This window comes from Saccopteryx leptura, chromosome 10 (assembly GCF_036850995.1).
Source record: "Saccopteryx leptura isolate mSacLep1 chromosome 10, mSacLep1_pri_phased_curated, whole genome shotgun sequence".
Taxonomy (NCBI): Eukaryota; Metazoa; Chordata; class Mammalia; order Chiroptera; family Emballonuridae; genus Saccopteryx; species Saccopteryx leptura.
Genome location: NC_089512.1, coordinates 10,122,937 through 10,241,944, shown reverse-complemented (window position 1 = coordinate 10,241,944; position 119,008 = coordinate 10,122,937). Strand labels below are relative to the sequence as shown.

General features: G+C 52.8%; 4 protein-coding genes and 1 long non-coding RNA gene across 9 annotated transcripts; 3 read left to right on the top strand and 2 right to left on the bottom strand.

Annotated features, from left to right (window-relative positions):
- Positions 1–239: 239 nt before the first annotated feature.
- On the top strand, positions 240–3,805 carry TMEM42 (transmembrane protein 42). Of its 2 annotated transcripts, XR_010747210.1 has the most exons (4): positions 240–440; positions 2,142–2,318; positions 2,926–3,519; positions 3,708–3,805. XR_010747210.1 is itself a non-coding variant. In XM_066351146.1 (3 exons), the coding sequence occupies exons 1-3, from the start codon at positions 273–275 to the stop codon at positions 3,064–3,066; spliced, it is 456 nt and encodes a 151-aa protein (XP_066207243.1). In that variant the 5' UTR covers positions 240–272; the 3' UTR covers positions 3,067–3,565. The 2 variants fall into 2 exon arrangements, 1 of the variants encoding a protein (XP_066207243.1); XM_066351146.1 differs by lacking the exon at positions 3,708–3,805 and having other exon boundaries at positions 2,172–2,318; positions 2,926–3,565.
- On the bottom strand, positions 3,708–50,104 carry ZDHHC3 (zinc finger DHHC-type palmitoyltransferase 3). Of its 4 annotated transcripts, XM_066351145.1 has the most exons (8): positions 49,870–50,104; positions 35,940–36,269; positions 27,204–27,328; positions 22,525–22,621; positions 21,605–21,686; positions 21,410–21,505; positions 18,574–18,704; positions 3,708–7,693 (listed from the first exon to the last, which is right to left on the bottom strand). In XM_066351145.1, exons 2-8 carry the CDS (start codon positions 36,243–36,245, stop codon positions 7,406–7,408), a joined length of 1,125 nt encoding a protein of 374 aa, XP_066207242.1. In that variant the 5' UTR covers positions 36,246–36,269; positions 49,870–50,104; the 3' UTR covers positions 3,708–7,405. The 4 variants fall into 4 exon arrangements, with proteins under 4 accessions (XP_066207242.1, XP_066207239.1, XP_066207240.1 ...); XM_066351142.1 differs by lacking the exon at positions 21,410–21,505; XM_066351143.1 differs by lacking the exons at positions 21,410–21,505; positions 49,870–50,104 and adding an exon at positions 36,756–36,885 and having other exon boundaries at positions 35,940–36,322.
- LOC136382167 (uncharacterized) lies at positions 8,714–14,026 on the bottom strand. Its single transcript, XR_010747212.1, has 2 exons — positions 10,129–14,026; positions 8,714–10,095 (listed from the first exon to the last, which is right to left on the bottom strand). It is a non-coding gene; the product is annotated as an uncharacterized lncRNA (long non-coding RNA).
- A 61-nt stretch (positions 50,105–50,165) lies between the features above and the next one.
- EXOSC7 (exosome component 7) lies at positions 50,166–71,074 on the top strand. The gene is made up of 8 exons (XM_066351481.1): positions 50,166–50,237; positions 55,312–55,413; positions 55,904–55,998; positions 63,412–63,577; positions 64,762–64,832; positions 68,059–68,182; positions 69,235–69,390; positions 70,813–71,074. Exons 1-8 carry the CDS (start codon positions 50,181–50,183, stop codon positions 70,915–70,917), a joined length of 876 nt encoding a protein of 291 aa, XP_066207578.1. The 5' UTR covers positions 50,166–50,180; the 3' UTR covers positions 70,918–71,074.
- A 7,290-nt stretch (positions 71,075–78,364) lies between these two features.
- On the top strand, positions 78,365–86,150 carry CLEC3B (C-type lectin domain family 3 member B). The gene is made up of 3 exons (XM_066350818.1): positions 78,365–78,621; positions 82,470–82,568; positions 85,703–86,150. The coding sequence occupies exons 1-3, from the start codon at positions 78,513–78,515 to the stop codon at positions 86,101–86,103; spliced, it is 609 nt and encodes a 202-aa protein (XP_066206915.1). The 5' UTR covers positions 78,365–78,512; the 3' UTR covers positions 86,104–86,150.
- Positions 86,151–119,008: the final 32,858 nt, after the last annotated feature.

Genomic DNA, 119,008 nt, shown 5'->3' with positions numbered 1-119,008 from the left:
AAACCGATGCCGGCCGAACACCCCAAGTGGCAAAGGGCTAAAACTGCTAGGCATTGAATTCTACAACAGCAACCACAGTACCTCGGTGGGGGCGCCCCCGGCGTAAACCTCAACCTAACGCTAGGGGGCCCCCACCGCCTGTGGAGGCCGCAGGCAGCTCGTCCCTCGCTGGATCCGAATTGGCCTATCCGCTCACGCGAGCGCTGCGTCACGTGAGGCCGCCGTCCAGTCGGGGCGCGCGCTGCCTCTGCCGTGGAGGAAGCGCGTGCACTATGGCCGCGCGCTCTGTGGCCGCGCAGCCGGACGGCCCCGCGGCGTTACCCTCGCACCTGCAGGCCGGTGCCATGCGGCGCCGCTTCTGGGGCGTGTTCAACTGCCTGTGTGCCGGCGCGTGCGGGGCCCTGGCCGCCGCCTCCGCCAAGCTGGCCTTCGGCAGCCAGGTCGAGCCCGGGGCGCCGCCGAGGTGGGCGGGTGGCCGGGTGGCCGGGAGGCGGAGGGCGTGGTCCCGGGCGGGGCCCGGCGCGGGCGTCCTTTCACCCGCGTTGTGCGGCCGGGCCCTGGCCTCACCTGTGTCGGCCGAGCGACTCGGTTCCATCATGTGTAGTCGGTGAGAGCCGTGGCGGACCTACAGTCAGTCCTCGGCTGGGCTAGTTGGCCCTCGGGGCCGACGCGCACCGCCTACATCTGCTCTCCGCCTCTCGCTTTAAGCCGCTTGTGCGTATTTCTCTCCACGTGACTCAAGGCGAGAGCCTGGAGCCCATCTCTTTACTCCGCGATTGACGGGTGTTTTGTCCGGTCTACCCTGCTGCCAGGAAACTTGGGAGTTTGGGGATCGTTCTGGACATTCCCCTGATGTTGAGAACTCTTAAACTGCCTCCCCACGGCAGCCAGTGTGTGTACCTCTGCCTCCCCTATCCCGAGTCTGCAGCCCGGGGTTAGACCGTGGACGGGCTGATTCTGCAGCTGTAAGCGTATTTAGTACTAATCCAGTGAAGCTGCCATGCTTCAGGGTGGTATCTGTTGCGTGTGACTCTTGGACTCAGTGGTCCGGAATAAGATGAGTGACTATGAGACAAGAGGTTTTCTGGTCTTTTTAATTGTGCACTAGGCCTTCCTAACTTTTTATATAAGCAACAGTGCTTTTGTGTCAAGTATACAAAGATGCTTCTTCCTCAAGACACTATTCAGCTGCTGGAAAAGTGTTAAGAAAAATAAGAGTATGGAGTTTAGATGGGTGTACCACCACCACCACCCCCGCCCCCCAAAGAAACTGTTCTGTCTGCGGGCAGGTTGCTACCTACCGCAAACCAGGCAGGGGCCTACATATCCTTTGTGTAGGGGGCTTCTAAAGCTTCTCTCAAAGCTGGCTGTCTCTTTAAAAAGGGGGGTAGGGGAGAAATAGGAAACTGCAAGCTCTCCAAGTGATGCGTGGGATCACCAGCCAGCCTCAGGTGGATTCCCTAGGCAGGGCTGTGTCCTGTTCAGAGGGCGGAGCCTCAGCCTAGCTTTCAATCCTGGAGGCTGCCATCAGCTGTGGCCCTTTCAGCAAGTTACTTAATGCCCCAGGTTCTTTGTCTGTAAAGTGAAATTAAGGAATCAGAATGCACTTGAAATGCTTAGCCCAGGGCCTGGCACAGAGGAGACGCTCAGGAATGCCCCATAGGACCAGCCCAGGTGGGACGTAGCTGCACAGAATGGGAGAGAAATGACTGATTCCTGCTTTACCTGATCCTGGGGGGGGGGGGGGGGGGGGGGGAGGATCTGCCCCTGGGTGACGTGTACTACAGACCAAGTAATTCCTCAGGCCTCAGGGACTGAATTTCCAGCATTGGTCACTGTGGGACCAATAAAGGACTGATGTTCAGTAGAAAATACTGGTCATGGGTCAGCATTTTACTTCTCCAAGACCACATAGCTAGTAAGGTGGCCAAACGAGTGTCACCCCGGAGTTTGTTTCAGCTGTGAAATGATGTGCTGCCCACAGAGGGGTGAGGGAAGCCCTGCAGGGAAGCTTTGGGGATCCCCCAGGGTGTGGCGGGGTCTCAGTAGGGCCCAGCCTGCCAGTAACCACGGCCCTGGCGCACTGTGAGGGTTGTGGCTGTGGCTGTAACCACGGCCCTGGCGCACTGTGAGGGGCGCAGGTGTGGCTGCAGTGGCGTCTTCTCCCGCAGGCGAGCGTGGGCTTCTGCGTCTTAGGCATTATTGTGATGGCGACCACCAATTCTTTGATGTGGACGTTCTTTAGCCGGGGCCTGAGTTTCTCCATGTCTTCAGCCGTTGCATCGGTCACGGTGACTTTTTCAAACATCCTCAGCTCGGTGAGTAGCCAGAGGGTACAATCCCTGTCCCATACTTGGGTTCTGGGGGGTGGTAATCCTTGGGCAACCACTGCGTCCCCAGAATGGAGGAAAGTCAGGAACTGAAGACATTGGGTTGTGGCTTGAACCCCGGTGGCGGCTCCTCTGCTCTCTCAAGCAGGAATTCTCAGGTTAGAGGAGAAGGCGGTTTAACTGGAAAGCCAGCCTGCTTGTGGCTCGGCCTGGCCGGAGCCCTCGGGGTCTGTAAGCTCCAGCATGAGTTCCGGTGTGCCCAGGTGCCTCCCTGAGGTCCGCCAGGTGGGCTGAGCTGTCAGTCCTGCAGTCGAGGGAGGGAGGCCGTGGTGGGCCGGCTCGGGTCAGCGGGTATCCACTGCCTGCTGGCCTGTGCCGGCCTCGGCTGGTCTCGTGCACGTGCTGGGGGCCAGTGCTGTGAGGCAGGTGCTCTCCACTTCTGCAGGTGAGACAAATGCCGACGGGGACAGCAGGGTTTCAAGCCCAGGACTTGCTGCTCAGACCTTTCCTCCTGCTCTAGGAGGGCAGCCGGTCGCAGGGGAGGGGAGTGAGGCTGTGGTCAGGTCCCGGGCCTCACCGCCCTCTCTGTCTGCAGGCCTTCCTGGGTTTTGTGCTGTACGGAGAGAGCCAGGAGGTCCTGTGGTGGGGAGGAGCGTTCCTCATCCTCTGTGGACTCGTCCTCATCCACAGGAACCTCTCGCCCGCCAGGGAGGCCGTCCCACACAAGCAGCAGTAGCATCAGGGGGCCGGGCGGACCAGCCACAAGGACAGTAACGTGTGGGGACTCCTCCCAGGGTGACCTGTGGTGCGGCTTTCTGACCTCATCCAGGGGGAGATGGGGCCGCACAGCAGGCCTCAGACCGAGCCACCCTGGGCGTGGACAGCCCTGGGAGCCACCGTGCAGCAGGGTTCTGCCCGAAGCCATCTGGCCCGTCTGCACAGCGCACTCGGTTCTCACCCTGCCGGCCTGCCCGGAGCCTGGGCTGGAGCCGCAGACCCTCGGTGGGGCTGCCTCGTGGAGGGACCTGACCCACGTTGTAAATGCAGTCCTGTGACCTGACAAAGGCCGCATACCGCCCGAGTCGGTGACCGGAGCGGCTTTCTGACAATTTCACGCTGATGCATCAGGCCGTCTGCGTCATGCTTCTGTTTTATAGCAAGAGGAGGAAGACTGGATTACTCCTCTTTTGTAAGTTAAACCTACCAGGCGTGGAATTCTAAAGCTTTCCTCTCTCTATGTATATATATTTGTATTTTTAAAAAAGATTTTATTTACTGATTTTAGAGAGAGGAGAGAGAGAAAGAGAAAGAAATAAGGTGGAGGGGAGTGGGGAGCATCAACTCATAGTAGTTGCTTCCTGTGTGTGCTTTGACCAGGCAAGCCCGGGGCTTCGAGCCGGTGACTCCAGCGTTCCAGGTCGACGCTTTACCCACTGCGCCCACACGGGCCAGGCATTAACCCCTTCATTTCACCTGTGGTCCCTTCTGTCCTTTGATTACCCTCCCGAGATCCATAGGCGTGTGCTTCCTAGTCCGGTGTCGGTGCTGCCTGCACACGGTCCCCGTGCAGAGCTGCAGGTGTGACCCCACCGCCCAGGGCCCCAGGGGCTCCCCCGGATGTCCGAGAGCCCTCTCGGCTGGCCCGAAGCTGACCGCCGGCCCCAGGTCTTTTGAAACAGTCCCTGCTGTAGAAAGGGGCTTGGGGCCAGTGGGCGGGGAGGAGTGGGCTCACATCTAGCTGGTCCCCGTTCCCAGCACGCGGAGCCCCTTCGGTGCTGCCCTCTGGTCCTCGCTCTGCACAGCTGGCCGGGGGGCTTTCTAGAACCTTTGTGGCACCTGCTGGCCGGGATCTGGCCCTCTCCCCAACTTCCCCCTTGCGGCCTCCTCGCTACCCTGGGATTGAGCCAGGCTCTCCAGTGCTTAGAAGTTGGAGAGGTGGAGGAGGCAGACAGCGGTGAGGCGGGGTGACTAGGCCGGGGGGCGTCCGGGAGCACCTCCAGAGAATGGCGTGACCATCCTGGCTAGTGCCGACGAGGGCCCAGTAAGGGGAGACTGAGCAGTGGCCATTGAGTTAGGAGAGAACTTTTGACGAGAGCGGCTTTGTGGAGTGGCACGGGCGAGAGCCCGAGTGGGTCAGACTCGTGAGGGAGCAGCGGGGTTTCCACCGAGGCAAAAAATGCAGCACGCTCTCACGATAAATACATTCAACAAACTAGGAATAAAGGAAACTAATATGACAGAGGCCATCCATGGAAAACCCACAGCGATCGTCACACGTCCCCTGAGAGCAGGCACAGGACGGAACTCTCTGTCACCCGTCAGCACGGCCCTGAAGTCTGCAGAGCCCCCAGGCAGAGGGGGAGGAGATGTGCCGTCGGGAAGGGACAGGTGAAGCAGCTGTTGCAAGATGACTTCCGGGTAGACGATTCTAGGTTTCAGGAGGAGGCTGCCCCCTTGCTCAGAAGCCGTGGCAGGCCCGGAGAGGGAGACCCCAGGTCCAGCAGCGCCCCTGCCCTTGAGCGGGGGTCTCTCGTCATCCTGGGAGGTGCCTCCGTGTGCCAGCTGCAAGTCCTCTGTTGACTGAAAGCCCTGCCTGCCGGCCAGAGACTTGCTCCAATGATTAATGTTGCTTTTAATTAAACTGGCGGCTTCACGATGACTGGTCCCCTGAGCCACTTGTCTTTCAGGGAACAAGCTTCCTAGCATCTTGTGCTGGGGCCAGGTGGGCCCTTGGGGAGCCATCTAATCCTCTAAACTTCCCAAGTTCAGGGAGAGGGGTCAGCTTCTTTATTTGGGGCTCTGTTCTGTTCACCTGGCAGAGGCGTGCGTATAGGTTGGATTGAAGGTGTGTCATTTATGTGACATTCAGGAGTTGTGGGGGCACTTGGGCCCAATGTAGCCTCCCTCACACAAATAAATGCACAAAAGGTGACTCTTCCTTCTGGCAGTACCACCAGGAGATGACCCAGAAACTCCTCATGTGTAGCAGGGGCCTGTGTGTGACACTCACTGTCTCCACAGGAATGGGAGAAAATGGGCTTCGAGGTGACCGTGAGGGAGGACACACCCGGGGGCGGGCTGGGATCTCCTGTTGAAGATGGGAGACTCCAGCCACAGAGGTCAAGCGGGTAACTTTATTGGGAGAAGGGCAGAGGTTTGTGCGGGCCTCCGTCCCAGGAGGCCCTCGTCGTTGTCACCTCAGCTGCAGTGCTTTCTGTTAGAGGCCAAGCGGCATGTTATGTTGACAGTCACCTCAGAGAGGTCGCTTGTCACTGGTGTGAGGACGTACGTAAGGCTCAGGGTTTATTATCCGCACAGCCCTGGCTGGGCCCCTGTCCAGTCCTCCCAGAATGGGGTCTGAGTGGGTGAGGCCGGGCATGGAGGTGGGCTTGGCGGGGGGGTGGGCTGACTGCAGGCGAGAGCCTCCCCAGCACCCCTCCCGAGAACAGGGTGGCTCGGGCCAGGCTGCCCAGGGGAGAGCGTCGTCTCAAGCCCCTTGTGCACGGACATGTGTCAGGGCCCTGGGGTTTAGGTCACACCTCTGACCTCAGCAGAGACCAGCAAACTGTTTCTCTTATTTAAAACTCTAGCCCTGCCTCATAGCGGATGCCCGTGGGTGGCACTGTGTTCTTCCCTAGTGTGGAGTCGCCTTGGTACGCAGTGCGCCGTGCTGACGCTGGGGCTGCCACCGGGGTTCGGACAACACGGTCAGAGGACAGTTCTCTCCAGCAGAGAGCAGCTGTGCCCGTCCCCAACGGCATGAGAACTGGCCTCGGAGCCGACCAGACTCCTTGTCACTAATAAACACGAAAGCCGACGTGGACCAGGGACACGGGCCTGAAGCCTGGGTGCTCTGCCCACGCTGGCGTCTTCCTGGGCGTCCGAGAGCCCCGGGCAGGGGTCCGGACCAGGCGGCTCTGGGAACGCTGGCTCCTCCTAGTAACTCCCCCGAGGCTGGGGGGCAGCAGGTGTAGGCAGGGGATCTGACAGAACCTACCCTTCATGGAACCGAGGGTTCTGAGAACCAGGCCTCTGCCTGACCCTCCCCTTTCCCACAGTGCCTCTTTCCTAAGTGGCTCGTGCTGCCCCTATAAGTGCTGGCCTCCTGTTTGGCTGGACTACAGGCCCGTCTGGTCGAGGACTCCTGCCTTCCTGCCCGGAGGCCGGGCGGGGGCCTGAGCCCTCCGCTGAGCTGGGCGCCGGCAGTGGGCAGTGGGGCAGAGAGGACAGAGGCCTGCGCTGGGGGGCGGGGGCCCTGAACCCCTCTGTGTGGGAGACACCTCTCCAGCAGCCACTGGGACGGGGTTCCCCTGCTCAGGCCTTCAGGCTTCAAATGGGGTGACCGAGTGCAGGCCTCCTGGTCAAGTGGACGCTGTGCGTCCTTCCTGGTAGAACAGCGTGCAGGCCCTGGTCACCACCCGCCCTTTCAGAGGGGCACCATCTTGGGAGAAACGGCCCAAAACACACAGGTCAAATTTCTGGCCAGTTCTGCCCATGTGGGTTCGACTCTCTCCAGGAGGGAGGGTAAAGTTAAGTTCACCTGGGGGAGGTCGGAGCGCCCCCACCCCACCTGTGATTGGACAGGTTTGCGGCCACGAGGCAGCTCTAGTGAGGCTGCACTGACCAGTGAGGGCGCCGTGGTCTGCGGAGCAGGAGCGGAGTTTGTGCTGCTGCCAGAGCTCGGCCCTCCGTCCCGGGCACTCCGCACATGAGTACAGCCCAGCTTGCCGACCCTGGAAGGACGCTCTGACTGCCCGCCCTTCTCCTAAGCCGGAGGGGAGGGGAGGAGCCCCCCGTTCCCAGGAGCAGACAGACATCCCGGCCAAAGCCAAAGGCAATTTCTTTGCTGGTCCTGGGCTGCCCCGTTCAGAGCTTCCCTCACTGGGCCTCCTTCTCTGGACACTCTTCTTAGACAAACTCGGAGAAAGTCCAGTCCTCTGTCATCCCTGGTGCCCTCCCCCCAAAGCTGGCCCCGCAGGGGGAGAGAGCAGGGGCAGGGGACAGTGGCAGGGCATTCCCAGGAGTCCTGGCCCCCAGGCGACTCCTCAGTGTCGGCCCCTCCCCCCACCGCAGCATCAGTCATCAGTCCCGGTCACCTCCACAGAGGTCACCTCCACGGAGTCCTCGTCCTTCCTCTCCTCCGACGGCTCCTCTGAGGGCTCCTCCTCCGTCGTTTCTGTGCTGTCTGACATGGATGCCACCCGCTGCACCCAGTCCCCGTCCTTAAGCAGCTCTGGGTGACACGGTCCGGAGAAGGGGTTGAACCAGTTGAGGGAGAAGTTCCCACCAAAGGTCTCTTTGACCTTCTTCCAGCTGCCCCGCCGCTCCCTGGGCTGGTGCTTCCGCTTGAGGCGCTCGATGCCCTGGTGAGACAAGGGGAGAGGAGGGTCAGCCCCTCAGTGCACCCGGGCCCCCCGAGGGCAGGCGGGCGCAGGGGGAACAGGCTGGAGGGTCATAGCAAGCAGGGGACTGGGCTGCACTTCCCGCCCCGTCCAGCCGCCCCGGCGCCTCCCGCAGGTGCAAGGGGTTCCCAGACTCGCCCAGCTCTGTAGGGCCAGCTGTGCAGAGGGGCTGGGCCAGGTGGGGCACTGCAGGCCTCTCTGGGTGGGAGCCGGGCCACCTGTCCTGAGACTACTGAAAAGGTGGCCCTGGGCGACTGCCCCAACGGTGGCTGTAGGTGCACAAAGAAAGATGGGGAGAAGGAGGGAGCACCAGATACAAATAACACGTGAGGTGGAGAAGCAGGTGTGTGTACAGCGAGTGACAACATGCAGCGGGCAGCAGAGGGCTCATGGGGTCACTGAGGGAAGGCGGACACTGGTGTTGGGCCTGCTCATGCAGTGGACACACCCTGCGGCCTCTCCCAAGCTGCCCACTCACCTGCCTCTGGGTGTCGGCTGCGACTCAGCCAGCAGGCCACAGAAAGAGGGGGTCGGGTAAAGAGAGAAGCCCCAGAGTTAGAGGCGCAGCCAGGCCAGCTCCGCAGCCCCCCACACCCTCCACAGAGGCTTCTGCCCCCCGTGGGGCCTCTGCCGTCTCCATCTCTTCTGGAAGCCAAGGGGGTTTGCTGTGCACTTGTCAGGCATGGGGGCTGCTCATTCACATGACTTCCCACCTCGGACAGTCTCTGAGGACCTAGTTCTGGGCTTTTTCTCCTTGTCCACACACAATCCTCCATAGCCGTATGATCCTTTCTCTTATGCAGAAAGAGAAACTGAGGCACACACCCAGGCTAACACCTGACCGTACCCTGGACCAGTTCCTAGCACTCTTTCTTCCCACACCATCTTGGAGATTTAAAAGTTTCTTGGCTTTTGAAAAACTCGTAAGTTCAAGAATCTGATTTCAGAGTATCTCCTGGTAAACTACTATTAATTCCAAAGGGCAAGACAGGAACTTGACAGCAAGGAAGCTCTGCAGACATCAGCCTCACCAAGTCCAAGTTCACCGAGAAAGATACAACATCCTCAGGGCTGTTCCTGCCCAAACGCACAGACTCGAGCTAATCACGGGAAAACAGACACGTGGAGAAGGATATTTATTCTACAGAATAGGAGGCTCATCTTTAAAAGGTTCCAAGTCTAATGAAAATGTTTTAGAACCAGATAGAAGCGGTGGTTGTACAACGTTATGGAAGTACTCAGTGGCAGAGTCACACGTTAAAATAGCTCAATTTATGTTGTATGAATTTCACCTAAAAAGACAAACATCAAGTTCAGGAAAGACAGACTGGGGAACTCTCGTGGACTGGTGGAGACTAGAGACCTGGCGTCCTGGAACTGAAAGAACTTTACGGGGACAACTGCAGAAACCTGAATCAAGTATGTAGATTAGTTCATAATGTTGTAGCAATACTTTTCCAGGGTTTTATATTTCTATCATGGTTATATAAAATGTTTACATTGGAAAGATTGAAGGGTATATAGGAGTTCTTTGTATTAACCACTTGTTTTGTAAGTTTGAAATTATTTCACAATAAAAGTTAAAATCTAAGAAAGATTTGTGCAATGCAAACTTGGACACAATTATAATGAAAAGTTGGAAACAAAGTGTCTAATAATGGCTATGTAATTTCTATAAAACAGAACAGTATGCATTTATTAAAAATGGTGTTAATACATTTTAAAATGACATTAGAAAACCCCATCCACATAGTGACAAGGGAAGAAAACAAAAGTGGCAGAAGACATCATCATGGGACCTGAGGTTACCTTTGGGGAAGGGGTTTTAGATGCTTTGTATTGATATCTGTAGACTTCCCACACATTCCAGGTTTTCCCCAATGCACAAGTGTTACTTTTATAATCAGAGCAAAAAGAGCTGTTTGAGAAAAGGGACCTTGTTGACAGGCTTGAGGGAGCCTCACGTGGGTCATGAGAACAGCCCCGTGGCTTGTGGACAGTCCCCTGCCAGTCTTCCTTGCTGAGCAGACACACCAGGGCCTACTCAGGTGACTTGCTTTGCGGATCCTACATTCCTTTCCTGAGTGATCATCTGTAGCCCATTAAGAGAAGGGTTGAAACCACATTGCAGAGAAGTTGGGACGTGACCACGTGGCTGACCAGGCTGCAGCAGGGACACCTGGAAATGAGATTGGCTGTATCCACAGACTGGACTCGAAGCAGCGACTGTGGGTCCTCACCCATAGAGGAGATGGGCTTAGTATTGCCACTTGGCAGGTGGGCAAACAAAGGTTGAGAGACCGTAACAGTGACCAAAGCTTGTCCTGCTGGTCACACACCAGACCGGGACTTGAACAGGTTCTCTCTGCCCAAGTCGTTTTCACCCTCCTGCAAACCCGCGCTCTGCCGGTGCTGTTCTCAAAGGCAGAGCGAAGCCGGGGAGGGAACACGTCAGGGCGCCCGCAGGCCGACTGGCTCCCGTTCCCGCGGCCTGCTCTGCAGTGGGGACTCGCGGATGACTCAGCGTCCTCCACGAGCCTAGACAGTTTGCAGACGGAGCTGGCCCCTCCGCAGATGGCGCTCCTCAGCGGTCAAACTTCCAAGGAGTGTCCACTCTGAGTCTGGAGAGAAGAAACTCCAACAAATCTGACACATAAAAGACCCCGGGGCCCCAACCCTCAGGTCTGGGAGGAGCCCAGGGGTTACTTTTTGCTGAAAGGACTCAATTTTGAGTTTTGTGTGGATTTGATGGTGTTCCGAAGGCCAAGTTCTTAAGCTGGACACTTGCAGAAGCAGCGGTCACAGCCACTTCAAGCTCAAGCGAACCAGCAGGGTCGAATCCTGGTACGGCAGCGGCAGCCCAAACCAGCGCCCCGAGCAGGCAGGGTGCGACCTGGGCCTTTGGGGCTTCGATGGGCTGAGTGACACAAGAGCTGTGCTCTGTAAACAAACCCATCACCAGGACCGATGCGCCCAAAGGCAACAGTCTCAAGCTCCTGCGCCAGCTGAGGCCCATAGAGCAAGCGCAGCTCCTCCCCCGGCTCCCTCCGCAGCAGGTGTGGCCAGTCCGAGGGGCTGCAGCTGCGCAAACGCGCTCCTCACCAAGGGCCAAAAACGTGTTCATCGTGGGTTTCACTCCTTGTACTGCGACCCACAGTAGGAAATGCGTGTCCGCCCCGCTGCAACCCAGCAGATTCCCCCGCCCAAAGTTCCAAGAAGCAATACTTGTCCTATAATGTGTAATGCATTATTTAATTTCTTTACAAAAAATGCTGTTGCAAAGCAATAAACTGACCGCACAAATCATGAACAGCTGTGACCATGGTTTGGAAGGCACAACTCTTAACAGCTGACATTCAGTCAAGCCGGCACTACGATGCACCAGACACTAAAATTCACATTCTTTCCTCTGGCTTACTGTTCACACCAGCAGCCTTGAGGTTTGGGTTACCCCCCTCCCCCCAATTTGACACGAGAGAAGTGAGGCGGGAATTAAGTTACTGCTCAAGGTCACACAGGATGTAAGTAGCCAGCAGGGATTTGAACCACAGCCTGAGGCCAGGGCCTTAGTGCCCCCTCAGCAGACTCCGTGACCTCAGCTGCGGGAAGGCAGGGCACCCTCTGTGCCCATGCCAGAGCCCGTGCAGGCCCAGGTTTCTGCAAACGCACCTCTGCAATGCTTCTCATAACTCCCAGGGGCTTCCCCGGCCCCTGAGCGGGCGGATGAAGGAGCGGGGGCCGCTCCACCTTGCTCGGGGCATCACGCAGCTTGGGTGACGATGACTTCTTGTGGGAGAGGGCCGGGAAATGGGAGTCTCCATTTTGGGAGAGTGGTCTGGCCAGTGGCTGTGTTTGTGTCACTGCAAACAGTCTGTTTGCTGTTTCCTCATCGTCTACGAGGCCGTACTGAGGTCAGACATGCATTTTAAGATACAAGAAAGAGCCCATTGGGTGTGGAGGTCCCCAGACGGAAGCCCAAGGCCAGGACGTGTGCACATGTCTTCCCAGGCTCTAATTGTGCACCGTCTGGAGCCATCCCTATTTGGAGGACCCGGCTCTCGTCTTTGCCCTTGCCCTTCTAAATGGTTCTTCACCCCAAGGACCCCTCGGTCTGGAAACCAGTGGGCAGATGAGCCGTGCGGGAGGACTGCGGGCCACGCTAACAGTGTGGCTCCCCTCCAAACACTCGCCATTTCCCAGCTGTCACTGGCTGGGGAGGCGCAGGTTATGAGGAAGGAGGGGCTCGCGGTGGGCACATGGGCTCAGTACCATGTCCCAGCAGGCGGCAGGGCCACCTGCAGGGCAACCCGGAGAGCTCCCAGTGCATCCTCAGACCTGAGCGTGGGGCCCGAGGACACGCGTTCCCCACGGGTTCCCGGGTGGTGCTGACGCTGCCATCTGTGTGCCACACGTTGAGAGGCAGCCGTCCCAGTAGAGGTTCCCGAGAGGCATTCTAACAGATTCTTCCTCTCTTCGCATCTCTTTGCTATTCAAAGAAGGCCCCCTTCTTGGTTGGGGCCCCTGACCTCTACTGGCTGGCTCGCCCGTTAGGCTGATGCACTGCAAGTCTTGAAATGAGAGCAACTTAAAACCCACGAGCCCGGCCAGCCTCCCAAGGCCTGCAGTTTCCATGCGATGCCAACCTCACACAGGTGGCTAATGTGGTTAAGAACTGTTTCCTCACTGACTCGTCTGGAAGATGCCTGCATCAGGACAGCAACGCTTCTAGGAGGAGGCAGCACCTGCACCGCCACCCGAATTCCCTCTGCGTACGTGATGTTGCCAAGCCCACGCAAATGGCCAGCTCTGTTCGAACCTGGGTCTTTTGCATCCAGTCTGGTTGCTATGGACACAGAGTCACCTAACTTAACTTGCCGTGTCCCCTTCCTCTTTATTTTTTACTTCCACTCTCCGGAGGCCATGTTTTGAAAGACTGTGGCTACTACTGGCCCATTTCCCACGTGTGCTCTGCTCAGCGCCGCCCCGACTTCTGCGTGGGGGCTGAGAGCTGGGCCGCGTTGTGTGGAGAGATGTCCTCTTTCACTAACATATGGGGACACTGAGGAAAGCTCGGGGAGGCCCATTTCCTTCTGTGTGGGTGCCAGGCTGGGGACACTTACTATACTGCAGATGACAGCCACATTCCTTAGTCACTGTGCTCTCAGCAGTGTTTCTGTCCCAATGAAAATGAAATTGGAAACACACAGGGACTCTTAGGATGTTCCTATCTTCCGAGTGCAGCATTTTGTGGTACCAGTCAGACGTGAGCAGAGCAAGGACCACAGGCCAGCATGGAAGGCCACCAGGGCAGAAAGCCCCAGGTGCCAGCACCTGGCAACACGGGAAACAAGGACCTCGCCCCCAGGGGGACCCTTCCCCGCGTAGCCGGTTATGTGGTTCAGACCCTGGTTTCGTATCGCTGGTCATGGGATTCGGGTCTTCCCGGGACCTGTCCTTTCCCGGCATATCACTAGGCATGGGGCTTTAGAGCCCCTTAGAGGAGGAACAAACAAGAAAGCTGGAGAATGGCGCTTAAGCATGAACCCCTAGAGATAACATCTGGGCCTCAGTTGTGTTTCAGCTCCAGGCCCAGAAAAGCAGCATTACCAGGCCCAGAAAAGCCACAGCTGACCTCACGGCCAGGTGCACTAATGACCCTGCTCTGGTATTGACCAATCAGTGAAGACTACGAACCTCACAGACACCTGGATGAATATTCTATTGAGATCCTCTCCCGGGACCGCCCCTAAAATCCCCACCCATAAACCCCCCTAAGACCCAGATCCCAGCGCTCTCCCTTCTGGGGGACGCTTGCACCTATCCTCTACCCTCTCTCTTCTCCTAAGCTCTAAGGGACCCCACGAGACTTGCCACCAGGGGAGCAGTGGGCAGCAGCAGCTCATCCCGGGCTAGCCCCCTGAACCTGTCTGCGAGGTCCCTGTTTCTCTGATTTTCTTCCGGTATGGCCAGTTCTGCCTTTAAATTCTTTATTTGCTGCATTATTGTCCCAATTAAATTCTTTCTCTCAAGAAGACAAGAAGCAATCAATGAACAACTAAAGTGAAGCAACTATAAGTTGATGATTCTTACCTCTCTCCTCCCTTCCTCTCTCTCTCTCAAAAAAAGAAAGCCCTGGCTGGTTAGCTCAGTTGGTTAAAAGCATGGTCCTGAAGCACAGAGGTTGCTGGTTCAATTCCCAGTCAGTACACAGACAGAACAGCTTGATGGTCCTCTCTCCCTGCCTCCCTCTTTAAAAAGACAAGAATTGAAGTCTTACTCCCCCTGAGACAATTTCACCTTCATTCTCCCCCCCCCCCCCACGGCTCACAAACACCCCCTTTGGTAGGATCGTGCAGGAGCCTCTCGGGAGGTGGGCTAACTAGGCTCAGGTTTAAAGGATGAGTTTCTACTTTTAGGACTTAAAAAAAATTCAGTACGTCTTCAGTACTATCTATCACATTTCTTAGAAATCCCATGGGCAAAAGAGCCGACTTGGGGTATGCCCTTGAAGACGGGGTATTTAGAGGGCACCCAGATACTTAGGAATACTGTGTCCCAGTCTCCCTCCTGGGGCAGGAGGGCCAGTGCTGCCTCGCAGGGCCGGGCCCCAAGGGGAGTGGGCAGGCCAGAGCCCGCTAGACCACTCTTGGGTCATTGAACAGCCGCACTTCTTCCAACCGCTAAGTGAGCCGTTAAAGAGAAAAGCATGTGGGAAACAAATGCTATCAACTAGATGGAGACAGAGCCCGGCCTTCCCCGCAGTGCGGCCGGCACAGCTGAGGCCCAGCCAGACGGAATGACCTGGGCTCATGGTTATCCAGTTCAGCGTTCACGGGGTGGCCGGGCGCTCCTCAAAGCAACGCGCCGGAACTGGATGCAGAGGTTTCCCAGCAATTCCCTCTGGCTTTTGGCTGGATGGCCACGGAGCCGGGGTCTCCCCCAGGCCTAACCCTAGAAGCGAAGTCTGCAGACCTGAAGCCTGTTTCTGCAGTGACTGAGAAGCCATGGGCGCAGGGCAGGGATCGGCCGCCGTGAGCCAGAGGCTGTGGGCAGGCTTGTTCAAGAGGGGACCTCGCGTCCTGTAGAGACACGAGAAGAGCCGCTCTCCAGAGAGGGAACACCGGTGTCCTTTAGAAACGAGAAAACAAGCGCCCACGTGGAGCAGCCTCGCGCCAGTGGGACGCCCCCCTGGCTCTGGCCACGTGGCAACACCCAACACCGGGAGAGAGCAGGCTCCACCAGACAGGTTTGGAAAACTTTTATTGCGTGTTGTTTCCTGGTGGAAGCACTGACAGAACCGAAGAGGCAGCATGTTCCTCTTTCCCGGAGAACCCCATGGCTGGGCCCACGGTCTCCCGTCCCAGACTGGTTTTAATAACCTCCTCCCCACCCCCACCCCAAGCAAGAGCTAAAAACGGAGGTTTGTGGCGATTGCTTATAAAACCAAATCCATGTGTAAGAATTCACTCTGCATTGGACGGGCACTGTCTCACGAACCCCACAAACTCCAGGCCTTCCTCTTGCAAACCAGACTCGCAACAGGAAGTGCCTCCCAAGGGCAAGGCCACCCACTTACTCAGCCCCAGCTCCGCAGGCTCAGGCGCCTGCTGGTTCTGGGGACGGGGCCGCATCTACTGGCTGAAAAGTCACCCCTCCATCACGGTCAGTCCCAGGCTAGGGCGACAGACTCCCAGCTTTGAATATAGACAAGATGTGGGCACGTGCACATTTATGGGACTAAAATATCGGAAAGTGAGCCCGCTTTGGCGACTTACACAAGAGGAAGGAAGGGTAGATGGGAGGGGCGGCCGTCTCCCTGCGTGAACGCGCCTCACTGAGTCCTGGCTAGGAGGCGGGGAGGGGTGTGACAGACGTGACAGGAGGATGGAGCTAGCCTGAAACGGCGTCATTTTTCTTCTTTTGATTGTGTAAGGCATTTTGAATGGAAAGACCTCTTTCCTTCATACTCTTCCACATTATCAGGACTACAGCTGGTGACTCAGAACAGAGACCCCTTTCGTCCTCCGCCCACCCCCCCACCCCCCGTCGCTGCACACCCCGAGTTCACCAAGTACAAGCACACAACTGATTTCGTGGGTCGAGAGGCAAGCCGTGTCCACGCGGGGGATGAGGCCGCTGTGTCAAGGGCCCTCCGTGGGCTCGGGCCCGGATCCTGCCCCTCTAGGCCGCAGGGGTAAGCGTCCGTCTTCTGTGAGTGTGTGAGTCCCATCGGGCTGTCTGCCACCACCTCCCGGGCAGGGGGAGTTCGCCGCCCTCCTCCGCCTCCCCGGCCGGGCATGGGGGCCGTCCGTCCACGCGCCAGCGTCACATCTCACTCAGTTAGTAGGAGTGGGCACAGTCCGGAGAGGGCCCCCTCCACGTTAGTCATGCCAGACAGACAGCAAAGAGGAGACCAGAGGCCAGAGGAGTGATTTTTAAAAGGAAAAAAGAAGAGCAGCTTCGGATGACAAAAGGAAGAAGAAAAAAAAAAAAAAAATAGAAAGGATGCTCTTTTAAAAATAAAGCACGGGGGTATTTTTTTCTCTGCAATGCTCAGCCATGTCACTTGAGACATAAAGGAAGTCTTAGAGGAGGTGCTTTGCTGTCTCGGTTTAAAGGCTCGCGAGAAGGGCCCGGCGGGAGCGCTGTGCTGTGCTGTGTCTGGGTGGCACTGCTGCCTGCGGTCCTTCAGACCACGTACTGGGACGGGTCGGCCTTCCCTTGGTCTGGCGTGGCAAAGGGGCTGGCCCAGCCTAGAGAGAAGGGGTGGCCAAAAACGGCTTTCATGTTCATCCATTTGGTTTTTTTAGCCCATCTTCTCTCTTCCTTTTTCAATTGCTCTATCCCCTGAAAACAAGAACAATCACACTTTCAGTCGGGTGCGCTACTGCTGGGGGCTGGGGCAGAGATGTCCAGTAGCTCGAGGTGAATGAAGTAGACGCTTCCTTTGTAAAGCCATAAACCTACAGCCTACATTTTTCTTCTGTCATAAAAAGTGTTTTTAAAAATCACCCTTTTTTAGGGGGTGGGCAGATACTTCTACGTGCCTGCAGGAAGGAGCCCCTTCCTGATCGAGCCGTCAGCAGGCCCCTGAGCGATGCGTTGTTTCTAGTCTATGATCGGTGCGCCCTTAGGTGCCAATCGGCTCTCAGCGTCCTGCCTGGCGCTGGGCTGGGTGTAGTGCCGGCCGCCCGGGCATGGAAGCCTCAGAGCCGGCCATCGTGACAGCCAACGGTGGCTGTTCATTTGGGACTGGTTCACAGGAGGTCTGAAGTTACTATGACCACTTTGCAGACAAAAAAAAAGGGGGGGGCAGTGAATCAAAGGGCTGCTCTGGAGCGGCCACTCGCCAGCCCGGGGGCAGGAAGCACCGCTGGTCGGCTGGTGGGCGCAGCTCAGAGCGGAACAGGAGGGACAGACTGGGTCAGGGGAAAAGGCACCAGAGGAGGAAGGAGCCCGATTAGTACAGGTTAGAAGGGCTGCACGGACAGACCAGTCAGCCTGAGTCCCGGCGAAGGTCTTCCCGGGCCCCCACGGGGAGGAGCGAGGCCCAGGACCGCCTACCTCAGCAGCCGTTAGGGAGCCTGCACGGCTCTCCCCTCTTCCTTCCACCGTTAGATCTCACAGGAAAAACGGGGTGCAAGCCTGGCCTGTGGTGGCGCAATGGACAGTACTGACTGTCCAATGACATGCTGATGCCCCTGGTTCAAAACCCTGAGGTCATCAGCTTGAGTGTGAAACCACTGACATGATCCCAAGGTCACTGGCTTGAGCCCAAAGGTTGCTGGCTCGAGCAAGGGGTCACTGGCTCAGTTGTAGCCGCCCCCGGGTCAAGGCACACATGAGAAATAATCAATGAAGAGCAAAAGTGAGGTAACTACAAGTTGATGCTTCTCTCTCCCTCTCTCTCATCATCCTTCTAAACCCCCGGGAATTCCCACAGGCCCAAATGGAGGGGCTCCGGCAGCCGGGCCACGCTGCCCTTCTTCGCAGGCAGGGTTTCCGCCCCCTGCCCCACCCCCGCAGCGGCCTCCATCCAAGGCCGCCCCCACCGCCGGCCACCCTCCCCAGGGGCCCGGCACTACCGCTGAGAGCTGCGGCCTGTGGGGTCCCTGCGGGGCCAGCACTGCAGGGACGGACTCACGACCTCCTTCCCTTCCTGGGCCCCTTACGGGGGACCTCAAAGCCAATAAGGGGAGGGGTGCCCATATCACTGCCAGGGGCTGACCACCTTGAGACTCTGGACACCTCAGAAGGTCAACAGGAGGTGGCACCAGGGGCGTGGGCTGCGGCCCAGCAGCTTCGAGGCTCCCAGAGGAGCAGTGAGTAGGCGGGGGCAGGGCCGAGAGAAGCAACAAACGAGGGCCAGAGCTGGACCAAGCAGAGGTGACCCGGAGGCCAGGCCAGAACTTGCTACCCACTGATCTGGGGGCTCAAGGCAGGGCTGTCTCCTGACTCCACCCTCAGGACTTAGTCATGAAGTCACCTCCTCTGGAAGCTGACCTGCCTGTGCCATCGGGTTAGAGCCTCTCTGTCCACCACCCTGTCTCCAGGCCTGCGGCCCCCAGAGGGGAGGGCTCCCAGTGCCCAGGAGAGCCCCTGACCCAGCAGTGCCCAGACAGAACCACCCTGAGAGCAGAGGGACCTGTGACAAAGGGGACCCATCATCAAGGCTGGGCCGTTCCTGGTGTGACTGCTGTGCCAGCCCCCAGGGGGAGGAGTCACGTGCTGGAAGACCAGTGTCACTGCACGCGGAGTGTGCCATCACATGTGGTCTACCTGCAACAGCAGCCGGGCCGCCCCAAGCCCAGGAGCAGGTGGAGGGCAGGCCCTCTGCTTACCGTCTCGTCCGTGCAGATGGAGTGCACCTGGGTCCCAAACATCACCGACGTGAAAATGAGGAAGAGCAGCCCCTCAAAGCACAGCAGGATGAGGAGGATGACCGTGGTGGGCGGCGAAAAGTAGCTGCACTCTGAAAACAGAGACACGTGGGCTCAGGGCTGCCCCCAGGCTCCCGCTCCGCCTCCAGCCCCGCGGGACTGTCTTCTCGGGTGCCACACGGCCTGGCCACCGGGCCGCGCCGAGGACCCGGCTGCACCCTCACTCCCTGGGGGGAGCCCTTCCCCCCAGGCGGGGCCCCTGCCAGGGCCGCCCCTCCCTGACACGCACCAGTCCTTGCTCTCTGCGTCTTCCTCCAGCCGGCCACCGCGGGACGTCTGCCCCAGGCAGGACCCTCACTCCCTGGGGGGAGCCCTTCCCCCCAGGCGGGGCCCCTGCCAGGGCCGCCCCTCCCTGACACGCACCAGTCCTTGCTCTCTGCGTCTTCCTCCAGCCGGCCACCGCGGGACGTCTGCCCCAGGCAGGACCCTGTCCTGTGCAGGGTGGTGGCACTTGCTTCCCCGTCCCTGGCCTGCTGTCTGTCTCCCACACCTCCAGCCCCGGGGGTGGGGGGAACGCTGGCTATACACCCAGCCTGGAGCGGTGCTGACGACAGGTTTGGGGCCAGAGCTCTGGCTCCGAGCTGTAGCCGCCCTTCCACGCAGTGGACTGACGGAAAACTCACGAGAGAACGTCCGCAGAGCTCGGCCCCTGCCTGGCACACGGGCTGCTCCCCCGCCCGCCTCAGCTGCCTGGGACCGGGGGCTGGAAACGGGGCCTGGTGCTGTGGCCTGTCCTCTGTCCTGGCGCACTTGCAAGCCTCCTTCCCCTCCTGAGCTGCCCCCGTGGAGTCTGGGGAGGCAGGAACCAGACCCGGGGACTGTGGAGCCACCTCCCTACCCTTCTTTTAAATGTCAACTCTAAGTGTCCACGTGTGGAGAACAGCCCTGCCCTCTTACACAAGCCAGAGGGCCCCACAGCTCGCCGGGCGCTGAACAGCGATGGGAGTAACTAGCACGCACGGCCAGCTCGCAGGCCTCCACTAGGGGGCACTGTCTGCACCTTCCCAGCCTAGCTGCCCCAGGAACCGGGTACCTCAGGGTCCCCCACCAGGAATCTTGACCAAAGACAATGAGGAGCACACAGGAAGATAGATGCTGGGCACTGGAGTTGTCCAAGCAGGGTGGGCTGGACCTCGGCTTGAACGGAGGGCCCACTTCTCAGCTGTGAGAGCTCGGGACCTGGCGCAGCCTCGGCAAGCCTCTGCTCTGGTCATCTGCGCGTGCTCAGCCTCCCTTACCCAGCAGGCTTCTTATAAGGTCGAAATAAGGCACTGCTCCAGAGCCCTGTGGCTCTAAGTGGGCATTAAGATATTTGGCCCCATTCCAAAGACACTCGGCCTCATTGCCAGTCTGTGTGACGCCAACCACTGCCCACGTCTGTTACCCCAACAACAGGTATGTGGTGTTCATGATGATGAAATGTCCTTGCCAGACTCCAGCCTCAAGTCACCAGGGCCACGTCTGGAGCGGAGCTGGGTCCCCAGGGCCCAGCAGTGTGTATGTGCTTGCAGAATGCTCACTGGGGCCCTTGCTGGGGCCTGCCTAGCTCTGCAGAAACCCCACCACTGCCCCCACCATCCACTACCTTGACCTCTCTCTGGCCTGTGCTGGACCCTGCTAGTCACGAGCACAGGGAGCTGGCTGTGGTGCTACAGACTGAGCCGTGTCCCCTTCAGTTCCTATGTTGATCCCCCCAGCCCCTACCTAATGGTATCTGGAGATGGGTCTCTGGAAGACGAGGGATAGTGGAGACCATGATGGGGTGAGTGCCCTTATAAGAGGCACCAGAGAGCTCTTCCTTCCCTGTTATGTGAGGACACCAGGTAGAGGTGACCATCTGCAAAACGGGAGACCCTGCATCCAGAACCGAACTGGCTGGCACCTTGGCCTGGACTTCCCTGTTACGGAACCGTGAGAAGTAAACGTTTAAGCCACTCAGTCGCTGGTACTATTATGGCGGCTTGCACGGGGTTCTCTTCCCCCGGGAGGTCCACCAGATGGGCGGGGAGAGCCGGAGGCAGCTGTTATCAATGGGCCCGGGCAGGCAGGAGAGCCAGACGTAAACCCTGACACAGGTGGGGAGAGGCTCTTAAGGTCCAGTGGGGAGCTAAGATGCTGTCCTTTTCCGGCCTCGCAAGTGCTGAGAAACAAGCAAGAAGACGCCCAAGAAATCAGGACGTACAGAAAGAGCCACCCATCTGAGAGGTGGTGAAACGGCAAAGGGGCCTATCGAGGGAGAAGACAAGTATGATGTTTCTGCTCCAGACGTCTATCTCAGATGCCCTGTGAGGGGTCCTGCCCAGCAGGTGGCCTCTCTCACACCCTGCAGCCTCTAGGGAATGTTTTCTGTTTTCATTCTCCTTTTACATCTTGTTTATTGTTTTCATCATCTGCATTTTCCCTCAGAATTTATGTAATTTTCTGGTTGGAGTTCCCTCCTCAGCACATTTAAGTGGGATACTTCTAAAGCAGGAAGAATTTGTCTACAACCTTAATGTAAATTGGTGATCAAATAGTTAAATCACCACAAAAGGCAAATTAACAACAAATCTCCACCTTCTAGCTAGAAAGTTGAAAATGACTTTCTGCCAGACTGGAGTGACCTCTGAGTAAAGTGCTTGGCTAAAGGGCATGGGCACAGAAGTCCTCTGGGTCGCGCCCCTCCCGGCCACCTGCGTGCTGGTGTCCGGTCTCGCTGGGCGCCTCAGGCCGGGGGTTATCCAGCTCCCTACTTTACCTGTGACACTGACTTTAAGGCGCTGCCTTTTTTCATGAAGAGAGAGGTGGGCTTCTGCTGTTCCTTCCCTGGTTGGTCCGTAGGCTTGCAGGAGATCTAATAAATTGAGGTGGCCCTGGCACTGTGATGGGGACAAAGAGCCTGCCCCTCGCGCCACACCCCCGAAGCAGCGGGGGAAACCCTGCTCATACTCACTTGTCCAGTCTTCTTCGAAGCAGTGCAGGAAGTGGAATCCCACCATGACGAGGGCGTGCAGGGAGATGAGAGCTATGTACATCTGAAACAGGAGAGCACGGCGGCGCGTGAGCCTTTCGCGTGCGGGCTCTCGGGACGGGCACCTAACGCCCGCCCCGAAACACCAAGTCACGGGGAGGGCTGACCAGAGGGCCAAGGAGGCAGCTGGACACTCCCCCACTGGGCCGCTGCTCCCAGGCCCGGGTCTGAGGGGAGCAGCCGTTCACTGGGAGTGCGTGGACAAGCAGAGACAAGTTCCATCACCAGACGTGACCTGGGCCCCAGGTGGGCGGCGCTGGGGGTGTGCCCCAGACCTGCTGCTTCTCATGTGAGCAGTCAGGGCACTGGCTGCCAAGGGCCCTTCCATCCCCCACACTGAACACGCCGGATCTCCCTGCAGCTGAGGGAAGCCTGGCAGGCATCACCCAAACTGCCTCCTTCAGCTCCTTAGACCCGGCGCTGGGGCCGGGAGCCAGAACACGGCCCTGGCTTCTGGCTAATCAACTGCAGTCGCCGTTCTAGGTGCTCAGCGCAGGGCTTCTTAGGGACAGGAGCGCCAAGGAGAGTGGGCCGAAAGGCCAGGCTCCGTTAGTCTCAGGAGCCGAGCACGTCCTGGGCACCGAGAATCTGGGGGAACACGTGCTCCACGGGCCCTGGCCGGGTGACTCGGTTAGAGCGTCGTCCCAACACGCCGAGGTGGCGGGTTGGATCCCCGGTCAGGGCACATACGAGAATCAACCAATGATGGCATGAGTGGAACAATGAACTGATGTCTCTCTCTCTCTCTCTCTCTCTCCCATCACTTTCTCTGTAAAAACCGATTTAAAGAAAAGTACTCCATTGGTTCCGGGCGGTGGGGCAGAATTTGGAAGTGGACTTACTGTAAACAGGACGAAATACTTCTGGTTGTTCTCGCCCACGCAGTTGTTGACCCAGGGACAGTGGTGGTCCATCTTCCGAATGCACCGCTTGCAAACGCTGAAAGAGCCCACAGGGCAGACCGTCAGGAGGGTCGGGCAGTGGCGGAGGGCCCACGGGGACACAGACCCACCCCGCTCCACGCCTCACACGTGGCTTCCTGCTAGTGTGTGCTGCGAGGGGCTGGAAGGTGGTCAGGCCCCCAGCGCCACGGTCGCTCACCAAGGCCTCTTGTTTAACAAAATGACACAGCTGCTCTCCAGATGTGACACTGAGCCCAGTGTGTGGCTTACTGAGAGGGCAGAATGAAGAAGCAATTTCAAAAACTTTTCCCCCCCTTTTTAATTTATTTGTAATTTCAAAAAGTTGACAGGATGAGAGAGGATACAAAAAATGGCTGCTCCCAACTGCCCAGAAAGACTGAAACCCAGAGCGTGGGGTGGAGCGTCTCGGCAGAAATCTCCAGGGAGGGCGAGGCTGGGCAGGGAGGGACAGAACAGTTCAGAGCCGGGTCAAGCGCAGTGTCTCGGGGAGCAGAAAGCACCCCCCAACCTTTCAGCTCTAAGATAACATCCACTTAGCCAAAAAAGCACAAAAGTCATTTGAGTTTAAGTGTGGATCAGATGATCTAATAAATTTGCAAATTACTAACTTGCTATTGGGATTCGTTCTGGAGGGTTTCAAGCTTGACAGCCAACACCCTCCCCACCCCTTTCCGGACAATACAAAGTAACAATACGAAACAAGAGCACAGGGCCAATGAGGCCTTAAACTGTTCAAAGCTCAAGTTGAGGAAGACCCACTGGCCAAAACTGCCCTTTAGAATTCATTACAGTACACTCTTTAACATTTATCTTGGGAGCATTCATTGTTCCAAACAGTTGAAAATGCTATAACTACCAGCATTTCCAACTGTTTTATCAAAAATAATAGATTTCTTTTTTAAAAGTCCCTTAGTTCACACCAGCTTTTCTTTCCACTAGTCCATGAACGACTTTATCTCAGTGTCTCACAGTGCACAGCCAGTGTGGTGGGCGGGCCTGCGGCCCCTCTATGTGAGTAACAGGGGCTGTGTCTGCCCCATCTGGTCCCCCTGCATCCAGATGCTCCCACCCCCTGGGCCTCCGCCCCCGGTGTGGAGCCCCCCATGGAGCCTGTTTCCTGCGTGTCCTTCCAGGGACCGTCTGCCCTGGGGTTTCCGAGCCCCTCCCTGAGCCCGGGAGCACTCGAGGGCCGCCACCTCCCTGCTCTAGGCTGGAGAGCGGTTTCTCTTCCGTGGCACTTATCTCTAAGAGGGTTTCAAGTGGGCGCCCTGGGGCGGTTTGCTCAGCGGCAGAGAGGTGCCCACTGGCCGGATATCCTCTGAAAGCTGCCCAAGAGTTGACCCAAGCTGTCGGCAAATCTGTCCTTTGTTCTCCCGGCCTCTGAAGAGACCAGACGTGTACCTAAGAGGCTGGCTTTTCAGCGCAGGAAGTGGAACCCACTGAGGCTGCAGAGCTGAGTCCTGAGTGCGGTCTGTGTGTGCTGTCTGCAGACACGGCATGCCAAATGGCACCTCTCCCTCTGGCTTACGGAGTTGTTGGGAAGGCGGCTCCTGGGCCAGGGGGTAGGGGTGGGGGTGGTGTGTGTGTGTGTGTGTGGAGGGGTTGGGGGAGGTGTCCATGCTGATGGCTAGAGGCTGACTCCCCACCGCTCACAAAACACCCAGCCTGAATGGTCTGGGGTGGCAGCCTGGGCAGTCCCGAGGGCAAGGCCTGGAGGTGGGTCTCTAAGGGGTCAGTGAAGGCCACTCGGGCCCAGGTGACTGCCCACACCCTACTGGGCTGCTCTACTGCAGGCGCCATCTGTCATGAGGAGGATGAAAACTGTGGGTTTCCCATAACCTGACATTCCCCTGGGGAATCGGTCACCTCAGAGCCTGCCCTCTGCCCAGCGCCCGGGGCACGGTGGGCGGGGTGCTCAGCGGTGTCCCCTCCCCAAGCGCGGTGGCCAAGGCAGGCTCCCAGAGGCCCGCCCCCACGCCGCTCCTCCTGTGGCTGGCTGCCCCGTCAGCCCTCTCCCCGCGCTGCTCGGGCACTGGGCCCTGTGTCTGCGGGCTTGGGGGGCGCGGGCTCCCAGTGCCCGGCTGTGGCGGGCCCTACGCACGCGGTCACAGTCACTGAAAGACCAACTGTCTTAAGTGGAGGTTTCCCAGGCCCGTTCTGTTTTTAAATCACTGTTTAGAAGAGGGAGGATACTTCTCCAGGTTCCCCACATTTTTCATTTCCTTCGAAAGCTTGGTAGAGCCCAACAAGCTCCTTGGCTAATGTGCCTTCTGGTTCTTTTATGCTGTGTCCCCTGTCCAGGGTGGCCAGGGCCCTGCCTCGGGCCTCAGCGCCAGAGGAGCTGTGAGGCCCCGTGCCACTGTGAGGGCCCTGTGTCTCTCCCGACAGCGGCACTTAGCAGACGGCACCACGGTGGACAGTGCGAGGCCCGGCCAGGGCGGAGGGTGCTGGGTCAGGGCCGTGCTAACCCCCCCTCCGCCCAGAGCCCAACGCAGGGCCCACTCAGCGAGGGTCCGTGGAAGAAAGGCTCTGGTCTGCAGACAGGGACGGAGCAAGCCCAGAAGCGACGCCCCGCACCGGCCGGGCTGCCCCAGGCAGAGAGAAAAGGACACAACAGAAGTACCACATGGTGCTGAGCAGTTTCACCTCACAAATAATTTGCTATGATTAAAATTATAACCCAGCTTCTCCGAACCAGCCTGGCAGAGTTAGCCCTGGCGTCTCTCAGGGATGAGGTCGGCTATATGAGTAAAATGCTTTAAAAACAATAGTAGAGCTATACAAACTTTACCAGTAATCATAACCACAAGAAAGACAAAACAAGAACCTGGCAGACTCCCCAAGCAGTCCACGACGCCTCAGCCTTAGCATGTGTGTCAGGGATGAGGAGGGGTGTGGGGCCTCGCCAAGGGTCAGAGGTCTCCACCTCCTTGTGCAAGGACCTAACATCCGGGCCACCTTACCACCACCGCCCTCCACAGTTTCCACGGGCCACCACGGGCCGCACCACCAGGAAAAGAAGCCTGGGCTTCCAGACGCCTCTCCTAAGGAAGACCCACCCGCATACCACCAGGCTGGAAGGAACACCCACAGTCAAGTTCAGGGAGTATTTGTGGTGGCCGCCAGGGCTCAGAGAATGGAGGGAGTTTTTAATTCCACAGACTCGGTCGGGAGGACAGGAAGTGAACAGCAGTGCGCAAGCCTGAACAGGCCAGACGAGCAGCGACATCCTCTAACCAAGCAGCGGGCAGATTGGCTTCCCTGGTCACCAGCCCAGTTCTGCCTGGGGTGCCGGGATTCTGCTTATCCAGAGTGTGGGTCCCCAGGGCGTGGGCTCGCAAGCCACCACAAAGGAGCGGCTGTCAGCGTACATTTCCCCGAGTCAGAGCGGGCACACAGGCGTCCTCACGGAGCCTCTGAGTCAGCAGCTCCGTGCTCAGCCGATGTGTTTACTAGCACTGAAGAATACCTCCCCCGGGGTCACCCTGGGAGAGGCCAAGGGGGGGATGCCCGGGGGAGGGAGAATGCCTGGCAGTGGAGGCAGCGGGGAAGGGGGGCTCTTCTGGAAGAACCAGAAAACCCCTGGAGCTGTCAGTCCTCACTCAGGGTGGTTTCTGCAGCAAAGCTGTCTCAGAGAGAGACCGTGAGGATGGAAATCAGATGAGTGACGACGCGAAGGTGGTGGGCTGCGGTGCCGGGACACAGCGGGTGCGCAGGAGCTGACCACAGACGCCGCACGCCAGAGGCTCGCTGCTCCCCTCCAAGGTGGGCAATGCGCCCACACAGAGATGCCCCTGCTGTTGCTCAGACCCCCAGGCTGGCAAGAATAACCTCCCGATAGCAGGAGTCAGTGCACTGCTCCGAAACCCTCCGCAGCCCAAACACCAGTCTGGAAAAGGGACCAAGTGACATGCTTGCATTTCTGTAATTTAACACTCAAAGTTCCTTTGTAATGATAAAGTGCAATTTTTAGCTAGATGTCGGATATCAAAGAAACCTGAAAACCAAAAGGGAAAAATCATCACAGATAAGATGAGGAAATGGCTCTTGGGGCTGAATTCTACAAAGACATGACCTCTTGAAGTTTTATTTTAAAGAAAAGCATGAAAAAGAAAGAAAGGAAAAGAAAAAAGCCTTCAATCACGGACAATCCCTCCATTTCCCTGCAAAATTAAAGAGAACAGGTCCACCTCTAAAATGGGTCAAGCAGGAGACATTCACAGGTTTTCTAAAGCTTTTTCTCTGCTGCCTTCACTAAGTAACCCGGCTGTGAGGCAGGAAGTGCAGGGAGCTCCTGGAGCTCACAGACTTGGAAACAAAGGCAGAGTCAGGGGCCCAGGGGCCCACCGCAGGGGCGGCAGAGCCAAGCTTGAGACACAGGTGTCGGAGCACACACACACACACACCCCGGGTGCCTTCAGCGACGGGACTGCGGATGCCCTTTCCAGTGTCGAGAGCTCATGGAGACCAGGAGGGAGACTCACGGGGCCCGCCCGGTGCCCAGAGCAGGGGCGTTCAGCAGTCCCGTCGCTGAAGGCACCCGAGGTGTGTGTGTGTGTGTGTGTGTGCGCGCGCGCGAGCCCAGCAGCCCCGTGTACCTGCAGTGGTGCGCTCGGTCAGGCTTAATGCTGCAGCACTTGGGACACTTGTACACCACCTGGCCGGGCTTCAGCTGTAAACTCTCGATGAATTCTTTAGTGGCATTTCCTTTGGGCACTGCCCCCTGGAAGAGAGGGGAAAGGAGTCAGGGCTGGCTCGGGGTCCCCAGTTCTGACACTCCACAGTGGACACAGCCATTGCAAAGCAGCAACTACACACACAGGGACAGGGCATGTTCATCCCAGTATCTGGACTCCGTGTTCAGAATTATGCCAACACCCATGAACATTTATTGACAATTTTCCCGAGGAGATGACGAAAGGGGAACACAGGGGTGGTCATCGTGTTCTTCTTGATACCCTTTCAACTGTCTGAAGTGTTTCCTTAAAAATTTTTCTAAAAGCTCAGAAAAGAAGTAGAATAAAAAATCTGGTCTTCAAAATGTGGTCAGGTGCCAGAAAAGCCTACAACAGAAATTTTAAAAGCAAACAAACTTTGATAGACAAGGACTATACGGTCTGTGAATGCTATTCCGGATATCGTTTTACAGTAAATCTGCCATAAAAGTACACAGCAATTTGACATGGGGAATGCCTATGATAGATTAGTAAAGGGAAGAGAAGACTTCCAAACAGTATGTAGAATACAGGCCTGCTTTGGGAAAGATTTTATGTATATATATATGTAAAAAGACAAAGATACATGCACAAGTATTCATGGTTCTCTCACAAAGTTGAATCACAGGAACATCTTATTTTCTTGGATATATATTTTAAATGTTCTAGTATGAATATGTGGCTTTTGCAATTTAAAAAAATCATTAAATGTACAAGCAAAAAAATATACTCAGGACAGAGCTACCTAAAATAGGAATATGGCCAACTTTCCTGAAGTTTGTAACCAAATTGCTGAGATAGCCAAGGCCCCTCTAGGCAGCAGCGAAGGGCAGGGCTGGCGGTCCGACTCCCACCAGGCAGGGCCCAGACCACCCAGACCACCCGGGCGACAGGGCTAAGAGGGGCTGGTGAACACAGGCAGCGGAGGGGGTCTGACAAAAGCCAAAAACAAACAAATAACCCCGCCCCCCCAAAAAAAAACCCCACTAAGCTATACACTGGAAACCAGTATAAAATAAAACTGAAAGTAAAAAACTAACAAGCAAAACACAAAACCCAAACTCTGGAATGTTCTGTGAAGATACAATCTACGGAATCCATGAAACGGGAATGGAAATGGAAATCTCTGTGTTAAAAGACTGAGCAGAAAGAACGAGGATAAGGAAAAAAATAATAGCCTAGAAGGCCTTTTAATTCTCTTTAATGTAAAAAGTAAATGAGTTCGAGCAACTGTGTGACCTTTTACGAATCCTGAAGCCACAGAACTAGAACTGGAAGTTGCTGCTGTCACATGGACAAGGGAAAAGCACAAAAGAACGCCATTCCCGGGGAGAGGAAGCAGTGAGGCTGAGTTTCCCTAAATAAGGGGCCAGGTCGGGGTTTTGTCCTCCTCCCTCGCCCCACCAGTGTTTAAGTTCCCAGCCGCCAGAACTCGCTGTGACTTCAGGACGCCCAACATCAAGGGCCAGGAGAGGAGGCCTCCACTGCCTCCACGCCAAGGGCAGCGGAGCTCGCATTCGGGGTTATGGCTCGCTGCTCCAGACCACGATGGCGGACGTGCACCAGCCCAGCCTTCCTAAGAGCTGACCCCCCACAGTGACTCCACATGCATACATCTCCTGGAAGGCTCACTCCCATCCAGGTCAGGCCCCATTGGCCTGGGACCCATCTCCAGAGCCAGACCAGCTGGGCCAGCCGACAGCGAGGAGTCTGTGACACAGGCACCTTCCAGTCTCTGCCTCAGAAGTCTTGTCCTTTTTATTTTATTGATTATTTATTAAAGAAGATGGGGGAGAAACAGAGACAGAAACATCAGTCTGTTTCTGTATGTGCCCTGACCAGGGATCGAACCGGTAACCGTAACCTCTGTGCATTGGGAATGATTCTCTAACCCACAGAGCTATCCAGCCAGGGCTCTGCTTTTTAAAGCGTATGCTCTTTTGGGCTTATCTCCACAGATTTCAGAACTTCCTGTCATTAGTTCTGTGCCACAGGGAAGGGAAGGCCTGCCCAGACATCTGTCAATGTCGTCTTGCTTCATTACTGAGAACGCCCCTCCCCCATTCTTATTCGTCTCACAGGGACATCTGGAAGCTTCCATTTGTACAGCCTGGCAGACCAAGACTTAGACCCCCCCCTCATTTCCAAAGTAATACTTGTTCAGTTTTTAAAAACATACAGACAAGAAAATTAAAAGGGAAAACCCCACTTTTGATTTAGGACCCAAGGAGAACTACTCGCATTTGAAGCGTATTCTAGTCTTTTCTGTGTACACAGTAAGCTAAAAACACTTTTTAAAATCTATAGCTCCATTAAAAATGCTAGTACGCTTCTAGACTATGTATTGGTCCACAGTGGGAGCCGTTTATATCTAGGGAGGGAGGTGCCCCAGGCTTCGGCAGGCACTCCCCTCAGGGGCTGGCCCAGCGTCCCTCTTCTCCAACCCCACCCGCTCCCATTTCTGTTTGAGAGAAAACCCGAGGCGGCGGGTCAAGCCCTTCCATGTTCCTCCACGCCAGGGACCCCCTCTCACCAGGACCCTGAGCACCTTACTCCCTGTGGCCAAATCCAAAGGTGACTTTTAGCCCTCTTCCCCCACGGTCTGCTCCAAGATCTGGGTCCCCCGCCTGCCACTTTCCCACAGCAGTCTGCTCCCCCTGAGGCTCTGCCTTTCCCCTTCCACTGAGAACCTGCCCACCCGGACCCTGGTGCTCCCCAGGCTCCACCACTCCCCCCGCCCACAGCCTCCCCCATCACCTCCCGGTGAGGAGAGAGAGGTGGGCCGAGTCCCCCCACAGCCTCCCCCCATCACCTCCCGGTGAGGAGAGAGGTGGGCCGAGTCCCCCCACAGCCTCCCCCATCACCTCCCGGTGAGGAGAGAGAGGTGGGCCGAGTCCCCCCACAGTGTCTCCCCCCATCACCTCCTGGTGAGGAGAGAGAGGTGGGCCGAGTCCCCCCCCCACACACAGCCTCCCCCCACCACCTCCCGGTGAGGAGAGAGAGGTGGGCCGAGTCCCCCCCACACACACAGCCTCCCCCCATCACCTCCCGGTGAGGAGAGAGAGGTGGGCCGAGTCCCCCCCACACACACAGTCTCCCCCCACCACCTCCCGGTGAGGAGAGAGAGGTGGGCCGAGTCCCCCCCCACAGCCTCCCCCCATCACCTCCAGGTGAGGAGAGAGAGGTGGGCCGAGTCCCCCCACAGCCTCCCCCCATCACCTCCCGGTGAGGAGAGAGAGGTGGGCCGAGTCCCCCCCCACAGCCTCCCCCCATCACCTCCAGGTGAGGAGAGAGAGGTGGGCCGAGTCCCCCCACAGTGTCTCCCCCCATCACCTCCCGGTGAGGAGAGAGAGGTGGGCCGAGTCCCCCCCCCCACAGCCTCCCCCATCACCTCCCGGTGAGGAGAGAGAGGTGGGCCGAGTGCCCCCCCAGAGCCTCCCCCCATCACCTCCAGGTGAGGAGAGAGAGGTGGGCTGAGTCCCCCCCCCACAGTTTCTCCCCCCATCACCTCCCGGTGAGGAGAGAGAGGTGGGCCGAGTCCCCCCCACACACACAGCCTCCCCCCATCACCTCCCGGTGAGGAGAGAGAGGTGGGCTGAGACAAGGGGTTCTGAGTCCAGGTGGTCCGGGCAGTGGAACCACTCTAGACCTCTAAATAGTTGAAGTGTTTCCGGAACACGAGAGCTCCTTTGATGGCATTACACAACCTTGGAGCGGGCAAGGAGGGCACCTGACATCAAACACCAGTCTGACTGTGGTCCTGACCACACTCGTGCCAGCTCCAGGCCAGCCCAGCTGCTGAGAGGCGCCGGCCCCACCCCTCTGTCCGTCTGTGCCCTGTCCTCTCGACAGGACTACCCTTTTATCCCATGTCTCAAATGGGAGTCTCACCTGCGAGGGGGTTGCTTACATATCTGTGTCATTTCCCTCTCCCCTTTTCTGCTCAAGGTCAGTGGACTCGTTTACCAAGTGACTGCTAAACTGCCCAGAAAGTATGGCCGCGGCAGGCATTTCAAAGCTGGAAGTGGCCCAGTAACTATTTTGCAGAGACTGTAAGACCTGTTTTTTGTTTGTTTTTACTGGTAATACTAACAAAACCAAAACGACATGCAGTGTATACATTGTCATACATTGTTTATAACCTTAGGGTGTAACTGTTTCAGAAAGTAATAGGCAACATGGATTCTTGAGACATAAAGCATTAGGATCCTGCTAGGGAACCCACAATCCTGCAGAGGCATCTTTCTAAACACAGACTCCAGCCCTAACCCATCGCCCTCTGTGGGAGCTGGGCTCCCAGCCCTGCTCCCCGGAAGAGCAGGGGCCACGGGGTGCTGCCACCACCACTCATGGCTCTCACAGTGGCAGGGGGCCACCACGGCTCTCATCTGGGATGGAAGCCGAGCAGCACACCACCGTGAGGATCACCTTCCCGCCTCCAACTGCAAGGGGCCAGGCTGAGGAGGCCTGGAGCCCATGTGGGGGCAAAAGAACACACACACGCGAGGGCAGCAGGAACGCCAGGGCAGAAGCCCCTTTCCACACACACCCCCCCTCACCCCATCCCAGCCCACCCCACATCCAGGATGTTCCCTGATTCACATGCCTTCTAGAAACCAGTGACCTCTACACTCCAGTCTGATCGGCCTCTCCAGCAGCTCGAGACCTGGCCATCTACTGCCCACCTGGATCTGCACTTACATGGGAGTATAGACACGGTTTGGCCAGAACAAAAGCCTAGATTTCTCTTTCAAAATCTATTCTCCCCAGACTCCCGTTCAATAAATGGCACCGACAGTCAATCCTCCCCGCGGCTCAAGCCGCCAGTCTGGAAGGCACACTCTTGGATACCTTTCTGTCTGCTCTTGTGAATGGCAGTTCTCAGACCTGGCTGACATGAGGGACTCTCGGGAGCTTTAAAACATCCCAATACCCAGGGCCCGGTCTCCGACCAATTAAAGTAGACCCTCGGGGGCGGGGCCCAGGCATAGGTACTTTTTAAAAGCTCCCTAAGGGATTCTAATGTGCAGCCAGGCTTGAGAATTAGTGGCTTAAAATCTCCTCCAAACCCAGCAGCTTCTCTCCTGTTCCACTGCTCCCCCACCCTGGTTTGAGCCACACGTCCCGCACGGACACTGCAATACCTCCCCTCCCATCTTCCTTTCACTTGTCCCCACCCAAACCCCCATCCCAAGCACAGAATCTGTCACATCCCGCCTGGAGAGATAAAGCATTAGGGTCCTGCTAGGGAACCCACAATCCTGCAGAGGTGTCTTTTTAAACACAGACTCCAGCCCTAACCCATCCGCCCTCTGTGGGAGCTGGGCTCCCAGCCCTGCTCCCAGGAAGAGCAGGGGCCGCGGGGTGCTGCCACCACCACTCATGGCTCTCACAGTGGCAGGGGGCCACCGTGGCTCTCACTCAGGTGTTGGCGTGGGCATCACCTCCTCCATCACAGGGATAGTCCCATTTCATAACGCAGATGTCTTCGCACTGCATTCAGAATACAGACCAGCGTTCTCGGGAAGCCCACAGGCCTGCAAGATTGGGCTTCTGCAGCCCTCTCCACCTCATCTGGCCCTCCTGCTCCCACTCCAGGCTCCTGTCACCCTGGTCTTAGTCCCATTTCACTTTTTTTTTTTTAAATTAAGAGGTGGGGACGCAGAAAGACTCCCTACATGCACCCTAACCAGGATCCACCCAGCAAGCTCCCCTATGGGGTGATGCTCTGCCCATCTGGGGCTGTTGTTCTGTTGCTTGGCAACCAAGCTATTTTTTAACCCCTGACGCCAGCCCATGGTGCTATCCTCAGTGCCTGGGCCAACTTGCTTAAATGAGCCATGGCTGCGGGAGGAGGGAAAGGGGAGTGTGAGAGAGAGAGAGAGAAGGGGGAGGGCCCAGATGGTTGCCTCTCTTGTGTGCCCTGACTGGGAATCAACCATTTCACTAAAAAAAAAAAAATTTTTTTTTAAATTCTTTTAATTGATTTTAGACTGAGAAAGGGAGAGAGAGACAGGAACATTAATTTGTTCCTGCATGTGCCCTGATCATGGATTGAACTCTGTGCTTTGGGACAATGCCCAAACCAACTGAGCTATCCGGCCAGGGATAGTCCCATTTCTTAAACATGTGCCTACTTCTGGGCCTTCGTACCTCCTTTCCTCTTCCTACAAAGCTTTGCCCTTACATCTTCATTTGTCCGACTTGCAACTTCATGTCACTCAAGTCTCAGCTCAAATGGTACCACCTTGGAGAGACATTCATGACTACCTTGATCTAAAGCCCTTTATCCCGTAAGCCCACCACGTCACCCCCATTACACTGTCTCATTGTCTTTACAGCACTCATCACTCTGAAATCATCTCCTTCAACCACGTTGCTGCTGCCTGACCCCGACGTGAGGACATGAGGCTCAGGAGGGCAGGGGTTTGGATCTGAGGACGTGAGGCTCAGGAGGGCAGGGGTTTGGGTCTGAGGACGTGAGGCTCAGGAGGGCAGGGGTTTGGATCTGAGGACGTGAGGCTCAGGAGGGCAGGGGTTTGGATCTGAGGACGTGAGGCTCAGGAGGGCAGGGGTTTGGGTCTGAGGACGTGAGGCTCAGGAGGGCAGGGGTTTGGGTCTGAGGACGTGAGGCTCAGGAGGGCAGGGGTTTGGATCTGAGGACGTGAGGCTCAGGAGGGCAGGGGTTTGGATCTGAGGACGTGAGGCTCAGGAGGGCAGGGGTTTGGGTCTGAGGACGTGAGGCTCAGGAGGGCAGGGGTTTGGGTCTGAGGACGTGAGGCTCAGGAGGGCAGGGGTTTGGGTCTGAGGACGTGAGGCTCAGGAGGGCAGGGGTTTGGGTCTGAGGACGTGAGGCTCAGGAGGGCAGGGGTTTGGGTCTGTCTGGCTCACGGCTGTACCCACTGCTCAGAATGGAACCTCTCCATGGAAACCTCTCACTCAGTAAACACGCCATTCACTGTATTCCCTCCTCAGTGCTCCGGGCTCCTCCTCCTGTCCCCAGAGTGATCCTAGTGAACTGACAATCTGATCTCTCACTCCTTTGTCTAACATCCTCAGGGGCTCCAACACCTGCCCTACTTCTTAGGCACTGCGCCCACACTGCCGACACAGACCCACACGCCTCCCAAGTCCCCAGCCTTCCAACCACATATGGTCGCCTAGAGGAGCCACACTCCTGCACCCCGGGTCTTTGTGCAGGCTGCCCCCTTAGCTGGGGTGTTGTCCATGTTTTCCCGCCCTATGGCCCTCCCCGCCCCAGCTCATACACACTGCTCTGATGAGAACTGGCGTGGGCATCACCTCCTCCAAGCAGCCACCCCTGCCTAGACTGGTTAACGTCCCCTCTCTTGTTCTTGCGCAGCAACCTGTGCTTCCTTTAGCCCAGCCTTGATCACACAGGTTAGCTTCTCTAGACAGAGGGGACCCTGAAGGCAACAACAGGGCCTGGGACCTAACAGAAACTAAATTATAATGTGAGCAAAATAATATCTTTTAGTCCTGTATCCCCAATAGCAAGGGCATCATAAACATCTGAACAAACCCTTCACTTGTACCAGTATGACAAGCTGATGCTGCTGGGAAAACTCCTTCATACCCTTGTGCTTTGGGACACTTCCGATTCTAACCACGTAGTTCGCTTCCTTCAGGTGACGGCTGCTCAGTGACCCCATAAGTGGCCCCGGCCTGCCGGTGTGCCATCTCCCCAGGCATGTGCATGAGAGGAGGCGCTGTCTGGACCGGCTGCTGACATGTAACTGAGCTAGGAAAGCCATGTTCCCTTGGGACAATTAACAATCCACCACCTGAACCAGCAAGAAATGCAGCCCTTTAAGAAGGGAACTAGCTCAGGACCTGGTGTCCTGACTAAGCCTTCCCTGAGGCTCACAGAATGGAAATCTGTGAGACCACTGCCACTGTCATTAGGAATGCTTTCCCCTTCAGTTAAACACACTCGTCCCAAGTACTGGAACACTTAAGACATAGGAGGTCTTTATCAAATAACACAGTCTCTTGCTTTTCCATACATAATGAACAGAAACAGAGGACTTAATACCAGGGTACTTGACATCCAACAGCCAGTGCACAGCTCAGTGTACGTAGCTAAGTCACTGGGGAGAACACCACCGCTTGGCCCACTGATATTCACCAGGAGGCACTTGCTGCGGCCTGAAACAGGCTTGTCCAGCTTTTCAGGGAAAGATGAGCCTTGCCCAAAGTGAAGGCCATTTCTGTGCAGGTTCCTGGAATCGGATATGGCCTTCATTTCGAACCCACCAAGCTCCCGTCCTGTCTCTGCTGCAAAGCCCTGTCCTGCCCCACCCCCAGCATGCTCTGTGCCCCTCAGCCGGCCCCAGCTTTACTGTTATCTGACTGCTCCTTCCTAACTAGAGGCCAGACTTCCCCTGGACACCCCGCAGGTTCCATCAGTGCACACGCCAACGTGCAGGTGGTCTCATCCACCCGCCAGGCAGGCTGCGGCACAGACGGTGTTCCCTGCCCGGCCCCAGCCCCCTCGTCTCCACATTCCCGAGGTCAGAGGGAACATGCAGGCTGTGGCCATGGCAGGGCCAGAGGAGGAGAGAGTGGGCTGGTCAAAACAAGCCCAGACATACTCACGGGGTCCGTCAGCATGGCCCGGCAGTGGGAGGCCAGGGCCAAGAAGGCCAGCAGGTTGAAGATAACTCCATTGATGACGCTGTACACGTAGTCTCGGGATGGAATCAGCATGACAAAGAGGACCACAAACTCCGCGTAGAGGACCAGAAACCAGGTGACAATAGCACAGGCGATGCCACAGCCGTCGCGGATAAACCACATGGTTCCCCCAGGACCAGGGTAGGGAGGCGGGACGCACTTCTCTGGCTGCAGGTATTCTGGCTTCCGCTCAATGTCTCGGAAGTGATGGGTGGGGATAAGCATCATAAGCTATTCTGTCCATACTGGCATCTGGAAGAGAGAAGACCCAGACAGTCTTGTCACCAAACATTTAACAAAATGGCCTTTTCTTTTTTTTTTTTTTTTTTTTTTTTTTTTTTTTTTTCATTTTTCTGAAGCTGGAAACAGGGAGAGACAGTCAAACAGACTCCCGCATGCGCCCGACCGGGATCCACCCGGCACGCCCACCAGGGGCGACGCTCCGCCCACCAGGGGGCGATGCTCTGCCCATCCTGGGGGTCGCCATGTTGCGACCAGAGCCACTCTAGCGCCTGAGGCAGAGGCCACAGAGCCATCCCCAGCGCCCGGGCCATCTTTGCTCCAATGGAGCCTTGGCTGCGGGAGGGGAAGAGAGAGACAGAGAGGAAAGCGCGGCGGAGGGGTGGAGAAGCAAATGGGCGCTTCTCCTGTGTGCCCTGGCCGGGAATCGAACCCGGGTCCTCCACACGCTAGGCCGACGCTCTACCGCTGAGCCAACCGGCCAGGGCCCAAAATGGCCTTTTCAACATGAGCGGGAGTATCTATGCGTGAACCGCCTGCAGAAAAGCTGCATAAACCTTCTGTTCATTTAAAATGTAAGGTCTCTCCCTTACTCCTGAGCACTAACTTAGCCTTTGTGAATCAGGGCCACCTTGCCAAAGTGTTCACGGGACGGATAACAGAAGGGAGCCTTCAAAGGGCAAAGGCCTCGTCCAAGGTCCACCAGAGCTGTGGCAGCTCGGAGACAGACCAGAGCCGGTCTCAGGAGGTGTGTTCAGATGGGGACCTAAAAGACAAAGGGTGGGGGAGCACCGGGCCCTGGGAAACTGTCTGCGGTAGGAACGCCACTGCCTCTACACCAGGGACAAGCCCAGAGCCCAATGTTGCGGCTGCCCGGGGTTAACGGGGTGAGTAGAGGGAAGTAAGTAGTGTCACCCATGGTTAGTGTTAAGCTGTGACCATTTTAAGACACTAACTTACTTACTAGACTTTGTTAGCCGGTGATAATGGCCAGTCACCAGAACGGGAACCTTCTGAAATGAGCCAGGCTTTTCAGCTCTGTGGACAAACTGGTTCCTCCTCCAGGGATGAGAGACTGGGGGTCTGTTCTACTTGTGGGTGATGGGGAAAGTGTGGGAATGCTGAGCAATGAGTCCAAGGATGCTCCCCACCACCTGGCTTTTGCCTCCCCGCCTGTGAAGACAACACATTCCCGCCCCGGCCACCTCCGCACAGGGTGCCGTGAGCGTTGGGGGAGTTGGCACTACTCGTGATGGACACTGTGGACCGGGACACCCCGTGCAGGGCACAGCTTGCGTGCACATGCTTGCTCTAGGGAAGACATCCCTTCCTGCAGAAACAAGCGCAAGCCGCACGCGCTTCCTCCCTGACGGCCGCGGGTCTCTGGAAGCAGAGCTGAGATGACTGGGATCAGTCACTACGGTCTGTCTGTCTGTCTGTCCGCAGCATACTCTACGAGGCACAGCAGTACGGAGTGCCCCCCTCCCCGCCATTTCTTTATCTTAAAGTCTGTGGCCCGTTGTATCCCTAACCCGGTTTCAGTTAGAAACTGGGAAGATTCCAGCTGACCTCCAGATGTAGGTGCCACAGAAAGGCCACCGTAGCACAGTCTACAGCACAGGAAGAGACATCCTGGTCTACTGAAAACTCAGGTAGCCTCACAGTCACTCGCGCAGTGCCGGCTACGGGTGTTTCCAGGGCAAGCATTCAGGGGTGTGAAGGACACCTTTACCCTTCCACCCACTTTTCCTTCTCCTTCCACTCCCCTCAACAGAGAGAAAGCGCATGTGGACTGAGGACAGCACAGTCCCAACAAGGAAGGTGTGTCCAGAGAGCCGAGAGGACAGCACAGCTACTGCTACTCAAAATGACATTCTAGAGTCAAAAGTCGCACATACTGACAATGTAGGAATAGGGCAGGTCTCTTTCCCAGGGTGGCAGAGAATGAACGGTTCAAAGGCAGCTGAATGTGTCCTGTGTAACTAACTGTCCAAAGAAACATTGACTCAACAAATACACAGTGACCATCACATGCTGGGTACACTGTGTTGGGGGCCGGAGAACGAGAAGTCACACACAGATAGAATCACCATCCCAAGCAGAGGAAAAGCGGTGGTTCCCAATGTTCACTGAACAGAATATTCTAACAGAGCAACCTGTGCTCTCCAGAACACAGTGGCAATTAGTGTTGCCAGTGGCAACCCAGAGGCTTTAAAAGGTGCAGGGATGCCTTCTGAAGCACCAAACAGGACAGCAGGAGATCACAGACTTTGACCTGTGCCCCGCAAATTCTAAACTCTGTGCAACCCAAACCATACAAACAAAAGGTGAAATCCACAAAGTTCCCCAATGATTCAAAAGCTGACCAAAGCTCAAGATTTCGACAACCTCCAGATGCAACCATTCTCTTGGTTTTTCCTGCTGCCATACAGATTTGTGTGTATGTCACCGATGTTCTCACAAGCGCTATTTAAGCTCTAGTCTAGACCAATACCGTTTTACTGGACCACAGCTATACCATTGGATTACATCCTGTCTGTGTCTGCTGCTGCATTGTAACAGAAGAGCTCAGTATTCTGACGGAGCTGTATGACCAGCCAGGCTCCAGCTTTACTCTCTGGCACAGAAGTCTGCTGAGCCCTGGTTGAGGTAGTTGTTACCCACCAAATACAAGGTGGGGTAACAAGTAGGTTTACAGTGGTTTGTATGGAAAATAACACAATCATTAATAAATAATAATACAAGAATAAAGTCTGTGTTTCAGGTACTCACGACTGTAAACATACTTCTAATCCCACCCTTTAATTGAGATCCATCCCAAGTCCTGCCTTCCTGCCAACCAGCTCAGGGAAGATGACCAGCTGGTGAGCAGCTCACATCACCCTCTCCACCCCAATGGCAGCAAAATCTCCTGTCACCTGCAGGCTGAGGGGCGTCTCATCATAACCTGTGTGCCCCATCAAACTGGTCTTCAATGATCACAAACAGTGTGGTTTTCAGAAATGGAGGATCACTGAAAACAAAAGTCAGAGCAATGCTCGTTTAGATACTTCCAGTGATTAAATTATTCTGTGTATTCAGAAGCGGATGGCTGCATCCTATCCTGACAGTTACTCATTCTGGATTGCAGACATGGCGATGGCTCGACCTAACTAGTCATATTTCATATGTGTGGTTTTACTGAGTAACAGGCCCTCCACATGAGTAAATCTCCCAGGTAACTGGCTACTTCCTGTCTTAAAATTCCCATCCAATTCTTTGGAAGTATTTAGAGTCATTATCAGGAACATCAATTACTGGAGTGTATTGGTAACTATGCCCTCAGGGGGTTCCAGATTCACTGGGCTGCCACCTCACACCAGCTGGCCTGTTCAGACTATTATAATTGCGGCTTCCTCCTCCATTCCTGGATGCCGTCCTTTCTGGGCCGACAGTTACCAATCCTCCCAACATACCCTCTATTTAGTTACTGTTGCTAATTGGCTGTGGGCTGGAAAAACAAATAAACCAAAATCTTGTTAGGCTTGTTTGTAAAAGAAGGGGACTTGTTTTAGGCAGCAGGCCTTGAGGGCACAGCCGCTACGTCCTCCCACCATTCAGCCGCTGTGGGCTGGACGCCCTGCCTTTTATTAGCCCAGAGCCTGGCCCATAGTCGCCACTTACTATGTGTGTTCGTTACACAAATGCGTGAATAAAATGCACGAGCTCTGTGATTCCAGGCCCATCTCGTGAAGGCTTTTCTGCTTACTTCCGGGGCTGTGGCCATATTCCGGATGGTGGACGTGCACCAGGTAGGCCCAAGAAGTGGGCAGACCTGTGTGACTCTTACTCAGGTAACCAGAATGTTCCACCTTGAACAATGTGGGACCAAAGCATGTACAGCAGAGTTCTGTTTTCCCAATACCTGTCACTGGTGAGTGAGAACCCGTGGTCAGGGACAGCACCCAGCCACGGGCACACCTGGCAGAGCCAGACGCTACACTGAGGCACACATTCCACCCACACCCTAGAATTTCAAAATACCCCAATCAAAACCAATCAAGGCATACTGCTTTCAAAAAGTGTACTTAACCCTCAGGCTCCTAAAGGCAACGGAGTCGCTTTCTAACAAGGATTTGTTTAAGCTGGCCAGCTGAAAATCTGAGAACTGTGGGGGAAGCCCACCTTGAAACAGACTGCACACATTCCCTTCACTCTGCCCCTAACAATGACAGAAAAGGCAGACAGTCGCCTCTTTTCCTCTCCTGTTTTGAATTAGGAAGCTGCAATCCTTGGGCTGAGGAGTGGCTCTTTGCCAGTGACCTGCTTCCCACGAGTCCTCGCTCAGAAATGGTTGCCCAGGCCTCTGGGCAGCCACACGAGGAGCTGGTGTGTCCGAGACCCCTCAGGACCACTCCTGCCAGCCACTCACAGACCCTCAGAGGGGCAGCCTCCTCCAGGCCCCCCTCCCTGCCCCTTGCCCTGTTTGCTCTCTAACGTGTCTTACTTCCGTTCAATCTGACTCAAGAAGACATTCATGAAGCAACCACCCAAGGCAAGGAACTGTGTAGAGGGCTCACACCAGGGATGACAGGGACAGCAATGTGTGTGCTGTCCTGCTCTGGCCGCCTCTCCTCTCCTGGCTCCCAGTCTGGTAAGACCAGTCTTGCTGCTCTTTCCCTGCACTAAACCGCAAGTCCCATCTGTTTAGATTTGTGGCCTGCTACCTGGCGTGAGTGTGCTCAAGTCAGTACTTCTTGAGTGAGTGGATATGTAACTCAGACAGACACACCCCACAATACTGCTAGTACACAGATTTCTAATGACAGCACAACAGAGAGGCAAACAGTAGCCCCAAAATAAACAAGCCCCTACCCATAAAACCCAGAGGTGAGATAAACAGACTTGTTGGGGGGGCCAGGCCTTCTGAAGGGGCAGGATCTCGGCGGGGCCCGGAGCCAGGCGCAGCGGCCTGCTGAGACAGAGGCAGGACAGTGAGCGAACTGGCAGGGAGGTGGAGGTGCTGGGGGCAGGCGCTGGCTGTGCAGGCCCGTGTGAAACATCTGTATACAGACTACTTCCAAAAGGACTTTAATCTTTACACCCATTTTTGCTGAATGAACCACGAATCACCATGTTTGAAATGTTTCATACAAAAAAACAGAACAAGTCACTAAACTTTTTCCCAAAGGTGTGGTCCAAAGGGAAGGTGCCTTGTCTTCTGCGTCACACTGTGCCAGCAACCAGGGTGCCGAGACAGGCACAGCTCCACGGCCTCTTCTACAAGAGCTCTACCAAATCAGCATTCTCTCTCCCTCTTGCCTCCTGTGTGTCAGACTCAACCTCCAACAAAAACACTTTAAAATGTTGCACCCTGGAACCGAACTCATACACATTCAAGTTCGTTGAAGGAACCAGGAAATGGGAAGTCAAACCTGCCTGCTTGCCTTACAACTGCCACCGTCCTGTAAATCTCACTCGTGCACACACCCAGGCTCCTAACACGGGGTCTTCCTTTCAGAGAAGAGGCTGGGCTTTGGGCAAGTTAAGAGCTCCTACACTTACTACGACTGGCTAGCTGACCACCTCCCAGCTTTCTAGAAGTATTAAAAAAATACATACCCACGTATGACACAATATGTGACACAAACTTGGGGACCAGTAGAAACTACCATCCGTTTGGGCAACACATTCTACTTTCCCTTTTTATGAATGTGTTTTGTCATACGTTGCAACAATAAGAAAAATTAATAAGACAACTTTAAAACAAGCCCCCACGTAAGATTAACTGGTAAAAAATATCCCTAGCTGAGTCAGAATTTTAGAGTGGGAGGGAACCTTGAAGACCATCTAGTGGATTGTAGTCAAACTCTTGTTTCACAGAAGAGAAAATCCAAGTCCATCAGAGATTTGGTCTAGACAAACATGCAGTACTGTCTGCGGGAATGGAGACGGACCCCGACATGTACGGACACTCCATGCGGACTCCCACCAGGCAGCTCCTTTCCATTCTTACAGCCCAGCACAGAAGCTCCGGTCCCTCACTGCACAGGGAGGAGTGGGGTGCAGAGGTTTCGGTCACTATGCTGAAAGGCATACAGAGCGAGGGAGCGGAGGGGGTTCAGACCAGCTCTGCCGGTCACCAGGGACCACATCTGAGCGCGGCTGCCGCTGCTGCAGCTTTCCTTCGCTAGAGGGAGGGGAGGGATGACGGAACAGGAAACACGAGTTGTTTCCCACTCCCTCGCACCTGAGAAGTCACCTCAATTTAGCTCTGTCTCCATCTCTAACGTGAGCAGGAAAAAGGGGATATTACAATGAATAACACAGAAACTAAAAAAGGTCATAAGAGGCTACTATGAACAACATCAATCATCAGTTTTTCGTTGCGACACCTTAGTTGTTCATCTTGCTTCTCATCTCTCTCCATTCCTGTCTGTTTGTCCCTGCCTATCCCTCTCTCTGACTCTCTCTGTCCCTGTAAGAAAAAAAAAAGAGAGAGAGAGAAAAGGCAACTGAAGAAATGGGAAAAATATTTGTAAACCATATCTGATAGGGGATTAAAATCCAAAATATATGAAGAACTCAAAAAACTCATACAACTCAATAACAAAAAAAACAACCAATTAAAAATGGCCAAATGACTTTGATATTTATCCGAGGAAGATATATGAAAGGCCAAGAGGTACTGAGAACGATGCTCAACTTGACTAGTCCTAAGAGAAATGCAAATTCAAGCCACAATGAGATATCACTTCACGCCATTTAGAAGGCCATCATTGACCCTGGCCGGCTGGCTCAGTGGACAGTGTCAGTTCAGCGTGCGGACATCCTGGGTTCGATCCCAGGTCAGGGCACACAGAAGAAGTGACCATCTGCTTCCCTTCCCCTCCCTCTCCTCTCTCGGTCATCACTTCTCACAGCCAGTGGCTCGACTGGTTCAAGTGTCTGCCCTGGGCACTGAGGACAGCTTGGCTGAATCAAGCATTGGCCCTAGACAGGAGTTGCCAGGTGGATCCTGGCCAGGGTGCACGTGGGAGTTTTGTCTGTCTCCCCTCCTCTCACTTAAAAAATAAAATAAAAAAGAATGGCCATCATCAAAGAGATGAACAAATGTTGGTGTTGATATAGAGAAAAGGGAACCCTCGTACACTGCTGGTGGGACTGTCAATTGGTACAGCCACTATGGAAAACTGTATGGAAGATCCTCAAAGAGTTAAAAATAGAACTACCATATGATCCAGCAACACCACTTCTGGGTGTAGATAGCCAAAGGAAGTGAAAACACTAACCTGAATAGACAGCTGCAGCCCCATGTTCATAGCAGCATTATTTATAATAGCCAAGACATGAAACAACCTGTCTATGGATGGATGAATGGATCAAGAAGTGGTCACACACACACACACACTGGAATGTCATTCAGCCATAAAAAATGAGGAAATCTTACTATTTGAAACAATATGCCTGGCCTGTGGTAGCGCAGTGGAAAAGGCGTCCACACGGAATGCTGAGGTCACTAGTTCGAAACCCTGAGCTTGCCTGGTCAAGGCACGTACGGCAAGCAACCAATGGAGAACCAAATGAAGCAACTATGAGTGATACTTCTCATTGCCCCCCCCCCCGCACCTCTTCTCTTTGTAAAAGCAATAAATAAAATCTTTAAAAAAAAAAGGAAACAACATGAATGGAACTTGAAGGCATTATGCTAAATGAAATGTCAGAGAAAGATAAATCATATATAATCTCACTTTTATGTGGCATCTTAAAAAAACAAGCCCAAATGCAAGAAAAAGAGATCAGACTTATTGTTAGCTACATATATTGAGAGTAAACTGTGTGTCCTTCTCACAAGGAAAAAACTTTTCACCTTTTTTCTTGATATTATATGTATATGAGGAGATGGATGTTAGCTGAACCTATTGTGGTCATCATTGCACAATATATGTAAATCAAACTCTCATGCTGTACACCTTACACTTGTACAGTGACGTATGTCAATTATTTCCTAGTAAAACTGGAAAAAAGGGGGTAGGGGTTGAGCCAGTTCACTTCCTGGTCCCTGCTGATCCCACTCCCCCCAGCACTGAAGGGTGCAAGCGCAGAGCCTCCGGAGGAGCCAGGGACACAAGGCTTAGTGTGCTCATGAGGCCGCAGCCCCTGCCTACTGGCGATTGCTCTCTGGTGTCTGTTAGCGGGCTCTGAAGACATGTGGGAGGCTAGAGCCAAACAAAATAAAACCAGTGGGGAGTCAAGAGACCAAAATTCCCCTCCAGGTCCTGCTGGTCATTAACCTCATGATTTCGAGCAAGACAGCTCCGCTCTCTGAGCCTCAGCGCCTCACCTATAAAATAGGAGGCAAGACGGAGCTGACCGCTCAATTCCCTTCTTCAGGGCTGAGGTTCTGATTCCCCTGTTCTCTGGAACAAATTCCACATTTCCTTTGTTAATTTCTTGAATTTTTATATTTTTGTGAAAAGCATCCCTTGGTCCTGGCCAGTTGGCTCAGTGGTAGAGCGTCAGCATGGTGAGCAGAAGTCCTGGGTTCGATTCCCGGCCAGGGCACACAGGAGAAGCGCCCATCTGCTTCTCCACCCCTCCCCCTCTCCTTCCTCTCTGTCTCTCTCTTCCCCTCCCGCAGCTAGGCTCCATTGGAGCAAAGATGGCCCGGGCGCTGAGGATGGCTCCTTGGCCTCTGCCCCAGGCGCTGGAGTGGCTCTGGTCGCAACAGAGCGACGCCCCGGAGGGGCAGAGCATAGCCCCCTGGTGGGCAGAGCGTGCGTGCCGGGTGGATCCTGGTAGGGCGCATGCGGGAGTCTGTCTGACTGTCTCTCCCCGTTTCCAGCTTCAGGGAAAAAAAAAAAAAATCCCTTAAGTTCTTTTCCCCACTCTTTGTTAATATTCAAAAAGAAGCCCACCAATAAGTGTTAGCAATTTTTCTGAACGTGTTCAGTTTTTTTAATCAAATATGCCATTCCTTTTGTTCACTCATTTATTCTTTTCAGAGCGGAAAAAGCACTATCAAGATACATTACCTATTATAAAGTGGTAAAAGAGAGAAGCCTTAAATCCAAAGTGAAAGACAACCATTTTTCAGGGCTTAAATATTTGTCTATCCAGGATCTAAGTTTTACTACCTGGGAAGATATACATTTTAGGGTAAAATGAGGCTGAGAGGTTAACCGATTTGCTCCAGGTCACAAAGCAAGTTCCTGACAAAGTCCAGACCACTGGAATAGATGCCTACCTCCTTCCACCACAGATCCTTATCCTCCCAACCAACCTGCTTTTCTAGGTTCCCTGCTACTATTCCCTGGCTTGGAAATGCACACCTTGCATATAGCAAAGTTAAAACTTATCGCAACGGGACTGTACTTGCCCCATTAGGCCCGTGTTCCTAAGGTGAAAAATAGGATCCCACCCAAAGCTATTCCAACCCCACTGACCCTGCAGAGGATATATTCATGTCTTAGGCACGGAGAAAAGTCTAGAGTTCCATGGTCAGGTCTCCACGTACCAGGAAGGTTACAGTCTGGAGGCGGCTATGGAAAGAAGGGAGTTTCCCTGGCACTTCCTGAATGAAGGCCTGTTAGGTGGGGCATGCAAACGTCGCCTTCTCACCTTCACAGTTCACAGCGCCTTCAGAACTGGGACAATCTGGCCATTTGTCTATGGAAATCTGCTTCCAAAGAAGAAGTATCCACACATCACTCCCCTATTTCTACTTCAGAGTGTGTTACTTTCTGTGGCTATCAGGGTGTGTGTATGTGTTTAAATATTCCCAGATTTGCTAGTCAGGATACGTGAGTGGCCCCCTCTTCTCACACATGCCCTAGTGAAAGATACAGGAAGCACCCTGGCAAAATGAAACACACTTGTGAAGACCTTTCCGCTAAATAAGAGTACGCTTTACCCATGTATGTATGTCTATCAATTTTTCTATCATTGTAATCAGAAGTTATCATTTCTAGAACAGCAAAACACAGACCTGCTGGCTAGACTAGGTCAGGTTATTTACACTGAATATTCTTCCTTTTTTTTAGATTTTTATTTATTCATTTGAGAGAGAGAGAAAGGGGAGAGGAGCAGGAAGCATCAACTCCCATATGTGCCTTGACCAGGCAAGACCAGGGTTTCGAACTGGTGACCTCAATGTTCCAGGTCGACACTTTATCCACTGCGCCACCACAGGTCAGGCCTATACTGAATATTCTTTAAAGACAAGGTACAGGCAGGACAAATGTAAAGCGTTTAAAGGAAACAGATCTATATAGAAAATAGTAGCTCACTTTAGCTTTTCTGGGGCGCTAGGCTGATCGTGAAAATGCAAAGGAAGCCGTGGCCGGATGGTTCAGTTGGTTAGAGCATCATCCGGAAGCACAGAGGTTGCAGGTTCGATCCAAGGTCAGGGCACACACAGGAACAGATTGATGTTCCTGTCTCTCTCTCTCTCTCTCTCTCTCCATTCCTCTCTTGCTAAAGTCAATAAATAAAAAGACAATGCAAAGAAAAAAGATCTAAAATTTGGCTACCTCTTATACTGGGAATGAAATGTTCATTCCTCTGCTGGGCTTTTCAGAGCGCTCTGTAACTTCAGCACCACGGACTCAGCACTGCACTGAAGCCCTGGGTCTCTGGCTTTTCCTGCTTTCCTGACCCGAGGGTGGGAGGGACAGCCTCATTCCATCTCTTGAAGGTCCCTGCGGCCTGCTAGCGTCTAGCAGCAGCCCTTTACCGCTTGCTCTCGATGCCAGGCCTGCACAATTAGCACCTTATTATAGGGTGGCCCCTTGTCTAATTACAAGCCGCAATTGAGCACTTGATTGTCTTGTTCATGCACTAGTTCAAGTGCCTGGGCTCTCCAGCTATAATAAATCCCAAACTCCCTCCAGATAGGCATATATTTTCAATTTATCTCTTCCGACCCACAAGAACACGGGACTCCTGGCCAAGCAAACACACACTTCCTGCTTGTTTGAAGAGCCGCTAGATGTCTATTCCGGGTGTAAGGCACAGGTTGGAATCTGCGTCTCCATGCCTATCTCAAACTTCTGTACCAGAGCCAATGGCCCTCTCTCTATGCTGTGGAGGGCCCTCCTCAGCTCCTTTTGAGTTAAGCTCTACTCAGCTTGTATGTAACCTTTCCCTTATCTAAAAGGGTTAGACATAGGAATTCCCCATTAACACCACGTTGTACTTTCCTCTAAAAATATGATTCAAGGACTAGACGTTTATGTTTGAACAGACTCCTTGCTTTTGGAATTAAAACTGACTATAGCTCATAGTGCGGTTGCCAATTCCATGACAAACCCAGGCCTCGCTCACCGACTCCTCTGGGGAATAAAACGGGGCCCGGAGGGAGACTGCAGAAAGGGGTGGTTAGGTGTACGAGTATGGGAGCCAGCTTCTTGATTTTCTGGCTAACACATTCTTTAAATTCCTTCAATAAACCAAAAAAAGAACTGTGAATTTACTGATTTTAAAACTGTCTAATGCATTATCGCAACAAATGTCCTGACTGCGTTGAAGTAGAATGATCAGTGAAGGTGTCGTTGTTTTAGTAGAGAATTTAAAATGACCATTCTGTCGTTTCCACCTCTCACGCCTACTTAGCCTAACGTGTCAGACATCATTCATATTATTTAGCAAATACTGCCAACCCTTCTCCATCAAGGAACCTTTAGTCAGCTGTCAGGGAAACAGTGCAAAGAAGATGTTCTATGTTTTTAAAGACTCATTGAAAACTTTTTATCTAAAGATGACTTCATGATGTCCAAACTCAGACTTTGCTTTCTGTCTCTTTTCTGATCTTTCCATTTGCTTCCACTTTTGAAATCTTCAATCCGCTTAGATATCCTACCTACTAAAATTCCACATCCAAGGACTCTCTCTCCTTCCTAAGCAATCTCTAGCATAAAATACCTCAGTATTTTATGTACTAAAAGTACTCAGTACCTTTTAGTAGCCTCAGTCCCTTGTTATCCCACCACAGAGTTCCTCACATGGAACCCAGGTATCCAAACACACCCAAAGGTGCCCCTGTATGACTGCAGGTAGGGCCCCTGTGCTTTCCATAGGAAGGGAACCCTTCCGGCTTCACCTTTCCCGATTCCCCTGGAGGGCAAAGTCCAATCCTGCGAGACGTCTTCCTTGTAGGCGCACCTGTAGAAAACTATGTAGAGACATAAGAAACAACTAATGTCTAGTCTACTAAGAAGCGATCATCTGTTTTGGGAACTCAGCAGTTTAGTGCTTAAGAATGTGGGAGGGTATTTCTTCTCCGTACCTTCCTCAGACCCACCTCCCTAATCCACTGTGCTCATTAGTGCCACCATCACGGGTCTTAACCACCACGTTCTATGGCGAGCTTGGCCCTGGAGCCTTCCCTTCTACCTGGGGAGCTTCTCCGGGCAGAGGTTGTGCTTTACTTGTCTTAGCGTTCCAAAGCTAGCAAAGTCCCTCCACTGTAAGCTCCCAATAGTTATCGTGACACTGGATTGAAGATACCATCTGCTAAACACCAAAACATTCTTTGGATAATCTGGTTTTGAGAACAAGAAAGTTTCTCAAAAATGGAATATCTGCAAAAATCACCAGCTCTCCTCCCTGCTTCACTCACTTCTGGTTAACTTTCCTGCATTTATCTACATGGATCCTTTTTTTTTTTTATTTAATTTTTTCTTTACTGATTTTTAGAGAGGGGAGAGACAGAGAGAGATAGTTGAGTGAGAGGGGAAAAGCGGGAAACATCAACTAGTAGCAGCTGCTTCCCCGTATATGCCTTGACCGGCAAAGTCCCGGATTTGGAAGCCTCGACATCAGTGTTCCAGGTCGAGGCTTTATCTACTGTGCCACCACAGGTCAGGCCACATGGCTCCTTTAAAATCTGTACTGTACTCTCCCTGTCGGCCCTGCCTTAATGGAGTCCTTCAGTGACCCCATATTCACCTTGCAGGTATCCTTTCTGGATATCCAACACCCATAGTCCTATACGGCCACCACCTGGGCTGGCCACTGCTCCCAGGGACCACCCCAACAAGCCAGGACGTCCAGCCACCCAGGGAAGCGTTGGGGACGCCTGGGCACTGCGCCCCTTGCCAGTGCCAGTTACCAAAACTCTGCACCCTACTCTTTTTGGGATAATGCTCTGGCGACGACCCGGGACAAGGGGATCCTGCAAGGTCCTGGGTCAGCGTCGGGTAAGGCGCATAGAGAGAGAGAGCGGGGAATGGGAGGGGAGAATCTCTGGGTGAAGTGAGAACGCCTCGGGACTCACTCCTGGCCCGGACACTTCCCACCGAGAACAACCCAAAGACGGCTTCATCGCCTCTTCCTTTCAGCCACCCCAGGGACCTGGGAAATGCAGGACCCGGGCAGGGGTGCTGGTAGGGGCGAGCGAGGGGTCAATCACGAGTCCGCCTCCCCTCCCTAGGGGTCTCTCTCTCGGCCTCTCTCACGCACGACCGGAGACTTCGCACACACGCGCGCGCACGACCTAACACTTCTACTCCAGTTCTGGGCAATCGGCACCGCGCGCCTCGCCCACTGCGAGTTCTCCGGCTCCGTTCCCGGGCCGCGCCTCTCGCTTCAGCCCAGCTTTTCCACCCAAGCCCGGTTCCGCCTCGCAACTGACCGTGAAGTCGGAGGCAGTGCCCCAGTCCCAGGCCCCTAGCGAGGCTCCCGCCGCAGCCGCCGTCGCCTCCCTCTGCAGTCCCCGACCAGGGACCCGGCCTCGGGCTGCGGCGATGGCTCCCGGCCACGAGCCGCCGCGGCTCCCTGGACTCGTCCAGACACCCGGCGGCGCACAGGAGAAGCCCATCGGGCTCCCGGCAGTGGCGGTGGCGCCTACAGGAGCGGCCGCCGCGCGGGCTGATGACGCACGGGCGCGGGGCGGGGGGGCGCGGGGACGACGCGGCCTGATGACGTAAGGGCCGGCTCGGCAGCATGGCGTCGGTGTCGTTGAGCGAGGCGGAGAAGGTGTACATCGTGCACGGCGTCCAGGTAGCTCTAGCAGCGGCACCGGCGTCCGCCGCCGGCCCCCCTGGCCCTGCGAGGCGCGGCCGGCCCTCGGTTCGCCCGGGAGGAGCGGCGGGGGGGTTTACCTTGTGAATGAACACCTCCGCGGCCAGCGTGTGCAGCCGGCAGCGCGGGCGTGCGGGGAACCGCGCGGCGAGCGCCCGCTTGGGCCTGAACGCGTACTCGCGGCCTTCCGGCCCACAAGGTTCCGAAACCCGGGGGGAAAGCCGCAGGCCCAGCCCCTGAGGCCTTAGCGAGGGAGCACCGCTGCGGGGCCGCCTCACCAGCCTCCGTGTCGCTGTACTGTTGGCGCGGGCTTCTGGTCGCCTAGCGGTGCTCACCTAGCGGTTGGGAATCACGGGGAGAGCGAATCACCCGACGCGAAAGCGCTTGGAAAATACAAATCGCCTTACAAATCAAGGGGAAAGGTGCTTAAAAAGCGGCTCCTCAGCCGGTAGTCCAGATTTTGCTGTTTCCCATTTGGAGAATTAAGATCCCTGGAGGCAGCGTTAACTGTGCTGAGGTCTTCTGCGCTCACTCTTCAATCCCTGGTTTTGACGACGCCAGAACCGGAGCTGGAGAGTGCTGGGCCCGGTGGTGAGCTACCGAGGGAAGCCAAGTGCGTCCTTCTGTCTGTAACCTGCCCAGCTTAGAGACGTCTCCCCACACCCCAGCCAGAATCCTGTAGAGACCGAGTAATCCCTTTGCGTTTTGCTTTTTTCACTTTTGGCTCCATGTGGTTAATTTCAGCACTTTTGGCGTTCCTTTAACGTCAGCCTTTGATACCTTTATTATTTCAAAGGTGAATATAAAATAAAGGCAATAGGATCTATATATAATTTTATATATATATCATATAAAGGGAGTGCTATAGTTAGTGGAAGCCGAAGGAACTAAAGAATATTGGGGGCTGCAGTGCTCTGAAGCCTTCCCCAAGGAGGTGGAATTACTCCCAAATCTGTGTCAGGTGTCACTGTGTGTGTCTGCTGGCCTGTCATATGTCCTTCCACTGTGTCACAAACAGGAGATTGTGTTGCCTTAGCTCAGTGTCCTCATCTGTAACTTTTCTCCAGGGTTGTTTTTGAGGGTTCAGTGAGCTAATACCTGCCCCCAGAAGCAGGAGAGAGGCACTGCTGGTGGGGACTCCCATGTGCTGCACTGTGCTGAGCAGTCCCCTTAAATGATTTATGATTTTTCAAATTCTCCTAGAACTTTGTACAGTCAGGGTTATTTCTGCTTTTTAGATGGAGAGACAGGCTCAGAGCTGTTGAGGAACTTACTCAAGGTCACAAAGCTGGTGTGTGACTCCACCACACCTTATCCAACCTGCAGGGTTCTTGTGATCACTAGGTAACCAGCATCTGGTTATCTGGAAAGATACTTTTATCCCCCCTGCTGAGAAGACGGGGAATGCCTCCCCAAAGTGCTATTTGTCATTTGTTGACATCTCTATTGATTCTTAAATGAAGCATCACTTCAGGGCTGCCCATGTTTTGAAGTGTGAACACAGGGCTGAATTCCCTTACTCCTGAGTACTGCAGATGAGTAATTGTGGTAGGGTCAGGCCATGAGCCAAGCCAAACAGGTTTGGGCAGTTTCCTGTCTTTTATGAGGAAAACTGGATTTTGTTGCCTTGGGTGCAGTGATTCATGGACTAGTTTTTTTAGTTTTTGTTTGTTTGTTTGAATATTTCCTATTTTGAGTGCTTTTTTCCTATAAAAAAAATTTATATTTGATGTATCCTTTGAAAGGAAAATTTATGGTTTTTTCTTTATCTCTCCCTAATCACTTGAGCCCTTCCTACTGAGCCTTCCCAAGGGAGCAGAGAGTGATTTAAAGATTGGAGCCTGACCTGTGGTGGCGCAGTGGATAAAGCGTGGACCTGGAAATGCTGAGGTCGCCGGTTCGAAACCCTGGGCTTGCCTGGTCAAGGCACATAAGGGAGTTGATGCTTCCAGCTCTCCCCCCTTCTCTCTCTCTGTTTCTCTCTCCTCTGTCTCTCTCCTCTCTAAAAATGAATAAATAAAATAAAAAATAAAATTAAAGATTGGAAAGGCGCCCTGGCCAGATGGCTCTGTTGGTTAGAGCATTGTCCTGAAGTACAGGGTTTGCTGGTTCAATCCCTGGTCAGGGCACATACAGGAACAGATCGATGTTCCTGTCTCTCTCTCTCTCTCCCTTCCTTTCTCTCTAAAACAAGTAAAATAAACATTACAAAGATTGGGAAGGCAAGATCTGATGAGGGCCAGTTTTTTGACACCCCTTCTGCACCACTCTGGAACAAGTAATTAATTGGGTTGTTAATACAAAGGGGTGGGGCTAGATCTTTCCAGAGTGAGTGGTATTTAAAAGCAGTAGTTGGAAGCCCTGTAATCTCGTGGTCTCCTTGCTTTAGGAGCTCTTATCACCATCATCAAGACCAACTGGTATAGCCGGCCAGTTCATCCTTTGAGGGAGGTCTGTGCTGACTCCTGTTACACAATGAAGAGACCCTTTAGAATGCAGGAGGTGGCCCTGGCCAGTTGGCTCAGAGGTAGAGCGTGGGCCTGGCATGTGGAAGTCTCCGGTTCGATTCCTGGTCAGGGCACACAGGAGAAGCAATCATCTGCTTCTCCACCCCTCTCCTTCCCCTTTCTCTCTCCCTTTCCCTCTCCCCCGCCCACAGCCATGGCTCATTTGAGCAAGTTGGCCAGAGGGCTCTGAGGATGGCACCATGGCCTCATCTCAGGCACTAAAATAGCTCAGATGCCAAACAACAGAGCAACGGCCCAGATGGGTAGAGCATCACCCTTAGCGGACTTGCTGAGTGAATCCTGGTCGGGGTGCATGCGAAAGTCTGTCTGCCTCCCCTCCTCTCACTTAATAAAAAGAAGAAGAAAAAAGAATGCAGGAGGTTATGTGGAATTGGGATGAAAAACTCTGGTGTGGAATTCAGGCATTACTTCCTGGCTGTGTGACCCTGGCCAACCATTTATCATCTTTCAACCTATTTTTCTTTTTTTTATTTAGAAATTAAATTTAATGGGGTGACATTGATAAATAAGAGTACAGTGCAGAATTGTTGACTGGGTCGTGTGCCCATCACCCACAGTCAAATCATTTTCTGTCACTGTATGTTTGTCCCTCTTTACTCCTCACCCTCAACCTATTTTTCTATCTGTATAATGGATGAAGTGTTTTAACTGTATAGTGTTTCTAGAACGTTATTTTATATATAGTAAATGCACATTAAATAGTAGTTATTATTAGTTTTTGCAAATAATTGTGGCTATTTTGATTTATAGATGTCAAATTAGAAAGCACCTTTGAGCCCTGGCCGGTTGGCTCAGCGGTAGAGCGTCGGCCTAGCGTGCGGAGGACCCGGGTTCGATTCCCGGCCAGGGCACACAGGAGAAGCGCCCATTTGCTTCTCCACCCCTCCGCCGCGCTTTCCTCTCTGTCTCTCTCTTCCCCTCCCGCAGCCAAGGTTCCATTGGAGCAAAGATGGCCCGGGCGCTGGGGATGGCTCTGTGGCCTCTGCCTCAGGCACTAGAGTGGCTCTGGTCGCAACATGGCGACGCCCAGGATGGGCAGAGCGTCGCCCCATGGTGGGCGTGCCGGGTGGATCCCAGTCGGGCGCATGCGGGAGTCTGTCTGACTGTCTCTCCCTGTTTCCAGCTTCAGAAAAATGAAAAAAAAATAATAATAATAAAAAGAAAGCACCTTTGAGGCCATTTAATTTAATCTTCCTCTTTTACAAATGAGGAAACTAGTCAATAGGGCATTAAGGGACTTGTCCTGCCTAGGTCACGCAGCTAGTTAATGGCAGGACAAGGCCTGGAACCCATGACTAATGCTTCTAGTGACTGCTCACATGGGTACCATGCTTGTAGCCTATGAAGGATTCCTTGTACATGACGTTTCTGGGCCAGGTTGTCACTTTCCTCGCAGGGCACAACTAGGGGTTGGGACACACAGGAGTCGGAGATTGACCTAGAAAGCCTTCATTTCTGTGGATGGGGTTGTCAAGAAACAGTTCCATAGTTTTGAGTTCTACTCAGGAGCTCATTCTTCTAGACTTGGAATTCTGTTGCTTTTAAGTTTAAAAAAAATTGCTTTCAAAAATGTTGACAAAGGATGAGGAAGATCTCCACAAGCTGATGTGGAGTGATTTCCTACATATATAAAGTGTTAAAAAGAAGCAAAGGGTAGAAAGTATCTGTAGTAGGCCACTCTTGTATGAGAAGGGGATATTTAAAATATTCGTGTATCTGCGCATTTATGTGAAGGAAATACAGAAAGATAACCCAAGAGCTGAAGAGAAGGGCTGTCTGCCTGGTGTGGCCGGGCAAGGGGTAAAGGAGGAGGCACGAAAACAGAGGTGAGGGGACAGTCACTTCTCTGAGCACATCTTTTCTGATAACTCTGACTAGCTATCAGTATGAAACATGGTTTTTTAATAGATATGCGGACAGATACATAAATAAATACAAGGGTGTGTGTGCGCGCGTGCAAACACGTGGGTTAGGGTACATGTGTGTCCTAGCACTGCTGCTGAGAAGCTGGAGAAGCATTAACACCCCAGCAGCAGCGAGCCTACTGAGCACCCAGATCTGGGTCTTTCTCCAGTAAAAGGAAAGGGCTGATCCCAGGTGATCCCTGGTGATTCCAGGGCAGGGGCAGGGTAAATACAACAGGCTGGGACATCTTGGGTTGTTGAAAAATAAGGAAGTGCTCAAAAAAGATTGGAGGTATGTTGAAAGAATGCAGGGATCCACCCAAAGGAGCTGCCAGTGGCCGAATTGGAGTAACAAGCTAAATGATGGAAGTACTAGAAAATAGCCACGGCATAGAACAGACACCTCTGAGTTACACTGGCGGAAGGGCATACTTGAGAAGTAAGCAGGGATGGGGACCAGCTCTGAAACCTGTCTCGGCATCAGGGGTCGGCAAACTTGGGTGATTCGCTGAGAAAGAGAGATGTCATGCGTGTTTCTCTAGGGAAATGAAAAGGAGTGAGTTGGCTCAGGGGCCTGTTGGTGAGGGATCACAGCCTTTGGATTGTGCTTGTTGCACTTAGGAAGACCTGCGCGTGGATGGCCGTGGCTGTGAGGACTACCGATGTATTGAACTGGAAACCGATGTGGTGTCCAACACCAGTGGGTCTGCCAGGGTCAAGCTGGTGAGTACTGTGGCCGCCGCCCATCCCTGCCCAAGAGGAGGAGTGGGGAGGCCCTCGGAAACCTGCTGCGGCCCTCCAGGCTTCTGCAGCGCAGATTGTCCCGGGAGAAACCCAAGATCCAAGCCGAACCTTGGAGGTAGATCTGTCTAGCTCTAAAGGACCCCTCATCTTCTCAGAGGGCCACTTCCCAAGTTCCAGCACTGTTCTTAAGAGAGTCCCCTAAGCCCTGGCCGGATAGTTCAGTGGTTTAGAGTGTTCTCCTGAGGCTCAGCGGCTGCCTGTTCAATCCCCGGTCAGACCACATACAGAAACAGATCTATGGTCCTGTTTGTCTTTCTCTCTCCCTTCCTCTCTCACTGAAATCAAGACACTTTTTTTAAAAAGAGAAGAGTCCTCCCGCCCCCCCGGGGTGTGTGTCTGGGAGAGGAGGGAGGTGGTTGGGCGCCTGGCGTCCTGCCCGCAGTGAGGACCCTTTTGCACCTGTCTGCAGGGTCACACAGACATCTTGGTGGGAGTGAAGGCAGAAATGGGGACCCCGAAGCTGGAGAAGCCGAATGAAGGTTACCTGGAGTTCTTTGTGGACTGGTCAGTACCATTCAGATGTATTAAAAGAAAAAACTATTTAAAAGATGAAGATTCAGAGAAGGAACCTCTGGTTCCTGTTCTGTCCACTTTTATTTTGTTCTGAATTGTTCATCCAACCAGCGGGCATTTGCTGAGTCCCTCCTGTGCCAGGTACCAGGTACTAGGATATCTGGAAGGAGGCGTTGGGTCAAGTTCTGCCCTTGTGATCACCTGGTACAGGTGATAAGGATCATTTGGTCTAACACTCCCTACTTTCCTTTCTGTTCCAGCTTTGCAGAAAACTTCCTGACGGGGCCCAGCCAGGCAGCCTGGCCGGCTGAGGGAGGGGCAGTCGGCAGGCAGTGTGGGGCCGGGAAGAGCTGACTCTAGTCGGTGCTTGGTGCTGGCTTTCTCCTCTGGCCGGCTGTGTGGCTTCAGGCTGCTTGCTCAGTCTCTGTGGCTAAGTTTCCTTGTCTCAGATATGGGGATGATGATGCTATTGTAACGATAAGGAAACAAGGTAGTGAGGACAGAGCACCTAGAACGCCGACGGGCTCCCAGCGGGCTTTCAGGAAAGGTTCTTTCTCTCCCTCTTCTAGGGCTGGGGCTTTTTATTGGGTGCTGACCCAGTCTCATCTTCTGTGTGTAGCTTCATTTCTAGCCAGGTGGTGACAGCAGGCCTTCTTGAGGTTGGTTAGGATCTCTGTTGACTCATATTAGGTGCAGGAATATGCTATCGATACTGTATTGGGGGTCCCCAAGACCATCCGCACATTCAGAGATTTGCTGGAAGGAGTCACAAGCCTAGCATATCATTGTACTCATGACTGAGACTTATTACAGCAACAAAAATGCAGCAACACGTGTGCCCAAGATGATTCTGGGGAAAAACCCGTTAGAGACTCCACACCCAAGAGATTTTTGGGTGCTGGGCATGAAAGCACCCTCCGCTTAATACATACTACAGTACCAGGCTCCTGAGGGAAAGCCACTGTTCAGCACAAGCCGTATGTTTGCAGAAACAGTAGGCGCAGTGGACACAGTTCCCCGTGGACTGGGAACACTCAGGGCCGAGTTCCCGGATGCCATCCGAGGCCTGGCCTTCTGCAGACAGCTGCCGGGGGCCTGCGGAGTCAGCCCTTTTCTGGGCAGAGGCTCACCCACGTCGGTCTAGTAAGTGACAGGCTTTCGGTCTTCATTTCCAAGCAGAAGTTCATCTCACAAACTACTTCATGCTGCTAGCTTTCGAGGGATATTGTGCTTAGAGGTCCCAGGGCGTATCTGCATTTGTGTTTCTGGCTGTTTTCCTTCTAGCTCATTCCTGCCCCCTGCGCTTGCCCCAGAGCAGTTTCTTCTCCTGGTTCTACTCAGCTGTGTTGTGTGGTGGAATCGGCCCATTCTTAGTTACTGTGCATGATGGTGACCTTGTTTAGGCTTCTAGTTTACCTGTCCCTTTGCTCTCGGAGGGAGAAAACTGTCTCACCTGGCCTTCATCTGCCTAATTCATTCAGTGCAGTAAGCAGTCATGGAAGAAGCAAGCTGTGTGTGAAGAACTGTAATTTGCATTCCTTTTCTTCCTCTTTATAATCTTCTACATCTGCGTTTTAGACCAGAGATAGTCAGACACACTGAATGAAGCGAGGGCATTGCACTCAGATGCTTGGTACAGGAAACACGTTTCATTGTGGCTCTGTGTCTGAACGTGACTTAAGGTTTGCATGCCGGTTCTTGTCCCACCTTTAAAGGGAGGGTGGCTGTAGGGGAGAGGAGCCTTCAAGCTGCCTCTTCCAAGACCTGGCCTCTAGGACTAAGCCCCTCCATCCTGGCTGAGTGGCCGCCTGCTGGTCACTTTCCCCACTTGTAAATCTCAGGGGAACCCCAACAGGCCTAGAAACTCCAGTTCCTGGGGAGTTCTGAATCTCTTTCTCAAGATCGCTAGTCTCAAGGTGGCACACTGGAGCATCTTTAAGTGGCTCAGTGCATGCGATCAGCCCAGCAGGTGGAATCACCATGAGGAGTCGTAAAACCCCATTTTCCTACAGAGAAGGGGGAGAGTAGCGAGCGCCACTGGCTCCCACCCCTCTCCGAACTTCCTGAGTCCACAAGGAACAACTCTAAATGGCATAGACAGACCACTTTATTCTGACCCCGTGCATAGGACTGTCCTCTGGGCCCTGTGGGTGTGCCCAGCAGTGAGGGCACTGCCCCCTTCCCCGGCCCGGGGAGGGGCTGCTGCTGGAGAGCTCAAGGCTGAAACAGTTCTTGCCCAGCGGGAGAGGAAGAGGGGCCCTTCCTGCCAGTCTGAGCCCAGCTTGACTTAACTACTTCTCAGCTACTTCCAGGTTTTAATTATTTAAATTCCCAGAGGTGGAGAGGCCTCAGAAAAACTCAGTGCTTTTCTGCTGACTCATTTTGCTTCTGTTTGTTTGGTTGGAACATTACATGGAGCCTGAGGTAAACGCTGCCTCCCACTTAGCTGCATTGCCCCTGACCCCCACCCCAGTGGAGCAGTGAAGACTTGGGCTTCCTGAGCTCTGCTCCAGAGAGCCTGCAGCACTTTCACTGAACGGGGGGCAAACTCAGGCCTCCTAACTCCTGTCTCGTGTCTTTGTTAGTTATTGCCTGAAAATAGGCCATTTTATTTTTTATTTATTTATTTTTAATTTTATTTATTCATTTTAGAGAAGAGAGAGAAAGGAAGAGAGAGAGAGGAGAGAGAGACAGAGAGAGAAGGTGGGGAGGAGCTGGAAGCATCAACTCCCATATGTGCCTTAGCCCAGGGTTTTGAACCGGCGACCTCAGCATTTCCAGGTCAACGCTTTATCCACTGCACCACCACAGGTCAGGCCAAAATAGGCCATTTTAAATGAGAACTTTGAAACTTTAAGAAAAAATGGTTTCCATAGAAAGCCCAGAGAAAGGTAAGAATTGAATGAGCTGGTGTGTCACTCTGGGTAACCACTAGGTGGCGGTCCATCCAGTCTTCTCCACAGTCTGACCACCGTGTAGATGGGTTTAGGACCTGTGTGTGGTTTAGCCTCTTGGAGAAGCTTCAGTTTTTAATTGGGGGACTTGAGGAGTGCACGTTTCATTCATAGGCATTTCAGCATGCCCTACACTTGTCACTACCCTTCGGGACTTAACTGCTGTTCAGTGTGATCCCTTGTGCTTTACACTTACATTGAACCGGAAGCTTTTAGCCTGATTTGGTAGGCGGAGCCACTTGGTCTGTTCCTTACCTGTCAGGCTTCTCGAACAGGGCCCTGTTGTTGGCTGAAGGGCCAGCGATGGGGGCCGAGCGGAGCGGAACCTGCAGAAGCCGTTCGAGGCTAGCTGTGCTCTGACAGTCCCCAGAGTTGATAAGATGCCTCTCCCAGAAACTTCAAACAAGGGCTCAGGTGACAAGCTCTGAATGTGCTACTATTCCCAACCCACTTATGGGGATGCTTCTGTAGGCTCTGAAATGAGCATGTACGTCAGGCTTCGGGACCTGCCTTGGGGCTGGATGACTGCTGGGGCAGTGCTGAGTCAGCTGCGGCGCAGGTACCTACTAAATTACTTTTCTGCCCTGCGCCTGGCCCGGCCTGGCTGTACGACTCCCTGGGTTTGCAGGCTAGACCGATTGTAGGGGAAGTGCAGTGTTCCTCGTGGCTGAAGTCCCATGGCAGGTAGACGTGGCCCTCGGCTCAGCCTGCCCCAGTTAAACCAGAGAGGGGTGTGCCAAGCAGGAGGAGCGGAGTGGAGGGGATGAGTCAGGAGGGGTGGGGCACTGGCAGGGGCAGCATTCCCTGTATTTAGTTTATCCAGCTCAGTAAGCGATTTCCCAACACCCCTGGAAGAGTGGATCTTTATGAAGGATCTGAATTGATTTGGTTAACTATAAAAATAAAAAACACTTGGTTTTATGCTTAAAAAAAAAATCCCTAAGTGTATCCTCTCCTCTACTGAAAGAGTATGTGGTGATGCCTAGGACCAGGCAGCGAGGGCTACCAGACTGGTTTCCTCTCTTTAAGCTTTGTCCCTAATAGAGAAGCTTTTTACTTAGGACTCTTGGTCTGCGTTCCTTGACTCTAACATTTGTGGTCTAGAAATAATTCCCAAAACCAGAGCACCGGCTCATTACTGTGAGGCATAAGACAGACCCAAGGAAAGCTAACCTGACCCATACCAGGCTGCAAGCCAACCAGGCCGAACCGCACACTCGGGGCGAGTCCAGCAAAGCCGGCAGGTGGGCCAGACCGCCTGGGTTAGACTCTCAGCTCCCCTGTCGCTACCTGTGTGACCTGGAGCAAAGGCACAGCCTTTCTGTCACTCAGTCTCATCTCTAAAATGGGGTCAATAACAGCCTACCTTATAGGGTTGTTGTGAGAATTAAATGAGTTGATGCATCAAAAGCGCTTAGAATGATGTCTAGCACATGGTAAGCATTCCAAAAAGCTGTTCAAGTCCCCTTCCTTGTAAAGTACAAGAGTCAGACCAGCTTATGTCTCAGTATCATCCTGAGGCCCCCACCACCTGCAAGGGTTTTGTTTCACTGATGGAGGCTTTTATTAAAGATGAATTAAAATGCCGGCAGACAGGGCCTGAGAGTTTGCCAGTCTCCATTGCTCCCTGTTAATTACAGATGACGCTTTGTCCAGGCACAGGTAGTTATGTGGCTGGTCCTGCACGCCTTTGTGTTTAGTCCTCTGGAGAGGCCTCTGAGGCTCTTGCCAGGTCTACGTTCTCGCCCTTGTGTGTGTAGTGTTGGTCTAAATTTCTGACCAGCTCTGTCAGAAAGGGTCCTTGTGCTATGAGACCCCTAGTGATGAGGTGGGACCCTCGTTTTTCTGCTGCAGCCCTTCTCTTCATCCATCAATGGAGTACAGGTCCCTGGCTTTTCTCATTGTCCCCTGAGCACTGCACCCTGTCTCCACCGTGACCAATTTCCTTCCTCCCAGCCTCCTCCCCGGCATCGCTCCATGGCCAGGGCACCATCCTGACACAGGAGCTTGCTTTTGTCTCGTTTGCTTCTAAACTTTTTTCTTGCCTGTCTACCAGCTATGCTGAAAGAGTGGTATGTTTAAGAAAAGACAAAAAAAGGGAGGGGGGAGAATTTCCACTTTAAATTAGCCCAGGGTCAAGAAAACAATGGGACATGGTTTTGTAGGTAGGTCCATTTAGCCCGTCAGACCGGGAAGTTCTGTGCACCATCCCTCAGGCTGTGAAAGAGTTCAAGCTCCTCTCTGAGTAATTAGTCACACCCAGGAGGATGTACCCCGCTATAATCAGGGAAAGGTAAACATCTCATGCATAAGCACCTCGGACTGGATTTGTCCACACGGAGACCTATGTATAGACGCATTTTAAACACTGAAAAGATGGAACTTAATATTGCTTAGTGTTCGAATTAGGAGCAGGCTGTGTTTTGCTGGCTGTGCAGAATAAACTTGGTCCCTGATGACTTGATTATTTTGCCTGAAATGAGCTTTTTTTTCTTTTCTTTTTTTTTGAAATGAGCTTTTTTTCATGGCTCGATGCCTGAGTCCAGCAGAGGTAAGGAGATGCCAGTGAGGTTGCTATGGCAGTAAGGAAGTTTCTCTGGGGGGTTTTAAGTTAGGGTTCTGCCAGTTCATAGTGGTAAGGAAGACTGATTAGAGAGCCAAGTTATTATGCAGCAATACGGTCTGATTGGCTTAGGGTTCGTTTTTATATCTATATTAGAATGGACCAGACAAGAGGCACATCTCACTATTAGGAGAGATTTCTTGTCACGTCACACAAGTGTGGGGGAAACAGTCTTGAGCTTTCACACAGGTTTTGCTTGACCTGGAACCCCCGCCTCTCCCCCTGCCCCACCTGCCTGTGGCCTCACCAGCTTCTGCTCCCCTTCAGATTTGAGGTCTTCTAGAACCCTCAGCACTAGTTGAGATTCTCCCTGACCCCCGCTCCTGCTGTTCGTTCCCTCCCTATCAGTAAACCACCCCTGCTTCACTGGAATCCTGACTCTGGTCTGCACCTGCCTTGCCCAGTGTAGTCTGCAGCGCCTCACGTGTGCAGGGCCTGCCCGGGCCGGGCCGGGTTCCTCCCTCCGCATGGAGGAGTGAGTGCGCTCCGGGCTGGGAACAGAGCTGCAGTGTGTGGTTTTGTAGAGTCCACACTGAAGCAACTGGTTTCTTACCTTTCTGGGCCCTATCCATCATGTAGAGTGTTACTGGAATGTTTGCTTATCCCACAGATGGATTAAGGGTTTGTTTTTGTTAAGCCAGACCCTCCACGGTTTCCTGTTAAACATCTGAATAGTGCTTAGGGTAGCAAATCTTAATGTGTCTTCATTCTTTGTTGGGGTAATTGGACATCAAAGTCAAGAGGGCCAAATGGAAAAGGTTTTGTCTTTGAAAAAGATCAAAGAAAGGCCCTGGCCGGTTGGCTCAGCAGTAGAGTGTCGGCCTGGCGTGCGGGGGACCCGGGTTCGATTCCCGGCCAGGGCACATAGGAGAAGCGCCCATTTGCTTCTCCACCCCCTCCCCCTCCTTCCTCTCTGTCTCTCTCTTCCCCTCCCACAGCCGAGGCTCCATTGGAGCAAAGATGGCCCGGGCGCTGCGGATGGCTCCTTGGCCTCTGCCCCAGGCGCTAGAGTGACTCTGGTCGCGGCAGAGTGACGCCCCGGAGGGGCAGAGCATCGCCCCCTGGTGGGCAGAGCGTCGCCCCTGGTGGGCATGCCGGGTGGATCCCGGTCGGGCGCATGCGGGAGTCTGTCTGACTGTCTCTCCCCGTTTCCAGCTTTGGAAAAATACAAAAAAAAAAAAAAAAAAGATCAAATAAAGTAAGAGATAACCCAATATTTAATGAGCCAGCGGCCTGTCCGTCTTACTTGGTTTTCCTGCTTTTCAGTACACTGGTAATCTAGAGTTGATGACTTAGCTCTGACATACTATCATACCATTGCTAAAATGCTCCAGGAAGGTTGCTGTATTTATATTGTGGCTTGGGTTTTGTGAATACGTTGTGCATTCCAAGGCTGTGAAGACTAGGGACCGTGTATATAAGGAACCCTGCTGTACCAGGCTGTCTGATTCACTGGGCTTCCCGCCTTCCTGGGCCTGCCTGAGAAGGGTGTTTATTATACTTTCAAGATAAGAGAGTTCATTATTACTGGCCGAGGTTCACCTTACCATTGCTCTCGTGTTTCTCTCTTGGCATAAAGAGGACTGTTAGAAGTCGGGGGGATGCCCATCACACACCAGCAACTCCAGGGCCTGGTACTGGTCTGCCTCACTGTATGTCTGTCTGGAGGTGGGAACCGTGGCAGGTGCCAGTCTTTCCTCATTTCAGTGACTTTCCGTGGAGCACTGGCTCTTGCAACATTCCACAGGACAACTAAAATAAAGCCTTGCCCCTTTGCTCTTCGCATTTGAAAAGACTCACCAGCTTTGCTGTTGCCCTTCTGTGTAGCTCAGCCAATGCTACCCCTGAATTTGAAGGTCGAGGAGGTGATGACCTTGGCACAGAGATCGCCAACACCCTCTACCGGATATTCAACAACAAGAGCAGCGTGGACCTGAAGTCTCTCTGCATCAGCCCCCGGGAGCACTGCTGGGTTCTCTATGTGGACGTGCTGGTGAGCGTCACGTCGCTGTGCCCGCTGCACACCAGCTGCCCTACTTTCAGCTTCCAGGGGGAGATTAGTTGGGAAAAGATTAATCTCCTGTAATTGATTGTTGTTTTTTTAATTAAATGTAGCATATATATATTAGCCCACATATAGTGCCATTCTACAATAAAGTTCCAAGCAGTCATGTCACGGTAGCACCTAAAATTATCCGCAGCGGTTGACAGGGAAGAAAAACAAGAAATGCTCTCTCCGTGGAGCCAGACAGAGTCGGTGGGCAGGATTTAGACCAGTCGGCACGTTCTGCGTGGAATGGTGACGAGTTCCTTACAGGCAGTTTTATTTAACCCTTACAGATTTTTGCAATGGGCACTATGTTTTTCCCCATATATAAGTGAGGGGCTAAGACAAGGAGAGGGAAGGTAACTAGCCCAAGAGGTCCCAGCTTGAGGGTAGTGATATTGGGCCTCAAAGCTGATATTGGGCCTAGAAGGGCCAGCACCTGCTCTGGATCTCACTAAGCCAGCTTCTCTGGGAAACTCCCTGTAGCCCACCTGCTCTGTGTCGCTCATGTTCCAGGCTTCTCTTAAATGAGGACAGGAGGCTCTGTCACCTTCCACCTAACAATGTGCTCTCAGCTCCCTTGCTGAATGAGCACACACAGTGCAGTCGGCACTTTTGCTCACGGGCAAAACATGGTGTGAAAGGCCTTCGGTTTTATTATGCTAAGTGTGAAACACAAGCATTACCTGTTTGAGCGTCAGGTGTAGGTTTCTAACACCATGCAGTCGGTAACTACGCTAATAAACGTGATCCTGGAGGCAGCCGACGACGTTAGCAGACGAGAGTAATGTGTGTGGTGCAATTGGGAGCCATTTGGGGCAAAATAAAGGGGATCAGTTCCTCCTTCAGTGCAGGTCCACCGGGCGGGAGGAGATCCACCTGTTAGAGGCCTCTGAGTGTCGGTGCCATGGCTGTGGCCAGTGGTGACCCCGCACGCGTGACGCATGTAGGCACAGCCATGAGAGGCCGCGCTTGCATCGAGGCTGAGCACACTGTTGGAGCCAGAGGGCAGCCACGCGTGCTTACTTTGCGGCAGAAACACGTGGCCAGCATGTCTTAGGAACAGGATCCTCTAGCTAAGTGAGACCTGATGCTTGCTCTCCTCCCTGGTCTCTCCCTGTCTCCCTTAGCTGCTGGAGTGTGGTGGGAATCTGTTTGATGCCATCTCCATTGCTGTAAAGGCCGCTCTCTTCAATACAAGGTATGTCTTCCTGGAGACAGCCCCGGGGCCTGCGAGCGCCAGGGCGGGCACCTGTGATGGAACACTGAGGAAGCTTCCACTGAAGCTCGTAGGTGATACAGCGAGGGCTTTCAGCATTGAAATGATGGTATCTCATTCTATGAGCTCCAGAAAACAGATTTCATCAATTAAAACTAAGTCTATACAGATGTCTCTGCATTTGTATTACTTGCATAAGTAAACATGTACCATGTTGAAAAATATTAGAAAACTATAGACAAGCAAAAAGAGTAGAAACTACAGGTCAACTGTCCAAATGCTGTTACTGGACAGAACTACGTGGGGACAGGGTTTGTCTGGTCTGTGCTCTGCTACCCCCAGCACCCTGGACAGTGCCTGACAAGCAGCAGGTGCTCAGAATCCTCAGCTGGACACAGGAATGTTCCAGAAGCAGGGTAGCAGCCTGATCTTTGGTGCAAGAGCAGGAAGCCCTTCTGACTCTGTGGATCAGCTTCCCAGACAGGCTGCATAGCAAGGACAAGGCACTTGGGTTTTTTGGAGTTGACATTTCCTTAGACTCTTTGATTATATAGCCTCCCCTCCCCCCACGCAGTAGGTTCTTTGCAGCACTTAAAAGTAAACATATTGGGCGAGGTGTTCATTCCCCGAGAGAACTTACGTTACGGTCATGGGGATCTTGGGGTATTCAGAGATGAGCAGTGGAAGCCTCCAGGAGCACGGTCCGAGGAAGTGCTTGGGTAAGTGAGCAAACCCTGTCCGAGAACTGTCCACTGCAGCTCTGCAGCGGCGAGAAGGTGGGAACCACCCGCTGTCCCGGTGCGGGTTCACAGTCCACACGGCGTAGTTGGTGTCAACATGGGAAACCAGCCGCTAAATGCAGTCCTCTCATCCTGTTCTTTTGTTTGCTCTGTTGTATATTACTTTTGCCAATTCTTATATTTAATATGCCTGGAAGTAGAGATATGTCCCAAAATGGTCATTGTGACAATTTTCCAGTGTTCATATTATGGACGATTTAACATTTATATGTATTTTAGATTTTTTCTATGGTGAATTTAGACTACCTGCATAATTCAAAACAAAACAGACAAAAACAAAGTAAAATAAGTTTAGGTCAGAAATTGTGGGATGGAATATTTGCTGAGAATGACAGCCGTCGAGTCCTCACCAGAGCAGCACCACTACCCTCTTGGCTGAGACAGTCGAGGATCTGGCCCCTGGTGGCCACTGTGATGTCAGCAGCAGCAGCCCGGGCTTGGCTCTGTTGGAGAAGAAAGGAAGCTGCCATCTGTTGCACCTCAAGCCTCAGAAATTGCTCCCCATCTGCCAGCTGGTTTCCACGGGCACCAGGGTGGACAGGGAGAGTAGCAGCAGCTGAGGCTGTTAGGCTGTGGGGGACGTGTCAGGCAAACTGTTCGGCAGGATGGTAAAACCCTGCTGTTGGGCTGGGGAGGACACCTGTCAGGGCACAGCCAGTCTCTTCCTCGGGACAAGAACAGCCCTGCAGGCAGCAAGGAATGGGAACTCTGAAAGACACTGGGCCCCTGGCATGTGTACAGACCTTTGGTACAGTCAGGGCCCTTGAAAAGGGTAGAGGGCAGCCTGACCTGTGGTGGCACAGTGGATCAAGCCCTGGGCTTGCTTGGTCAAGGCACACATGGGAGTTGATGCTTCCTGCTCCTCCCCCTTCCCTCTCTCTCTCTCTCTATCTCTGTCTCCTCTAAAATGAATAAATAAAAATAACTTTTTTAAAAAGGGTAGAGGCCAGTCTCCAGATGGTATTCTGTAGCCCTTCTCCCAAACCCTGCTGTGTCCAAAGGGTTGGAAACGTGTGTGTGCGCGTTCGCACACATGGTACACTTGTATGCTTGTGCTTGCACTTTTTTTTTTTTTTTTACAGAGACAGAGAGAGAGTCAGAGAGAGGGATAGATAGGGACAGACAGACAGGAATGGAGAGATGAGAAGCATCAATCATTAGTTTTTCGTTGCAATACCTTAGTTGCTTTCTCATATGTGCCTTGACCATGGGGCTACAGCAGACCGAGTAACCCCTTGCTCAAGCTAGCTTGGGTCCAAGCTGGTGAGCTTTTGCTCAAACCAGATGAGCCTGTGCTCAAGCTGGTGACCTTGGAGTCTCGAACCTGGGTCCTCCGCATTCCAGTCCGACGCTCTATCCACTGCGCCACCGCCTGGTCAGGCGCTTGCACTTATTTTTTAATATACAAAGATACAGACTGGTTACCTGATATCTTCAAGTAGGACCTTACTGTGTACTTACACCCTTGGGGGCCCTGAATGGGGGCTTTAGCCAGGACAAGCTCTAATGGGACTTCTTGGTCCCTGTGGGCATTTTCTGGCTGAAACTCAAGCTCATCTTCTCTGGTTGTTGAATCTATCTTCTTTTCCCTTTATCATAAGCACTTTGTGTTCTGTTTACGAAATCTTTGTCTACTCCAAGGTCATGAAGATGTTCTTAGTTTTTCTTCTGAAAGCTTTATTGTTTTTTGTTTGTTTGTTTTTTATTTTTTATTTTTTTTTGTATTTTTCTGAAGCTGGAAACGGGGAGAGACAGTCAGACAGACTCCCGCATGCGCCCGACCGGGATCCACCCGGCAAGCCCACCAGGGGCGACGCTCTGCCCACCAGGGGGCGATGCTCTGCCCCTCCAGGGCGTCGCTCTGCCGCGACCAGAGCCACTCTAGCGCCTGGGGCAGAGGCCAAGGAGCCATCCACAGCGCCCGGGCCATCTTTGCTCCAATGGAGCCTCGGCTGTGGGAGGGGAAGAGAGAGACAGAGAGGAAGGAGGGGGGCGGGGTGGAGAAGCAAATGGGCACTTCTCCTATGTGCCCTGGCCGGGAATCGAACCCGGGTCCCCCGCACGCCAGGCCGACGCTCTACCGCTGAGCCAACCGGCCAGGGCCTGAAAGCTTTATTGTTTTATCTTTCACTTTTACATCTGCTCTCCATTTGGTATGGTATTTGTGTTTGGTGTGAGGAAGGGATCAAGATTCATTTTAGATATCGAATTGGCCAAGCATTAGTTTTAAAAGACATTTTCTCACTGCACTGGACTGTCACCTGTGTGCTTTTGACATGAGTGATAGGAAGTACAGGCTTAGCATGACACTGTCTTGTGAGACAGGGATTTCAACTCCTGTTCTCAATCTCAGGAAAAAGAAATGATCCTTCAGTAAGTGGAGATTTTAAATGTGCTTCTGCTTCCAGGATACCAAGGGTTCGTGTTCTGGAGGACGAAGAGGGGTCAAAGGACATTGAACTGTCCGATGACCCTTATGACTGCATCCGGCTCAGTGTGGAGAATGTCCCCTGCATCGTCACCCTGTGCAAGGTGTGAGCTTGTATCTAATGTTTTTTCACTTCCTTGTGGGTCCCCTTCAGCCTAAACCTGTTAAGGTTACTTAATAAGTTGAAAAGTTACAGTTTCAAAAACTGCATTGAGGTGGCTTTAACCCGAATCCACTAGCTGCTTATATTATAGACCATGACCAAGAGCAGCTCTTTCCTTTCTTCTTAATGAGAAGAGGTGCTGGCGGCCTGGGAGCACACTGGTGGGTCAGAGTTGTAGTAGCCAGGGTCTGGCAAGCTCCCTCTACGGACCAGGCATTTCACCGAAACACCCTATAGGCATGTTTTCTTTCGTTTTCTCAGCTCTGTGGGGGCTAGGCTGGTTGCATAGCAACAAGGTGGCTGAAAGGTGAACACTGTCCCCTCTGTGGGCCCCAATGTCCACATCTGTGAAATGAGGGTGTTGGAGCAGCTCCTAGTGTCTTAATAGGTCAAGTGAGGTTTTCACATGAGAACAGAGGCCTGAGAGCCCACATCAGGCTGATGCCGATGTGTCAACTGGCCCTGCCCACGGCTGTGCAAGGAGGCCTGTCACTGATTCCACGCAGGATTCATTACTTCAAAATGAGACTGAATGAGTCAGGTTTAATTCCATGAAAGCCACTTTGTGAACCTGGGGTGTGGGGAAGCGTTGGGACCAACCAGAGCCACCTGCGCTTGGTTCGTTCTGGAGCGGGTCCCTCAGCGTGGACTCTCTTGATCTCATCTTCGTCGTCAGGGAAACATCCATGTGGCTCCCTTGTGAGTTTCTGCAGTGCCCTCTGGTGGAAGCCGTTGGTGGCCTCTGGCTTGGGTGGTCTGGGTCACAGTTCTGGCCCTTCCACACTTCATCTCGTGCTGCTGCTACGCGGCTCACACACGGCCTGCAGCACGTTGGGAGCATTGCTTCAGATGCTTCCGTGGGAGCAGAATCTGAAAGTGTTGATCCCGAGTGGCCAGTGCAGGTTCTTGGCTGGTGTAGACGTTCCGGGAGGCTGCTGAGAGCGGGGACCCGGGGCGTGTGTCACGCACGTGGCTCTGCTCCCCTGACTGCAGATCGGCTGTCGGCACGTGGTGGACGCGACTCTTCAGGAGGAGGCCTGCTCCTTGGCCAGCCTGCTGGTGTCCGTGACCAGCCAGGGGGTCGTGACGTGCATGAGGAAAGTGGGCAAGGGCAGTCTGGACCCGGAGAGCATCTTTGAGATGATGGAGGTGAGGCTGTGGTCCTGAGCAGGGGCGGGACCTGGCTGGGGTGCCTGCTGCTTCCTGCCACCGTGGTCACACCGTCAGAGTTCTCCCTGTCCACACCCTTCACCCAGACGTGGGGCTTGGAGCACAGTGGGTGTGAGCTGGGTGTCTGCTGACTCCGCCAAGGGTGGTGGTGGTGGGACAGGAAGCGAGGAACCTGCCAGTGACTGAGTTCATCTCCCTCTCTGACCCCAAGTTCCCACGTTTCTAAATCAGAGTGAACCGATCGTGTGAAAAGTCACTTGTAACTCCACACCCCCAGGCTGTTGTGATGTGATGGGGAATTGAAGTCAGCAGAGGTGGCTCCCGGGCCTTGAGGACAGTGGCCTCCCCTTTTTCCACGCAGACGTGTCTTAGTGGAGATGAGTGAGGTGGTGGGAGGTCCTGACAGCCGGAGGGGGTTGCACCCTCAGGTCTCCTCGACCCCCTGGCAGGGCCCTTCGGGCTCTTCCCAGCAGTTCTGCACTCGGTTTATGTGTTTGTCTCCCTCGCTGGCTCAGAAGCCCCTCTGCAGCTGGGACCAGGTCCTGCTCACTTGTTCTCCCTGGCCCCTCCTTCCCCACCACCCACCTCGACTGGGCAGAAGTCAGGGCTTGGACACTGACTGACCGATTGAACTGCCTGGGACACGGTTCGCCGGCCCCAGGTGTGCCTGTTGTCAGTGGCCCCTGGGTCCCAGCCACCCGGGAACATGGTTCGCCGGCCCCAGGTGTGCCTGTTGTTGGTGGCCCCTGGGTCCCTGCCACTGCACAGGGCACTGCTTCACAGCAGCGGGCTGCCATCTCCCCTCTTCCTTCCTTCCTTGAAACAATGACTTTTCACTGAAGACTGAGCCCTTGTTGTCTGTTTTCTCTTTTTGTCATCTTATTTGAAAGCAAAAACGGGTGGTGTGTATAGAGTCGAAGGCACCGAAGACCCTGTCCGGCTATGGGCTTTGGGTCTCATCTGGGCGGCTCTGCTCGGAGCTGCGCCAGCAGGTCAGGTGGAAACGGCGTGTCCGGCGGAGCCCTTGGCCCCCTCTGAGCCTGCGTCAGACAGACCGGGTCCCGTGCTCTGTGCCTTCCGACTGCAGTCCTGCGGGCGCAGCAGTACCCAGGGCCAGAGCCAGCTGACAGTTTTGCTGCTCCTGTAGCGGCAGCAAGAGCTCTAGGCGTGAGCAGACGGCCGAGGCCGCCGTGCTATGTGGCACCGGGGGCTCTGTTTTCTTTTTTTTAGGGGTGAAGGTTTTTTTCGAAATGTAACTTATTTTTGGGTTTGGAGTTTGTTTTTGTGTTGATTTAATGAAGTAAAGGCCCCATGAGGCAGAGGGAGGGTGGCTGGCAGGAAGGGGAGCTTTCCTGGTCAGAGCGGATGGGCTCACGTGTGCCTCTCCCCTCCGCCCCGCAGACCAGCCAGCGCGTGGCCAAGGTGCTGCACGCCGCCCTGCACAGCGTCCTCCACAAGGAAGAGAGCCTGGGGCCCAAGAGACAGAAAGTCGGATTCCTGGGGTGATTGCGCTTCAGCCCCAGCTACGGAGTGCTGGTTTTCACTTTCTGTTGAAGCCGAAGTTTGTAGATATTTTTCTTACTGTTATGAATTTAAAGCAACGTTTGTATGTGTAAATTAAAGTCTATTTTCGGGTCTGGTTTGGTATGGCCAGGATTCTTCAGCTGTGAGCCAGGATGCCATTCGGTGATGCTTCCAAGGCTCTTGTCCCTTGAGGTCCAGAAATCTGCTCCCAGGGAACAGGCTCTGATCACGGGCCTTCTCAAGGAGACGCCTTAATCTCCTGCTGCAGGAGTTCAAAACAATAACGCACACACCAGAATAAGGACCTGTGAGAAAAATGGTTTAAAGGAAATGCTCATGATATCTATTTTATGGATTTTTTCCCCTCATAGACCTCTCAGTGTAAGAATCACACACACAGAGATTCATTTGCCTGCTGCACTTGGTCCTCTGGGGAGGAGAAGGGAGGAGGCACTGCGCCAGGTGTCCACCCGGGGCTTCCCCTGGCTGCTGAGCCCTCCAAGTCCTGGGGACACCCAGTGCTGGCTTCCCGCCCTCCAGGAGAGCCAGGCCCAGCTCCCCAGGGTGAGGGGCTTGGCGGCCACTTTGGTCCGTAGCCAACCTTTCTTATCACCCCTGTTTTGAAATTGCTTTGTGTTTTATAACTACTCCCTGGTGTTTTGTAAGATTTTTCTTGTTTTGTCAGCATTAAGAAGGCTGCTTGAGAGATGTTGTAATTTGATTGCTCAGCCCGCCTTCATACTCTGGGGACCGGGGAGGGCCATTCTTGATGCCCCAGAGGACTCCCCTCTGAGCCTGTGTTCTACTCCGAGTGCAGCGTGTTGGAATTGTCTGCTCATGGCTCGGGCAGACTTTGTTTTCCCCCGGGGGATCTGGGCCTCCTCTGTCCACCTTAACCCTGCAGAAGGAGCTGTTTCATGAAGGAGAGTGTTTAGCCATGGCACTGCTCTCTGCCACTCAGTCGGACGAATAGGGTAAGAAGTTAGGAATTGATTGCCCGATGGGAAGAACATGATGTGAGCTGAAGCCCTTGCAGGCTGGCTCCAGAGGTCCTGGCATGGCACCTCCGCCCGGTGTGGCCAGGTCCGTCCCTGTGGGTGGAGCACCTGCCTGGACCCAGACTCGGACCTGCTGCCCCATTGAGGACACAGCCTTGGTTTTCATTATTAGTATTTTCCCAGCGATTGTCCCTGCAGGTGCCATGACAGTGCTCCCAACGACACAGAAACTAGCCTGTTCCTCCTTCCCTGCTCCAGGTTGACTGCCTGTGATAGAACACAGACAGTGGTCAGGAGGCAGCGAGAACTTGAGTCAAGTTTAGAAGCCTTCAGCCTTGGTGATTAAAGACATCAGACAGGTGAAACGGGCGGGGCTTCGCCAGGCCACTCACCTGGCAGCTTCTCCCTGGCTGTACGGCTTCGTAGTACAGTGGAGATGAAGGAAGAAGTATGTCAGCTTCTGTCCCCCCACACACACACACACCTCTCCTTGAAGGCCGCCCCGCTGGTAAGAAGTGTACGTCACAGATGAGACAAAACGCCAATGGGCGAGGTCCTCCAGGTGAGAATCTGTTAGAAATGTCTGGTTGTTGCAGCCCTCAGAATAAGGGAAGAGAGAACTGAAGGCAAAGACCTGGGAAGTGTCCTCCAGCAGAAAGCCACACCGCCTCCAGCAGGGCCGCAGCTGTCCGCAGTGCCGGGGAGTAGGCGTCAGGGAGAAGGACCCTGAGGTCGGCCAGAGGTCAGCCAGGAACTGGGGGGGGAGGGGAGCATGCGACATTATGGAATGTTAAAATCAGTTCATTTTATTTGTGATTCCTTGGTCTCCCAAATCGTGTAAATTCAAGCTGTAAAACCCATGAATTTAGACTCTTAACAGTTTACATATTGCTCACTCGGTGGTCTCACATGTAAACTGCCAGTGGGGCATAAATCTATGCTATGCCAAACTTTCTGGAAATAGTCTGGCAGAGTGCATTAACGGCCTTGAAAATGTTCATTCCCTTTGACCTATTATTTCCACTGCTGGGAATGTAACCAAAGTGAATAATTCAAGACACAAGGGATTGAAAACTTGAAATGTAAAGTTCATCCAGTATCATTTCCACCCCCACCCTGAAGAAGGGCCACTGTGTAGCCAGGCCTAGGGAACCGTTCCGGCAGGCTGCGGTGTCACTGCCTTGGGCCACCTCCATCCTTGCCTTGGGCTGGCCGCCCCTGCAGACAGGTCCAGGCAGGTTCCAGTCCACTTTGTGTCTGCAGACTCCCTCCCATGCTTCCCGTAGACCTGCTGCTGTCTGCTCCTAGGCTTCGGCGACACCATGTCACGGAACACTGGCAGAAGCCTGCCAGGCATCGAAGTATAGTATTCCAGAACCAGCACCACAGGGGTTGTGGGCAAGGGCCAGTGCGGGATGCTTCTCCACTGGGTCCTCGGGTAGACCGTTCTGAGATGTATCCAAACATCTCAGCACTCGTCCAAACATGCAGGTGGGACCACACCTCAATGCTCATGACTGTGACCAACCATCTTTCTTCCCAGCCCCTCCCCCCCAATAAACTGGGCATGAGTCCTCACGTCGGGCTTTGCTTCTGGGGAGAAACCCAGAGCTCAGGGCAACCCAGGCATGGGGCTCCACACTTCAGTGCCCTTCACCTCCAGGGTTCGGCCTCATTCTCACAGTGAAGTTTGGAGAATTCCAAATTTCCTCCTTGTGCAGGGGGATAAAGGAATCATTTATCTGTTTGTTTGTTTTTTAACAAAGTCTGCCCTCAGGAGAAACGAACCAGAGCCTTACCTGGTAGGGTTTTATCAGATCCTAACTGACCTGGAAGAAGGGAAATACCCATCCGGCCCCCTCCAGCCATTGTGTCCCACCGAAGGGGCCATCGGACTCAGAAGCCCTGTGAAGTCCACAGACCAGAGGCACAGGCTCACTAGGAGACCCAGGCAAAGACCTCAGACCGAGCAGAGGCAATCCTTGTTGAGTGAAGGACAGAGCACCAGGCCAACGAGGTTTGGAAAGGAACAAAGGACTTTGCTAACGAGGGTCATTGAGGCCAAGGTTACAGACCCCCTGTCTTGGGCTTTGACTAAGGCAGGGGTCTCAAACTCAACTCAGCATGTGGGCCGCAGAGCAAGATCACAGCCATTTGTCGGGCCGCACTAGGTCTACAAAAGGCAACTGTTACGCAACACTTTTCTCACTGCAGTTGAAAACAAAAAAAAAATCAGTACAACAAGCACAATCGTACATGCAGTTTACTCAGTGTCACAAAACGACCAGAAACTGTAGTTCGCATCACAACTGCTGTTAACTAAGCTAATATCTAGCTAGGATGCTAGAGAAACGAAAAATACAAGTAGGCCCCTAGGCTTACTTAATTTTATCCAAAATATTTTGAACTTCGTGGATTAGTCTGCGGGCCGCACAAAATTGATCGGCGGGCCGCGAGTTTGAGACCCCTGGACTAAGGGCTGAGATTGCCCTTACAATCTTTTGGGTGCTCTTACCTTTGAAGAGAGCATGGAACGGCCTCTGCCCCCACAGGCAGGCCACATTTCTGCTGACAGGGCCAGAGAGCTAAAAGGAAACATCTGTGTGGGGTGAGGGTAGGGGGTGGGAGGACGTTGGGCCAGGAGTTTTCATGCTGCTTGGGCTGACATGGGTGGGGTGGCCAGAGCTTGTTTCACATAACTCAGACTTCAGCAGTTTGGAGGAGAAAACAAAACAACAGAAAGAAACTTGAAAACAGAAATCTGCCTTTTAGAGCTTCTCATGGGCTTTGTTAGGAAGATCATTTTTTGTGCAGGGAAATTGGAATTAAAAGCCTGGGTCCTGGGGCTGATGTGTTAGTGCAGAGACATTCCCTCGAGGGTGGGTTACTCGTGAGTGTCAGCATCATTCTCGTGGCTGAAGCTACTACCCCCCAGCTGCCCTACCTGCTGGCAGAGCCCTCGGGGACGGCACCAGCACAGGGGAGCTTTCATGCTGGCAGGATGAGGTCCGCAGACTCCCCCAGGGCTACTGGTGAATCCACTGCAGGTGGCTGCAATGTGGCTCTCACACCAGGCCAGGGGGTGGGGGCTGCAGGTGGACAGGGCACCTGGTATTGAATGGCCATACATCAACAGTGAGGCATGGTTGCTACATAGAGCCCGTGCATCTGCGGCTTCCTGAATAGTGTCCAGTCTGACCACAGGAGACAAGACACAGGCCCCTGGCCACAGGCGGGCCCCTTGGGAACATGCTTTGCTCCAGGAGCTGTGCCACAACGTGGGAGAGTAACTAGCAAAATTCTATCCAAAGGTGATTTTCCGGAAGGTTAAAAAAATCCAGGCCTGACCAGGTAGTGGCACAGTGGATAGAGCGTCGGACTGGGATGCAGGGGACCCAGTTTCGAGACCCCAAGGTCGCCAGCTTGAGCGCGGGCTCATCTGGTTTGAGCAAGGCTTACCAGCTTGAGCCCAAGGTCACTGGCTTGAGCAAGGGGTCACTTGCTCTGCTGTAGCCCCCTGGTCAAGGCACATATGAGAAAGCAATCAATGAACAACTAAGGAGCCGCAACGAAGAATTGATGCTTCTCATCTCTCTCCCTTCCGGTCTGTCCCTACCTGTCCCTCTCTCTGTCTCTGTCACACACACACACACACACACAAAGTCCTGGAACCCTATGATAGAGGAACACTGGGCAGAGAAAGGGGAAAGGAACCTGGAGAAGAGACAAAGTAGGACACAACGGCCTGTTTGAAATATTTGGGGGCCTCTTACATGATTGCTCCAGAGGCTGGTGCCAGGAACGACTGTTGGATGTTTCACCGGCCGACCTGCCTCACCACGTAGGGTACTTTGATAAGCTGCGCGTCTAATGATGGAACCAGTGCTTTATAGAGTAATGAGCTGTTTGATCCAGGAAGGATTTAAGCACAGAGGGACATCTGACAGATCAATGGGAAGCAACATCTCATATCAAGAGGTGGATATACCAGATGGCCTCTTCCAACCTGCTTCAACTCCGAGGTCCAGAGACAGTGGGCCACTCGAGTAATGAAACGATGATGACATGCCAAGTAAGGGTTACCCAAAAACGGTGATACAGCTTCAGTGCTTACAGTTAATGAAATAGCACCTTGAACACATGAACGTGATATGGGGTATTTTTTTGAGATGCCATTTTGAGGGTGCTACAGACACTGGCAATGTGTGCGTGTGTACGGGTTGTGATGAACTTGTCTGCTCTCGGAGCGGCTGGTGCATCTCCTGGGCTGTATAGAGCCTCCTTGGGGGCCAGGCCAGGCCTAACCTTTGAGGTTCAATCCGAAAGACACCTCCCCTGCTGTGATTTTACATAAGTCATCTTACAGCACAGGCGACTCCCGGCGCTCATGGAGGAGCTCTGTGCAGTGCACACACGCTTGCACGCACACACACGTGTGAAACCGCAGGGTAGAAAAAACCAAAGGCCTGGCTCACTGCTGATGGCAGGCCCTGTAAGCACTTCTCCTTCCTGCCGTGCGGAGAGCTCCCTTGCCGGGTGAGGTAGGAGAGAGTGAAGGTGTGCTCCCACCTCTACTGGGGCTTCACGTTTCTGCGACCTCTCCAGGTCCACCAGTCCGGCTCCCGTGCGGCAGCCGCAGTGCTGTCCCCAGAGCGCAGCCTGACCTCCGCCCTCTCCCGCTTCCTTCTCCATCTGTGAAAAGATCCTGTCAGACTTCGAGTGTGTTCACTTACTTACATCTGCGTGTACTCACTATTTTCTATTTTATTGTTGCTGCCTCCATTTTGATGCTCAAACTGGCCCTGATTTGGGGCCCTGGACCAAAATCCAAGCTGGCTCTGTGTCATACTGGCAAGTTCCCTCCTCCCTTAAGCACTTCTCTGCTTTTTTGGCAAAATGACTAGTTCCAGCCTCGATTTTCATCTTTCCTGCCCCCGCTCTGGAGGCAGCCGTTCTCCGAGGTGCTCTGGCTCCTCTCAGTGAGAAGCTGTGTTGAGAAGCCGGGTCTTGCGTGCTAGGGGTGCTCGAGGCTTTGGAGGGGTTGCAGCTCCAGCGCCCTCCCTGTGGCAGCTGGGGACAGGATGCACATTTCCATCCAAATTTATAGATTCATCTTTCTGTGTGGAGGCCCACAATGGCCCACGAATAGCGCGTTCTAGTCCTACACCACGGGATTCCTCTAGTGTCCTCTGTCCACACTTGCACCTCCCTCCTCCGACGATGAGAAACTTGGCTTCCATTGTTTCGACAGACCTACTGATTCAGTGGGTGCCCCTGCGTGTACGCAGCCTCTCCCCTCTGGTCCCTTGATGGAGGTGATGTCTGCCAGGCTTCTCCACTGTAGGGTTACTCTTTCTCTTTGTAATGAGTAGGTATTTTGTAGGCATGTAATTTGAGTCTATGAAAATGTCCTGTTCCTTCCCTCCTCGCTGAGCTCCGACACTCCATGCAGGGCTCTGCTCCCCAAGAACGCTCCCCCCACCCTGCTGGCCCCACACCAGCCCCCCGCCCCGGCATTCTTTTCTCCCTGATCCATCTCTGAACGTTCTCCCTCTCCCAGTGTCCTCGCCTCCACCTCAGGACAGCAGGGCTGAGAAATAGAAGATGAAGAAAGGGGAGGGCTCGCTTGTAGTTTTAACCGAAGAGCCATCAAATCACCGTGACAAACGTTCTAAACCAGGGGTCCCCAAACTACGGCCCGCGGGCCACATGCGGCCCCCTGAGGCCATTTATCTGGCCCCCGCTGCACTTCTGGAAGGGGCACCTCTTTCATTGGTGGTCAATGAAAGGAGCACATTGACCATCTCATTAGCCAAAAGTAGGCCCATAGTTCCCATTGAAATACTGGTCAGTTTCTTGATTTAAATTTAATTGTTTTTTATTTTAAATATTGTATTTGTTCCCGTTTTGTTTTTTTTACTTTAAGATATGTGCAGTGTGCATAGGGATTTGTTCATAGTTTTTTTTATAGTCCAGCCCTCCAACGGTCTGAGGGACAGTGAACTGGCCCCGTGTAAAAAGTTTGGGGACCCCTGTTCTAAACCATCAGGTGGTCAGCCCCAGCGTAGCAGGCCTGTTCTGGAGCTGCCCTGCTTGGGTTTAAATACTGGCGCTGCTCCTAACATCTGGGCAGCTTGGGCAAGCCCTGTAATGTCACCAAGCCTGTTTCCTCAGTTTCTCCCTAACATGGGGAAATGACAGGATTCTGTCCTGTTGCAGGTGGGAGACCTCCCTGAGCTAATGCCAGGTGCGTGACTGCACCTGCCCCAGGTGTGAGCTCTGCTGACTATGGTGTACTTTTCAGAATCCTAGAAAATAACAGCTCTGTTTTAGGAGGCAGGGCCAGGGGGCTGGGTGGGTGTTCCTTGGGAGGCGAGGCTCTGTGGCTCCCAGGCCTTCCCCCTCTTGCAGGCTTTTTGTTTTGTTTTGCTTCGGTGAGACCGCAGCCAAGTCTGGGAGGGTTTCCTGGACAGAGGACCTCGTGGCAGCTGCTTAAGACGCGCAGCCCTGGTCGCGGCAGCCAGTGCTCTCCGACCCAGGCGCGTTGCAGGCACAGCAGCAGCCCGGCCGTGTGGCAGCATGGAGCTCTGGGGGGCCTACCTGCTCCTCTGCCTCTTCTCCCTCCTGACCCAGGTCACTGCAGAGCCACCAAGCCCCAAGGTCAAGAAGGCTGCAAATGTCAGGAAAGGTAAGGAGTGCCCTGGCCAGACAGATCGTTTGGTTAAATCATCATCCTGGAGCACAGAGGTTGCCAGTTCGATTCTTGGTCCGAGCACAGATGTTCTCTCTCTCTCTCTCCTGTTCTCTCCCTTCCTCTCTCTGAAATCATTAAAATAAACATTTAAAAGAAGGAAGAAAGGTAAGGAAGGCGGTGGGGCCCCGCTCCCTCTTTCAGGGAGCAGGCCATCCTCTCCTTTCCTGGTCCTCAGGCTCACTTTCCTTCTGGAAGAGTCTGGAGACTTCTAGTGGAGCCCCCGATGCCTGGGAGCGTTCTCCAGCAGCAGGGGCGGCTGCTAGACCTGTAAAGATGACGGACTCTCACAATCAGAAAGGATTTTCCAGATTGGCAAAACGGACATTTGCTCCTCTCCCCTCTTCCCCTCACTATCTTAAAGAAATCAAACCTCTTGGCGGGCAGCCTGGAGATGCTGATCCCTCGTCGGAGCAAGCCCATGGGCTCTGCTTTCAAATCTCTGACCCTCGGTTTCTTAACTGTAAAATGGGGAGCATGGCATTAGCTCCAAGGGCTGTCATAAAGATTTAATGATATGAAGCATGTGAAGGGCCCTGACACAGAGGATTTACACTGCTCACAAAAATTAGGGGATCGGGGAATGTGCAGATACTCCAGTACTTGCAGCCTTTTGTCTAGTGCATTTTCACCAATAGAATAAAAGTTGGTTTTGCATATCATTTGCATAATTGAACAACTTTCTTTGACTTGTTTGCTTTTCTGATGTTCTCGTTTAATAAAGAAAAATCAAATGCTTCTTTGTTTTATCGCTTCATATTCATTTTGAAATATCCCCTAATTTTGGTGAGCAGTATACTTGATGCATGGGGCGGGGGAGAGGGGAAGGGAGGGAGAAGTTAAGTCTTGGTTCTTATAAGCATATCCCAGCCTTAACGTAATAAAAACATCCAAACTCAGACTAGGACACTGGCAGCGGCTTTGTTCCCCCTCCGTGGCCGCTGGGGTTCGGGGTGTCCTTGGGTCGCCTTGGCTGCGGCCCGGCCTGCCCCTGGAGCCTTGCCTGCAGTGAAGTCACCTCAAGCTCTGTTGAGACAACACCATGAAACGCCATGGCGATGAACCGGGCTGTCACCCCCAGAGGGCGCGGAGGCGGGAGCTCCAGGCAGAGACTCCGGAGGCCAGGTCCAAGAGCGCAGAGGACACTGGGGCTGTCACCCCCAGAGGGCGCGGAGGCGGGGAGCTCCAGGCAGAGACTCCGGAGGCCAGGTCCAAGAGCACAGAGGACACTGGGGCTGTCACCCCCACAGGGCGCAGAGGCGAGAGCTCCAGGCAGAGACTCCGGAAGCCAGGTCCAAGAGCGCAGAGGACACTGGGGCTGTCACCCCCAGAGGGCGCGGAGGCGGGGAGCTCCAGGCAGAGACTCCGGAGGCCAGGTCCAAGAGCACAGAGGACACAAGGCCGGGAGAGGGGCAGGGCCGCCCTCAGGCCCCTCTCTGAGCCTGCTCCACCATTTCCAGTGACCATGGACGGGTGAAGTCCGTAGAGGCCCATCGGGACCAGGAGGGCCCACGGGGTGGTGACAAAGAACAGAGCAGAGCTGAGGGAAAATGATCTCCAACGTTCAGTTTATCAAGTGAACAGAGAAAAGTTCAAAACAGAATGGCTGTTATGCTGACATTTGTCTTGAAAGGGGGATTTATATATGAAAGTACACATTTACCTGTCTATGCATAGAATTTTTCTGGAAGGATTTACAAGAGTTAGTACCAGTGATTATCCCTGGGAAGAAAAACTGTGGGCCGGAGGTGAGGTCTCAGGGAGGGCTCAGGCCTAGGAACTCCAGGGGCCGCGAGGCCACACCTGGCCCTGTAGCTCAGGTGGGCAGGATGGCCCCCAAGGGGGTCACAGGCCCTCAGAACAGAAACTGGGGGCCCTGGGAGACATCCACTTCGATCCCACGTGTGAGGAATCCGCACCTCTGAAAGTGAGGGGTGGGTGGGGCAGGGGCCTCCAGATTCCTGGCCCAGAGCTATAGACACGCCCCTCCTCACCCACCCAAAGCCATAGACACGCCCCTCCTCACCCACCCAAAGCCATAGACACGCCCCTCCTCACTCATCCAAAGCCATAGACACGCCCCTCCTCACCCACCCAAAGCCATAGACACGCCCCTCCTCACTCATCCAAAGCCATAGACACACCCCTCCTCACCCACCCAGAGCTATAGACACGCCCCTCCTCACCCACCCAAAGCCATAGACACGCCCCTCCTCACCCACCATCCTGGGGCGGAGCACTGTTTGCACCTGGCTTCCTGGCCGGTCCCTAGAGGGCCCCCTGCACACACTGGCACCTCAGTGTGGATTACAAAGGTACCCCTCTGAACTGACAAATTACAGAAAGGCACCCCTTTCTGTGGTCTGACGCAGCACAGCCAAGGGCAAGGCTTAGGGCTGGACATGTGCCCCCACTTGTCCCCTTAGCTGATTGTCCTTGTGCAGTGCCCGACTTACGCCACCTCACATGGCACTCATGCGACTGGGGACAGAGCTCTGTGGACTGGCCGAGGCAGAGGTCCTAGCAGAGGCACATGTAACCCTGCCAGGCTAGTTTCCCAGCCCTAAACACCCCCTTTTGGGCCTTGTTCATCTGGCTGTCATTGTCCTCATATTTGATGAGTTACATCACTAATCTTTATATACAAGTATGTTTCTCATTGCATTTCTTTCCTGAGATTCCCCTGCGAAGGCATCTTTTCGATGGACAAAGCTCTGACTTCACCTCTCATAACCATGGACTTCATGCAGGCCCAGCCAGATGGAGCGTGACCCTTCCACGCCCTCAACCCGAGCTGAGCACAGCCCTCCGGAAAGTCTCTGGGATTTCAGATAGACAGGTCTACCCACAGAGCTCTCAGCTTCCATGTAGAAAGACCTCCCCTAGATCCGGCTCCCAGCATAATTCCAGCAGGCCCAGTGCTCCCGTGAGGAATCTGTGTGCTGTCAGCGATGGGGACCAAGCTTGGAGTCATGTGGCCCTGGGTTCGGGCCAGCCCTGCCAGCTGCTGGCTCTGTGAGCTTAGACTTGCTTCAGTCTGGCCTCAGTTTCCTGTCTGTGAAGTGGTGGTGTAGAAACATGACCCAGGTCACAGCTGGTCGTGAGCCCAGCACTGTTCACATGCTTTATTTCTCTGAGTCTCTAGTCCCCTGCAGAGTCCTCTGCGGTGAGGCTGCACCCTTCCCACCTTACAGACAAGGAAACTGAATCCAGAGAGGCTGAGCAGCTTGCTCCAGGTCACCCCCATCCTTGCGACCTCCGAGCCGGGCGCTCACTCACACGTGCAGCCACACTCGGCCCCCAGCTGGAGCTCCTGCTTTGCTGAGCTGGGTCTCGTTCCTTCAGCCTGGGGAGGTGAACCTGGGAGGTCTCAAGGGCCCCCAGGCCTGCTGCCTGTGCTCTGTTCTCTTCTGGAGCTGGGGGGGAGTGGTTGGGGAGGACTAAAGACTCTGCCTGCACCCCCAGCCCAGCCCCTGTCAACCCCAATGCCATGTGATCCCAAGCAATGTCCCCAAGCAGACGCAATACAGGTCTCCCTGTAGCGGAAGCAAGTGAGAGGTCCCCCTAGCAGATGGAAAATCATGAGCGATTACTTACACATCATCAGCAAGGACAGAGAGAGAGACAAGGTACACCGAGAGATTTAGGCCGAGGAGAGTCATTCCCCCTTGCCCTTTGTGGCTGAGGAAGGTAGGAGCCACCCCGCCCTAGCCCCTGCCCTGCCCAGGCTGTATGGCCTTCCTTATGTTTGCGATCACTTCCAAGTCCTTCTGACTTCATCCTAGATGCTGTGAGCCCCAAGATGTTTGAGGAGCTCAAGAGCCAGCTGGACAGCCTGGCCCAGGAGGTGGCCCTGCTGAAGGAGCAGCAAGCCCTGCAGACGGGTGAGTGCGCTGGGCAGCAGTGCGCCAGAGAGCAGGGCTCAAACAGGCTGCCAGCAACGCACCTGCAGCTTCCGGCCCGTGCCACAGCCCCTGGGGGCCAGGGCACCCGGGTCAGGGAGAGCCTGCTCAGCCTGATTCTTCTCGGCGAGACCCTCTGACCTGCGGGCGAGGGAATGTTCCAAAGGACAGAAGCTCTCCCCCAGGAAGCCATCACCACCGACCGGGTGTGGGAGCCTTGGAGCTCTCTGGGGAGCAGAGGTAGCAGCCAACCCTAATGAGCTCCTAGGACACCCCCCACTCAGCCAGGCCCTGCAGCCCTAGGGGCCGTGTCAGCTTCACCCCCCTGTGTGTCAGCGTTTGGCTGGCTCTATCACTCTTACCCATCACAATTATGCTGAGGCAGGATTTCTCACCCCCATTTTAAAGATGGGAAAACTGAGGCACAGAGAGGTCCTCCTGTTCCTTGTTCCCCCTCACCTTGCTGCTTAGTGCAGCTTGGGGCCTGAATGGGAGCAGCCTGCCTGGTGTGCGCTGGGTGTGAGGAGAGGCGGGCTTGGGTCTTGCTGGTCCTGCTCTGACCAGCCAAGCAAGGATGGGCCGGATCGTACAGCTGCGGAGCCTGGGAGCACCGTCATGGCCACCTGCCCCAGCACTGCTAGTAAATACCTCCAGCGTCACCATCTTGAAGTCTAATCCCTTTTCTCCATCATGCGCTGCAGTTCTAAGCTCTCACAGAATGATGGTCTTTCCTTTCTCTCATTTACTGTAATCTGTAACCTTATATTCATGTGTTGACTTAGGTCCGCCTCCCCCACCGCACTAGGAGCCCCAGGAACAAAGGGGCCATGTTTGGGTTTGGTTGCCCTTGCCTCTCCCGCCATCCTGCCCAGCATAGCGGCTGCCACGTATCAACGCTCAGTAAATCTCTGTGGAAGGGACAGCAGGTGGGGAAAGGGGGCTCTGGAAAGAAACTCTCTACCACGTTTGGGCTTCGGTACTAGAAAACCGAACAGTAGCTTAAACAAAGAGTGAATCTGGAAGTAGGTAGCGCCACTGCATGGTCCAAGATGGCTGCCCCAATTGCAGGCATCACGAGTGCATTAAAGGCAGGGAGGAAGGAAGGTGCACCAGCTGCCTCTGTTCCGCTTCTCAGGAAAATGAAGGTCTGTTTGCAGCCTGTCGGAGCTCTGGCATATGATCACTGTAGCTCCGATGCACGGGGGAGCTCTTCCAGCCTTTGCAGTAGAGACTGACAGGAGAGGAGAGTGGGAAGGGGTGCTGTCTGGGTCACCCCAGTGTCTCTGAGCACAGCGCCACTCTGGGCCTCAGTTCCTTCATCTGTCAAGTGGAAGGGGCGGTGATAGATTTGCAGCGGGAGCTCTCAAGTCTCTCACGTGTCTAAGCTTTGTCCTTGTGCGAAGCCCATGCGACCCAGATGCCACTTTCCCCCTGAGGTGAGGTGATGTGGTGGGGATTTCTCTGCACAAAGCCCACGGCATGGGGAAATCCCAGCACCCCTTTCTTCTCTGCTGATTCCCAGGAGGCCCCCAGTCTCCTGGCCTCCCTGAGTCCTGTCTCCCTCTCATCCTTCCCTCCTTCACTATCATGAACTACGGGGTCACCTTGTCCACACCCTACCCAAAGCAAGCCTGAGCTCTGCTGACCTAGCCAAAGGGATAAGGGGGGTTAGGGAGCCAGCCCCCCTCCAGCCATCTGCCCCTTCCCTCCCCCAATCAGCAACCACATGTGAGGTCCCCACCCAGCATGCCTCGGCCAGGCACAAGGAGGCAGAGGTGACCCAGTCTGGGTCCTGCCCGCCAGAAGACTTCATATATTCGTGGAGTCGGTGTGTTTACAGGAACCCGTAAAGGACGCCTAGGAAGATAAAGAGGGATCACAAGCAGAGGGCAGGGGAGGAGCAAAGGGACTGGAGGGGCAGCATGAATCTAGGGGTCGGGAATAGAGCACAGCAACAGACCCTCAGCGAGGAGGGTAAGGCACTGAGAACTAGCACTGAGGACCAACTCTGTGTAGGAGGGAGTGTGGCAGGTGGGTGCCCAGAAAGCGGCCTTGATAGAACTTAGTCTGCAGAAGCTTTATTAGGGGCACTGTTAGGATCTCCTGGGGAAGGGAGGGGACAGAGGAAGCAGGAGTGGGCAGAGAAATTCTGCACTGCAGTCTCAGCCAAAGCCTCGGCTGACTACAGAGGGGGCCCGGACCACAGGGCCCTTCAGAGCTGTCCTGAGTTGGGGCTCATTCGGTGCAGGCTGGGTGCAGGCTGCCCTGGGAAGGGGCATGGCCTTAGGTGAGGTGGCTGTCTCCCCTTGTGGCAGTTCCTAAGGGGGCTGAGAGCTAAGGGCTGTGTTGCCATAGCACTTCTAGCATCCTTCTTCCTCCAAGGGGGTCCAGGCAGCCTTCACAGGCAGGGAGGGAAGGCAGTATAGGGCCAGGCTGGGAAGGGCCATGAAGGCCAGCTTGGACAAGCTGTGGGATAGCAGGCAGAATGGCTGAACTGGGACAGAGTCCGGGAGTAAAGTCACCTCAGGGGTGCTTCAGACCCCAAGCTTAGAGTTCCAGGAGGGTCAGATGCCCATGGAGAGGTGCAGATGTTCATCGAATGAATAGAGTAGAAGTAACTCCATCCCACTGAGCAAGGGGATGTGATGGGGTGGAGTGCTGACCAGCCCCTGACATTTTCGGGATCAGTGACAGGAGGACAAATGGATGCATATGCCTCATCTGTCCAAATATTTATGTTATAAACTAAGGCTCCTAAATAAACACACATTCCAGCCTCCTCACTCTGAGGGGAGGGACCCTTCAGAACTATTATTCCCTTTGCACTCCTCCATCCTGCAGTAATGGGACCCTGGGAAGGGGTAGGACCTGGGGAGGGGGCCTCTGCAGCTGAGAGGCTGACTTCCCGCCCCGCGGCAGGAGCCCCAGGACCTCTTGAATGGGGACCTGGGCTCCGTCCGCATAGTGCCCACCACAGCACGCCCTCCGGCCTGGGCGTGGTGACGGCCCAGGACTGGGATGGTCGGGACGGATGGAGGACGGTGGGCGGCGCTGGCGGTTGGCTCTTCGGCTCCGGACCCAGAGACCTTGGTGACGGCCATTTCCTTCCCTCCTAGTCTGCCTGAAGGGCACCAAGGTGCACATGAAGTGCTTCCTGGCCTTCCCCCAGGCGAAGACCTTCCACGAGGCCAGCGAGGACTGCATCTCGCGCGGGGGCACGCTGGGCACCCCGCAGACCGGCTCGGAGAACGACGCGCTGTACGAGTACCTGCGCCAGAGCGTGGGCGCCGAGGCCGAGATCTGGCTGGGCCTCAACGACATGGCGACCGAGGGCACCTGGGTGGACATGACCGGCGGCCACATCGCCTACAAGAACTGGGAGACGGAGATCACGGCGCAGCCCGACGGCGGCAAGGCCGAGAACTGCGCCGCCCTGGCGGGCGCGGCCAACGGCAAGTGGTTCGACAAGCGTTGCCGCGACAAGCTGCCCTACATCTGCCAGTTCGCCATCGTGTAGCCCTGGGGACCCGGAGGAGGGGCTGGGCGTGGCCGGGAGGGGCGTTCCCGGGGGCCTGGGGGAGGGGCGGGTCGTGGGGGCCGGAGGAGGGGCGCTGCTCGCAGACACCCTCCAGCGCTTGGGGCCTCCTGTTCAAATAAAGTTGGTGCAGCTTTTGGAGAGCGGCTGCGGCTGTGCGGGCGCCCGGGGCGGGGACGGGGCGGGGACGGGCCATGAAGGCGGCCGGACACAGGTGGTTCACATCGCCAATGGACTCTCGAGACGAAGGCTTAGGGGAGGGAGAGAAAGAGAACCGGCCTGCTGCTGCCTTTTTTCCTTTTACAACTTTTGTTTTTCCTATCATTTCCTATGTACAGAAAGGTTGCAAGAGTTCCCGTACCCCCATCAATCAGATTCTCCGAACATTAACATTTTCCCCGTATTTGCTTTATCCTTTTTTTTTTTGAGCCGTTTGACAGCAAATTGCAGGCATGATGCCCCCCCCCCCCGAATTTCTGTGCGTTTCCTGAAAGCAGGGCCATTTTCTTACCTAAGCACAGCACTGTTACCAAGGTCGGGAAATGGACGCTGGTACAATATTGTTATCTCAGTTACCACGGTATTCGGATCTCCAGGCTCTTTTTGTGAATTCCACTTCCTTGTGTTGAAATCCAGCAGCGCCTCCCCAACTTCAGGGCAGGGGAGAACCCCTCCCGCATTCAGACCCCTCCTGTCGTGGATCCTTTTCTAGGGTGCAGGGACATGCTCAGTCCTGCTGGGGATGAGGGTGAGAGCAGAGACTGCCCACAGGGGGATTTGCACCCCCTTCTTTGCCCAACATACCCTGGGGGCTGGTCCAGAAGCCAAAAATGACAATTGCCAACCTTGCCTGACTGATGTGCCCCCTCCTTCCCTGTCCTCACAGAAGGCTCCATGTTAACGATGATAGCTCCCAGTCACTGAGCTCACTACATTGCAGCAACTTTAAGTATGTTGTCTGATTTAATCCTACTCACCAAGGACAAGTGTGTTATTATCCCCGTTTCTTAGAAAAGGAAATTGAGGCTCGAGAAAGTTAAGTGACTTCCTTCAGTCACACAGCCAGTAAGTGGCAGAGCCAGATTGAACCCCGGGCTGATGACAAGGGCCTTCACCTTTCTGCTGTCACTGTAATACATCACTGTGATGCGTGCTTCAGGATCCGAGATTTTCCTGAGATAAAACATCAGAGAAGTGGCCTACTGCTCCCCAGAGGCCATTGGCCAACTTCCATCATGACCTGGCCCTTCCAATCAAGCCGGCCCAGCTCTAGTGACACCACCTGGGGGAAGGTAAGCCTTCTTCATCCCATCAGCCATGGTGTCGTCCACTACCTGGTTGTTTTGGAGTGTCTCGCCTTCCGTTAAAAATGGGTGATGGCCCTGGCCGGTTGGCTCAGTGGTAGAGCATCGGCCTGGCGTGCGGGGGACCCGGGTTCGATTCCCGGCCAGGGCACATAGGAAAAGCGCCCATTTGCTTCTCCACCCCCCCCCCTCCTTCCTCTCTGTCTCTCTCTTCCCCTCCCGCAGCCAAGGCTCCATTGGAGCAAAGATGGTCCGGGCGCTGGGGATGGCTCCTTGGCCGCTGCCCCAGGCGCTAGAGTGGCTCTGGTCACGGCAGAGCGACGCCCCGGAGGGGCAGAGCATCGCCCCCTGGTGGGCAGAGCATCGCCCCAGGTGGGCGTGCTGGGTGGATCCCGGTGGGGCGCATGCGGGAGTCTGTCTGACTGTCTCTCCCAGTTTTCCAGCTTCAGAAAAATACAAAAAAAAAAAAAAAATGGGTGATAGTTTGATTTGACCCAATATAGTGGGTGGTCGGCATACTACAGGCCAGTCTGCTTGGCATTGTCACAGAAAGCATCTTGTTGTCATTCCCCACAGTTATGGGAAGAGGATCATATGTGATCCATTATCGGTGCAGAAATTAGGCTCAGAAGGGTGATGTGATTTGTTCAAGAAGGCCCAGCAAGCCAGAGGCTCAAATCTAGGTCTAAGATTCAAATCTAGATCTCGCGACTGAGTCCTGGCCTCTTTTTTACCCCATTCAGCCATCTAGCAAGAGGTAGGTGGCCAGAAGTCTTTAAAAGTTCCTGCATAGGGTGGCTGCAGGCAAGAGGGCACCACGCCTCTGTGCTTGAGCGTGCTTGAGCGGGTCCTGGTGGTGAAGCCTCTCTGGGGCATCTGGTGGGAGGCCGCTAGAATGACTAATTGCCAGCAGGTGGCACTATGGGCAAGAAAATCGTTATCCATCTCTAAGCCAACAGCCTGGTATGTATCAGACACTGAGACCCGTGGACTACAAGCTGGGGTATACTTGTCCTGGAATCTTTATTTAAAATTTTGATGTTGTGCTCATCATGGTCTTTTTGTATTAATTTTGATTTTAAAAATATCTCATTCAAGCATTAGGTATCATGATTACTGATTTTTTTTGGTGCTTCCTTAAATTTTGTACCCCAGGTGAGTATGTTACTCACTTCACTGGTCCCGGTACAAAATTTGGAGAATTCTCCAGGGTGCCCAATGATAAGGAGTTCATTTCTAGATCTTCAACTTCTGTGTCGCTCTCCTAGAAGTGACAGCTGGGTCCTCTCTCACGTTCACTTTTCCCTCTTTGCCAGGGTGTGTTGCCTGGCCACACAAAGGGACAATTTGAAATATTGGTATAGATGTTAAAGAAGCAAAAAACTGGGTGAAAATTCCTTTTGTGCCCTGGCTGGATAGCCTGGCTGGTTAGGGCGTCGTCCCAATAAGCAAAGGTTGTGGGTTTGGTCCCCGGTCAAGGCACATACAGAAACAGATCCATGTTTCTCTCTCTCTCTCTCTCTCTCCTCTCCCTCCCTTCCTCTTGCTCTAAAATCAATAAATAAACTTTTAACAATAATAATAAGATTGAGAAAAAAATAAACCTCCTTTTGCAAAGTTTCCAGTGGAGAGCACTTCTGACCCATACCTGAGGAGTTCCAGGATTAAGTGACATCGCTTGTTTCCGTCCCATCAACTTATTTATCTGATCAGTGTTTCTGAACATTTACAGCCCTGAAAGCGAAAAATGGAGTTGATGTTGATGCTGAGCTCTGCTTCATTCTATGCTGCATGAACCAATTAAAAAAGAAAAGTCCATGTTTGTAAAAATAGGCACTAGACCTGTGATGTTTTGCTCAGTTGTGTGCCAACAGTAAGTGCGTTGAGAGGATGCTAGTGAAGGGAGTTTGCAGAGCGCTGGCCTCAGCCTACACGTTTGCTCTGAGAGCAACACGTTGGAAGAATGAGCGCCTCTCTGGCAGGGAGAACGGCCGAGCAGGTGGCGGCAGTCTCTGTAAAGGGTCTTTCTCCGTCAGCGTCTGCTCCTTACTAAGGTGACTGGACTCTCCTCATCCCATTGCTGCAGCTGACCCTGTTCCTAATCCTCCTTTCGTTTGGCCTTTCCTGCAGCCTTCCTCAGCCTGGCCGTCCCAGCCTGGCCGTCCCAGCCGAGGGGCAGGAGAGCCAAGGGAGGAAGTGCAGATGGAGAATGGAGACCCCCCCAGTGGAGAAGGGGTGCCATGGGAGACCTGGTCGGGTCTTGGTGGCACTTGCTTTGGGATCCTGGAGAAGGCCTGTGGGGCATCGCAGTCTCCAGTTTATTCATCTGCAACATGAGGTTTAGGCTAGATGATCTCTAAGGCCCCCGCGTCCAGCGTTCTGCCCAGCTGTTCTTGGGAATGTCTCTGTAGAATCCTCTCCAGAAAAGAAAGCTGGTTTGGGGCTGTTTCCTCTATGTCCAAGCAAAGCTCGTACCCTGCACTGGCCACCTCATATCCTGCAGTGACCACAGGCCATTGCTCCTTTTTTTTTTTCTTTTTTCTCATGAGGGATGTTATAAAGAGGTGGGTAAAACAATTGGATTGAAGACGTTTCAGATGTTTAAAAGTGTTAAATTGGAGGTGGGCCAGGGAATGGCCTTTGGCAGAATTTGAGTGGAACGAGAGAAGAAACATTTAAAGAATGGAGAGCCTGTGAGTGCGATGAGGTAATGGGAGATGTGAGGACTAGGAGGAGAGTGTGGGAGGAAGGGGAATGGGATGGAAGCGCCCTCTCTTTCTTGAATGCTAAATGGGTACAAATCCAGATGCTCGGTAGACTCTGCCGCCTAGAAGTCCTTAGGCACCTAAGCCAACATGTTCAGAAGGGGGACGCGGTGCCTTCCCATCAGGTCTGCTGCTGTTGCTGAGTTCACCTCTCCACGGGAGGTCCCCATCCACCCATTCACCCAAGCCCCAGATCTGTGAGGCATCATTGTGCCTGTCACACTGGGGATCCACATAAGCATCAGCACTCCCCCATCTGTCCCCTTCCCTCCAGTTCCGTCACCGCTGGGCCCACGTCTCTCCCACCCTCCCTGGACCGAAGCCTTTACTGCACAACCTCGCGCTGAGCAGCAGGGAAGACTGGTCCAAGCCTTGGTCAGAGCTGGCGGGTGGAGTGTGATCTTCTCTCCCACTCACACCTATCCACGCCTTTGCTTCGACTGAAAACACCACCGTACTGCTGTGTCCCTGACGCCCTCAGCCTGCAGCACATTCTTCCTTTGACTCTGGCTTCGCTAAGGGAAAAAGGAGATATTAATAAAAACGGAGAAAATGTGCAATGTGTGTGCTGCTAGTGTGTGCTCGGTACAGACCCGGAAGCCCCTTACAATGTCCTGGCAGCAACCCAAACGTGACCTCATTTAATATTCGTAATTACCTAGGAGACAGACATTACTAAGCCTCTTTTATAGTTGAGGACAGTGTCGTGGGAAGAGGATAATTTTTCAAAGAACATCCATTGATGGGCTGAAATTCCATCATAGATCTGTTGAGTTCCAAAGGCCACATACCGTCTGTTATATACATTCAATCCTTGAATCTTTAAAAAAATTTATTTCTATTGATTTGAGAGAGAAGCACCAACTCATAGTTTCACTTCGTTGCTCCATTTACTGTATTTCCCCATGTATAAGATGCTCCCATGTATAAGACGCACCTTAATTTTGGTGCCCGAAATTTGAAATAAAATGTATTACATAAAGTTATTGAACTCAAGTTTTCTTCATCATAAAATTCATACAACTCCTCATCACTGTCAGAACTCCCATCCATTAGCTTGTCCTCATCTGTGTCTGATGACGAATCACTGTCTTCATGTATTGCCTCGTCCTCAGTTCCACTGATGGCATTTGAAATGCCACAACCACTGTATAAGACACACCCAGTTTTTAAACCCCCAATTTTTTTAAAAAAAACGTGTGTCTTATACACGGGGAAATACGGTAGTTGTGTACACATTGATTGCTTGTTGTGTGAACCCTGACCATGGGGTTGAATCTGTGACCTCTGGCGTGTTGGCTTGACTCCCGCCAGGTTCAAGTCCTTAAATTTTGAAGAGATTTTTCTGATGTTTTATGATGTGAGCGTGAAAGGTTTATAAAAAGGAGTCGGCAGGGATGTGCGTGGCTGTGCGTTTGTGATTGGTGGTAGGGGATCCTTTGAAAACACTTTCCTCCTTCCAGATTTTCTAGGGCTTTTTCTGAAGCCTAATGTTAGGTTCTACATCACCTGCTTTTTGTGGGTGACTCATTTATGACATGGTTTATGACTCTTTCTTTCAAGCTAAAAATCATGGCACAACCTGCAAAACAACTAAGCATTTTCTCCACTAGAATGCACTGGTGTCTCACGCAGCGTGAGAACACAGCAGGCGAGAAGCCTCTCAAAGGTCAGTGCCATCTTCAGATGAAAGAACTGAGGGGCACAGCGAGGTTAAGGGACCGGTGAGGGCCAGCGGGTTTGACAGAACATGCCTCTTGGGAATATTGATTGTTTTGAGCTGGTATTTTTTTTTAATTTTTTGTTGTTGTTGTTGTTTTTATTTATTTATTCATTTTTTAGAGAGGAGAGGGAGAGACAGAGAAAGAGAGAGAGAGGAGAGACAGAGAGAGAGAGAAGGGGGGGAGGAGCTGGAAGCATCAACTCCCATATATGCCTTGACCAGGCAAGCCCAGGGTTTCGAACCGGTGACCTCAGCATTTCCAGGTCGACGCTTTATCCACTGCGCCACCACAGGTCAGGCTGAGCTGGTATTTTTAAGAAACAAAGACCCAGGAGGAAAGGTGACCCTCCGGTTACCTTCTGAAAGAAGCTGCTGACCACGAGGGGAGCACCATCTTAGCATCGTAGTATGACCTCGGAGCAGCAGGCGGGGAGGGTTTGAGAAAGACTTCCCTCTGTGTCCCATTTGTTTACCAGATATTTGCTCTTCCTCATCTACCCGTGAACTGCCCACCTTCCCTGTGAAGTCCCAGACCCTTGCGTCCCTCTCCTTAATCCAGAATTTTATTTAAGCCTCAACTGCCCAATTTGGCCTGGAGTCTCCTATTCTTAGGGAATTCACATAGGTACATATGTAATAAATTTGGCGTGTTCTTTTTTTTTTTTTGTATTAACCTCTCTAATGTTAATTGAATTATTAGACCAACCAGAAAAATTTAGAAGGGTAGGAAAATCATTTTTCCTTCCCCATACCAGCCAAGGTCATCCAGCTCACTAGAGAATGAGTTTCACTTTCTTAAAGAAGCTATGTGCAGACCATTTCTCCAAACAGCCGACTAATAAGTATTGAGTGTCTCCTATGTGTCAGGTCCTCCACCAGGAGCTAGGCCGTGAGTCCTGAGGTGGCCTCTTGAGGTTCTCACCCACCTGGTGGAAAACTTGGCATTTTTTATTTTTATTTATTTTTTTGTATTTTTCTGAAATGAGAAGCAGTGAGGTAGAGAGACTGAATCCCATATACGCCCAACTGGGATCCACCCTGCATGCCCCCCAGGGGGCGATGCTCTGCCTATCTGGGCATTGCTCCATTGTAACCGGAGCCATTCTAGCACCTGAGGCGGAGGCCATGGAGCCATCTTCAGCACCTGGGCCAACTTTGCTCCAATGGAGCCTTGGCTGCAGGAGGGGAAGGGAGGGAGAGAGAGAGAGAGAGAGAGAGAGAGAGAGAAAGGAGAGGGAGAAGGATGGAGAAGCAGATGGGCGCTTCTCCTGTGTGCCCTGGCCGGGAATCAAAACTGGGATTTCCACATGCCAGCCGACTCTACCATTGAGCCAACTGGCCAGGGCTGAAACTTGGCTTTTTTTTTTTAAATTTTTTAATTTATTCATTTTAGAGGAGAGAGAGAGAGAGAAAGAGAGAGAGAGAGAGAGAGAGAGAGAGAGAAGGGGGGAGGAACAGGAAGCATCAACTCCCATATGTGCCTTGACCAGGCAAGCCCAGGGTTTTGAACCGGTGACCTCAGCATTTCCAGGTCGACGCTTTATCCACTGCGCCACCACAGGTCAGGCTGAAACTTGGCATTTTAAGGAGCTCTAAGACAAGCTCTTCCTATTTTACGTTGTTGGGGGGAAAGATTGGGCAGTATTGGTAGGAAAATGATTTTCAAATAAGGACACACAAGCCAAATAGCTAGGTCAAAGACGAGTTGGGAAGCTAGGGTTTCTTCCAAGTAATCGCCAAGTTTAACTAGGAAAGCCTTCACACAGGTTGAAGTTACTCATTGGCAGTGACCTGGCGTCAGGAAGAAACCCTGGAGTTCAATTCCAGCTCTGCCCCTTCTGGTCCTGTGACCCCGGCGGAGTCACGACCTCTGGGCCACGTGGTTTCTCCAACTGCACAACTTGAACTGGAGAATGCAGCATCAGAACCTAAGCCCACAGCTGGAGTCAGATGTTTCTAGCCTGTCACGTCAGCCATGGGGGGTTTCTCTGCGGTTCCACGGTCTCTTCAAATCCCACTGGATTATTCCCTCCACGGGTGTGGGAGAAGCGGGGAGAAGGGCCTGCAGGCCCCGCCTGTTTAAGCTCTCGCCAGCACGGCTTCCATGAGCCAGTCCAGCTTGCTGGGGTGGTGAGAGGGTGTACACGGGGTGGGGGGGGGGGGACAGGGGGGAGAACAGAGCAGCCCTGGGGGACCCGGGGACCCAGGCTTAGGCGTTCTCTCTGAGGCTGTTTCCCCATCCAGAGAGAGGGCAAATGCCCAGGCGCACTCGAGACCAACGGAACCCAAATCTCTGTGACTGGGACCAGGCACGGAAAGGGTTCAAAGCCTTCCGGGTGATTCCAAGCTATGGCACCTGAGAGCCACTGACTCGGGGAGCTGGCTGCTTATCAGCTTAGGATTTTGGAAGAAACCCATCAGGCCCATAATACTCCCCCCCCCCCACGGTCTGTAGCTTTCCAGGTGTGTCCCCCCAGGTCATGGTCTCCACTGATTGGTCTGCACCAGGGCAGGGGGTCATCATTCATGGCAGCTGGTCCTGAGGTCAGCCATGGTGTTAATCCAAATTCGGAGGGACCGAAATATGGAAGACAGGAGCAAGGTCCGTCGTTTACACATCAAAGTTTTATTGTCTAGCTTGGCCAAGCGGCAGGAACTCCGACAGAAATCTGACGGAGAGCGCGCCGGCCCTTTGTTCTACTTAGTTTTTATAGTTTTGTAAGTGGGAAGTACAGAAGCAAAAATTGCAATTAGGAGCCCCTTACCGCTATTGGTTATAGTCATATGTCCTTTAACAGGATAGGACCACGTTCAATTTACAAACCACAGATTATTTTGGAGAAAACAAAATTTACAAGTCAACACAATGGTAGAAAGATGTCTCTTTACATATTAAAGGCTTTTCTATATTATCTAGTGTTTATCGGCTATCTCTCTGTCCAGAGTCACACACGCATTTACATAGGAGAGGTAATTTCGGTGGGAACAAATGCCCGCAAATGGCTTATTGCTATAAGAAAAGGTTTATTTTGGCTTTTCTCTCCCTGTACCTGGCTAGCCATTCACCCCTTTCCCCACAGGCGTGGTGGAATGTCTGGGAATCCATGTTTTCCTCCCCTTGCATTTACAATACAATGCCAAGGGCCATCCTGGTTATGCCAATCACACAGCACAGAGACTATTTCTCACAATTTCTCTGCACACCTTAACCCAAATTAATAAAATGTTCTCCAAGCCTCCTAAAATATTAATATTAATTCTGTAGCCTTTGGTTCTTTACAATACCTGTGGGTAAAATGGCTCAGTAGCTCCTCATACGGCATTGGTGCCAGGCCTTGCCGCTTTCCTGGGCCTGGAGCTGAAGCACAGCCGAGGCCCAGGTGTTACCTCTAGGGCTGAGTGCTTAAGGGAGTGGTCATGCCGGGGCTTGGATGGGAGTCATAGGAGGCTCTTCTCCGGCCCTTTTGTTCCTCCTTTAAGGGGGGGTCTACCGCACGGCCGGCAACACACCAGGGGAGGAGAGGTCAGGGGAGGGTCCAAACCGCATGACCAGTGATATGAAAGGTCAGGGGGTCTACACTGCATGACCAGCAATATGCTGGGGAGGGAAGGGCACCCTGGGAGCGAGGTCCTTGTTTTCCCAGCTCTGCCTGTTTCTAGGGACCCGGGGCTTTCCGCCCTGGTGCCATTCCATACCTGGTCTATCTTGTCCTCCTCTGCTCATGTCCAACTGCCTACGACAGAGTGGGACAGACGTGCACTCAACACGGTGTGGTCATTTTAATTTATTTTTATTTTTTATTTTTTACAGAGACAGAGAGTGAGTCAGAGAGAGGGATAGATAGGGACAGACAGACAGGAACAGAGAGAAGAGAAGCATCAGTCATCAGTTTTTCATTGTGTGTTGCAACACCTTAGTTGTTCATTGATTGCTTTCTCATATGTGCCTTGACCGTGGGGCTACAGCAGACCGAGTAACCCCCTGCTGGAGCCAGCGACCTTGGGCTCAAGCTGGTAGAATTTTGCTCAAACCAGATGAGCCCGCGCTCAAGCTGGCGACCTCGGAGTCTTGAACCTGGGTCCTCTGCATCCCAGTCCGATGCTCTATCCACTGCGCCACTGCCCGGTCAGGCCGTGTGGTCATTTTTATGTCCGTGGCTTGCCACGATGACAGTCACCACATCTCTGAGGCTCAGTGCCAACACATGACCTAGTAAAGTGAAGAGAGAGGGACCCAGGTTCCCGTTCTCTCAATGCGGGGGTCCTTCTCACATCGGCTGGGCTCCAGAATTGCCTAGTTGTTGGCCGGGACACCAAACACAGAGGTCAGTAGGGAGGAGAAGCAAGCCCAGTGTTTTTCACTCAGTGCTTATACGAAAGATTTCTCCTGACATTCCTCAAACTCGGTAGATTTTAAGCAACATGAGGGAGGAAGGAGTCAAACTGCATTCTAAATACAATGGGTGCGTGTCAGGATGGGCGTGGGCACAGCTCGCTCAGGAGTTACTGCAGTCAAGCATATGGCTTGGCATCAAGTTTTAAAGCATTTCACTGTCGACCTAAGAAACGTGCAAACCTGTAAGAATTTGTATGAGTTTGAGCCAGACCTGACAATCTCAACGGAATGAGAAAATGCTCCAGAAAATGGCGGTTTCCCCACTTATTTTATATGATACATCAGAATCAAAGGGGAGACGTAAGGGGGTTCCGTGAAACCCACTGGGGGTCGGTTAGGGAGGCGGGAGAAAGAAAAATAGGGAAATCTCTGAGACTGGATAAAAAGTAAAAACAAGTAGACACATACTTCTTTTCCTTAGGTGATGTAAGATAGTTAACAGTTAACGAACAGGGTAACAATAACAATGGGGGTGTGGTCTCCCGCTCCGGTGGGAGAGTGTGTCCTGAGGGGTCTGGAAAGAAAATTACTCTGACAATTCCAAAGGCTTGTTATCCTCAATGCAAACAGAAAATAGGCTCAGTGAAGGTCAAGACTGACCTTTGTCAAGAAAGATAGCGACATGACTACCCGCCATGAGCTGCTTTTAGTTTGAAAGTTTTCATTTCAAACCACCCTATGTGGTTACTTTAGATCAGGGGTCCCCAAACTACGGCCCGAGGGCCGCATGCGGCCCCCTGAGGCCATTTATCCGGCCCCCGCCGCACTTCCGGAAGGGGCACCGCTTTCATTGGTGGTCAGTGAGAGGAGCATAGTTCCCTTTGAAATACTGGTCAGTTTGTTGATTTAAATTTACTTGTTCTTTATTTTAAATATTGTATTCCCGTTTTGTTTTTTTACTTTAAAATAAGATATGTGCAGTGTGCATAGGGATTTGTTCATAGTTTTTTTTATAGTCCGGCCCTCCAACGGTCTGAGGGACAGTGAACTGGCCCCCTGTGTAAAAAGTTTGGGGACCCCTGCTTCAGATCTCTGAGTTTGTAAGGCCACCGGACAGAGTTCCCCTGAGCTTGTCATTTAGTATGTGGTCCCTTTTTTGTCCACATCACTTTGTGACGTGAGAGTTTCTGTAAATTATAGAAGGGGGGGTGTGTGTTTTGATAATCTATCAGGGGTCTGGGGCATTCACTTGACAAACCTCGCTATTTAGATAGGAAAGAGGCTCTGGCTGCTCTTAGGCAGAACACTCCGTTTCTATGAACGTCTCCTGTTAGGAGATGGCTGGGCTGGGTGCAGTTTCCTCGCTTGGGGGCTGGTTCAGGGATGAGCCTCTCCCTCCAACGGGTCCCATAACAGCAAAATGCTAGCTTTCTCTGATGGCCTTCAGGCTAATAGCTCCTGCTTTACATATGCTAATTAACCAGAGGACTCCTGCTGGAGGCTTGAGTTTTCTTTGCTAGAGCAGCCCCTTGTCAGAAGGCCACCTTTGAAGAGGTGGAGAAATGTGCACTGTTTATCAAAGACTTACTGGAGTCTCCGGAAACGACTTAGATCAGTGGGAGGCCAAGGGACCCACTGGGGAGGAAAGGGATTTAGCAATTTTGTGCTTTTCCATGGAATCGTTTTGGCACCTAGCTGTCTTGCTGTCTATGGACCACACCCTTCTCCCTTCCCTTGATTTAAAAGACACCTGCATTTTGAGCTCTTTTAAGATGGATATGAGAAATAATTCTCCCAGCTTCTCCGTTGGCGCCTTCCCAATAAATAAACCTTTCCTTACTCCAAACTCTGATGTACTGATTATTGGAGGCATCCATTGGGCACATGAATCTTGTACCTATAGCAGTCCCAGTCTCTGGCGGTCTCCCCTCTAAGTCCATCTAAGTCATCCATTCTGCCGGCTTCCTCGCAAGAGGATGAGAAGACCGGCAGGTCACTTTCTCACGCTCAGCGCTACTGACCTCGTGGGCAGGACCCTTCCTTGTTATAAAGGCCCTTCTGTGCACCCTAAGATGTTTAGCAGCACCCCTGGCCTCTACCCTCCTACATGCCAGCTGAGACATTACCAAACGTCTCCTGAGGGGGCCAAATAAGCCCCCCCTTCCCCCCTCCCCCATTGAGAAGTTGAGAAGCAGATAAAGCCAGGATGTCCGAAGCCAAAACAGGAAGGAACCATGCAAAAAGTGTTAGCGAGGCAGACCTTGTTTAATGTTTCACATTCGAAATTCGGCACTTCCCATGATTATAAAGAAACCCTATTTCCCAAGCCAAAATTCAGGACGCACAACTTAACAAGTTTTGTTTTTTTCAGTCTCCTCTATGGATTTGACTTACTTGCCAGTAGCATAGAGTGTCCATTACGTTCGTGTAGGATTTTCTCTCCTCTCTTCCCTGTTTCATCCCCCACAAGCATTTCCCTTAATAAAACCCCATGTATGTCTAATCCCCTCTTGGCCTCTGCCTCTAGGAAGACTTGAGCTGCTTCCACGACTAGAAACAAGTGGTATCAAGCACCCGAAGAAACATGGACACGGAGGGAGATGCTCAGAGCTCTCAGAACATACACTGCAAGGGACAGGGTTGACTGACAGCTCGCTGCCACCCCCAGGACACAAGCCCAGCCTTTCCCTGCCTTCCTCTGGGCAGGGGCATTGGTGCTGAGCCATGCCTGTCCGACTAGACTAGGTGATTCCCCTAATGGGAAAGTTTAGTGTGGGGACGCCCCAGTGGCCTGGACAAGATTTTCTCAGAATTGCACTGCGGTCTGAGGCTCTCCTACCCAGTCCTCTCCCTTCTCTTCCCTCGAGCGCCCCCTGCTGACACTGCTCCTGAGCCTTTCATCCTTCAGAAGTAACTCCCCCAATAAATCTCTCACACTTCTAATCCCACTTTGTGGGTCTCTCAAAGGCTCAGAGAAGAAATGAATTCCCTTGGCGAAGAAAATAAAAAAAATAAAATTATATAAAACAATATGTAGTAAAATTATATCCAGGGTAATCAAATGGTTGCATTACTTAAAGTTAGGATGTACCAGAAAATTGCCACATACGATCCCACAACTTATGTTTCCCAAGATAGTGGCTTGTGAGGATTATCTATATTCAGAACGGCCACTTCTTACCCCCCCCCATCTGGTGGAACTTCCTGAAATAAATCAGAAGGCACCTGCACACCAGTCTTATCCTGACGCCCCCCCCCATGGCTTAGGAATCCCACTCTCTCCAGATAGAGGAGTGGGGGTCTGGCTCCATTCAGGTGTCAGATAGGACTCCTCTGAGCTGAGATGCTATTTCACCCCACCCCCAACCAAATCCCCCTCATTCTCGTCCACCCTGAGGCCTCTTCCTTTTCAGTGTGATGATTCTTATCCTACCATGAACACGAGGGTACAAAGCAGCTGGAACTTGAGGGGGTGTCAAGGCTTTGCTTTTGTAGTGAAATAAAGGGCAACACTGGCCAGGCGCTCACAGCCCTGCTGCAACGTTCTCCCATGGGACAGATGCCAGTCTCACTCGCCCATCAACATCAGAAAAGGGTGGACAAAACGAGACTCCTCTGTAATCATGTCTGAGCACAGACAAAAACAAGGCTACTGTATACACCACATTAATCACCACCCACCCCCAGCTAAGACAAGCGACGGTTGTCTCTTTACCAACCATGGCTTTTGCTTTGCTGCCTTCATCTGACCACCTACTATATGAAAACGCCATCGTAGAATTGACTCTGGTTCCTGAGAGCATTCAATCCAGAGCAAACCCCTGCTCCCTATAAATTCCCCCCACAGCCTCTTATACAAGCTCAAGTTCTATTATCGAGTCCTGAAACACCTTGCACTGAGATGCCCCCAGGTTCCTCATAAGTGCACGTAATAGCATCTTCTTCATTATAAGAAAGCGATCACTCCAGCCTTGTTCCTGGCGGTCTTTGGCTACAGAGCATAGATAGGTGGCTTCTTCTGACTCCACCTCCTGATGCTGTCTCCAAGGTTCTGGCTCCATCCTATGAAAGGAAAAGAACGTAAATGACAACTATGCATGGCCGAGGTATAGATGAATCTCCTGACTACAGGTCTAACTCCAGTTGTTCTATGACCTTGAACAATCCATACAAAGTGGAAATACATTTAACCTTCACAGGATTGTAAAGGAAGTTTTAACTGAGTCCAGGATGAGAAGGAGCGCCATGCATAATGGTCAGCATACAAAAACACTTGCTCATGGGGCCCTGGCCAGTTGGCTCAGTGGATAGAGTATTGGCCCAGCATGCAGAAGTTCCAGGTTCAATCCCAGGTCAGGGCACACATGGGAAGCAATCATCTGTTTCTCTTCCCCTCTCTCTCTCCCTTCTCTCCCTCGTCCCATCTCACAGCAAGGGGCTCGATTGGTTCGAGGGTTGGCCCAGGCTCTAAGTATAGCTCAGTTGATTCGAGCATTGGCCTCCATATGGAGGTTGTCACTGGATACCGGTCGGGGTACATGCTGGAGTCTGTTTCTTTATCTCCCCTCTTCTCACTTAAATAAAAAACAAAAACAAAAACCATTTGCTCATGGGTGGGAGGAATGAGCAGGCAGAGGGAAAGGCAGGAGGTTTAGTGAGCACGAGATGAACGGAGAGAATGAAAATCCGATCATTTCAGGGAGAGAAGAGCTCAAAACATCAGAAGGAAACAAAGTTGGAAATAGGAACATAGGGAGAAAGGGGAGCCCATGTATCCCAATGGGGCTCCCTGCCCTTGAAGTACACTTTGCTCTTTAAGGGCAAAGAGATGTGAGGAGGCGCTGAGAACTAGGGAGGGGGGAAATGGTAGGGGGACCAGCAAAACGGAACAGGCAAGTGCTGAGGGAGAGGTCAGGAGAGACAGGAGAGCCCTGGCTGGACGGCTTGGGTGGCTAGAGCATCATCCCAAAGCGCAGAGGTTGCCGGTTCGATCCCCAGTCAGGGAATGTACAGGAACAGATTGGTGTTCCTATCTCTCTCTCCCTTCCTCTCTCTAAAATCAATAAAATAAACATTGAAGAAAAGAAGGAAAAAAAAAAAAAAAAGACAGGAAGGGGGCAGCCACTCTGGGAAAGAGGAGCCCCAGGTGGGCAAGGTCCCTTCAGGTGCCCTTGCCTGTCAGAGGTGGGTGAAGGGAAAGACCCCGGAGCAGGTGCCAGGTCCCGCTTCACCCCAAGGCTCCACCTTGGGTTCCCTGAGCTGCCCCCAAGTTAGAATGCCCAGGCCCATCAGGAGAATAAACAGACCAATGATGAAAATCACCTTCCAGAGGCCAAGGTTAACAGCTCAACTTTTAAGAGGACAGAGTGCGGTCAGGAGAACGAACGGTTCTAGGTCTCATCCACTTCTCGCCTGGGCCGGTCAGCTTGAGCCTCGGGGAGGCCGCCTGTGCTGTGCCCCTCGCCAGATGGCCCCCAGCCATGCCGTGTGCCATCACACCGACTGTGACCAGCTTTCCATGTGTGCTTTCACTGGAGCCCCCGCCGGGGAAATACATGCTCCAAAGGGAAGAAAAGTGGAAAACGAGGAAAAGGTTGCCAGAAAGAACAAATATACAATATTTCACTCTCACTGGCGAAACGTTAACCAGACACTCGCTTGACAAGCCCGCGGTCCGGTCTCATGGTTCTCCATCCGCCTACGTGCCGGATTGGGGTCCTGGCAGTTTCTCCATTCACATCAGTGGCCTCAGACCTGGTTTTAATGGGGTTTATTCTGCTCCCCGATGAAGGTCCAAGGCTCTTCACTGCCGCCCGGAGGCCTGTGTGGGAGGCGGGCGCGGCCGGGCTCCTCAGCCAAGTACGGTTGGCCAAGCACCGGTCTTGTTTGTCTGTTGAGCGCCGACAGGGTCGCGGGCCACCTTCGCGAGACTAACCGTGCCAACCGCTGCTGTAGATCCCTGACTCTCCGATGGGCCCCTCCCCCAACTCCCTCCGCCCCCCCCATAACCCCCCCTCCCACCTTGCCCTTGTCCCTGGGGGCCGCCTCCTTCTCCAAGCCTCCAGGGTCTGTCTCTCCCTCTGGACAGTTGTCCTCCCTCTGGTTCTTGTTTGAAACAGTTTAAAATCACGGTTTAGAAGTCAGAGACAAGACAGCGAGAAGGGACAGTGGTTTAAAAATGTGCCTGAAGACGTCTCATTCTCTACTGGGAAAGGAGGGGGAGGGAAGGACCAGGGTGAGTCCGCTGGGCCCTGGCTTCACAGCCCCAGGATAAGAGCCCTACCTTTTAAACTAGAAAGATCTGGAAGGATTGGGGGCTGAGGTAACCCAGCATCCTTGGATGGGATTTTTGTTGTTGTCATTTCAGGGTGGGGTCGGAGTTGGGGCTGGTGCAGCCAGTGGAGATGTCTGGGAGGGAGATGTCCCCTGAGCACCCGGCAGTCCTTTATTTAATCGTCCCCTGTGGTAGGAGCCCTTTCACCGGACTTTGCTGGAAGAATGACCAACCACGGAGACAGAGCTCATTGGTTCCCTCACTTCCTCTTGTTGGCACTAATTGGACATCTCAGGGTGCTGTTCACACGGGGGACAGGGACAGGGACAGGGTAGGTTCTGCAGAAGCTCATCCTGGCACAACCATGATCTCCAGAACCCTCTTCCTGACGCTTGGGTCCTCAAAGAACTGGGGAAAGGGACCTGGACAACGTCAGTTCAGAAACTTGAGATGAACAAAAGCATCATAGATAGACGTGTCCGCCTTCTCCACCCCAAACCCTGGGTGTGATGAGATTGACCAGGAATGCCCCAGAGTGTCACCCAACTCAACTGACCCGTTTGCTTCTTTGTATCCCTGGGCGGCTGCAATATGGGTTTCTTCTCCCCTTCAGGTTAGTAATATTAGGTCACTATTTTTGAAGAAACAGTCGTTTTCACTACAGAGGTTTGGAATCCAGAGTAAATGTTGAGGTGAGCTTGTCTCTTACGGTGCACAGTCTATATAACCTACCTACCTGCCTGCTCTGGACTTCAGCGTTCCTGAAGGCGTGATGGAGTGCGTGATTTTCTCTTTCTCCAAAATGCAAGTTGTTAGTTAAAGAATAATACTGAAAAATCGTTGCAAAATGTTTTAATTAGTTTATAGATTAATATAGCTTGTTTGCTAAATAACTTGCAATGTAGCCTGTTGCCTAGGGAACAGGGCTAGAAGCAAAAAGCTCAGAATTGGGGAAACTGAATAAAAACTGGCAAAGAGCCTTCATCACATTTTATTACTGCCCCTCCAGCCACAGTGCCACGTCCATGCTGCTTCTAGTTTAGAAGTGTCTTACCCACTGAAGAAAGCACGCCATGCTTGTTGAAGGAACAAACGGATGCTACCTCTTAAGATCTGTAATCACCCCTCCCACCCCATGTCTGAACCCGCCCTCACAGCGCTTCCCCCGGCAGCCTCTCCACTCAGACTTAGCACAGTGTCTTGCACATAGTAGGTGTTCAACAAGAGCAGATTGAAATAACTAAACTGAACTGGATACCCAGCAGAATAAGTCCCACACAGTTTAGTGCTACTGTGCTACTGACATTCTTCATGCAGACCAAAGCAGATGTGATGCCTGATCAGGTGGTAGCACAGTGCATAGAGTATTGGTCTAGGACACTGAGGACCCAGGTTCAAAACCCTAGGTTGCTGGCTTGAGCACGGGCTCATCCGGCTTTGGTGCAGGTTCACCAGCTTACGCGCAGGGTTGCCAGCTTGAGCGTGGGATCATAGACATGACCCCATGGTCACTGGCTTGAAGCACAAGGTCTCTCTGGCTTGAGCCCAAGGTCGCTGGTTTGAGCAAGGGGTCACTGGCTCAGCTGGAACTTCCCAGTCAAGGCACATATGAGAAAGTAATCAATAAACAACTGAAATGCTGCAACTACCAGTTGATGCTTCTCATCTCTCTCCCTTCCGGTCTGTCTCTGTCTGTCAATTTCTCTCTTTGCTTTACGTTGCTAACAAAAAAGAAAAGAAAAGCAGATGCGACACCACGTTCAATTATTGTTCAACCCTTGACAAGGTTCTGAAGACAAATAGAAACATCTTTTCCTGACCGGTGGTGGCGCAGTGAATATAGCATCAGCCTGGAACGCTGAGGTCGCCAGTTTGAAACCCCGGTCAAGGCACATATGAGAAGCAAATGCTTCCTGTTCCTTGCCCCAGCTTTCTCTCTCTCTTCTCTCTACAATCAGTAAATAAAATTAAAATAATGAATTAAAAAAAAGAAACCTCTTGATCTATTTGTATAAGAAGTCTATGCTTGCAGCATTAGTAGGAAATACAATATAAATTTTCATCTTAAAAATCATGTCCCTGGCCTGGAGAAAATAAATTAGATTGCTTTTTTTTTTAAAAAAAAAAAACACCAAAGACAAAGGCTTTTTAAAAGGAGCTTGTTATCTGTGTTATTTATGGGAAACATAATTGAAAATTCAACATCATCCTGGATATACCAGAGTGATTTGACACTAGACATTTTTTCAAAAAGGTATGAGCCATTTTTATCTTTATTATTGGAAGTATTTCTATTGCCAGTGTTTCTCAAAGAGATTGTTTGAAAGAATGTCACTGGGTTGCCTTTCAAGGGGCGGTGAGGAAGATTTCCGGGAATATCTAACCGTTGACTCGAAGGATCACCTCTGAAGAACACAGTTCCCAGTTTTCCTTCCTTTTGCTGGGCCTCAGTTTCTTCCTCTGTGAAATGAATGGGTTAGCTACTAGATAATTTTCAACACTGCTGGTGATTCTAACTTTTCAAAGCTCCTTGCTTTTTGCCAGCTAAAATGAAAGGCATTGGTTAGCTAATACCAAATTATGACTCCGTGTTCTTCTTTCATTATTTTTAGTTTTTTGTTCTTTAAGGTGATCCTATAAGGAAAGGCTTCTACCTCCACTGGGTATCTCGAGTTATTAATTTTTAAGCCAGTATTTGCATTTCAAATAGAAACTCTAAAAATAGCAGGAGATCAAAGTCTGGCCTCTGCAAATCAGTCACTGAGTCACAGACTTTAAAAAAAAATGCAGGAGGCCCTGGCCGGTTGGCTCAGTGGTAAAGCGTCGGCCTGGCGTGCAGAAGTCCCAGGTTTGATTCCCGGCAGGGCATACAGGAGAAGTGCCCATCTGCTTCTCCACCCCTCCCCCTCTCCTTCCTCTCTGTCTCTCTCTTCCCCTCCCGCAGCGAGGCTCCATTGGAGCAAAGATGGCCCGGGTGCTGGGGATGGCTCCTTGGCCTCTGCCCCAGGTGCTAGAGTGGCTCTGGTCAGAGCGACGCCCCGGAGGGGCAGAGCATCGCCCCCTGGTGGGCAGAGCGTCGCCCCTGGCGGGCGTGCCAGGTGGATCCCGGTCGGGCGCATGCAGGAGTCTGTCTGACTGTCTCTCCCCGTTTCCAGCTTCAGAAAAATACAAAAAAAAAAAAAAAAAAAAAAATGCAGGAAATCCTGATTTGCATTTTTTTCTTCTTAAATCAGTTTTATTGAGGTATAATTTACATACAATAAAATGCATCCATGTTAAGTGTACAGTTGATCAGCTTTGACAAACATTTGTCCCCAGTAGACCTACCACCTCCACTGTGACCCAGAAAGTTTTTTCATGTTCTTTTTTTTTTTTTTTTAAGTTGGTTTTAGAGAGAGAGGAAGGGAGACAGGTACATCGATCCGTTCCTGCATGTGCCCTGACTGGGGATTGAACCAGCAACCTCAGCACTTCCGAACAAAACTCTAACCAACAGCGCTATCCAGCCGGGGCTTCTTATGTCCTTTTGTAGCCAGTCCTCATCAGGCTGGGCCTTCAGTGTAGAGACATCTTTCTCCAGCATCCTCCTGATTTCGCTAGACTCAGCATCTGCTACTGGAGGAGGAGCCGAGACTCTGTTTAGACCTTTAGCGGATGCCCCACATGGGGGCGTCCTGCTTCCTCAGTGTCCCCAGTCCTCCCCTGAGCCAGTCCTGTTTGTCTCCCCTGCCTCTAATCCTTTCTTTGGAAGAGATCAGTCTCCCAACAGGATGAGGAAGTGCCTGCTGTGTCTCCTGCAGCTGAGCACCAACGATGTCTTCTTCTGTCCCATTTTTTTTTTCTTCTAGCAACAGTGTGAGGAGCCAACCCTGGAGCTGAGTGGGCGACTGTGGGGAGCAGAATTGCTGGGCACTTCAGATGCGTTTTGTTCTCTTTCTCTTGAAGGCGGTAGCTTGTTTTAGAAAAACACTTGGCCCACAAGAGATACTTATTTTTCTGAAGATCATAAACTGTGGTAAAAGTACACTCAGTGGGAAAAAATGACAGTAGGATAAGATGGCAAAGCTAGACACAAAACTGGCTAATGTCCTCCAAGGCAATAAAATCCTATGTCTTTTCTATTGGGCCAAGCTCATTTGCGTCTCTACCTGACAAAATCATTTGCAACTTAATCAGTTTTCTACAAATGAGTCTAGGTCCCCAACGATAGTAAGTCAAAAGTTTCGTTTCCCGCCTGACCAGGCGGTGGTGCAGTGGATAGAGCGTCGGACTGGGATGCAGAGGACCCAGGTTCGAGACCCCGAGGTCGCCAACTTGAGTGCGGGTTCATCTGGTTTGAGGAAAAGCCCACCAGCTTGAACCCAAGGTCGCTGGCTCCAGCAAGGGGTTACTCGGTCTGCTGAAGGCCCGTGGTCAAGGCACACATGAGAAAGCAATCAATGAACAACTAAGGTGTTGCAACGAGCAATGAAACCCTAATGATTGATGCTTCTCATCTCTCTCCGTTCCTGTCTGTCTGTCCCTGTCTATCCCTCTCTCTAACTCTCACTCTCTGTCTCTGTAAAAAATAAATAAATAATTTAAAAAAAAAAAGAAAAAGAAAAAAAAAAGTTTCGTTTCCCTAAAGCCTAAAAGGCCTCTAGGTGAGCTTGTTAAACAGCGCTCTGGGAGGCTCTGAGGCCATCCGGCCTGTCATTTTACCTATCACTTTCCCTTTTTCTTTTTCCATTAATTTAAGAGAGAGAGAGAGAGAGAGAGAGAAGCATCAACTTATTGTTTTTGTTTAATTGTTCCATTTTAGTTGAGTGCTCGTTGAGTGCTTCTCCTAAGCGCCCTGCCCAGGGGTCAAACCCATGACCTCTGGTGCACCAGGCTGACACTTTATCCACTGAGCCACCCTTTTTTCTTTTTCTTTTTTTTTTTTAATGTTTTTTGAATTTGTGGATGTGAGAGAGAGAGGAAGGTGGGGTGAGGGGTTAGAGAGACAGGAACATCTATCTGTTCCTGTACGTGCCCTGACTGAGGATTGAATCAGCAACCTCTGGTCTTGGGGACAATGCTCTAACCAACCGAGCTATCCAGCCGGGGCTAGGTCATTTTTCTTGACCTGCTTGATCATACTCCTGCAAAATAAGAACCAAGCCCAATTAGACTAAAAGGACAACGCCTCTTTCGTGGCCTGTCGCAGCTGATGACACTGTTGTCGCATGAATTCTCTCCCCAGGTTTTTCCTCAGGAGCCTGGGGGGGGGGGCGGGGTTGGTGATGTCTCAGTACAGTCTGATGAATGAGTTAATTTCTTGCACCACCATCCCTTTTTGTGTTATCAAATGACAAAAACAATACAATTTGGTGACAAGTTTGATGTTCTTTTCTCAGGGGACAACGAGCTATGGATTGGGGGAGTATAGTGCCTCACCAGCAGTAGAGGACTTGTTGCAAGGGACTTGGGGCAAGAGTGGGTGTTACAGTGTGGAAACAAGGTACGCTGGCTTCGAGGCTGAGGATTTCCTTAGATGATGAGCACGTCCTGTTTTCTGGGGCGAGGCGAGCTAGCCAGACTGAGCTGGGGGATTGTGACGGGGGGATGTTAGGTTCCCTCGACAACGAGGCGTTTCCCGTGAGTGCAGACTGGTTTAGGTTTAGATCTGTGACGTGGGCCGGGCCGCTGGGCGGCCTCCCTCATGTGGGTCTCCACGCGAATCATCTTTCTGAGTATCTCTGTACGAAAACGAAAGAACCATCGCACAGGGCTCTTTAGCTTCTGGGAAATCAGGGCTCTCAAAATCAAAAGACTGATTCATTCTTATTTGGCAACTTCAAACTGAGCTTTTTGACTCATTAGTGATTTTCCTTATAGAAGAAACATCTAAGCAGAAGAAGGGAAACTGGCTTGATCCTGAGTCACAGTAATCCCTACACAGAGGCCCCGGGAGGGCGCCGCCCGCCCGAAAGCCCGGGAGGGCCTCTCCCATCCGGAGTGCTGGCAAAGGATTGGCGGCCCCTGCAAAGTTTTACACACACAGTCTGGAGTGATTGGCAGAAGGGGCTCCGGACCAGGAAGCTGGAGGCTGGAGTCGGCCCATCAGTCGGCCCCTGTCTGCTGCTGTCCTGCTGCGGGGCCTTAGGCACCATCACACATTCTTTGGGTTTCATGATCTAAATTAAAGGAGGGAGGATATACATCTCGCTGTACTGTTGTTCTCACAGGGTGGTTATAAGGACCAACTCAATTTAGAATTTGTCGGGTTGGTAAGAAACAAGCACAGTACTGCCTGAATAATATTTATTTGTCTTGCAACTCAAAAGATAAAGTATAATTAGTTGACAATCATTGAGATGAAGGTCCCATGACAGTTAGCCTGCAGGCTGGCCCTGGGTGGCTGCAGGGCCCAGGGGTGTGGGTGTGGTGGGGTGGCAACCACACCCAGGGGTGTGGGTGTAGAGGGTTAGAGGGTGGTCCCGAGGTGGAAGGTGGGGAAAGAGACTTAACCCGGCAATAGCAAACTGTCCGCCTGCAGACACTCTCGGCAGTGCTGTGGGTGGCGGGCAGGCAGCCGGGAAATGAGCCTCTTGTGTAAAGAAAGGAATTGAGAGCAGAATTGGCCCCTGCTGGTATCCGGAGACTCAGCGAGCCTGCCCAGGTCCAAAGTCCCCGCTGAGATCAAGCTGAAGGCGGAGAAACTCCTTCACTCACTCCCACAGGGCTGTGGGCCTGGATTTTGGCTAAAAATATATTTTCCCCTCGAATTACATAATGATCACTGTAAAGCCAGAAGCCAAGGCCACCATCACAGCAGCCAGTCTCATGCAGGTTCGCATTGGATTCGGACAGTCGGTAAAGAAACAATGGAGCCAAAACTGATGGGCCATTATCTTTAATCCTAGCTTGCACCCAGCGGGCAAGTAAAAACACACACTGGGCTCCAAAACCCACTCACATTCAGTGCTCACAAAGCTACTGACTTATCCGAGTTTCCTAGAATCAAAGGTTTTTAGCTCACCAGACTTATTCACCTCTGTTCCCCATCTCCTTCCTTCTCCCTGCACAAACTCTGCACTAACTGGCTTCTCACTCAACACTCCGCCATCTTGGCTGCTTCTCCTGGCCTCCTCCACGTGGCTTATTTTTGCTCTCCTCTCTGCTCTCTTCTCTAATGATAATCTCAGGAACCAAGAGAGCAAGCTCCTGTTCTGCCCCCATTTTATAGTGTAGATTCATAACCTTTAATCCAATATACAAAATAGGGAAGTCTCTAATACAAAGTCACTTATCTGAGACATGATGGGATTGTACCACCCCACATCAAAAAGGGTGGGAAAGGCTTAATCCCAAAACCAAGCCCCAGGCTACAAGGATCCTGCCTGCCCACAGCCCGCCCCCAACACACATTAATATCACCTGGGCAACGGCCTCCACGTGGGCAGCGTCATCTTTAACAAAGTGAGCATAATACATTTTATCTGCCCAACAATCACAAAGTGATTTTTCTGAGTAGCCGTTCCCACGTGGCAGGCTTTTCTCCCTGAGCTCCAAGGAGCAGCTGGGCGCCCTCACAACCCCCGTCCCCAGGATTAAGGTCTGAGCCGATGCTGGTCCCTCCGGCTGGGATCTTTGAGGGGTCAGCTCTGAAAGTCCTGGGCAACGTTAGGAACCCGTGATGGGGCTTGAGGTCACTTCACCAGCTGCTGCCTGGCCTCCTCTTTCCAGGTGGAAGTGTTAGATTCAAGGAGTACTGACATGCTGGGGCTGCCAAGAGTGTACAAGGTCCCTGTGACACTGAGAACAAAGTTCAGCAACATCCTGCATTGACTTAGAGACCCTTATCAGAAGTTTATGTTTGAAATTCTCCACTGAGTAATACCCCCCCCCCCCCGTAACTGCGCACGACCTCCCTAGCCAATGACTAACAGCCACATCAGCTTCTGTATGATGCTTGCTCATCCTAGACAGCCACCCTATAAAAAGGAGCCATTTTAGAAGCTCGGAGCTGCAGTCCCTGTGCAGGTTTAGGGGCCTGCAGTCCCTATGCAGGTTTGGGGGGGCTGCAGTCCCTGCGCAGTTTGTTGGCTGCGCAGGTTTGGTTGGCTGCAGTGCTCCAGTCTCTTTGGAGACGTGGGTTGCCTGCAGTCCCTGCGCAGGTTTGGGGGGCTGCAGTGTTCCCCTGTGTGGGTTGCCTGCAGTCCCTGCGCAGGTTTGCGGGGCTGCAGTGTTCCCCTGTGTGGGTTACCTGCATCCCTGTGCAGGTTTGGGTGGCTGCAGTGCTCCCTTGCATGGGTTGCCTGCAGTCCCTGTGCAGGTCTGCAATAAAAGGTATAAAATTTACTTTGAGTTTGCTGCGGCCTATCTCGCCAGGATGTAACAGAAGGAGCCCAACACCACCTCCTCTCCGCGGGCCTGGATGTCAACCCCTTGAGGACATCTTGACCTGGGAGTTTCAACGTTTTGAGGAGCGGATGGAGGAAGGAAGCTGAGAGTGCTCGGAAGTGGTGTGCAAGTGTTTCCAGTAGGGGTCGAGCAGGGTGTCTGCTGCCATGCCTTCTAGTCTTTTCCAGCCTGTAGCCTCTGGAAGGTCAGTGGCCACCGCTGTCATGGTCGTACAGGTTCTCATTGGATTCGGACAGACGGTAAAGAAACAGTGGAGCCAAAAACTGGCGGGCCATTCCTTTATTAAAGTCTCGCACCGGCCGACAAGCAAACACACAGGGAAAACACTTTCCTCTCATTCAGGGCTCCCAAAGCTACTGACACATTCCACAACCAGGAGAATCTTCTCCGGTTCCTCCCAGAATCAAAGGTCCCACCAGTCTCAACAGAGCTCGCAAAGCCCCTCACCTCTGGTTCCCCATCTGCACATCTTCTCCTCTTCTGCAAAACTGGCTTCTTCTTCAGCACTCTGCATTCTCTCTGCTCTCCCTGCAAAACTGGCTGGGTCCTCAAAGACCCCTCCTCCAGCAAACGTTAGCAAAACAACGGCCTCTCCCAAGCAGGAATGCCACCCGCAATTTGCAATCGACTGCCCTGGTCTGAGGGCTAGCTAGCACACACATGGCTGCCCAGGCCATTTTTTAACAATTAAAGTGAGCAAACTCAGATAATACAAAATTTACAAACTCATTTGCCCAACAGCCTCTTAGGCAGCAGCGACCTGGATCTCTGACCAGAGAGGGTTGAATCTGGTCAAACCAGTCACCCCACTGGGGTGGGGAGGGGAGAAAAGAGGCTTAAAGCCTTTGAAAAGCTGGACTCAGTAGAGGCCAGTAAGACTGAAACACCTCCCACCTCCAGATCAATACGGGGATTTTATTGCATCTTTAAAATTTCACAAATATGTCAGCCACCGTCCGGCATCTCGCTGCTCCGGCAGCCGCACAGCTTAGATCTTGTTCATCTGCCTGCTGAGCGGTTTCCTTTTTCAGAAACAGAGATACCATCCAGATTCTTCTGATATCTTCGTTTTTAACTGTGGTGGTTTGCTGAATCAAAGCCAGCTGAATTTGCTACAAGTTCAATGTTTCCTTCAAGAAGTAATTCATCTTTCAGGGCTTGAGATACTGAACAAGCAATGCCTGACCTCCTACAAACCCTGCGGGTGTATTTTTCGCCCAAGAAATTTCAGATTGTTCAGCAGGAGAAGGATACTCCTGAATAGCGAAGTTTGGGGGGGGGGGGGTGAGCGTGCATGGACCTCATCTTGGAGCAGAAGCCCTGGATGACACCTTGGTCGCATTCTGTACGTGACTGTACATAGTGCCACGGCTAGCCAGTTCCTTTCTGTTTTCTCATCATTTGTCAACCCGGAGACTCTTTCCAAGGAGACTGAGTCCTTCATTGATAAGAACTCAAGTCCCTCTGCAGGGTGCCTTCGGGGACCCTTCACAGCCGCTGTGTGGCCCTATCGAGGGCTGTCGACATTTCCTGGCACGTCCACAGCCTGATTGCCGAGAACGGTCCTCATCCTCGGAAAGCGGGTGGCACAAAGCAAAAGCACTGTTTCTGAGACAACCACACAGTCTCCGGACCAGAGTGGAATGCTCAGCCTCTCCCTCTGGTTCTGTCGTGTTCGGGCCTGCTTTGTTCCCAGTGCCTTCAGGCTAAGAGCTTCTGTTCAGTCTTGTGTGCAGACATTCCACGAGGGGTTCTGGTTGTGGCTTGGGTTTTAGGTTTTGTTCATCAGAGGTTTGCAGGACCCGTGATCGGACTCACACCAACAAGCACAGTCCCCCTCAGCGCCCTGCTGGCCCCCAGGTGTCCGCACCGGTCAACCCCTTCTTGCCCCTTCTATGTCCCCTTCCCTTGACATAAAAGAAGGCTGAACTCTACTTTTAAAAGATTGATTTGAGGATTAGGTCACCCATCTTCTCGGTTGGCAGCTGTTCAATCAATACAAGTTTCCTTATTCCAAGTGCTGATGTTTTGAACGTTGGCATTTGAAGCACCGGGCACACAGACTTTGGACTGATAACATCTTGAATTTTCACAAGTTTTAAAAAGGAAGTGTTGGCCTGACCTGTAGTGGCGCAGTGGATAAAGCGTCGACCTGGAAATGCTAAGTCTCGCTGGTTCGAAACCCTGGGCTTGCCTGGTCAAGGCACATATAAGAGTTGATGTTTCCAGCTCCTCCCCCCTTCTCTCTTTCTGTCTCTCCTCTCTCTCTCTCTCCCTCTCCTCTCTAAAATGAATAAATAAAAAAAATAAAATAAAAAAAAATAAAAAGGAAGTGTTTTATTTTCGTTTAGCTTAGTGTAATGTAAGAGACACATTCTCAAGGTTCAAATTCGAGTTACAAAAGGGTATATATACAGGGCTAAGTTTCCCAGTCGTAATTTCCTTCCATGAAGGCAGACACACTGTTCACAGTTTCTATTTAACAAGATTTTGCTCAAACTTCTGTTTTAAACTCTTTCAATGCTTAGGTGCTATTTAGACGTAGGCTGATGCTGGACAAGAAGTGATAAGGAGTGGTGAGCTGTTGGTAGCACCTTGTCATGAGGGAAACGTGTCCCTTAGTGGGAGGGAATGGAGGGAGGACTGGAGAGTGGCTAGGGCTGTTTCAAGCCGCGGCACTCGGAACGCTGCACCCTCCTCCAGGATGTCTCCTTTGGGGTCCATCTCTGCTCTGGGTGCCCTGGCCAGGCAGGCCCAAACGCCCAGGGCTGTCTCAGATGTGGGCAGCCAGATATTTGATCACTGCAGTAGTGTTCCAGACGGACACCTTGTGGTTCCCTGTCCCCTGGCTGTCGAGCTCCCGTGGCTCACCCGGTGATGCTTCTCCCGGGAACATCTCTTTTTGGGGCTGCACAAATAGGCCAGCTTGCTGGAGCTGACAGCTAAGAGAGATTAGAGAGGACGAGGAGAATGGCGTCTCCGAATTGGCACAATCAGCTAGACAACTGTCAACTCCCAGGAGAAGAGAACCAGCTGGCTGGAGATGAGACCAAGCCAAGACGGAGCCACTATGGGCGATGTGTTTCCTTTCCAATGCAGGCCTCGTGCAAGCGGCTCCTAAATCCAGACATTGTTGTATACATCATCTCCCCTGGTCTCGCCATCACCTTACGTAGGTGGTGGAGTTCACATTGTACAGGTGAGAAGATCGTAGCCCAGGGTACTTAGGTGGCTTGCTTAGGTGGTCACATAGCTGGTACTTCATGCCAACTCTTAGCAATTCTGAGGTCTTCTTCAGTCTGGGGACAAGACAAGTGCTTTCTAAAACCAAGGCAGGCTGGGTTGGATATACATACCCATGTGCACCAATTGACAGGTCTGCGCCATCAACTTGACACATGGTGGGCGAGTGGCCTGTGGCCACTCCACGGGTTTGCTCCCGCAATGCTTTTCAGTGGGGGGAGGCATACATGCAACAGTGGGTCCAGGAAAGACCAGACCCCTCCCCTGTGGTCCTCTGAGGCCTCTCGAGCAGCAGCAAACAGTGACAGTGGCACAACTGGACTAGGAAGTGAGCCCCTGCATCCTCTTTTGCAAATCAGTCTTGCACTAGGTTGCAGCAGGCCTGACATTTGTCATTTGGGGTTGTCTAATATCCAGCCTCATTTCCCAGTGGCCCTCTGGTTTTCTTTGGGGCATTTCCCTGGAGCCCGATTCCTACTCTGGATGCTGGAGCGGTTGGATCCTCCCATGACCTCGTCTGGCACTGTCATCACACAGACAGAGTTCGTCCGCCCGGCACCAGCAGAGCCGAACACTGAACACCAGAACTGTGGTGGGCAAACATTGGCTATTTTATTGATGAGTGGTGCCATCCAGGAGAACGGGAAGCTAATGCTCACAAGTCTGAACTCCTCCATGGTGTGTAGGTTACAGATGTTATCGGGCAGAGTCACAAGGCACCCTGGGTTAGGGGTTCGGGGTCGTGCTGGGAGCTGGTCGATCAGGAGGGTAATGAATCATTTCTTTAGGTCTGGAGGACAGCTCTGAGGTTGGTTCAGATGTCCCTCTGTCTGCTCTCATGGGACAGTAGACACGAGCTTATTCCTCCGTAGGGCTCAGGAATTTAAACATAACCTAGATCAAGATGTTATCTTTAGTTTACCAGGGGTCCGAGCTTGTGACCATCAATTAGGTCGGGACTACTGTCTTCTGCTGCCTTGGGGGTTTCTGGTTACTGGGGGAAAGGCTAGGTCTCAGAGAGAGAGAGAGAGAGAAAGAGGATTTCTAGAACTAGGATTTGAAGCTAAATTTAATCAAAGTCATAAGGACCCTCGGTTTCAGTACAGCCAGGGGTGGACTCTGTGACCTGGACTCGGCCAAGGAGACATTCTCCGTGGAATTTGCGGTCTGTAGGGAGCCTGCTGAGACAGGCTCATTCACTTCTGTGACAGCGGGCTCAGCGGACGGTTCTTGTGTCAGAATGAAAATGAGCCACAGGTTTTATTCAACCATTAGTTAAGAGGGGTCAAATGTTTTTTTTTTTGTTTGTTTGTTTTTTAATAGCTTTATGTTTTTTTTTAAAGATTTTATTTATTCATTATAGGGACGGAAGAGAGAGAGAGAGAGAGAGAAAGAGAGAGAGAGAAGGGGGGAGGAGCAGGAAGCATCAACTCCCATATGTGCCTTGACCAGGCAAGCCCAGGGTTTTGAACCGGCAACCTCAGCGTTTCCAGGTTGATGCTTTATCCACTGCACCACCACAGGTCAGGCCGAGGGGGTCAAAGGTTTTGGCCTGAGCAGCTAGAAGGACAGATTTGCTGTCAACTGATTGGGGACAAACCCATTTCCTCTACCCTTCCCCTCAGCAGGGGAGAGCAGATTTTGAGGGAAAATAGCAGAAAGAGATCAGTTTGGGATGCTTTGAGTTTGAGATGCCCGTTAGATGCCAAATGGAGATGTTGAGGCAAGATGGATCCACAGTGGGAATTCAGAGGTCCAGCTTGGGAGCCATCAGGCCACAGAGGGTACTGAACATCACGTGACTGGAGGAGGTCACCACGTGACTGCATACAGAGAGAAAGAGAAGGGTGTGAAGCCTGGACCACGGGGCCCGCTGGTGTTTAGAGATTAGGAGACAAGGCAGATCCGGTGAAAGGAGGCTGAGACGTAGGAGCCAGAAGGGAAAGAAGAAAACCAGCAAGTCTGAGGCCATCATGGCCAAGAGAAGGAAACATTTACTGGGGGGGGAGAGTGAGGAATGATGTTCAGTGCTGTGTCAAGTAAGATTAGGACCAAACATTAAATAGGATGATTCAGCAAAAAGCTAGCCATATAAGCGCTTGTGAAGAGTTCTTGGCACACAGTAACATTCAACACATGGGAGGTGGTGTGTTATGTACGTGACACACAGACACAGACGGACACACAGCGTGTTAGTGGTGTCCCGCAGGATTTCCTGCAATGATAAGCTGTCTGGCCTCTGTGCTGCCCCGTGCGGTAGCCACTCAGCCACATGTGGCTCTGACCACTTGAACATGTGACTAATACAACTGAGAAACTACATGTTGGGAGGGGTTAAATAATAATAGTTCATTGAAACTCAATGCAGCCTGACCTGTGGTGGCGCAGTGGATAAAGCGTCGACCTGGAATGCTGAGGTCGCCGGTTCAAAACCCTGGGCTTGCCTGGTCAAGGCACATATGGGAGTTGATGATTCCTGCCTCTCTGCCCCTTTTCTCTCTTTCTCTCTAAAATATGAATAAGTAAAATCTAAAAAAAAAAAAAAAGCTCAATGCAAAAAAATAAGATGCTAAAGTGTGCAATATACAGTATTCACACGAAGCACCCCCAGGTGCACAATCAAGTGTGAACTCCATGTTTTCCATTTCCAGTCATGCACACTGAATTTGAAAAAGCCCCGTATGTTTTCATGTGTTAGTTAGCACCCAATTTAATTACATTTTAATTTGATTAAAATTAATTTAATATTGAAACTTAAACAGCCACATGTAGCTAGTAGCTACCGTCCTACAGTCTATCCTGTGACCTATTTATTATAAATGTTCTCTTTTCAGAGTATCAACTAGTAATTATGTGTTGGAACCAGGTGATAAATGAGGAGTACAGAAGGGTCCTTTGGTAATATTTAAAAAAGAAAGAACCAGAGTAGACACTTCTCCGAAGAGGTCATGCAGATGGCTAATAGACATATGAAAAGATGCTCATCATCACTAATCATGAGAAATGCAAATTAAAACCACAATAAGATACCACCTCACACTTGTTCAAATAAATCTATCACCAATAAATCAACAAACAAGTGCTGGCGAGGATGTGGAGAAAAGGGAACCCTCCTGCACTGCTGGTGGGAATGCAGACTGGTGCAGCCACTGTGGAAAACAGTATGGAGTTTCCTCAAAAAAACAAACTCAAGGGAACAGAGCTAATTAGGAGCAGATTCAGGAAATAACCTCATATGAAAGAGGGAGGTGATTTGGGGCAAGAGATGATCAGGTTGGCGACAGGGGGCTACAGGAGTGGCGAAGTCTCCGACAGTGAAAAAGTGAGGCTGAGTCCAGGTAGGTATCAGCTAGGATCTGTGGTGTCACCATCATAGCATAGAGGACTCGGTGGCAACCCCATGGAGCAGTGTGCAGAGATAAAAAGCCAGAAGCCCAAAGACTGCAGCTTGGGGTCCAAGATGAGAGACAGTCATCTTGTGGGAGGTGGCCCAGCTGCGGACATGGTCAGTGCTATCTAAGGTCATGGACACTGGGCTCCTATCTCCCCAGCCCTGCTGCAGAGTAGTAAAGGTGGCTGCAAATTCTTTGACCCTCTCCCACTGAGATGTGGGGGCTTTGCTTCCTCCCCTTAAATCTGGGCGGGCTCGGACCGGCGGCTCTGGCTTACTGACTCGGGAACGCTCGCTCTCGGAACCCAGCTACCGTGTTGTGATGAAGCCCTAAAGAGCCCTCAGGTGGTCCAGAGACGAGGAATCAGACCTCTCATATTTGCCATGCCCTGCTCACATTAGATTTGTGAGCAAACTAATGATTGTTCTTCTTATTTTTAGATTTTATTTATTGATTTTTAGAGAGTGGAGAGAGAGAGAAAGAGAGAGAGAGAGAGAGAGAGAGAGAGAGAGAGAAGGGAATGGGGGAGAAATGGGAAGCATCAACTTGTAATACGTGCCTTGACCCTGCAAAGCCTGGGGCTTCAAGCCGGTGACCTCAGCATTCCGGGTCCACACTCTATCCACTGCGCCACACAGGCCAGGCATGATTGTTTTGAAGTCACTAAGGTTGGGGTGGTTAGTTACACAGCAACATCTGTGCTCCTCTCCAAGCACGTGGTGGATGGTGGGGCCCATCAGAGCTCCCCTCTCCCACCACCCTCCCTTTACTTCTGTCTGCTGGCTGGTGGCCCGCACTGGGCTTCGAGCTCAATGGCAGTCAGTGCTTAGAGTGGCCCCAGGCCTCTCTGGGGGTCCGGTGTTGGGAGTGGCCACACAGAGGAGACTCGTGTTGCCTCAACAAGAACAGAACAGGACAAGCTCTGGCCTCTGGGTGACCCACCGGCAGCCCAAAGCCCAGTTTCCTGTCCCGTCGGCACCGAGGAGACTGCATCTGCTGCGCCGTGCCATCTGTCACAGGGAACCTCTGGGAAACGGGGCCTCAGCTGAACTCAGGACAAGTAGCCAGAGCAGTTAAACAACCCGTTTTGGTTTCGGTACATTTCTTTATTTTAAAAAAGTGTAGGAAATAAAATGGTACCTAAAAAGTATCTACAACAAATAAATTATTTCCAGTTAAGCACAGCAGATCCACACAAACCGAGGTTGCGTCCCGTGGACCTGGGCCTTTCCCCCTCCTCTCTTCCTTGAGACGCCCCCCTCCCACGAAAGGCAAGGTGCCTGCAGCGTTAGAGACGGGTCCTGTGTGAGCCGCGGCCTCCACAGGTGTGGCCGAGGGGCGTGGGGGCGGCCTGGCACGGGCAGCCCCGACGAGGAGGGCACCCAACGAGGAGGGCACGGTGCTGCCCACACAGACCTCAGCAAATGAGTCCGGACTGGTTCAAGTGCCCTTGAACAGAAGC

What these genes read in the sequence shown, in the direction of transcription:
- CLEC3B (XM_066350818.1), top strand. Translation starts at nt 78,513, where the DNA reads ATGGAGCTCTGGGGGGCCTACCTGCTCCTCTGCCTCTTCTCCCTCCTG. An exon ending in GGCTGCAAATGTCAGGAAAG is followed by an intron (nt 78,622 to 82,469) that starts GTAAGGAGTGCC and finishes ACTTCATCCTAG; the next exon opens with ATGCTGTGAGCCCCAAGATG. An exon ending in GCAGCAAGCCCTGCAGACGG is followed by an intron (nt 82,569 to 85,702) that starts GTGAGTGCGCTG and finishes CTTCCCTCCTAG; the next exon opens with TCTGCCTGAAGGGCACCAAG.
- EXOSC7 (XM_066351481.1), top strand. Translation starts at nt 50,181, where the DNA reads ATGGCGTCGGTGTCGTTGAGCGAGGCGGAGAAGGTGTACATCGTGCAC. An exon ending in ACATCGTGCACGGCGTCCAG is followed by an intron (nt 50,238 to 55,311) that starts GTAGCTCTAGCA and finishes TGTTGCACTTAG; the next exon opens with GAAGACCTGCGCGTGGATGG. An exon ending in GCCGCTCTCTTCAATACAAG is followed by an intron (nt 64,833 to 68,058) that starts GTATGTCTTCCT and finishes TTCTGCTTCCAG; the next exon opens with GATACCAAGGGTTCGTGTTC.
- TMEM42 (XM_066351146.1), top strand. Translation starts at nt 273, where the DNA reads ATGGCCGCGCGCTCTGTGGCCGCGCAGCCGGACGGCCCCGCGGCGTTA. An exon ending in AGCTGGCCTTCGGCAGCCAG is followed by an intron (nt 441 to 2,171) that starts GTCGAGCCCGGG and finishes CTTCTCCCGCAG; the next exon opens with GCGAGCGTGGGCTTCTGCGT. An exon ending in TTTCAAACATCCTCAGCTCG is followed by an intron (nt 2,319 to 2,925) that starts GTGAGTAGCCAG and finishes CTCTGTCTGCAG; the next exon opens with GCCTTCCTGGGTTTTGTGCT.
- ZDHHC3 (XM_066351145.1), bottom strand. Translation starts at nt 36,245, where the DNA reads ATGATGCTTATCCCCACCCATCACTTCCGAGACATTGAGCGGAAGCCA. An exon ending in GGGCCATGCTGACGGACCCC is followed by an intron (nt 27,329 to 35,939) that starts GTGAGTATGTCT and finishes CCTCTCTTCCAG; the next exon opens with GGGGCAGTGCCCAAAGGAAA. An exon ending in CCTTAAAGTCAGTGTCACAG is followed by an intron (nt 18,705 to 21,409) that starts GTAAAGTAGGGA and finishes CTCTGTTTTCAG; the next exon opens with AGTGCAGCTACTTTTCGCCG.